Source organism: Culex pipiens, chromosome 2, assembly GCF_016801865.2.
Source record: "Culex pipiens pallens isolate TS chromosome 2, TS_CPP_V2, whole genome shotgun sequence".
Taxonomy (NCBI): domain Eukaryota; kingdom Metazoa; phylum Arthropoda; class Insecta; order Diptera; family Culicidae; genus Culex; species Culex pipiens.
The window spans coordinates 28,219,308-28,359,950 of NC_068938.1; the positions used below are offsets into that span (position 1 = coordinate 28,219,308).

Consider the following 140,643-nt stretch of genomic DNA (forward strand, 5'->3'; position numbering starts at 1 on the left):
AATATTGATTGGTGTTCTTTTATTTGTCTGATATATTTTCAGTTTTGCGAATCTCAAACCACTTCTCTATTGTATCAATATTCAGTTTTATATTTTTTATCTAAAAAAAATCTTTAACATAAATTACGTACTACTAACTTTTTACTTTGCCACTTTTTCAACCAACGGAGCTCAAATTTAGCAACGATTTGATGAATTGATTTGATTTTAATTTTAAAATTTTGCAGAAAGATCGGAGCTTATCCACAGAGCCCAATCTGATGCTTGAAAATGTAAGACTCTTTTAACGCTCACAAAATTTTTGAATCAGTGGTTTCTTAATAAATTAAACAAACTTGTTTGAAAACCAACCATATTCAGAATCTATTCATGAAAAATTAAAGTTTTCAATGGGTAATTCTCCGCCAACTCACTCAGCAGTTGCCCCGACCCCTCTTCGATTTGCGTGAAACTTTGTCCTAAGGGGTAACTTTTGTCCTTGATCACGAATCCGAGGTCCGTTTTTTGATATCTCGTGACGGAGGGGCGGTACGACCCCTTCCATTTTTGAACGTGCGAAAAAAGATGTTTTTTTTTTCAATAATTTGCAGCCTGAAACGGTGATAAGATAGAAAATTTGTGTCAAAGGGACTTTTATGTAAAATTAGACGCCCGATTTGATGGCGTACTCAGAATTCCGAAAAATCGTATTTTTCATCGAAAAAAAACACTAAAAACGTTTAAATAAATCTCCCATTTTCCGTTACTTGCCTGTAAAAAATTTTGGATCATGTCATTTTATGGGAAATTTAATGTACTTTTCGAATCTACATTGACCCAGAAGGGTCATTTTTTCATCTAGAACAAAATTTTACATTTAAAAAATCGTGTTTTTTCTAACTTTGCAGGATTATTTTTAGAGTGAAACAATGTTCAACAAAATTGTAGAGCAAACAATTACAAAAAATTTGATGTATAGACATAAGGGGTTTGCTTATAAACATCACGAGTTATCGCGACAGACACGGACGACGAAGCAAAGAGAAACGCAAAATGTTACTTTTTCAAAACTTTTTTTCGTAAAATCGCGATAACCCCTTATGTCTACATATCAATTTTTTTTTAATTGTCTGCTCTACAACTTTGTAGAACATTGTTACACTCTAAAAAATAACCCTGTAAAGTTAGAAAAAACACGAAATTTTCAAATGATAAATTTTGTTCCAAATGAAAAAATGACCCTTCTGAGTCAATGTAGATTCGAAAAGAACATTAAATTTCTCGTAAAATGACATGTTCCAACATTTTTTACAGTCGAGTAACGGAAAATGGGAGAATTTTTAAAACTTTTTGAGTGTTTTTTTCGATGAAAACTTCGTTTTTCGGAATTCTGAGTACGCCATCAAATTGGGCGTCTAATTTTACATAAAAGTCCCTTTGACACAAATTTTATATCTTATCACCGTTTCAGGACAAAGTTTCACGCAAATCGAAGAGGGGTCGGGGCAACTTTTCCCGATTTCGTGTGAGTTGGTAGAGAATTACCCCAACATTTTTCATTCCTTGAACTCCTAGAAATTTTAAATTTTTTAAGAGAACTTGACATGAAGATCACATCACGAATAGAAATCCTTTAAGCAACTCTGCTAACTATATATTGTCGAATTTTTAAACATTGAAATGATTCCAAAACCGTCAACATATTTTTGCAATTTTGTTGTTTATTTTTTTTTAATCAACAACACATTGTTCTTCAAAATAGGAAAAAATGGGTAAATGTTGACTGATTTTGCTCATATCTGGCCCAGAGAAAAAAATTCAGCTTGTACAACCAAGTTTTGAAAGAATCTGGGTATCCATCTCGAAACTAGTAGAACAGATTTGTTCCAATCGGTTCGGTTTGGGATCCTATCAAAAATTATTAAGTTTGATAGAGTGCGTAAAAAGTTATTCACAAAATCATTTTTTTTACAATAGAGAAGAGCGAAAATTTTGGTTTAGTTTATTGGTTAATTTAAGAGAACATTTAACTCAACGGAAGGCACTAAAACGTAGTTGCATCTGTTAAATTTCAGGTACTGAACAAACACACCGTTTAGTTTTATTTTTCCCCAGATTACACAATTTGCCAGTGTGATATAATCCCCTTCTCCAGTCTCAATGTTAGATTTTCCTGAACTGGACCCCACAGAAGCTAGTCCAGTCCAAGCCAAACTAATCCAATCCAGTTGCCAGCTTTTTGTATCGAAAAAGCAAACACAAAATGTTCACCGCACCACACAATGTTCCCACCATGCTACCGCCACCACCAACGTCCATGACCACACGATTTTCCCTCAAATCGCCAAACCATTCTCTTGAACTTTAGTGGTCTCATTTTGTGCCGGCTGCCGGTTGTAGATCTCCGTCGGAGTCTGAACGGAAATAACACCCTCGTGATTTGCACAAAAAAAAAAATCAACAAAAACCCTCCTCCACGAGCCTAACAACTTCATTGAATTTGTTCAACATGATCCGAGCATAGAACTGTCGCAAACGTTTCAATGTCTCGCAGCTCGAGCGTGATTTGTGCCTCGATGTGCTCGGTCTTGCTGAACTTCCAAATAATACAAGCGGATCAGCGCCAACAACGGATGCTGCTTGTTCGGTGAAGTTCAAGTGCTGAAGTGCTGCTGCCGATGATGCCTCATTGGGCAATTTGGAGCAAAACATGGTTCTCTGCTGTGCTTTTATAAGGCGACGTGATGCACATAAAACGCGCACCTGTTTGGCGTGCGCGAGGTGATGAGTATCTCCCCTCGTTTTTCGTTTGCGAAATGGTTAATTAAGGTGTTCGGCAAAAATGCTTTTAGTGTCCGGCCAACACAGTGGGGGGTTTTACTTTTGCCAAAATAAGTGTTGATTTATGCGTTCGTACACAGTACGAACTGCGCAGCCCTTGGACGCGAACGCGTTCGTTAATTATGTTCTGAGCAGAGTGCCGTGGCCAAGTCCCCAAAGGGGGACATTTCAACATTGAAACTGAAAGTAAACAGGCCGCGCGGCCATCAGCCTCAGGTTCCATTATGGTGTAGACGACAAAGTTCTACGCAGCAGCAGCAGCAGCAGCTGTTCGAGCAGTTATGCGGATGCACTTGCATTCCTTTATAAGGAACACACAAGAGACGAACGTGCGTCCGAGCAATGATCGGTGACAGCAACGGCCGGCAAGCGAGGTTCCATCATGCGGTACAAATTGTCGGCTCTCTGGGTTGAGCATCATTAAACGGACAGTAATTAGACGAGATTTTGTAAGCCCACTATGAAAAATGATATGATCAAAGGTTTTTTTTGCGTAAAGGTTCTAATGAGGCTTCTGCTGGAAAATTATGGACTTGACAGTTGAGATTGTGCCAAGAATTTTGCAAAATGAAATGGAGTGGCGACGCTTCTGCTTTGTAAGCTGTAGATCGGGGTTCAAACTCTGGCATGGACCAACATAACTGGTAATTATTTCCCTCATGGATTCAATTGCTAAGTAAGGGGAAGGTAGTGTATCAGCAAATTGAATCCGCTTTGTAAATGCGGTCTTCGAAAATCATCAAGAGTTGTTCCCTTAGGGGAACTGGGAAAGATTAACTTTTCTTTGAAAGAGCCTTTTCAGGCACACGGAAGCAAAGTAGGTTCATTCATCCTTGACATTGATACCAGTTGATCCGGATTTATTTCCTAGCCCTAATGATGCATATCTTTAAATCAGGTCCCTTAATGCGTCAAAGAAATTTAAATGCTACCTGTTTCCGAGATGTCTCCTAAAACCGGATCACATTTTGGTGTTATCAAATATCACTAACAAACACCAAACACGTGAGATTTGAACCTTGTAAGGTAGCATAAAAATAGCCTAGTTTCGATGTGATCTCGCTCTGAAAACCTGTTGCTTTTCAAGGGCTCGTCATAAAATTGTAATGTGTGTCATTTGAGCAATCCGCCTTAAATCAAGCGATGTAAATTTCGCCAGCCTACAGCAGGAAATATCGCCCCGTCACGGGCGGACAAATAATCCATAAATCAGCCAATCGCACAAACATGCCCCGGCAGATCACGAACCCTCAATTATGAACACCCAACATAGGTCGTAAATCTCTTCTCCCGATCGCGCTAGAACCCCAATCGAGTCGATGTATTCTAGATCTTCGCCGTGAAGCACGAATCAACACTTTCGACATCTTGCCGCCAAATCGGAATCCTTAAGCTTGTTGATCGATGGTGCTCGCGGAACGGATCCGTGTTGTCAATATTTTGCAAACTTAATCACAATACTTGTTTGTTTGCTTTGCTCTTCCAGTACGCTCGGTGAAGTTGACCCTCGTCGGCAGCGAGCGATCCATCACGATTGGCCAAGATCTTCAACGGCTTACACCTAAGATATTCTCTTGGAAACTGTATTTTGTGAACACTATGAAGTTAAAATTTTCGAGTCTTGTTTATTTTTGGAACAAAAGTATATCCTAAAGGTTCTGTGAGCAACTCTCTACGAAATCGGCCGATTTCGAAACACGAAAATTGAAAATTTCTTAATCTCACCAAAATATCCCACTATTTTCTAATGACCATATCTCAGCAAATAATGGTCCGATTATCAATGTTAAAGCATGAAACATTCGTGAAATTTTCAGATCTTTTGGAAAAAAATACTTTGAAAATTTTTAAATCAAGACTAGCATTCAAAATGGCCGTTATATTCAATGTTTGGCCCTTTTAAAATGTTAGTCTTGAAACTTCGATTTTTTCCAAAAATCACTATTTTTTAAAAATTCTTAACTCGGCGGCAGTTGCGGATTTTTGTCCCCTAAAACATATCAAAAAATCTCGAAAATCAAAAAATACGTATTTTGGGAAATTGAGTTTTAGTGAAAAAAAAGTTGATAAAAAAATTCTGCATTTTTTTCCGTGTACCTATTTTTTCTCAAAAGTCCTCAACAATACCTACAACTTTGCGGAAGACACCAAATTGATCAGAAAAATCACTCAAAAGTTACAGCTGTTTGAATATTTACATACCATTTTTGTATGGACAGCAGCAAAATTGTATGGAGACTTGTATGGGTGAACCAATGACACAAAAAAGCTTATTTGGTCATAGGGAAGGCCCCCACAAAGTTTAAGTCAAATCAAAAAATACAAATAAAATCCATTTCCGGTAGAGAATTGCTCCTGTAATAGTTCATGTTTTAAGTAAACATGAAAACGAAAAAAAGTTAAAAATTTCACAGAGACAAACTCACCTCAACTATGAGCAACATAACCACAATAGGTCAGACGGGAGCATAGCCGATCGATCGACATTCGCCTGAAAGTGAAAGAAAGGTAACCGACCTTGAAAATAATACCAACCGGTGGCCAACATAAAACCGGCCACCGTCCGACGAAAAGTGAACAAGTGACCGATAAAACCAACCGATGAAATGCAATCTCGCTTGGGATCGCTCGAGTCCATTGATCCATTTTTTTTTTACTTCATTCAATTCCCTGACATAATCGGTTGTAAGTCACAATCTTGCGGACCAGTTTGTTGGGTGTTATTTAACGTTTGCTCTCATAGCTGAAAGATGCAATAAAAATCTTGGGGTCTTGGAATCGATAAGACATCAACCTTCACTGAAATGTGCGAAAAGTCATCACATTGAACCTTAATGGGTTGGCCGATCAAGATTTGAAGAGGACAAATTTGGTTGTATTGAACAAAAAAACAGTTTGTGTGGCGGCGTTTCATTTTATGTTGATCGATGTGTAATTGACAAGAACGTCATTACACTGAAATAAAAAAAGTACCAAAGTCTTAAATTCTAGGAATTTTGCCTGCTTTCCTTATTGATTAATAAAAAACCCCGCTTACTTGGTTGTTGATCGATCTGTAATTGACAAGAACGTCATTACGCTGAAATAAAAAAAGTACCAAAGTCTTAAATTCTAGGAATTTTGCCTGCTTTCCTTATTGATTAATAAAAAAAACCCGAGTATGAAAAAGAGGCAAAATTCCTAGAATTTAGGAATTTGGTACTTGATTTTTATTTCAATGTAGAGAACAATTTAAGCTTTATTAACACCTAAACTCCCAAGCTCGAGAAAAAGGGGGCATTTACATACAAATTCCCCCTTTTTCTCGAGCTTGGGTGTTCTGGTGTTAAGGTTATCTAAGAGTCACACAGAAATCGCCAAAAACACCAAAAAACATATTTTTCAACATTTTTATTTTTAAAACATCTGTATCTTTACAAGGATTGGACATAGGACAATGGTCAATATGAAGACTTTCATGTTAAATTGTCTGGGGAATTGATTCTCACTATCGTTTTGCCTTCCTCACTGAGGTAAGGCTATAATCCTGCTCTAAAAATGAACTTTGTATAAAAACGTCGTAGACCCACCTTCATGTATACATATCGACTCAGAATCGAAAACTGAACAAATGTCTGTGTGTATGTGTGTGTGTGTGTGTGTGTGTATGTGTGTGTGTATGTGTGTCTTTTTTTTTTTTTTTTTTTTACAAGGTCGGAATCTGCTACCAGACACCTGAGAATTCATTCCTCAGGTAGTGTGGGGTTGGGAAAACAAAAAAAGAGTTTTCCCGACCCACTAAACCAGTCCTTGAACGCCGTGCCCTTGTCCCCCCGGGACCACCTTTCGGTATAACTTCGGGGGGAGGCGTTGCATTTTCTGCACTAGTCTACTTACAGGATCCATGCCGGGTGCTAGAACCATTTCCTGTCCTACATACATATGAGTCCATGCGAGGGTTTAACCGCGCCCAAGAATCGCGTTGCTTTTGATCGGCTAGTCATATGCAGCCCTCTCCTTGGACCATCGAGACGTGTACCGATTTGGTAGAGCCAACCGTCATAACGTGCTCTCCTTCACAGCCACACTCGTGGGTTCTCGACTCCTGTGACCATCGAGACGTGTACCGATTTGGTAGAGCCGACCATCATAACGTGCTCTCCTTCACAGCCACACTCGTGGGTTTTCGACTAGGCTCCTAGTCGTTCCTCCTCTGATCGTCTCTCCATTTCCGCTGGAGAGCCGAAGTGATCTGCGTCACCGCTCCGACGACCGCATTCCACTTGGCGATGTCGCTGCACATTCTTCGCACCACATTATCCGGGCTGGTGTCCGCTCCGATAATGGCCAGCATTTCGCTTCGCGCTGCCTCGAAGCGAGGGCAGGCGAACACCACGTGCTCCGGTGTTTCCTCGCAATCGACGCAGTCCGGACAGAGAGGAGACTCTGCATGTCCAAACCTGTACAGGTACTTCCTGAAGCAGCCATGGCCCGACAGGAACTGTGTGAGGTGGAAGGTGACCTCTCCATGCCTTCTGCTCACCCACGTGGATACGGACGGGATAAGCCGATGCGTCCATCTGCCTTTCTCCGTGGTGTCCCACTCACGTTGCCACCTTGCCAGCGATTCGGCTCTCGCAGCTTCCCGGATACCTCTCGTGCCTCTCCGGGTGTAGCGCACGGTGTCCTCCTCCAGTGTGATGCCGATGGGGATCATTCCGGCTATGACGCCAACTGCTTCCGACGAAATGATCCTGTACGCGCTTGCAACCCGCATGGCCATCAGTCTCTGCGTTCTGTCGAGCAGCGCTCGATTTCGCTTCGTCCCCAGCGCCGTCCACCATACCGGTCCGCCGTACCTAAGTATGGACGTCGCGACACTTGCCAAGAGGCGGCGCCTACTGCTCCTGGGTCCAGCGTTGTTCGGCATCATCCTCGACAGTGCCATGATCGCCTTAGCCGCCTTCTCGCAGGCGTAATCGACGTGGCTGTTGAAGTTCAGCCGGTCATCCACCATCACCCCGAGGTACTTGAGCGCTCTCTTCGAGTGCACGACGTGTTCTCCAACGTGAATTTGGGCCTGCTGCACCTTCTTGTGGTTACTAACCAGCACCATCTCCGTCTTGTGGTGAGCGATCCGCAGCTTCACCTCGAGCATCCAGTTCTCGATCATTGCGATTGCCTCCATAGCCAGCACTTCGACCTCCTCGACATTTTCGCCGGTTACCGTCAGCACTATGTCGTCTGCAAAGCCCACAATCTCTACGCCGTTGGGTAGTCCCAGTGTCAACACTCCGTCATACATTCCATTCCACAGTGCTGAACCCAGAATGGATCCCTGTGGAACTCCCGCGGTAACAACAACGGTTTTTTGTCCATCGGCAGTGTCGTAGACCAGCACGCGGTTCTCGAAGTAGCTCTTCAAGATCATGCACAAATAGTCAGGCACCTTCATTTTGTGCAGCGCTGCTGCTATGGCCGCCCAGCTCGCACTGTTGAACGCGTTCTTGACGTCAATCGTGACTATTGCGCAGCAACGGTTCCCCCTGCGTTTTTTCCTCCGCGCTTCGTCGGCTTTCTCGACCACTTTCCGGATGGCGTCCACCGTGGATCTCCCTTTACGGAAGCCGAACTGCCTCGCTGCTAAGCCATGCTCGCTCTCCGTGTACTTGGTCAGCCGGTTAAGGATGATCCGTTCCAGAAGCTTTCCGAGGGTGTCCAGCAAACATATAGGCCTATACGATGATGGGTCCCCCGGTGGTTTGCCTGGCTTCGGCAGCAACACGAGCTTTTGAATCTTCCACGGGTCGGGGAAGTGTCCTTCGTCCAGGCATTCCTGCAGGACTGTTCGAAACCTGTCCGGGAATGCTAGAACCGCCGATTTCAGGGCGAAATTCGGGATTCCATCCGGACCGGGAGCTTTCTTCACCTTCAATCTCTTCGCTACTGCCACAAGTTCCTCGTTGGTGATCAGATGACCTTCGGCGTTGCTACCCCCTTCGTCGTTGTACGGTGTAGGAGGCCATGTCGTTGGGTCATGTCTTGGGAAGAGCCCTTCCACAATGACCTTCAGCTTGTCGGGACACGTTTCAGCCACCATCGATGGGCCTCTGATCTTCGCCATCGCTACACGATATGCGCTCCCCCAAGGGTTTGCATCAGCGTCTTGGCATAACTCCTTGAAGCAGTTTGTCTTGCTGCATTTGATCGCTTTCTTGAGCGCGGCCTTTGCAGACCGGTACTCCTCTCTGCACTCCTCTCTAGTTGCTTCGGATCTTGCTCTCTGGACTCGTCTTCTGGCGCTGAGGCAACTTGCCCGAAGGGTACCGAGTTCTTCATTCCACCAGTAGGCTGGACGACGACAGTTCCTTGGCTCCAGTCTCCGCGGCATGGTTGTGTCGCATGCTGTCACCAGTTGTGCTGTTAGCACGTCGGCACTCAAGTCTTGGGGACCATCACACCAATGGAGCGCTTCCACGAAGAGACCCTCGTCGAAGTACTGCAGCTTCCATTTCCTTCCGTAGGACCGGCTGCTCCTATCTGGTACAGGGGCTCGTCTCCCGATGCTGTACCGGATCGCTTGGTGATCGCTATGGGTATAGTCCTCACTCACCCTCCAGTTCATGTCGGCCGCCAGTCGCGGGCTACAGAACGTAACGTCGATAATGGACTCACGACCGTCTTTGCGGAAGGTACTGCTGGTTCCGCGATTCGCCAGCCTAACGTCTAGCTTTGCCAGAGCTTCCATTAGGCTATGCCCCCTAGCATTGGTGCATCTGCTACCCCACTCGACCGCCCACGCGTTGAAGTCACCTCCGATAACGATCGGGCTTCGTCCGATCAGTTCATCGGTCAGACTATCCAGCATCTGCTGAAACTGCTCCAAGGTCCATCTTGGGGGAGCATAGCAGCTACAGAAGAAGGTTCCGTTTACTTTGGCGATCACGAATCCTTCAAACGCCCTCGAGACCACTTCCTGTATGGGGTACCGCCCCATCACGTGTATCGCCGCCATTCTTGCTGTATCCGCGGCCCAGTTTCCGTTGTCGTGTGGAACTCGGTACGGTTCTGCAATAATTGCCACGTCACACCCCGTCTCCGCGGTCGACTGCCACAGCAGTTGCTGTGCAGTGTCGCAGTGATTGAGGTTCACCTGGGACACCTCCATTACTTTTTGCCCGAGGCCAGCTTCTTGTACACCGGGCAATTAAAGCCACCCGTCGCATGGCTATTGCCGTCGCCTTCTTTACAGAGCACGCACTTCGGCTGATTTTTGCAGTCTCTTGCCATGTGGCCTTCTCTACCACACCTTCTGCAACTGTTGGTTCGATCGGGACCGTCGCAATTTCTCGCCTGGTGGCCGAAGCCCATACAGCGGAAACACCTCGTCATCTGCTGGGTCACTCGAGGAACAGGCCTCAGTGGGCACACCGACCACCCTACTTTGACCTTGCCGGTTTCCAGCAGCTTAGACGCCGAAGGCGTCGATAGTCGGATCGACGCAATTTGCGTGCCGCCGTAGGCTTTCCTCAACCGGATTGCCATCGGTGTCGTACGGTCATCCAGAAGAACGATCAGCGCATCTTCTAGCTCTTCCTCCGTCGTGATCTCGTCCAAGTTCCTGCACTCGATCGTTGTCTCCGGTGATAGCGCTCTTACCTTCGACTCGTAGCCTACGACTTTCTCGACGAGGGACTTAAAAGCTGAGCTCTTGACCGCGGGATCCTTCTTCAGCTCAAAAAGCATCGCTCCGGTTTGGGTGCGCCTGGTTTTAACCACGTTCTCGCCAAGCTCCTTGAGTTCCGGATCGGTTCGTACTTTCCGGAGGAGGTCTGCGTACGAAACACCTTCCTTCACCTCGACCACCAAAGCCTCGCCTTTGTTACGCTCCCTGCGAAACTTGGGTTTTTGGGTGTCCTCGTTCTGCTTCCCTTTTTTCTTCCGCTTCTTCTTCTTGACCTTCTCCCATTCCTTCTCCTTCCCTGGGGTTGGTTCTGGTTCCTTCGCCGGGTCCGGACTGTCTCCATTCCCCTGCTTCTGCTTCTTTGCGTCCTCCTCCTCTCCAGGCGTTTCCCTGTCCCTTTTAGAGCTTGGGCCGGGCGGCGTTTTCGGTTCTTTCTCCCGTAGCGCTTCCTCCTCCAGTTTTGCATTCAGCGTTTCTTCGGCTCTTTCAGCTCTGAGCTTCAGTGAATTCCGCGTCACCACCAGCGAGTTGTTTTCGCGCTCTGCGGCATTCATGGCTGCCTTGACTCCATTCACCATCTGCTTGATTCTGGGTGGACGTTGTTTTTGTCCTTGATGAAATCAAAGAGTTCGTTGACCCTCCTCCTGACCTCCTGTAACGCGGTCCTTCCAAGCAGGACTCCGTCCTGAGGGGTACTGCCGGCGAAGTTCAACAAGGATGACTTGGGAGTCTCCTCTCCAATTACTCCTATCTGCTGACTCGAAGCAGCCGCCTGGTTCAACACTGGGGATCTCAACACCTTCCCGCTTCCACGGAACGCGCTCGCCACTCCGCCTGCTGTGTCGCCGCCGTTTGACTCGCCTCCTGCCATTTCGACGTTTGCGTCCTCTTCTACCTCCGTGTTTTCCGATGCTTGGGGCGCATCGGGACCCTTTTGTTGGTTTGTTTCACTTGTCTTCATTTTGAATCCCACGAGTCGCTAGGGAAATACGGTCCGCTGCGCCAGTGCCCTGCCGTGACGCAGTAAGGGCAAATTACGTGTGGGGTTCGCCCCTGTGCCCCACAGGCTCCGTTATCGACTGGGAATTTGTTGAACCCCCCCAGCCATGCATCCCTCGACACGGGTCGCATCACATCTTGGATTCGGGGTTTGGTGAGGTTTTGGGCTAAAACCAAGCTTCCCTGCACCGTGCGGTACACGCGGTACACTTGCACCTCGGGTTTGCTTTGCGCCTGCTTTGTTCGGTTTACACCCGTACCCGACTCACACGAACCGAGGGTATTTTGGTTCATCGTACCAGTGCACCACGACACTCTCGGTTTGCCGCGTCGGTTTTGTGTCTGGCACTCACCCATGGCATGAACCCGGTGTATTAGCCAAGGTGCTTCACTCGTTACGAGCCGAGGTACGTGCCGTGGTATGCGCTGGCGGTACAAAACGGGTTCAATACCACGACACGTACCACGGCACGCTGGGTTCATGCCATGGGTGAGTGCCAGACACAAAACCGATGGGGCGAGCCGAGAGTGTCGTGGTGCGCTGGTACGATGTACCAAGATACCAATACAAAAATGGGTTCAGGCACGTACCGAAGCTAGAAAACCAAACCCGCGGTGTGCGTTGGCACTGGCGCATGGGAAGCTTGGCTAAAACACTTATAGCGGCGTTCGATCGCTTGACAGAGGTGTTTACGGACCCATGTGGTTTTTTCGAAGAAATTAAACAGTGCCCTTGTTCAATTCCGCCACGTCCTAGACATCCTCCCGCTGCTGGTCCGGGGGCGATGCAATGAATGTATGCAATCGCCGACAGCTATCCGCCTACTGCAACCCGCCCGGTAGCTGGCAGCTAAGCTCCGCAGGGACCCTCACCTGTCCCCACGGTTCACGGGTGTGTGTATGTGTGTGTGTATGTATGTATGTATGTGACCAACAAAATAGCTCATGTTTCTCGGCACTGGCTTAACCGATTTGACCCAAACCTGTTGCATTCGACTTGGTTTAGGGTCCCATAGATCGAGTTTTATACAGATTGAAGTTTCGATAAGTAGTTCAAAAGTTATGTATAAAAATGTGTTTTCACTTATTTCCGGAACTCACTTAAATGTATGTAAACTATGTCCGGATCCACCATCCGACCCATCGTTGGTTAGGTTATCAAAAGACCTTTCCAACGAGTCCAAAACATTGACGATCTGGCAACCCTGCCTCGAGATATGGTCATTTAAGGAATATTTATATACTTTTTTATTCTGGATCTAAAAAATAGATGAAATTTGTGTACAGCCATTGCTGCTAATGAGTGAGGAAGGCCCCAACCACATAGGTGGATTAAGTTAGTTTTTTTTTTAATTTTGACGTTTAGACCACTTTTCAAAAAAACAGTTTTAGTCAATGATTTTTGTATTTTTTAGGAGAGACATACCACCCTGCATTTTTCGTGAGTCTTTTTGTCACATTTTAGGCTATTTTCACAAAAAATTTGAACGATAAAAAATCGTGACATCACCTTAAAATTTAACTTTTAAACTTTAAAATTGAACATTCTCATAAAATTAGCTTGTATTTTTCTTTCAGTGTATTTTTCAGCACCATTTTTGATACGATGCAACGGCTTCGAGATACAGTAATTTTTAAATTACAAAATACAAAAATATTCAAATAACTTACGCCCTTCTCACATGTCATTTTTGAGTAAAATAGGCTCCATATAGACAAAAATGTCTTATATAAGTCTAGGATAACATGTCTAAAAAGTTTCATTGAAATCGGAGAGGGTCGGGTACAAAAGTCCCTGAAAAAAATCTCAATTTGAGCTGGAATTGCTCCTAAATAAAAATGTAAAGTTGGCGCAACGATCTTATGTATTGTGAAAACATTTCCTGGATTTTTTATTACGTCTAATAAGCTAATGATTGTGAGTGTGTCCCGTGAACACGTGGTTTATGGATGACCCCTACAAGATATTGAACCATCCTGATCTCTAGCACTTAGGGGAAATATACCCATTTTAATCACTCTAAGCTGTTCGACCAATTCTCATCACTTATGCCATTTTCCGCTATAAAATCAACATTTTCAAATGCAACAACAATGGAGAGCTGCTTGCTCACTTTTATTTGAGCTATTTATTACTTTGGAACAGTCAAAAACACTTTATGAAAGCTTCAATTCATGATCAAAGTGCTGATAGGCCGATAATAGAAATAGGCTGAGAAAGGGCATAGTTCCCCTATTTGTTTTTTTTAGTCTATTAAGACCGTTGCAAATCTTTTTTCATGTTTATGTACCTCGACTCTGACCAAAGTCGAGGGGGGGGATATAGAAGAGTTGGAAAATGGAAATTATGAGCCATGGTTTTAACATTTCACCGAACGAAATGTTTTGAAATGCATTATACACCTGTCCAGTTGTTTTGCAATCCAAATTTCCATAGTTTCTAAGTATTGACGATTTTTTTATTTCTTTGCAATAAAAAATGTTTTTGCTGTTTGTAGATTGCAATAAAAAAAAACTTTATAGTTTTAAATGAACACAAACATGCTAAAAATGATTAACATTGCTGAAAAATGCGTTTTACATTGTTTTCAATAGATATAAAAAAAGTTTAAAGCAAATTCACCTCCTGATTTTTCGGACCAGTTTTGCAAGGGGGCGACATAAACTTTGAAAAAAAATTGCAGCAGCCTTAACATATTGAAATTCACACATAAAAAATATATTGAGATTTTCGAAAAGTATTTTTTCCTGAAAATTCCTAATCACTTTGCCGAAGACCCTAAATCGATCAAAAAATAGGTCTTAAGTTTTTAATACACACATGCCCATTTTGTATGAATTTGATGAACAAACTAATGTTGCAAAATGGCTGATTTTACATGGGAGCAATTCTCTGAGATTTCGGTCATTCGATTTTTTTTGTATTTTTTAATCTGGCTGAAACTTTTTTGGTGCCTTCAGTATGCCCAAAGAAGCCATTTTGCATCATTAGTTTGTCCATATAATTTTCCATACAAATTTGGAAGCTGTCCATACAAAAATGATATGTGATAATTCAAAAATCTGTATCTTTTGAAGGAATTTTTTGATCGATTTGGTGTCTTCGGCAAAGTTGTAGGTATGAATATGGACTACACTGAAAAAAATGATACACGGTAAAAAAAATTTGGTGATTTTTAATTTAACTTTTTGTCACTAAAACTTGATTTGCCAAAAAACACTATTTTTATTTTTTTTTATTTTTTGATATGTTTTAGAAGACATAAAATGCCAATTTTTCAGAAATTTCCAGAATGGGCAAAAAATCTTTGAACGAGTTATGATTATTTGAATCAATACTGATTTTTTCAAAAAATCGAATATTGGTCGCAAAAATTTTTCAACTTCATTTTTCGATGCAAAATCAAATTTGCAATCAAAAAGTACTTTTGTGAATTTTTGATAAAGTGCACCGTTTTCAAGTTACAGTCGACTCTCTGGTTGTCAATATCCAAGGGACCGTCGAGGAAGAGAATCATCAGTTTACAGAACGATGCAAAATGAAGACTCGATTGAAAATATTTTTTTCTTGATAGCCAGCTATGGGAGAGAATCATGGCAACGTCCATCAAACAAAAACAAACTAATCTCAAACACCCTTCAAAGCTTCGTTTCGCCAAGAAAAATGTCTATGCAAGCCATGAGAAAGTGAAATCGTTGACAACCGGAAGAGATTTTCAAAGCAAACAAAATCCAAGGGACCGTCGTGGAAGAGATCCTTCAAGCAAGGGAAAATATCGAGGAATGAAGATAATTGATGTATGCAGATTGAAGGGACTGAAGAATTCATCGATAGATGGAGCATAATTGATATCGAGAAGATCGACAGGCAGAGAGTCGACTGTATAACCCTTTTTAGGTAACTTTTTTGAAAATAGTCGCAGTTTTTAATTTTTTTAAATTAGTGCACATGTTTGCCCACCTTAAAAAAAATATTTCTAAGTCTTACCCAAGCTACCCACCATATTCTAATGTCGATATCTCAGCAACTATAAATCCGATTTACAATGTTGAAATATGAAACATTCGTAAAATTTTCCGATCTTTTAGAATATAATATTTTCAAAAAATTTAAATCATGACTAACATTTAAAATGGGCGTAATATTGAATGTTTGGCCCGTTTGAAATGTTAGTCCTGAATTTAAATTTTTGAAAATATTTTTTTCGAAAATATCACAAAATTTCACGAATGTTTCATGGGTTGTTTGGGTGAGACTTGAAAAACATCAATTTTCCTGTTTTTTAACCTTTGCATGGCAATATCTCAGCAACTATGGGTCGTATCAACAAAATTTAACAAAGCAAAATATAGAGAATTTTCTCAGCTTTTCGAAATTATTTTTTTCAAAGGTGGACAAACATGGGCACTAGTTTAAAAAATGAAAAACTGCGACTATTTTCAAAAAAGTTACCTGAAAATGGTTATAACTTGAAAACGGTGCACTTTATCAAAAATTCACTAATGTACTTTTTGATTGCAAATTCAATTTTACATCGAAAAATGAAGTTGAAACATTTTTGCGACCAATATTCGATTTTTTGAAAAAATCTGTATTGATTCAAAAAATCATAACTCGTTCAAAGATGTTTTGCCCATTCTGGAAATTTCTGAAAAGTTTGCATTTTATGTCATCTAAAACATATCAAAAAATTAAAAAAAAATTAAAAATAGTATTTTTTTGCAAATCCAGTTTTAGTGACAAAAAGTCGCAATTCGCAATTCGCAATTTTCAGTGTAAGAACGGGCCTTGACCGATCTTATGCACTTGGTTCCCGACAGTGAAGGAAATATACTATGTAAAGAATCAATAGTAAAAGAAAGATAGTAATTTATGAAGTAGATAAAGAAATTAACAATAGTTAATAAATTGAGGTAACGAACAAGCTTAGATTGTATTGAGGGCAATTTACAGGGAAGATGAGAAGTTATTCAAATAGATAAATAAAGAAAAGGCACATGATAAACAAAATTGACATCGCTGCCAAATTAAGGGAAAGCAGACAGTTTGTTACAGCAGCATCAATTGGTAAAATAGAGTGGAAAAGCGTTGAGAAATAAGAGAATCAAATGAGTAAAATCGAAATCAAATGGAGGATAGTAAACAGAAGCCGCGTTAGAAAATCAGTGAAACAAAATAAACAAAAGATAGGTGGTAGCTGAGAATGAAGATAAGAGAAACCCCGTTGTGCGATGTTTCAGGTACATCCACAGCAGTTGACTCAACATACTGCGAATCAAAACAATACCGTCTACAATCACAAATTACTTCCCTTTCCCACATTGACGCGCCCCTTTCTTCTAGCCGTCTCTACTCTGACCCTCGCTGGTCAAAGGTTTACGAGTCGTTTCCACAGGCCACCAGCTAGGTTACACCTTGTCATCATGATGACTAAACCAAGCCAACGTGGAGGTAAGAAAATAGGACACTTGCAAGGAACCAGAGCCATGCTGTTTTGTCCAAACAGCACTACGGATGTAGTTGGGCTCCTTCCGGGATGTTCCTCGCCTGGGTGTTGTCAACCGACGAGTATCATCAGTATCATACACCCTTGGCCTGCAAGTTTTAGTGACAAAAAGTCAAATAAATAATCTCCAAATTTGTTTTACCGTGTATCATTTTTTTCAGTGTAGTCCATATCCATACCTACAACTTTGCCGAAGACTTGGTGTCGATCAAAAAATTCCTTCAAAAGATACAGATTTTTGAATTTTCACATATCATTTTTGATGGACAGCTGCCAAATTTGGATGGAAAATTACATGGACAAACTAATGATGCAAAATGGCTTCTTTGGGCATACCGAAGGCACCAAAAAAGTTTCAGTTGGATTAAAAAATACAAAAATTAAAATTAAAGAAAAAAGACCGATTCCGTAGAGAACTGCTCATGGACAAATACAAAATTATAAATTTCGAAAAAATTGCAAAATTGTTTTTTTTTGTGATTGAGCCCTGTGATTGAAAATGAAGTATAGACCTTATTATTTCATTTTCAACATTGCCGATTGGACCGATAATTACAGAAATGTGTAAAATGAAAATAAAAAAATAACAAAAAAAATAAATTTTGTAAGATGCACTCTTAAAATGTCAATCATAATTGACAAACAATTCCATTAAAAAAACATTTTATTAATCTTTAAACTTTCTAAAAGTTCTACAAATCTGGTATGTTATGGGAAACATCAGAACATGTAAATTTTTGAGCAATACTGATAGATGATTGAATTTGTTTATGTCAAGATTTTTTAAAATAACAGTTTTTTTAAATAACTTGATTTTGTTTATTCTGATAAACAAACAACACAAACATAATTATCAATACAAACCCAGACATGCTCTTTCCAAAATAGCAAACAAATTGTTTGCGTGCATAATACTAAAGTTGGTTCTTACCTTGTCCTGCATACATACTAAACATAACAGGGAAAACCAAACAATCGCAAGGTCAAAAAGAAATCATTGTTCTAGACCACTAGAACAAACCTTACTGCAAATCAAAACCACCAGACTACCAACAAGAAAAACCAACATCAACAGATGAAAAAACTAATTAGTCGCGCGGTTCTATGCTACAATTTTCACACAAATGTGTACCTTTGAAATCATAACAACGCGGCCAGCAAACGCTGAGGACCGTTTTGCGTGATCTGTGGCACGTAACATTAGTGCGCTTAAATGCCACCCCAGCGGCTTAACTCTAAACCCAACAATTTTCTGCAGCAGATCTGCAAAAGTCGCACAATTACCTGGGTGGTGAGGGTGGAGTTTTCACGCTGGGGCGGCATGATTAATGCATCTCACGCGCCCACCCACAACTTAGGCCGCACTGCCAATAATGCAAACATGCGTTATGTGTGGCGGTACGTTTTGCTGATTCCACCAGTGCAGCAGTCGTAGAAAGAAACATGCACATTTGGTTAAATTGAGAGTCAGTTTGAGAAAGATTGGCATAGGTGGAACGATTGCGTAAGAGTGGTTCGTTTAAGGGGTTGAAAGAAAGTTTAATTTCAATTCTAGCAGATTCTTGAAGATTTTAAGCCGTGTGAAATATCTGTTTCACCAAGATCGTTCAGATATTAGAACGTCCGACTCATAATTAAGCTGTGTTCTCATCCTTGGTCACTTGAGACCCCTTGACAAAATTATTAAAACAATAGACCAGAAGATTCAGCGCGACTTAAGGTCACTGAAGCTACCTTCCCCCCTAATTGAAGGTGGCACCAAACTGCGCCGTAACGCGTCTTAAATTAATCTTTAAAGCGCAACAAAAGCATCATCGTTACAGTAAACGAGCTCAGTTTCAATTAGCATAATTAGTGCGTAAATAAAAGCGTAAACAACAAATTGGATTGGCGCCATCTTGTGCCACCGAGAGACCCCCTGTTGGCTGAGAAGAACCACCAAGATTCGGTGGACGGAAATTGGATCGGAGGTCTCTCGGCTGCAGAACTGACCTTTAGCAGGTCGGGCCTTCTAAATTGTTGCTGAAAGCGATCAGAGGTTTGGGAAATTGTGATGATCGCGATGGATTTTGGATCGTTCGTTGATCTCGGGTGATCTTCTTCAAATGTTTAGCCTCTTGGACGCTTTTGAAGGTACAGCGATTTAAGAAGTATGAAAATGGCTTGGTGCACTCGGGCGTCCAGGGTCAGAAACGTGATCAATTTTTAAGGTGAGTGCCTTGAACCTGGTGAAGTAATTTTGATTGAATGATCTCTGATGGCTAGCATTAGCTGGGAGCACCAAGATTACGGAACCACAAACTTTTCTAGTTGCATGGATTGAAGTGTGTTCATCGGAATTTAGTTTAATTTACAATAATTTTTATTTCTCGAAATATTAAACCAATAATACTCAGAGTGGTTTCAATACAATCTTTAAAAAAATCACATGTTGTTAAAATACTACGACACATCTAATAGCAGACCTGCCAACGGTGCTTCTACATTGTAACAGCCCACTAACAAAATTGTTACTATCGCCAGCGGGAATTCGCTCGACCCGCATGTGTCGACTCGACCTGCACCCAAGTTGCACCCAGTTTCCAAAAAAGGAAAGGAGGAAAAATCACCCCTGAAAGCCATTATCGAGAGCATTATTGGCAGCCAACACGCTTCACGCCGGCAAACTACAGGTTGTTGATAGCATCAATCTACGGGCTGCCCCCATAAATCGTTACCTAATGAGCGGTCCCTGATTCTGGACTCGAAAACCTCGCGGAAAATTCAGGAAGCATTCCAAATCTGCTCCAAATCACTACTCTCGCTGGCTCAAATCAGGAAAGTTTTCGCCGATCAGCCATCAATCAGCCCCGAGAGTCAGGTTGCACATTAGCGTATGAACCGAGAGTGAGTGAACGAAAAAAGCCTATCATTAGCTGCCATTCATTGCAAAGTTTAGTTGTTTTAAGCAGCGAGCGAGCGATATACTTAACTTGGTGCTTAGTGCTTAGATTGTTGTTGGTTGCGGTGCGCCACGTGTGTGTGAACCGTGGTTCGCGGTTGCCAAAATGATTTACGCTTGCACTCGAGCAGCACCACTCGAAGATCACTTCATCTCGATCAACCTTGTTTGCAGTGTGGCAGGTGTGAGGCTTTGCCAATCACATTAATTTGCATGGGAGAGTAGATTTGGATTTAAATTTGATAAAAAGTCTCTTTGATTGAAAATATACAATCCATATTGGCAGTTAATATTTAATATTTAATTAAAAAGGATATTAAAAAAAATATTTCATTATTAATTTTATTGAATAAACTCCTAGTTTTACATACCGGATGCGGAAAATATTGTTAATGTTTTGAAGATGAATAAAATTTTACCATAATTCAGAGGTTCTATTAACAATAATGCATTTTATTACCGAATTCCTGAAAGTTTTAACTGAATTCTATGATTTGCAGTAAAATTTTACCAAATTCATTTAAACATCTAATCATTACAAATGTTGAATTTAATTTTATCCTTTTTATCAACAAGTCAATGAAAATACAAGTGATGTCAACTGATAACAAATGAGAACTTCCTTTTTCTGAGTTGTTTTTTTTACAGAGTGAAAGAAGGATATTGTTAATATTCTGAGTTTTCTGGTGTTATTTTCCAACAATTTAAAAAAACATGCTTTTTATGACATTATAAAGTGCCGAAAATCATCATCATCATTTCAGTGCAGGTAAAGTTCAACTTTTCAGCATTTTAATCGATTTATACGTTTTTTTGTCATCTGAGACTTTCGTTTCACTGAAAAATCTTAGTTTTTTTTAATTAAAAAAAAATGCGTGCTGCTAGCTGCAGAGCTCGTTTTTCCCAGCATCTCGTCTACGCAATCAATGATTTCAACATTTTAATTTAAGGAAAAGATTTGTTCAGCTGAATTATAATTTTCCATTTGATTTTTTTTATTTGTTACAAGAGCCTGTTACTTAAAAAAACTTAATTATTTTACAAAAAAAAATATTTTAAATACTTTATTAATAAATTTTATACAACTTTTGCACTGATAATTTCAAATTTACTTTGTAAAAAAATCTCCTCAAACTTCAGAAATCAATTTGATCATTTATCCCAAAATTCAATATTTTTGCGGTCGCTATTTTTGATACATTAAAAAAATATATAGTTATACATTAAAAAAATACACAGTAATCAAAATTTTCAATTGACCTCCAAAACTTGAAAAAAGCTAATAATAATAAATAGTAATTTCTGAAAAAAACAGGACAAATTTTCCTCCATTTTCTTAATAAATATTGGAAAGTAATTGGATACAGGCTTGCCCCATCAACATAAGGAAGGAAAAAGTAAGCAGACGTGCATCCGCTCTAACTCCTCTTTTAGAAGAACTTCTTTGGCATTTGGCGTAGATGATTCCTAGCATGTTGTGCCAGTGTTAAGAGTACACTCATTAGGCTAATCTTTAAGGCTCCCGAAGACCCTGAGAGGCTATATTATAAACCAAGTGAGATATATGGTAAGAACCGTAAAGTGCACTCAAAGAGCTTTTAAGACGTTCTTCTTGGGAGCTTATGAGAACAGTCACATGAGAATAAACCTGAAGTAGGGTTTTCCAATGAACCAATGTTTTCTACACATTCTTTTTCTTTTTTTTCAATTTGCAGTTTCTCAGCAAATATTCATCCAATTTTAACGTTGAAATAAATATAGCTACAGTGGTTTTTTCCGATCTCTTGAAAAATTCCATGATTTTTTATTTCACTTTCTATTATCAAAAGTTGAATACCTTAAAAACGTTTTAAATATATGGTATTTTTAAGAATACTTAAAAAGGCATCTTAAGCGCTAGAGTTTATGATGATGCAAAATCTGGTACCGAAGAAATGCTTTCAGGTAACATTTTCAAGTTATAGACATTTTTAGGAAAAGTTTTTCGAGAATTTTTTTTTTAAATTATTTTAATTGTTTGGATTTTTTTTTACAATTTCCGTTTTTTGATGAGATACCGATTATTTTAAATTTTGTGTTTAATGAGTTTTTCCCAGAGTCTACACAGTAATTGTTTGTATAAATTTGGGAGGTGCAAAATGATGATGTAATAAAAACTCAATTAAGACTAGCAAAAGGGGCAATACAAGGAAATATTGGTAAATTTCTTCAGACATTATAGATGTAATTTTACCATTATTTTTTTATTGCGTATTCATCTCACGATATCTTGGAAGCAAAGATTTTGAATGTTAAAAAAATAGATTTTTTATGCTTGTTCAATAAGGCAATTTCAAAATTTAAGAATCAAGAACAACCTTTGAATAGGCCAGAATAACTTATTTTGATCTACTGAAATGCTGGACTTAATTTTTGATATACAAGATTGCTTTATTGAAATAAGAAAAAATAATCAAAACAGTTTCATTTTTCCGAAATATTGTGAATGAGGACTTGGAAGACACTGGGAAAAATACATTTTTCACAAAAAAAAAATTTAATTGGCTGTTTCTCAGATAAAAAAAAACAGTGCTGAAGTAACAAAATCAAATATATAGAAAATTGGAAAATATTCCTTTATGAAGTATTTTTTAATTCCGAAATAATGTAACATTCAAAAATATATAAAATTAATGTAATTTAAAAACAATGCAATTTATAAAAAAAAACTTTTCGATAAAGTTGACAATTATTTTTTATATAAAAAAATACCATCCAAAACTCTAGCCCAAAGATGTTCTTTGGATAAATGTAAAAAAAAACATAATCATAATTTATTCAACATCACCAAAACTGTAGATGGCGAAAACACTATTTAATTAGTGTGGTATCGAAGTGAGACACCCGTCAGCACAAGCTATGCGAAACTCGCAGCAGCAGGTGTCTGATTTATTTGTTTTCAGGTTTTGTTCCCACTGGGCACTTTGGCACACGTCTCAGCCAAAAGATTCAAGCATAAGTAGCACTTCTGCGTACTTGTGGACGATTAAACCACCTTAAACAATTTGTTGAGTTCGAATTTGGCAATCAACTGACAAAGGGGCTTGAAATTTTAATTTCCAAGACCTCCCCATCAAGATCAAACATTTACATCTGAGACCATTTCCAAACTACCTACTAACCACTTGTATTGTATTGTTTTCATCTTTTCAGATACTTCTTCTCAAACGTCCTCCAGTTCCAGATCCACCGAGCCATGTGCACGGCCTCGCGCCAGTACGACCCTCAAGACCCCAGCAAACCGCTGCACAAGTGCGACATCTTTCGGCAACCGGCCGCCGGCAACATTCTCAAGTGAGTATGACGAACGATTCTCAATTGTCACAATGCTTAAAATAAGTTTTTGTTATATATTTTGTTTTTAAAAGACATAACGTCTTATGAATTTTCTAAAAATAAAAGATATGGTAGGAATTTGTTCATTTCAGATTTTATTTTTAAAATTAATAAAAACACAAAAAGTCAAAAGAATTAGTGAATAAACTTTAAGGAAGAAGTACAAAGTCTAAACAAAACATCTGAGAAAGAAGTGACATGAATGCATCATATTCAAATCAAACCAAACGAGAAAATTGCCAGTACCGATGTGGTGCAATTCACACTGCATACAAATCGTGTGACGACGTCGCCGAAATGCATCAGAGGGGAAAATATGACGCGTTGAGGGGATTGCAACAGAATATTTGCTGCAGCAATAGTAGCAGCGGGAACAAAATATGACTGACTGGCCGCTATTGATCGTGCAAAGTGGCTTGAACGCGAAAGATTGTACTTTAAAAATGTGCCCACCAAGTGGTTCTCACCGGGAATACACGTTTTGTATTGGCAATCGGTATGGTTGGGACACTTGAGATGATCAAAATCAACACAAATTTAAAGTTGGAGATTCAAAAATCGCTTTACTTATTGAATTAAAAACATGATGTGACAGATTTTGCCAAGTCTTGATCATCCCTAGCTCCCATGCACTAAGGTGCATTTCTTTGCCAGTTCATCGCGATGTGACATCGTCCCCGGTAACTTGACTTTAACGCGAGGGAACACTGCCCCAACTCCCCCCTGTGCGGTTCAGCTGAGTACTCGATGCAACTCATGTGGAGGAGCTGTTGCACCAAAATTACGCAACCTGAACTGCACTGGACTGTACCGAGCCAGTTGCCCCCACAAAAATGATGTCCACGCAAACTCTTCAATTGACTCTCCGGACTGGGACTGGTGATCGCTGGGATTGCACTTGCACGCTAATGTCCACTCTTGGCTTGACAAACGGTCATTTCATAATTTGACTGCTGCATTTCGCGTGGTTGACTGGCATGATTGATAGGCTGTGACTCAAGGGTGGAATTGAAAGAGAGTTTGGAAAAGTCTAGAAAAATCTGGAGCTGTCTGACTATATTTTCATTGAAGTTTTAATTAGATAAAGCAAGAGTTTAACAAACCTTTTATTTTTTTGAAAATAGAAAAAAAAACAGATATGAAGTCCAGCTAGCAAAATTCGCAGCTTGAAAAATGATATTTTTGCAAAGTTTGCACTGTTTGGTTCAAACCTTATCTCAAATATCTGACCCTGTTGATAACAATGCATTGTCTGATCACCAAATCGTTACCGTCATACTATCTTGACGCACGTCTGAACAAAATTTTATTTAATGATGAAGCAATGATTGTGTGAAATCCATTTAATTCAATATTTGATGTATTTAAACTTCAATTTAAATTTATTTAATATGTCCAAGTGAAGATTGCTGTGACTTAATCTTAAATACCATAAATACAATCTATTAAACAAATTGAAGTAAATGCTTTCAGAATATAATATAAACTTTGTGGTTTGGTTGAGCGTTTTAGCAGAATGCATTACTGTGAATACTCGTCTCTTTGTATTCACAATAATATAAACTGTTTCTAAAATGAACTAGAAGATATATATAGCAATTCTCAGAAATTTCGGCAATCCAATATATAAATACAATCCAATATATAAAGAATAACCAAGCCATGATTTTTTGAAGTATTGATATCATTCAAAAAAATCTGAAAAGGTCAACTTTTTTATTTCATTTCAATGCAATCAATAACATTCTAGTAAAATTTTGAAAGAGGAACATTTTTAAGAAATTGCCATATGCAAGCTTAAAAATATTCCTTACATTCTAATTCAGCATGGCCATAAAAATATAAACAAAATATAAACAAAAAACAGGAAAATTAACATTTTCTCAATATTGCCTACAGTCATGCCTCGGTTTAGCACCGCATATGGAGGATGCAAAACCGAGGCGTGCATAACTGAAGCACAGAGCTTATGGGTTTTGGCTATAGGGGAGTCATTGGCTATAATCGTATTAAAAATCATGCAAACATCAAAAAATTATAGTGTTTTGAAATGGGGATGTTTCATCACAGTAATGTTTCGAAACATTTACAAAGATTATATTAAGTGACACAGCATTGGAAATGCTAAGTTAGGGTGGATATAGAGTTTTGATTTAGTGTTTGTGGTTACTTGGGTATAACACAAAATTTTGAAATTACAAAAAAATCAAAATACTCAAAATTTCACTTTTTCACAATAAGGTTATCAAATGATCGGGATATTTCCATGCATTTCGAAATTTCAAACAACTTTTTTTGAAAATACTCAAAAATTACATAAAACTACGTATTTTCAAAAAAAATACTCAAAATTTCAGTTTTCCACAATATAGGCATCAAATGATCGGATTTTTTTCAAACATTTTCAGTGTAATAAATGTTGAGTATTTGTTTTAGAAAATACGTAGTTTTGTGCTTTTTTTAGTATATTCAAAACATTGCAAGGCTTCCGAAATGTAAATGATCGTTTCATAGCCATATTGTAAAAAACTGAAATTTTGGGTATTTCTTTTCAAAAATAAGTAGTTTTGTAAAAAAATTGAGAATTTGAATATAACGTTTAACATTCGAAATGTATAAAAAAAAATCCAGTCGATTGATACGAAAAAAATACGTTTGATACCCACATTTTAAAAACTGAAATTTTGAGTATTTTTTCCATAATACGTAGTTTTGTGAAAATTTGAAGTATTTCCAAAAAAATGTTACATTCGAATTGTATGAAAAAATCCCGATCATTTAAACCCATATTGCAATAACAATAATTTTAAATATTTTTCGAGAAACAGTGCATTTTCAAAATACAGGAAAAATGCGTATTTTTGTGAAACACTTTTATGTAATTAGCAGCTGACATAATCCCGATTCCAAAACACTATAATTGTTTGATGTTTGCATGATTTTTCATACGATTTCAGCCAATGTCTCCTATATAGCCAAAATCCCATAAGCTCTGTGCTTCAGTTAAGCACTGGGCCGTGCTTAACCGAGGCAACTGAACGAATCAAAACCGGGGCAGTGCAAAACCGAGGCATGACTGTAATTTGCTGTCGTTTTTGAAAACCAATATCCAGGGAAATAATGGTCCAATTTTGAATAATCTTTTCATTAAAAATTGATTCAATATTTTATAATCAAGAATACCCTTTTTAAATTGACTTAAAAGCTTATTTTGTTATTTTCAAATGTTACGCCAGATTTTTAAATTTCGAAAAAAAAGTTTATTGATTGTATAACACTGAGAAAATCTTTTCATCATTTTTTTATCTTTTCATGGTCATAAAATGCCACGTGGCAGTGCGTGGCCGAATGGTTACGCTGTCCGCTTTGTAAGCGGATGGTTCTGGGTTCGATTCCCATCTGCTGCAACCTTCCATCGGATGAGGAAGTAAAATGTCGGTCCCGGCCTTGATTGTTAGGCCGTTAAGTCATTCCAGGTGTAGGAGTTGTCTCCATGCCATAAGTACAAACAACACACCAAACCAAGCCTACTCCGGTGGAATCGCTGGCGGCGGTTGGACTCGCAATCCAAAGGTCGTCAGTTCAAACACTGGGGTGGAAGGTTCCTTGGAGTAAAAAGAGGTTTGGGTGCTCTCCCCATTCAAGCCTTCGGACTCCTAGGTTCGAGCAGAAACTTGCAATAGAGACCACAAAATACCCGGGGGTCGTTAATGTGGATGGTTTGATTTTTTTTTTTTTTGATTTTTGGTCATAAAATATCTGAGCAACCAAAAGCCGTATCAACAATGTTCAAAAAAGCAAAATGTAGGAAATTATCTCCGACTTTCTTGTAAAATGGGCAAACATTAGCAAATTAAAAATAAATACTGCAACTTCATCCGAAAAAGTTACCTTAAAATGGCTATAATTTGCATATTTTTTAATAAATCAATATTTCTCGAAAAAATCACAAGGCAGCTGCAAATACGTTTCAAACATTATGCTTAACTTTTATCAAAATTTTATAAAAACATTTATTGATAATTAGTTAAAGCAGGATTGCACTGCAACTTCTTCAAAAACATATTTGCAACTGCCTTGCCTGAATAATATGTTTAAAAAAAGTTTAAAATTTTTAATATGGTTGGCATTCCTTGATCTTCCTTGAAACTAACAGTTGAATTTATAAATATATGAAATATCAAAACATTTCAAAATTTAAGATTTTTGAAAGCATTAAGTCTTAATAACAAACTAAATAATGCACATAAAAGATACAGATCAGTCAGGAGAAGATCAACTGTATTGTAGAAGTTTATTTAATTTTTTTTAATCCAGTTACGACATGATCAAAAAAAGTTAAAATCCCTTCTGATGTTCAGGATTTTTTCAAACATATAACATAAGCCCAAAAAGCTTTTTTGTTATTATTATTTCTTTTCTTGTGTGGCTATAATTTATGTTAAAATATTAATAAATTCTATCAATAAAAATTATTTAACAGTTAATTTTCATAATAATTTTGTTTTCCCCAATCTCCTTGCAGACAACTGATGGAACGTGGAGCCTCCGAACCGTGGCAGCAGGTTCTTCAGGAGGTAATTGGCGAGGGTCGACTCGATGGCACCGCTCTTCGGGAGTACTTCAGACCCCTGGAGGAGTGGCTTCGTAACGAGAATCTGCGCACCAACGAGTACGTCGGTTGGATCTACGACGGGGATTACTGCAAGCACAGCATCGAAACCGCCAACCTGCAGGTCTTTGGAGGGTTCTACAATGGTGCCGTTCAGGTGCAACTCGCTGGTGGATTCGTGTTTGGGCTGTACTTGCTCGTCCAGGTTTATGTTAATCAGCTGCGGTTGATTTAGGGTTTTCTTTTTCATTTCATTTAAAAAAATTATAAGTAGAATTAGTCATTAGTTTTTAGCATTGGTCAGCTTAAGTAACAATTTCTCAATAAATTTAATCTAAAACAATATCATTATTGTCTCTTATGGATGACTTCCCCCAATTTGGAACTTCTTAAAACAACAAACGCTCCTCCTCCTCCTCCTCTCGAAAGTTCATTGTCGTTCGCCAGGAAGCAACTCTCGCACAGTCAATCACTCGTGAACTACCCTCGGAAAGTTAAATCTAATAAAATCCCATCACAAGCATCTGAGTCTCGCCGCGCCAATCTGGTTCAATTTATTATAAATCCCAACATCGCTACAAAAACGACGATCTCTGACTGATAGTGTGTAAGAACACCGAATACAGTCTCGCCGTGTCTCAAGCACCCGAGTTTCGTCAACTTCCTGATGTGCAGTTGTTGTTTTAAGTTTGAAGCTAACGAGCGAGTTCAAGCGTGAGCGTTATGTGTGATGCCCCTTTGCGTGTGACACTTCTCTCGTGCCCTCAGGGTATTGGAGTTAGAAGGAAGATTTTGCGTTGTGCGTAATGTTGAGAAGTCGAAAGTAAGTCACAGCTAAGATGACCGAAGGATTTGAAAATAGGGTGAATTTCAGGTTAACGAACCAAAAAATAAATTTATGCAACGAGTTGCGAAATTAATTATTTTGTACCTTCAAAACTATGAGAACTATCGGTAAACCCTGAAAAAATTACAACATTATTTTACAATTTTTAAAATCAACCACTTTGGAGGCAGAAAACAACAACCATTTACATGTAAAATTTTTGTTTGAACGTGTACTGCTTGTTTGAAACACCAAATTCAATATAATAAATAAATCGTCGCTTTTGTGCTATCTTGTGGCAAGTCCTTTCTTTTTGACAGCAGACATGTCACAAGATAGCAAACAAGCGACGAAATATAATTTTAACTGTTTTGATTTGAGATGATTTTTTCAAAACGAGTCGGACATTTATTATACGAAATTTACCAGAACAATCTTTCAAATCATTTTTTCCCTGTTTGAATGCATTCAAGGCAAAATAAGTTTCTAACAACTTAAAAAGCATTATTTTTTTTCGAAACAAGTACTGTAAAGTTTAACAATCAAGCAATAAAGAAGGATGCTGAAAAGTATTTTTCAGTACTGTTATTTTTGGCGATGGAAAACAGGTCCTTTCATGGTTTGATGATCATAATGACAGGAAAGATATGTAGTCTACAACAGGATTGCAAAAAATATCACATTGATTGACATTTTTAAGCACAGTAAAAAATTGTGTAAATTTATAACCGGCTCTGTGGCTTAATGGTTACGGCTTCTGCCTCACAAGCAGAAGGTTCAGGGATCAAATCCCGGCCGGTACCTTTGAAATTTGGAATCAGGAATTTGAACTTTGAATATGAACAAAAAACGAAAATGAATCAGGTGGGATTCGAACTCACACCTCTGGATTGGTGGTCTGGGACGCTAAGCAGTCGGCCATCAGAAGGTTTACACTCTAGCAGTGAAATTATCCGTAGTGTTGAAACATGTTATCTTCTCATATTATATACGCGCTGATCCCTGATTTGCCTGACGGGATTGGAAGTCTAAATATAGATCGAGTTTCCTTCAGATGCTTGCTTCTATGTTTAGGCGGGGCCGAACAATGCCCAGCGACCTCGGAATAGGGGGATGGCGTCGCTATTTTTAGACCACGTTTTCCACTTTTTCTCATCGAAACCGACTACTTTATCGACTTCATTTTGCTGGGCGAGATAGGAAGCCGTCTATTTTTAGACGATGACTCAGCACTTTTCCACTCTTGCACTTAAAAAAACCAGGTGGCAGCACGATGTAACGCCACGTCGCCACCGCAAGGAGCTCTGTCATTCTGAAACAGGTCGTTGGAAGCAGCGCGAGGGCTATCACCACCTAATACCCGGGACTGAGATAAGTTGTACCAGCATTCGGCATATACAAAGTCTGATACAAACTATGCTTTCCCATAATATTGCTACCGGTTAGCGGGTATTGGATTGGACCACACACACACACACACAGTAAAAAATTGTGTAAATTTGGAAGGTGTAATTTTGGAAGGTTGAATATTACCTCTTTTATGATGTAATTTTACCTCAATTTAGACTGAAAAAGCGACATTACAACAGAAAAGTGGTAAATTTACACATTTTCAGAGGTAAAATTACACATTTTTTCTGACATAAAAGATGTACCCCTTCCCAGATGTAATATTACCATGATTTTTTTCTGTGAGTGTTTAAAACATATATTATTTTTAAGTTTACAAAAAAAAATGTCATAACTCTACAACGAACCTCTTCATCAAATTTAATAAAAAAACGTGATTTTTTGATTTTTTCTAGTGTTTTTTTCCAACTTAAAAAAATCCCTATTTTAAATAAGTTGGTCAAGCACTTAAAACTAATTCAAGATTGTTAAACGATAAAAATTTTGTCGATTATATAAGCGAAGAGGACGGACGATAAATTCAAATTTTTCTCAAACCATATCATGTTAAATTTCCAGTAAGAAAATCTTTTTGGATAATATAGTAAGGATCAAATTATAAATACTCCAATTTTTTTTCAAAAATACTAAAAAATAAATAAAATAATATATTTCACTTTATTAACTGTTTTCCTTTGTAAAAATTCTCAAATTTGCCTTTTTTGAGTTTTACCTTTCTTACTAAAGAAAGGTATACGTTATACTTTTGTTTACATATTTTTTAAATAACTTGCAATAAAGGTATGAAACGAATCAAATTTTGCACGCATTTTCACTTTCTTTTCCTTCCTTTGAAGAATTCAAAAAAAAACAAAATACCTTGTTTTTTGAAAATACTGATCTTTTTTTCAATACTATTTTTTACAATTTTTAATAAAGGTATCAAACAATTAAAAATGTTGTATGCTATTTCACTTGATCGATTCTTTACGAAATCGGTCGGTTTTTATTTTATTTTTGTATTTTTTAAATCCGGCTGAAACTTTTTTAGTGCCTTCGGTATGCCCAAAAAAGCCATTTTGCATCATTAGTTTGTCCATATAATTTTCCATACAAATTTTGCAGCTGTCCATACAAAAATGATAAATGAAAATTCAAAAATCTGTATCTTTTACAGGACTTTTTAAATCGATTTGATGTCTTCGGTGTGGCTAAGGACTCCACTGAAAAAAAATGATACACGGTAAAACAAAGTTTGGTTAAATTTTTAGTTTTACTTTTTGTCACTTAAACTTGATTTGCAAAAAAACACAATTTTAATTTTTTTTGTGTTCTGATATGTTTTAGGGGACATTAAATGCCAACTTAACAGAAATTTCCAGAATAGGCAAAAAATCTTTGACCAAGTTATGAATTATTGAATCAATACTTATTTTAAAAAAATGAAAAATTGGTCACACATTTTTTTCAAATTTATTTTTTGATGTAAAATCGAATTTGCAAAAATGCACCGTTTATATGTTATAGCACCTTTTATAAGTTATAGTCATTTTTAAATAACTTTTTTTTAATATAGTAGCAGTTATTAATTTTTTTTAAATAAGTGCCCATGTATGCCGACCTTTGAAAAAAAAAATGTTTCTGAAAAGCTGAGAAAGTTCTATTTGTTATGGTTTTTTGAACTTTGTTGACCTATAATTGCTGAGACATTGTCATGCATAGATTTAAAAACAGGAAAATTTATGTTTTCTAAGTCTCACTCAAAACTTTTTCTTAATTGTCTGTACCATGGCTAACAACTTGTATGGAGAAACTTATGATGCATAATGAGTTATTTGGACATAAGAAATTAATGGACAAAATTATGATCAAATCAGATAGAAAAAAATCGAAAAAGTTGCAAAAAGTAATAAAGTTGCTCAAATTAAAATATCATCGATTTTGAAATATTTTAAATATCAAAAAAACATACGAGATATCCAACTTTAATCGTAGGCAACAACCTGAACCAACATAAACCAAACAAAATAAACTCCCCATTTACCCCACTGATTTTATCGAGGCGACAATTGCTCGATGCTCGACCCGGCACATGACTGATATGGCGATGATCTCCCCGAGATGCAATTCCCAGCGTCCCAGACACGTACGTATGATGTACGACACTTTGTGCAGCATCTCAACAGTGTGACACATAGTGACCTCCAACAACAACAGCAACATCGCACAGCTAAAACGAAGAATGCACAGCACACACAAGATCAAGTGTAGCAACTAATGTAATTGAAGATCAGCTCGTCACGACAAATCCGACCGACCAAGCTGATCAGGGAGCGAGCTTCAGTTTAGTTCAAAAGTTCGCGTTACTTTGCGCGCAACGACGCAAATCGGATGAAAGTGAAATTTGGAAAGATAAGACGGTAGTTTCGACTAAGTAAAGAGTTCAGTGAGTTGAGGTTTCTCGAGGTCCAATTAAAAATTGTGCAACTCGGTCGTGAAATTCAACGGTGATTTTGAATTAATTTTAATCTGTGTATTACGTTGGCTGACAAGATAATAGCTCTATTAAGATAGCTGGTGGGGAGAGGAAAAAAACGACGAATTAATCGTGATCGAAGTGAGTTGCAACACCGCGGATAGTTTCGCGTATTAAACATAACCTCAAAAGAATCCCACCGGCGAGAACATGTCGATAGTGGATCAATAAAGACGTAAGCCATGCGACAACTATCCTCATCATCGAGTTTCGAGGCGATAATCGTTTAGCAGCAGAAACGGCATCGTTATGATTCGAGCGATCCGTGGGACCAGTTTTTCCGTGGTCCACCAGCGGCGACGGCGGCAAAAGTTGGCAATCTCCGTCGTGGGCCTCATAATTGTTGTTGTTCTGCTGGACCGATCTTATGCAAGCCAGGGCTTCAGTGCCAGCTCGGGTGATGATCACTCGGTTTGCATTCGATACGAGAGGTGAGTTTGATTATTTTTGCGAACGGAAATTTGCACAACGTGATGGAAGATTCGTTGCGGATATGGAACGGATCTATCATGAATGGCAAAATTGCAACGAATTGAGTTAACCTTCAAAAAACAAACCTCGTGTGGCTTGGAAACTTTCCAAAAATCCTTTAAAAACACAATTTATAATCTTTAAAAAGCATTAAAATTCTACTACCTTCAAAAAGGGCGAATCAGGACTAAGCTCTGAATAGGGACAGCAGTAAAATGCTATTGTTGTTGTTTTGTGTATGTTCTATTCGAAACCAAATAAAAAATACTGTGCAGTCAAGGCTAAACAGCTGTCACAATTCACTCCCTGTGTTCCGATTCAACCCATATGACGGTAGAAAACTTCTTGGACAAAAGTTGTAATAACTTTTATGTAAACTATTATCAGTCAGACAGTCAAATGAAAGAACTGGTTTAATTTTATAACCAAATAATAAGCAGATGCCAAATAATATAAAGAAAAACACAAAATAGCATCAGAAACAACTAGATATAAAATTATGTTGAAAGTGAAATTGTAAAATTCACTAAAAGCAAATCTAAATTGTAATAAAATAATAGTTAGATTTATAAAATGAATTAACTATAAACATTAAAATGCCATTTCGACCGTTTTGACGGCTTTAAAAAAATGTTTGTTAATAGAAAAAATAAACTTAAATTTTACCCAACATTCTAAAAATGGGAGAAAAAACGCCCAAGCAAACGAAACATCTAAATGATTTGTTTTAACAGAGGCAGTAAATTAAAAATTCAAGTACATATACATTTCAAGATGTCAAGAATTTGGTCTTTATTCGACATAACCATTTTGGTAATGTTTGGCTTCCTAACCAATTTTAGATCATTTTAATGTTGTGTTTTAACTTTCATATAGAATTGCAGTAAAAAAAATGATCTCAAAGTACAAATCTTTGAAAAAATTCCGTCAATACCTCGATATTTTCAAAACTAATGATTGGAAAGCAACTGTACGCCTGTAAAAAGCATTTTAAAACACTTTTTCCATCCAAATGCTTGTAATTTCAATTATTATTTTTTTTGAACCTCGGATTTGTGATCAAGGACCAAAATTACTGATAAGGACAAAGTTTCACGCAAACCAAGAGAGGTCTTGGCAATTGCTGTGTAAATTGGCGGAGAATGACCCCAACACTAAAATTTTTATTAGATTTTATCAGAAAGATGAGAATAATTCTGATAAATGATAAAACCAAAAAAAATCAAATGATAAAATCGGGAATTTTTTTAAAGGTTCAATAAACCAAGTTTTCAGTTTTTGCTTTTTGGGTGTTTTTTAATACCCCTGACTCAAGGCGGACCTTTTCAAAAAAAAAACACTCCTGAAATGAACAACCTAATACTTTATGTTATTTTTTGTTATTTTTTTAAATTTACTGATAAAGATTTTTTCTAACATTAATTTGATATTGGGCCATTCTCCGCCAACTCACACAGCATTTGCCCCGACCCCTCTTCGATTTGCGTGAAACTTTGTCCCTGATCACGAATCCGAGCTTCGTATCTCGTATCTCGTATCATATCTCGTGACGGAAGGGCGGTACGACCCCTTCTATTTTTGAACATGCGAAAAAGACGTGTTTTCCAATCATTTGCAGCCTGATAAGGTGAGTTTGCTCACCCCGCGCCATGTCCCCCTCGTTAACGGTCACAGTCGATGGTTTTGAGTGATTTTTTTTTTGTATTCACCTACTAAAAGTGGAGCGGGGAGGGGCTGCAAGTGAGGGGGTCAAATTGTTCACATAGCCATTATGTGTGATTACTCTAATGTCGTATTAATAAACTTGAAATTTGGTGTCAAACAGACTTCGGAATTGAAAAAAAAAAAATTTTTTTTACTGTATAAAAATTGGGGCATGGAAATTTAATGTACTTTCAAATCTGCAATAACCCGAAGGTTCATTTTTTTCATTTAGAAAAAAAACCATCTTAAAATTTCTTTTTATTTTTAACATTGCAGGGGTATTTTGAGCAGACAAAAACATTTTTTTTGGCATTTATAAACATAAGGAGTTTGCCTGTAACTATCAGGAGTTAACACGATTTTACGAAAAAAAAGTTTTGATAAAGTTACTTTATTATTTTCAGCTTTTGTCTTCTCAAAAGAACTCCAGTAATATCAGTCAATGATGGTTTGTTGAAACTCAGAGAAGACATATGTTTTACTCATGAGTGTTAAAAAAATATGAATATAAAAAAAACAAATTAGGTACATAAACAATTACATCCCTTAATAATTGAGCGAGCATGATAGACAAGCCGTAAATTGCGCGGAAAAACGGTCCCGGGTAATTCGTTCGCGATACTCAAGCTCAACAAATCAACGAATCGGAACAGAAGTAGCGAAAATCAAGGTGCAAATAAACACCGTGCAAAACAAATGCGACTGCTCGAGTTTGCTCACCCCGCGCCATGTCCCCCTCGTTAACGGTCACAGTCGATGGTTTTGAGTGATTTTTTTTTTGTATTCACCTACTAAAAGTGGAGCGGGGAGGGGCTGCAAGTGAGGGGGTCAAATTGTTCACATAGCCATTATGTGTGATTACTCTAATATCGTATTAATAAACTTGATATTGACACTTGAGCGATTGCTCACACTTGACAGTGAAACTGAAATTGATTCGCTTTTTTTGCTGACGATTTTTTTCACCATCTTTGGTTTGACTGATTGGGGTTGAATGCATATTTGGGGGGTGCAACACCACCTCCTCTATCTTGCCTCCCCCTGAGGACAATGTGGTTAATGTCGCCCCAGGGACTGGAGCATTGAAATTTTGGTTGAGCCGAGTGATGGTGAGACCGTGCTGCAATCGCCACCCCAAAGGGGAGCTGCTGTGACAGGTTCGTCACTGTGACTTGGTTTATTTTATTTTTTCTTTCTTCGCAGTCGCTTTTCATTTTTTTTTGCTTGTCCAAGTGATTGTGATTATGTATGATATAACATATGTTGGGTGGAATAATTAAACTGTTATGGTAACCAATCTGCGCTTTTGTTCACTTTTTTTGTTGTTGATTTGGTTTGGTTGGCCGACTGGCTGGCAGGTTGTTGCCTCCTGGTTTTGGTTGGTCGTTCCAGTGACATCGAAACCTTGGCCTTATTTTGGACGGCTTTTGTTTTTGTGTTGTTTGCAGTGACCAACTTTTGACTGGTATAGGCGAGTGGTTTTCAATCATAATAATTAGTGTTAGCTTTTTTATATTGAACATGCCTTACAAGACTGAATGATTTGTCAAGGGTAGGATTTGCTATGAAAACTTTATTTTTAAAATACCGTAAACCGGGGTGACTTTGATAGGATTTCAATTTGTTTTTTGAATATTTTCCAACAGGAAAGATTTTTCTCAAGATTATTATTTCTAAAACATGTACTGGGGTACGCCACACCAAGTTCATGCTCTATTTTACTTTATAAGTACGTTCAATGTACCATAACTAAAGTAGCTGATAAAGTTTTAAGAAAAAAAAACCATGTTTATATTTAGTTAACTAAGTTTTAAGCTATTTAACAAAATACATATTAATTTTAGGTAAAATTGCTAAACCCGAGCAGACGGAAATAACTTGGGAATAACATTTTTTGATATTTGAAAATACTAGGCCAATAACATTTTATGTTATTTATAACAAGATTTGTTATTCGTCGTTATGATTTTTTTGTTATTGGATTGTTATTGTAATAACGGACTTATAACATTTTTAGTTATTCTTCGAACAAATCTTTGTTATTATTTTTTGTTATTTTAACAACTAATCCGATCATCCCAATAACTGTTGGAGTTATTCTTCCATAACAAAAAATGTTATTCCAAAGTTGTTTTGGCTTTCAACCAATATCAGACCAATAACAAATTTTGTTATGATAACATAAACTGTTATGAAACCCTTATGCAAAAATGGATTTTTCAAGAAGATTCCATAACATTTTCTGTTATTTTAACAGAATTTGTTATTGAAATGCCATGAATTTTGTTATTACCGTCTGCCCGGGAATGTCGGAATTTGGCCAGAAATTTGATAGAACTGGTTTTTTTTATAAAACTATTGATTTAAATTGAATTTCATACTGAATTCGAAGCACGAATCACAAGTTTTCACATTTTACATGAAATTTGTTCAACTGAAATTGCCTATAAATTTGGAGATTTTTTTTAATTGTGTTTCAAAACCACATATTATTTATTATTTACAAATTTATTTAACCTTCTCCTAGTGGAAAATTGTCCAAAGAATCCGAAAATGCATTCCGTTTTCCGATTCAAAATCATGTTCATTGAGAAAATCATGACACTTTGAGAAGTTTAAATTCATGACTTTCATCAACATTTTCTTAACTATAGTTAACTAATTTTTTATTTTTTTCAAAATTTTATGAAAAAATCTTTTGAGGTACTTCGAACACTTCTCTATCACGGTCAAAATGGTTCTAAACCATTCCGTACGTATTTTAATTGTACTCTTCATTTTGCGGAAAAATCGCAAATCTATCACAGTCACCCCGGGTTTTACGGTACATTCTTTTGTTGCACTTGATTTATATTGCATAAGACTTTTATATTTTTTATATTCAAAACTTTTTTTTCGTAAAAATCACGATAACTCATGATGGTTACACACAAACCCCTTATGTTTGAATGATAAAAAATTTGTAATTGTTTGCTCTACAATTTTGTAGAACATTGATACATTCTTAAAATTACCCTGGCAAGTTATAAAAAAAACACGTTTTTTTAAATGAAGAATTTTTTTTCTAAATTGAAAATCATGTATGAAATTGAAACGCCTGACAAATAAAAATGTAATGATTTTGTCATCGCAAACTGTCATTGAAAACATCCAACTGCACCTTGCACCATCTTGATTTATAAAGTGCCAAATTTATGATTCATTTATTCGGCGTTGTCAATCCAACAAACATTCCACAACTCAACAGTGTTGGAACCATTGCACTGCAATCGTTTATTATTAATGACCGTCATTAAAAACGCTGCCACCGAGCAGACCCTTTTGACTTACTACCGCGATGCCATCTTCACAGAGCTGTTGACACACCCATCTGTGCCCCCCACAATCTGGCCTCCGTCATCTCTCAATTTTGGCGGGGATACCGTACAATTAAATGCATTTCGTGCCTGGGAAATTTGATGAACCTACCCCTCATCCAACCCCCGACACCTACTAACCGACATATCCATTACGGCATCGACCGTTTTGTACCGGGTACTTGTACTAACTTGATCTTATTATTACTGTTATTATTGCCTGATTTAACGGCGTCGCACTACGTTACCCAACAGCTACACCACGCTCGAAACGGTCCCGCGCAACCAGACCGTCCAAGTGCTGACCAGGGAGTGGTGCCTGGAGATCCCGCCTCGCTGCACGTCCTACCGACCCGAGATCAAGGAAGTCTACGTGAAACAGGTTTGTTGGTTTTTTTTTTGTATGTTTTACAGCGCAGAGATCAGCTGTGCCACCATGTGATTAAAACTGGGCCTTTCTGCAACTAAGTTCTCTGGGTTGATCCCGTTTAACCCTCTGCTGACCAATGGGAAATATTGAACTTTTCTGGGCGGAACAGATTTGTCAAAAAATAAAATTCTAAAATTGAAGCTTCTTTGACCCTTGACTTTGACTTTGATCGAAGAATCATTCAATAAATGTATTGTTTTACTCAAAATATTTACTGTAAATTAACTCGCCTCGATTGTTCAATAAATGAAATTGATTTCAAGGGAAAAAACTCGTATTTTTGCATTTTTCAAATTTTGTTACTCCCTAGCTCTGCAGACTCCTTCAGAAAGTTGGTAAACGAAATACTGAAAACCCGGTGATCCTATCGGGTTGCAAGTTGTTAAGTTGGTCACACATCAAATCCAGGAAAAGCATTTCAAAATGACTTAACTAGCTTTCGAGTGATTTATTGATGTTTTGAAAAAAAAAATGAAACTATAAAATTTCTTTTTTTAAATGTGTATTTTTGTAAGTCTTTTTTTGACTACTCAAAAAAATAAATCTTGGTCATTCACTGATCACGTAATCATGCCACGCCACCTCTCAACAGTCTTGCTTGAAGAACGTTCGGGTGGACCTCAGTAATTAAAGGATTAGCGCTGCTGGCATCTATCACGAGACAACTGTGGCGCTGCAGGCAATAATTCCAGTAGCGAAATATATTTTCGCGCTTGGACCGCCTCCCCTTGACTGACATTTTGAGCGAACCGGGCGTTGCGTAGCCTGTCACTCTGTGGCTACGGATTTTTGACAAATTAATTGAAATTGATTGAAACCGATGTTGGACATGATGTTTTCAGCGGAGGGAGATTAAGGTGGCGAAATGAGACCAGTTGTCTTATTTCATTCATAACCCAATTGATTATGCTAATTGAGTGGATTCGCTGTTTTTTTCAATTTCAATTTAAACTAGGAAAAAATGCGCTTACCAATTTTTAAACAAATCACTTAAGTTACTAATGCAGACCATTGACAAAAAAAAACGAAGATTTCTCAAAATCCAATTGATTATTTCCTGAGATCACTGACCCTTTTTCAAATTCTCAACATATCTTCAGCCATAATCACCGAATTAGGGAACAATTATATCTATTTTATTCAAATAACCCCAGTTCAACTCGGCGCTCAGCGCCCTCTGGTAAAACACATCCCAACCTCAAATTACTTCCCAAAGGATTATCTAGTTCCAAACACACCTCACGTTCCACCAACCCAGTGATCATTAAAACACCTAACGAAAAAGGCAACCAAATAAAACGAATAGTTCAATAACGATTATCGAATCGCATGTTTAACGAGTGTCTTTCACTCGTGCTACTCCTAAACAAAACAAAACAATGTTCTAACCAATTAGAATGCTTTTGCCTTCGAGTCAGCGAGCTCTCTTCATTTAAATTCGATTTTACGACTCGCAGCTCGTTTGGCCACTTGGAATTCAACTCCCAGCAGGATAAAGATCCATGTCCGTCCTTTGTTCTGGACTCGCGCAATCCGGTCGTTAAGTTATTCATAACTGAGAGTTTCTCATGATCTTCTTAGCCAGTCTCTTCAACTCTTCAACCCTCTTTATGGTTTGACTTGATTGAAATCATCCGTTCCTAACTGCTGCGTCAATTCATATTCTGCGAGGGAGTCCCCGAATGTCATATTTGAGATGTTATGTGAAATCAAAACGAGCTCATTTGGCGAGAAAACGAAAATGATGATAATGGACAGTTGTTTTGCTGGTTCTGGCCGGAAGTTGTCCGCCTTCGACTTGTTGCGTCTCAGTTATCAATGGTTGCATTTTTCTGGGTAGAACAATTTTGGTGACTTTTTATCAGATTGAGTGGTGACAAATGTGCATGTAGCTGTCGCTTGCTTCCACGAATTTGACTTGCGAAAGAAATGGCAAACCATTCACAATCGCAAGAAAGGAAGGACCTAAATGGCCGCGGTCAACAACTGTGATTTATTGTGTGCGCGATAAAGCAGCCGTAAAAACTGTTAATGTAGCGATTTACGATTATGTGCACATTACTTGAATTGAAAATTGCATGTTGCTTGGTGATCGGCTATTGGACAAGTTTTCATCGGGTGTTGATTTAAGCAAAGTTTTATAAAACTGTAAAAAAACAAACTTTCGCAGATTTTCCCTTCTATTAGATCTATTAGATTTAGTGAAAAAGTTAAGTTTCTAAAGTTTCCTAAAACAAAGTGCTATTTTTTATGTAATTTTTCTGATGTTTGTATACTTTAGAACCGGACTACAGTACTGTTTGTTCCATTAGACGATTTCTTCCACCTCACTCAAAATTTTATTTTTTAATGTCTCAAAAACTACCGAATTTTTTTTGGACCACTTAACAAAATCACACCCCATATCTCATCAAAATTCGTCCAGTACAGAAAAATGCCAGCACTTTCATTTTTTAGAGAGCGATTTTATTTATTTTTGTCCTAGTACAAATGTAAATAAACGTAATTTTCGGTGTCAAAATCTGGCCAAATGTCAATGAATTTATGAATATATTTTCATTCTTAAAATTTACGTCTTTTTGCAATCTTAAAAGCTCTAAAATTTAAAAATTGGAAAAAAAGTTTAAGTCTCTTTAATTAAAAAGGTCCATAGGTTGAATTACTTATGTTTTAAAGACATTTTTAAATAAAATTCTAGAAAGGAATGCCTTTGAATGAAAAACGTTGCACAATATATTTTTACAATCAATGTTGTATGATTTTTAATGAAAATTATACCCAAAAATTCCCCCTGATTTTTTGGAAAGAGTTTGGAGGGAAAATTTGCATTGGCCTTAGGCTCAAACAAATTTTAATTAAAGATTCATCCCTCGGCTCTGGTTCTTTTAAAAATATATGAACAAAATTCAAATTTCAAGCCCAACAATTAAAATTTAGAAGTAAAATGAATCAAAAATTAAAATTATAACAATTTGTGAAAAATCAATGAATTTAAGCTAGAAATTGTTTTTAGTTTTGTGTATTTTTACGATTTCCGGTCCAAAAATTTTAAATTTAGAAAAAGAGTGAAGGGCCCAATTTGTTGAGAAATACAATAATAATCGTTTTTCAATTACAATTACAATTACAAATTACAATCAATTGTATAAGCTTTTAAAATAAAGTAATAACAACATTTTACCCACTGCCCAGAATAAAACATAGTTTAAAATTTTCACCGGCTTTATTTATTTTTCCAATTCAAGGATGAAGTCTCAAATTATTTTCTGAAATATTTTTCATAATTTTCTATTTATTCTGATGTGAGTGTGGCTATCAATCATTTAAGAGAAAAATTTAAAATTCAAACATATGGATTATTTCTATCAATTATATTCTTCCTACAGTTACTTCCTTGACCTGATAAAAAGTTGTAAACTAACAGGTTATCGTTATAAATAAATGCACAAATTACAAACATATTTTAAAATTTTTTTTTCAAATAAATTTTTTTAGATGTTTTTTTGAGGTATTCCATTATTTCAAACAAGAGCAGATCCTTAAATGGGAACAAAAGTATTGATTTTTTAAAGAATATTTGGCATCTAAATAATGTAATTGAAAAGTTTTCTTTTCTTTTTAGTAACACTTTTGAGAGATTTTCCATTTTTTGAAATGTGAGCGGTTTTTTCCAATAAGTAGTTTTATGAGATAAATCTTGAATTTAAATTTATTTTAATGAATAATATTTTCTATGGAAAAAAATATTACTTCGGTATTTATTTTGATAAAATTGTTCATTCTACTTAAAAAGAGCTGTTATAGCAGTGTTATATGTTTATGAGAATAAATAATAATTAACAATTAGAATATTGATTTGTTCTCGAATATTTTTTTTTTCATTCTTTCAAAACAGATTTTTCGATAATTATAAGAGAAAAAAATCTTAACTCATTTTAAAATCAATTTTTTTAATGATTTTTTTGTGAATTTATCCATTCTTTCAAACATGAGCAGTTATTTGAATAGTTTCAGGAGTAATTTCAGAATTCTTAGCATCTTGTCTCTTTCATATTTTTGTAAAAATAAATGCTACATACATAATTTTTTTTTCTTAAATCTTTACGTCAATTTCTTCAATATTATTATTTTCAAAACTAGTATTTTTTGTTTGACTTAAAAAATAATTTTATGAACTTTCATTTATTTCAAACAAATATATTAACAAAGTGTTTGCCATCGAACAATAAAAAAAATTATCCATATAAACCATCTATATATTAATTAACATAACATTGTTCATTGATTGTAAAAAAATGTTACTTTATTTATTTTTACTAAAACCCTTGTAGAACTAATAAATAATGCTCAATCAAAAAAAAAAACAATTTCGACCTAATGGTTTTCGGCCTATTGTTTATTTTTTAACCGTTCATTTGACCTATTTTTCATTTGATCATTTCGACTTTTTGACACATATTTTTTTATTTGTTTGTAATTCCAAGTCAAATGTTAATAAATATTTAAAAACATTTCGTCCTATCCACTTATATCTGATAATTGCTAAGAATATTTTATTTTTAAATCAAGTATTAAATTAATGAAAAGATACAAATTTGCAATTCGATGCCCTCTTGTGCTCTTTTTTTCTATCTCGATAAGAATTCTAGCAAGCAAAAGACCACACCGGTATCGAACTGTAATATAAACAATTCTCTAACGTCTTCTTCCTGATTAACTGATAAAGAACAGAAATATTTACTAAATAATTTATCATTATAAAATAATATCAAATATAAAAAATTCTATTTCACTTCCCAGAACGTCACAAAAACCCGTAAAATCGAGTACTGCTGTGAGGGCTACGAGGAACAGCCCCGAAATTCGTCATCCGAGGAAGCAAGCCCCAACGGCCTCGCCTGTCGCCCAATCTGCCGGGGTGGCTGCGGCCGCGGCCAGTGCACCGCTCCCAACGTGTGCAGCTGCGAGGCCGGCATCACGGGCAAACACTGCAACCAACGTGAGTACCATAACTGTGTGTGTAGATTTTTAAGGCCATTAGATGTTTCCGCTTTTCTAACCCGTTTTATTGAAAGATCGTAAAATTTTAATCTTTGCTTGAGGTAATAAACTGGAGTTTTGTTCTTTGTTACAACAGGATGTCGGAACGGAACCTGGGGTGAGAACTGCAAACAGCGCTGCCACTGCCAGAACTACTCGCTGTGTGAGGGCAAAACTGGCCATTGTCGATGCTCCGATGGGTGGATTGGGACGCAGTGAGTTTTTGGAGGTGATCGTAACTTCGAGAACATTATGATTTAAAAAAATATGTCTTTTCAGCTGTGAATCACCCTGTCCAGCGGGCTACTACGGAACTATGTGCAAGTCCAGCTGTAACTGTAACACTACCCGGTGTCACCACGTTACTGGGAAGTGTCTGGCCGACGAAGGGTTGGTCATGTTTGACAACATTACTCGGATATTGGAGAACAATTACTCCGGAGAGAGTACAGAGCGGATATCTGCGGAGCAGTGGATTAAGGTTGAATCTAGTTCAACCACCACAACAACTTCAACCGCATCAACAACCACCCTGGAGACTAGTTCAACACCGATCAACTCCACGTACGCCGAATCCTACCAGGAATATCTCCCCTCAAACGCTACCGTCAGTATGGTCCCACTGGAGAACCTCACCTCGACCACGGAAGAACCCAGCAATGAAACGGTGTACGAAATCATTGCGTCCACAACCAAGCTCGAAATCACCTTCATCGATACTTCCGTTGGCAAGGTTGAGTCTCAAAACCCAGAATCAACCACCGCCAAACGACCGAAGGTGATCTACCTGGCAACGCAGGGTCAATCGGACCTGGTAGAACTAATCGACGCCAAGGAATCTCCCGCGGAAGAATCACAAGTGGACAACCGACAAGCTGTGGCGACCATCTCCTGTCTCATCCTAACATTGGCCCTGCTTCTGTCGGTGGTGGCCTACATGAAGAATCTCAACCGGAAGCAGAAGCAGCCGCAGCATCAGGAACAAAGTGTAGACAGTGGCCGCGGTAGCATCAGTAGAGGTCCGGACAGTCCGAGGATTCTGGAACCGCTGCCGGATTTGCCCAAGGTGACCTACACGAAGGTGAAGGCGAAGAATCAACGCAGTGGCAGTACTCAGCTGGGTAAGGGTTCAGAATGATGCTTAGAAAATAGAATAAATTAATTCCTACTCGTTCCCAGAACACTACGACGTCCCGGTAAACAACTCCTCGGTGCACAAGAGCTCGCCGTACAACTACAACTTCACGCTCAGCAAACCCCCCGCGCAGGCTCGAAAGTACAGTCTGGAGCACATCTACGACGAGATCCAATACCCGCCGTACTCCGATCTGGACGGAATCGGTGGAGGTCCCAACGCGTCGTCGGATCACTTCTCGCGGTCCATTCTGGCGGCGGACGACAAAATGACACCGGTCAAGGTGATCGACGAGATTAAGGGGAAGTGAAAGTTGAAGGTTATTTATACGTAAATGTAATAAATGAATGTAATTTGTAGAAAATTGTATTACTCATGTAATGATCACCTCTCCTGAGTTCAATCGTTTAGGTATGACTGATGAATTGATTTAAATTCAATAGAACGTCAACTGTCAGTCTATTAACATGAGAGATTAATGCTCCAACTAGAATTCCAAGAATAAACGCCTCTTAGCTCTCTCGACGGGAGCACTTGCATCCGTCTTCATGTACACCCAAACGAGAAAAGTCAGATTTTTTCTTCAAGCATGTATACTCAACAAGCGATGATCGCATCACTTGTCAGAACACTTCCATTTGGGTGTAATGATTAGATGAATATATCAACGTCTGAATAGCTAAAAAAAAGAGCGTTTGAACCGCCTCCAGCGGCCCAGAACACTTCTGTAAAGTGCGATAATAGTATAATTGTGCCCCGAGGGAAGAATACTTCTTCAACTCGTCGTCAGTTTCAAGTTTACTCTCGCGATAAACGTTCCACTTAATCCGTACTGTGCAGTCGACCGGAGAGGATCGTTCAAAATGTCCGGAAAGTACTCGGCGTTGATTCTTGCAATCTGTGGAGCAGCTGTTTTAGCACAGGATGGAGGCGTCAAATCTTGGCGCAAGGGCGGTTCCGCGTCCCACGGCCACATGGTCATGAACCAGACCGTGGTCGAGGATCAACCGGGTTCCACCATGGTAAACCTTCACCGCGGCAACGATTCCCAAAGTGCGCTGGACCAGTTCATGAACAAAACCAAAACCGCCATCCCAACCGGGGTCTGCTTCGAGGAGATCCCCACGATCAGCCTGGTCAAGCCGAACAACGGACTCATCCCGGCCGGCAACGGATCCGATCCGTCGCTGAGTCGCGTCCAGGTTTGCTGCAAGGGCTTCGAACGGAACGTGCACAACTTCCGCAAGTGTGATCCGATCTGCGAGCAGCCCTGCTTCAACGGGCTGTGCGTTGGTCCGAACACCTGCAGCTGCTATCCGGACTTTGTGCAGAACCGCGAGGGCAAGTGCGTGCCAACCTGCCCGATCGGATGTGACAACGGCGTGTGTGATCTGGACCTGAGGCGGTGCATCTGCAAGGAGGGATTCGAGCTGGATAAGAGTGGTCAGTTTTGCGTGCCCGGATGTAAGGGAGGTTGCGGAGTGGGGCGATGTGTGGCGGTGAACACTTGCGTTTGTGACGACGGTTACACGCCGGACGAGGATGGACTGTGTGTGCCCAAGTGCGAAGGAGGTTGCGGAGCTGGAGATTGCATTGCACCAGGGGTTTGTCAGTGCCGGCCGGGTTACGAGAAGGGTGACGAGGGATGCGAGCCGATATGTTCTAAGTGAGTTGGTTTTTGAATTTTATAAGTTTGAAAGACAACGATGCGACAAACTTGACATAAATCATTGATTACCATCAAATTTGGCGAATCAAGACTACAGTCAAGAATTAGGAATACAGTCTATACTCGATTAATCGAAGTTCGATTATCCGAAGGTATGTTAGGAGTTTCGAATCAAGTACAAAAAGTTGTTTTTTTTTTTCATTTTTTTCTTTTTGCGATTTTTACGATGAATTCTAGGTCTGCGACCCCATTTTAGACACATTTAAGAAGTTGATTTCCAAATTATTTTTCTCATCATTTTTTTCATCACTATTATTTTCAATTCCATCTTGAATATAATATATATAAATTTATTTAAACATTTGGGGTAATGTCTAAGCTCAACAATTTAAATACAAGACAACGAAAAACAAAATATCTTGTAAAAAAATTGCAACAACAAAAAATAAAACAGAGGATTAAATTTTTATTATTTTTTTTTATTTTCCGCAATTTTTGCACTATTTAACACTGGAACGCCCAACGCATGTCCAACTTACACGGACGCCCAAGCCTCCAAAAAAAGGTGGAACGGTAACTTCAACTCGCTGGTTCTCGGGCATTACTCAACCAATCGGGACGATTCTTGTTTCCAGTGATTTGTAAGAATGTCTAGATGATTCTAAAATTTTGCAGAACTTGATTTGAACAAATCTGTAATTTCTGCGACCGAAAACATCGTTCCACCTTTTTTAAAAGACTGCCTCCGTGGAATTTTCGGCGTTTTTTTTTACACACCAAAAAATAAGTTGGAACGATGTTTTTGATCGCAAAAATTAGAGATTTCATCAAATTAAGTTCTGCAAAGTTCTAGAATCATCTAGACATCCTAACAAATCACTGGAAAGAAGAATCATCTTGATTGGTTGAGTTATGTCCGAGAACCAGCGAGTTGAAGTTACCGTTCCAACTTTTTTGAAGCCTTGGGCGTTGGAATGTTAAATATATTATTTTTGAAATATATTGCACTGAATAAATACTTTCATGTCATATTTTTTTCAAATACCTACTTGAACTAACATTATCATTTAGTAAAAATTTGAATATTGAGATATTGAAGACATGCTTTTAAATTAATTGAACTCATTTAATTGGGTTATCGCTTTGAATTTTGAGATATTGAAGGAATACTGATGTGATGTTTTTCGACTAATGTGATTTTGCTAAAAATATTGCACTAAATAAATATTTTCATTTAGGGGAAATATACCCATTTTAATCATCCTAAGCCGTTCCAGCAATTCTCATCACTTTTGTTGTTTTCCGCTATTAAATCAACATTTCCAGATGTATCAACAATGGAGAGTTGCTTGCTCACTTTTATTTGAGCTATTTATTACTTTGGAGCAGTCAAAAACACTTAATGAAAGCTGTAATTCACGATCAAAGTGCTGATAGGCCGATAGTAGAAATAGGCTGAGAAAGGGTATAGCAGGGTGGCCATCTCGGGAAAAAACCGGGAAAACCTGGAAAAACTCGGGATTTTTATCCACCGAGAGAAAACCGGGAAAAACTCGGGAATTCGACTGAAAAACCGGGAAAATATTTTAAGTTTATTTAAATTTTGACAAAAGCCCCTCTTTAATGTATTCAATATGTTCTTTTCTCAAATAGAATATTATTCCTGTTATTCAAAATGAAGAATTCGAAAACAAGCATTTTTTTCCTCTACAGCAGCGGACCTGGGGTACATTTACCCCTGTGGGTACCATGAGCGGTCTCAGGGAGTCCAGAAAAAACCCCTCAAACGAAATATTTAAGAGAAAAAAAAAATAAATTGATTTGATGCCAAAGCTAACAACCATATTTAAGGTGCAGTGACCAATCAGAAAATGTTTATAAAATATTTGAATGATAAACCTATAATTTGCATTCGTTAAGAAATTTTAAGAATTTAAAATAAAGTGCACCGTTTTAGAGTTTTTTCTTTTTGTTTTTTTCTACGAATATTTGTTTCAAATTTGTAAATTGTGCCAACTACCATTTAATTTAAAGCATTCGAAATATTTGTAAAAATAATCATATGTTTCATAATTTGGATATTGTTAATTCGACCTTTCTTTGCTAAAATATTAGTTTTGCATAAAATTTAAAGCAGGATTTTTTTTAATTTAAAGATTAAGATTTGTCTTTCAAAGAAAGCAGAGCAGTTCTCTAGGATTTCGGTCATTCGATTTTTTTTGTATTTTTTAATCCGACTGAAACTTTTTTGGTGCCTTCGGTATGCCCAAAGAAGCCATTTTGCATCATTAGTTTGTCCATATAATTTTCCATACAAATTCGGCAGCTGTCCATACAAAAATGATGTATGAAAATTCAAAAATCTGTATCTTTTGAAGGAATTTTTTGATCGATTTGGTGTCTTCGGCAAAGTTGTAGGTATGGATACGGACTACACTGGAAAAAAATAATACACGGTAAAAAAAATTTGGTGATTTTTTTATTTAACTTTTTATCACTAAAACTTGATTTACAAAAAAACACTATTTTTAATTTTTTTTATTTTTTGATATGTTTTAGAAGGCATAAAATGCCAACTTTTCAGAAATTTCCAGGTTGTGCAAAAAATCACTGACCGAGTTATGAATTTTTTAATCAATACTGATTTTTTCAAAAAATCGAAATTTTGGTCGTAAAAATTTTTCAACTTCATTTTTCGATGTAAAATCAAATTTGCAATCAAAAAGTACTTTACTGAAATTTTGATAAAGTGCACCGTTTTCAAGTTATAGCCATATTTAAGTGACTTTTTTGAAAATAGTCGCAGTTTTTCATTTTTTTTACATTAGTGCACATGTTTGCCCAGTTTTGAAAAAAATATTTTTGAAAAGCTGAGAAAATTCTCTATATTTTGCTTATTTGGACTTTGTTGATACGACCTTTAGTTGCTGAGATATTGCAATGCAAAGGTTTAAAAACAGGAAAATTGATGTTTTCTAAGTTTCACCCAAACAACCCACCATTTTCTATCGTCAATATCTCAGCAACTAATGGTCCGATTTTCAATGTTAATATATGAAACATTTGTGAAATTTTCCGATCTCTTCGAAAAAAATATTTTTGGAATTTTCAAATCAAGACTAACATTTCACATAGGCCAAACATTCAATATTACGCCCTTTTAAAATGTTTGTCTTGATTTGAAAATTCCAAAAATATTTTTTTCGAAAAGATCGGAAAATTTCACAATTGTTTCATATATTAACATTGAAAATCGGACCATTAGTTGCTGAGATATTGACGATAGAAAATGGTGGGTTGTTTGGGTGAAACTTAGAAAACATCAATTTTCCTGTTTTTAAACCTTTGCATTGCAATATCTCAGCAACTAAAGGTCGTATCAACATAGTCCGAATAAGCAAAATATAGAGAATTTTCTCAGCTTTTCAAAAATATTTTTTTCAAAACTGGGCAAACATGTGCACTAATTTAAAAAAATGAAAAACTGCGACTATTTTCAAAAAAGTCACTTAAATATGGCTATAACTTGAAAACGGTGCACTTTATCAAAATTTTAGTAAAGTACTTTTTGATTGCAAATTTGATTTTACATCGAAAAATGAAGTTGAAAAATTTTTACGACCAAAATTTCGATTTTTTGAAAAAATCAGTATTGATTAAAAAATTCATAACTCGGTCAGTGATTTTTTGCACAACCTGGAAATTTCTGAAAAGTTGGCATTTTATGTCTTCTAAAACATATCAAAAAATAAAAAAAATTAAAAATAGTGTTTTTTTGTAAATCAAGTTTTAGTGATAAAAAGTTAAATAAAAAAATCACCAAATTTTTTTTTACCGTGTATTATTTTTTCCAGTGTAGTCCGTATCCATACCTACAACTTTGCCGAAGACACCAAATCGATCAAAAAATTCCTTCAAAAGATACAGATTTTTGAATTTTCATACATCATTTTTGTATGGACAGCTGCCGAATTTGTATGGAAAATTATATGGACAAACTAATGATGCAAAATGGCTTCTTTGGGCATACCGAAGGCACCAAAAAAGTTTCAGCCGGATTAAAAAATACAAAAATTAAAATTGAAGAAAAAAGACCGATTTCGTAGAGAATTGCTCAGCAGTGAAGAATTTTTTCAACCATTCGATTTTTTTAAGATAAAATAGAATGATTTTTTATTGAAAATAGCTACAACTTCTAAAAAATACTATTAAATAGCATGTTTAAATCTGAAATCAAAACAATTTTTGAAAATCTTTCAAATGTATATTTTGGTAAGTTTAAAAAATCTCTGTTCCAAAAACAATTCGTCGGTCATCATAAATTTATACAATTTTTTTTAATATGGAAGAAAAAATAATAGAAAAAATAAAAAAGTCAATGAAAATGTAATTTACAGAAAGAATATCTCCACATTGATTGGCATTTTCAGAAGATAGTTTAAAAAACACAGAAAAACATTTTATTTTGAAGCTTTACAAAGAAAACTGATTTAAAGAAATGTACGTGGACGTTGTGTAAAAAAATAAAAAATAAAGTATAAAAAAAATTAAAGAAAATTTATTTTACACTAGTTCAGTTGTTTTGCAATATTAATATTAGTCTTCAAAAAATGTACGGAAAAAAACTTTTTGCGATATTAAAGACCGAAAATTTAAAAAAAAATCAAAACATTATTAAATCAACCCAAATATGCTTAAAAATGATTCCAAACGCAGGGGAATGTATTTTAAATAGATTTCTGCTGATTGCACTCAATTTTCGATTGAAATTTAGATGTTCTATGAAAAAAAAAATTGTTTGCCCCCTGATTTTTCGGGGCAACTTTGAAGGGAGGGACAACAACTTTAAATAAAATTTGTACCAGCCTTATGTGTTGTTGAAAAAATCGCTGCTCGATCATTTTTTTATGATTTTTTACCATTTTATGTTTTCGGTTTTTCAGACAGTTTTTCTAAATTAAAATTATTTTCGAAAATTTATCCCATCAATCAACTTACCGAAGGTACGATAAAAAAAATTGTCAAGATACCGATTTTTTTTTACATTTGTATGGAACTTTCCTGCACTGCTGCCAAAGTGTATACATTTTTGTTTGGACTAATGATTCAAAAATACTTTTTTGATTAAAAAGAAAGTACTCACCAAAAAATAATAATTATTTCACAGAAATTTATAATTCTTGGAAGAATCGTTCTTCTTGAATACACCTTTTTTCAAAGAAACTTTACGAGCATTTATATAAATGTTGATAACAATGTATTTTTGCAAATCTTTTCTACAAAATTAATAAATTGTAAATGCCATTTCCTGCTTTCTAATAATAATTTATGTTATTCTAAAAAATAAAAAAAGATTTTTTTATTTTTAGTTTGTAAAACCTATAGAGCATGATGATGAAAAATCCCAATCATTAGAAAAATCAGAGGTTTGGATTGGAAACAGATAAAAATGGCTTCGTTTTCAACTTACTTACTTTGTACTCAAGATATTTGAAAGCTTTCTTGAGGAACTCAAACTTTGAACCAAATGTATGCGTTCCAAAAGTATGTTTATACCAACGTTAGCCTAAAAAAACATTGTAATTTGGTTTAAAAACATTCCGGAAAATTCCTTCTGGTCTCGGGAGAAACCCGGGAAAAAACCGGGAAATTGAAAATCGAAATCTGATGGCCACCCTGGGGTATAGTTGCCCTACTAACTTTTTAACTTTTTCTGAACATTTCCAATCAATAAAAAATAGGTCAACGCTTTAAATTATAACATGTTTATTTTCCAAAGTCAAATCCAGTTTTTTTTTTTAATATTTTCAAAACATTGTGATGAAACGATTTCGCATTTACCTACAAAACAATGAACAATTTGGTGTGTAAAAAAGTAAAAGTCAAAGCTATAAATTTTTAAATTGCCATTTTTTTGGAAAACTATTTTACTATTTTATCGTTTTGAACAAATTCTTCCCGTTGTCGTTCCAAAAAGTCTTTCAAACCTTATTTTGAATTTTCAAGCATAAAATATCTTATTAAAAATCAAGCTGTAAAATCACTGAACACAAAGGTTGTTAACGATAAAATTATCGAGGCTCGATAACAATAACAACAGTTCGAAAACCATATCATGTTAAATTTTCAATGCTTTCACTAATAATATTTTTTTTAAATGTATAAGTATGTACTCAAAATTGCACGATCAATGCGAAATTTTGTGTGTTTTTCACTTTATTAGAGTTTTTTTTTTGCTGAAAACAAACAATCGAAAATACCCGAATTTTTATAATTTGCAATATGAGTTTCAATTTCAAACGACGTCATTTTTTATGTTTTTCCCTTTATTAGAGTTTTTTGTGAAAAACTAAAATTTTCACAAAATACTGTATTTTTCGAAAATACTCAAATTTTCAGAGCATTTTTTTTGTATATTTTCCGAACAAGACATAACTTTCTATTATCTTGTAATGCGTATTTTTCGGATACATTTTCCATCCAAGTTTTGAAAATAAAACCAAACATTTGGAATTCAGATTTTTTTTATTGACTTCTAACACTTTCCCGTCCTCTTCCAGTGGCTGCTTCAACGGGCTCTGCACCGCTCCGGAAGTGTGTTCCTGCAAGCCGGGCTACGCGATGGGACCCTCGGGCAACAACAAGTGCGAGGCCACGTGCGAGCGACCCTGCCTGAACGGGGACTGCACCGGGCCCAACACGTGCACTTGCCACCGCGGATACGTTCTGGACGAGACCAACCAGTTCAAGTGAGTTGTTGTTTTGCTAAAGTTGAAATTGCTGATAACACGATAAAACTTCTCCGTTTGTATGTATTTGTGTGTGTTTTCTTCTTTTAGGTGCCTCGCTCACTGTCCCAACGGTTGTCCCAACGGAGTCTGCTCGGGGCCAAACATGTGCCTGTGCAATGCTGGATTCATCAAGGACCGCAGCTTGAAGGGAAGTCAAGCGTGTGTGAAGCGCGTGTAGACCAACGTGGTTTTAGAATTCTGCATGATCAAATAATATCGCAAATAAAGTGGCATTTTTATTTAAAAAAATAAACAAACTGTAGGTATACGTTCTTTGCATTTTCAATCAAATGAAGGTACTTTGGATACAGTTAAACCTCACATACGTTTGTATTTCTTCGATTACCCTAAAACGACATTACCTATTTGCCATCTTTTTGATGAAAATTGTAGGTTGGAAGAAAACCAACAAAATGCTTAAAAAAGATTGCAAAAATATTACGCCGTGTTTGAGAAATCGACGAAATACAAAGCGTACCGCCTGCGCACTATGCGAGGTTTAACTGTATTATTCATATATTAAGCAGTTGCACTGACCCTCTACGATTTCCGTGAAACTTTGTCCAAAGACCATTTTAATTTTTAACATTCGAAAAAGACGATTTTTTCAACAAATTGCAATTCATCATGGTTATGATTAGGAAGCTTGTTGTCAAAGGGACTTTTATGTTACATTGGACACATGATTTGAACTCTTCTCTGCTTTCAATAAATTTAGTTTGACATCAAAAAAATTTAATAAAAAGGGACTGTTAAAGTATAACTTAAACCAAATGTTTATATTATAACTTTTTGAAACAACAAATACTACAATTGTTTTTTTTTTATTTTTGCTCTAAGCTACAAACAACCAGATTTTACAAATATTGAAACAAGAATATTGTATAACGCATTCACATGATTACAGTTATTCTGTAATTAACATTCATCAAAAGTTGTAGGCATGTTTCGTATTGGTGGTCAGGATTTCTAGAAAATTCGGAAGTTGTATGAAAAATCGTTGAAAATAAGAAGTATGTTGAAGCCAGAATTGAAGTTTTTTTTTACTGTTTCATGTTCTTTGCTACCATTATTGTTATACGTAACGTTATTTTTTAACATCATTTCACCAGAACATTTTTTTAGTTTTTGTGGGACAAGTACAAGTAGAAAAAAAAAATAAGTTCAAGACTGATTTTCAAAATTTTCAGGTGGAAGCTACAGCTAGTGATTTTTCACGAAAAAAATATTTAAATTTGTTATTGATCATTCCAAAAGATGTATTAAAAACATTACAAAATGCTTAACCAATTTTTTTTCAGTATGTTTTGTACTTAAAACCAAAATATTGAATTTGTTTTATTTTTCCTCACGTTACGTTCAATTTGCTAATTTTTATTTTGATAAATTTTACAGAAATTTTAAAATAAAATAGACAAAACTACTAGGTGCTTCCTTTAATTGAAGAGATTTTTATTTTATTTATACAGTCCCTTAAGAATTTTGTTTATTGAAAAAAGGTTCATTAAATGCTTTAAGCTTCACATTGTATTATACATGGCAATTTCCAGGCTCTTTCATTGGAAATTTAAAATCAGCTATCTACATTTCGTAAAATATCACAATAAACAAATTCTTCAAAGTGGTTTCTAAATTTGTCATGCATTTTCAATACAAGTGCTTCCAAAATGCTGGTAAAAACCCCTGAAAAAAGAAACAAAATTGAAATACAGAAAGGGGCAATTTGACAAAAGAATATTTCAAATTTCACTACATTTCGAGGTATCTTCGCAAATTACGCGGCTTCCGCGAAAACGTAAAAACATGACGTTAAAAAAATAAAAAAATATAAATATTCAAATAACAAGCCATAGTTTCAACATTTGCATGAAAACAGTGTTTTAAAATGGGTAATTCTCCGCCAACTCACACAGCAGTTGCCCCGACCCCTCTTCGATTTTCGTGAAACTTTGCTCTAAAGGGTAATTTTGGTCTCTGATCACGAATCCGAGGTTCATTTTTCGATATCTCGTGACGGTGGGTCGGTACGACCCCTTTCATTTTTCTGGTTTTTTACTTAGACACTTTTTTCAGTGATTTGTAGCTCGCAACCGTGAAGAGATAGAAATTTGGTGTCAAAGGGACTTTTGTGTAAAATAAGACGCCCGATTTGATGGCGTACTCAAAATTCCGAAAAATACGTATTTCTCATCAAAAAAAGTTTTAAAAAATAGTTTTAAAATCGCTGCCATTTCCCGCTACTCAACTGTCAAAAATCGTGAGACATGTCATTTTATGGCAAATTTAATGTTCTTTTCGAACCTGAAATAATCCAGAAGGGTCATTTTTTCATTTAGAACAAAACTTTTCATTTTAAAATTGCGTGTTTTTTCTAACTTTGCAGGGTTAAATTTTAGAGTGTAACAATGTTCTACAAAGTTGTAGACAAGGGTCCTGATTGATCAAAATCAACCACTCCATTCGCGAGCACAAATAGCAGACGACGCGATACTGCCCTGATGAAATCCTACCGTTTGTCACTTTCACATCATTCGCTCCCGAACACTCTCTCTTAAACTCTCCTTCTCTCTCTGATCGGCTCAGTCTCCGAACGGCTCGTGCAGGCCGATCGTCTCCGATCACTCTGAACTGAAAACAATTTTTCTCTGATGCGCTGCGTTATACTCATTGATTTGGGTTGCCTAAAATCAATGTTATCAATTAAATTTTGCATTTATTTTGATTTCATAACATTATAGACACCATTCAAAGAAACTTCCACCAAGAAAAAATCAAATTGATGGCAAACTGAGGGCGTGAAGACAAAGAGCCTGCCGCGCTGGCAGTAGGCAAATATTTTCACGATGTATTTGTTCGCTGAGTGAACAGTTCGGGCCACTCGCTGACTGCTTGCGAGTATCATTCGCTCATGAATGCTAGCGGGTTAGAATAGGCGAATGGATAGGCGATGAGTGAGTGGTTTCTGTTCATTGAACCGAAAATCAGGACCCTTGGTTGTAGAGCAGACAATAACAAAAATTTTGATTTATAAACATAAGGGGTTTGCATGAATTCTTTACGAGTTATCAGAATTTTATAAAAAAGTTTTTTGAAAAAGTTATGATTTCGACCATTTTTGGCCAGTGTTTCGAATATTTAACCCCTAAAACTCAATTGTGTGCTTTTGAAAGTATTTTTTTTCGGAAAGTTCAGCTAATTTTGCAAAAGAATGACTCCTTGGACGATTGTTGTGACTCGTGCATTGTGAGAACCAGATTTTGTTTTTCAATTTTTTTTTGTGATGATTTTTCGATTTTTTTTAATTTAATGGGAAGGTTTAGAAAATTCCAAGGAAGCCTCATTTATGGAAATTAAAAAAACACTTGTTGATAAAAGAGATAAAAAAAATTATTTTACATCTCATAAAAATTAATAAAAAAAAAATTTTTAATGTTTTCGAAATTATAAGTTTTATTTTTCAAAACTTCGCTGCCTAATGAGCTTGACATTATTCTTTGGTTATTTTGTGCAATTAATTTGTTAGTATTGAAAGGTGAAATTAAAAAAAACTATTCATTAGGATTGTGATTCAATTTTTTTAAGAAGTTCAAAACCGTACCTGCATGACCTGCACTGCACATGTTCGCATAAATGTCCCATATGCAAAAACAGCAAGCTGAGAAAAACGCTAAACAAGTTTGTCCCACACATAAGATTACGTGTTAAGTTTTCACGAAAAAAATGGATTTCCTCCTGATTTCTAGAACAAAGTACTGGATATTATAGGCTCTTTTGAAAGAGCACACGATTTTGAATCAAACTGCATCAAAAACTCGAAATCGATGAAAATGCATATGGGACATTTATGCGATCATGGGCAGTGCAACTTTGTTGAAGAAACCACATCGATCAGAATCAGAAAAAATGGATTTGTTCAAAAGCGTAATTGCAAAACAGCTATAACATAACATTTCTTATTGCCTTTATTCAAATCATTGTACTCTCTAACACTTATCTCCTCCACCATAAAAAAAACTCAATCGTTAAATTCCAGAACTTGCTGCTCTCAACTCATTGACGATACCAAACAAAAATGTGATAATTCATTATCAAAGTCTTCCCCGCTCGACACTTCAATGGTAGTAATGTGCGAGTATCTGGACGAGCACATTCAAATTCACATCAACACATTAGTAGCAGCATCGAGTCTGGATGAGAAGCAAGAACAAAAAACAAAACCATCAATCCCCAGACAGAGCAGTCACTCTTTCAGCACATAATTAGTTAGTACGAACGAGGGGCTGCCATAGATTACACCACACAAGTACTCTTTCGCTCTACATTTCTGGAGTGCATCTCTCTGTGGTGTGTTGCACTTTCCAAACGGAAAGAAAACCCGGGGAAAAGTGTTCTTTTATTTCTCTTGTTTCACAGCATGTGCGTCTGGATTGCGTTTTTTCTTTATTACTTTTTGGAGAAGTTTGTGTAAATTGTTTATTTTTGGCCCTTAGTACAAGTGCGGCTTGCGGTTTCGAAATAAGGTTAATTCGGTTGTTTTTTTCAAGTGTGTGAAAATTTTGTGTGGTTATGCGGTTCTGGGGTGTACTGTGTGAGCTCAGTACCGTTCTAGTGCTGGAAGTAGTTGCGGCGGATTTGATGTGATTATAGTGCGCTCGAGTTTAATCTGGTGAAAATAGTGTACCGGGCTTGAAACGGTAAGTTCAGTGCGGTCGACATGGGTGAACAAATTTAGGACGTTTTTGTTCTAAAGTGTTGAACGGCAAAACGAATCGTGCTGTGAAGATTTATGTATTTGTTTGGTGATAAGGATGCCAGTTGTCGACGGTTCTTAGTTTGAACTCAGCTAGTTTGGTACATCTAGAAATTAAGATTGAAGAAAATCAAAAACAATTTTTCAATATGATTATGTTAGAAATGATAATTTCAAAAATAATAACAATCTTTTGTTTGCATATATTTAATGGAATGTAACAGAAAAAATCAGTGATTTTTAATAACAAAATAATGGCTTCATCAACCCGGAATCAGAAGTACAGCATGTTGTTGTTTTTAAATAAATTGTAGTGAGCAATTCTCTACAAAATCGATCTTTTTTCTTAAATTTTAAGTGCCGATCTTTTCGAAAAAAATAACTTCAAGATTTTTAACCCAAGACTAACATTTCAAAAGGGTCAAACATTCAATATTACGCCCTTTTAAAATGTTTGTCTTGGTTTAAAAATTTTGAAAATATTTTTTTCGAAAAGATCGGAAAATTTCACGAATGTTTCAAATTTTATCATTGAAAACCGGACCATTAGTTTCTGAGATATCGACATTAGAAAATGGTGTGTTGTTTGGGTGAGACTTAGAAAACAACAATTTTCCTGTTTTTAAAACCTTTGCATGGCAATATCTCAGCAACTAAGGGTCGTATCAACAAAATTCAAAAAAGCAAAATATGGAGAATTTTCTCAGCTACTCTAAAATATTTTTCTTCAAAAGTGGGCAAACATGTGCACTAATTAAAAAAAATGAAAAACTGCGAAAGATTTCAAAAAAGTCACCTAAAAATGGATTTAACTTAAAAACGGTGCAGTTTATCAAAATTTTACTAGAGTACTTTTTGGTTGCAAATTTGATTTTACATCAAAAAATGAAGTTAAAATTTTTTTGCGACCAATTTCCGATTTTTTGAAAAAATCAGTGTTGATTCTAAAATTCATAACTCGGTCAAAGATTTTTTGCACAACCTGGAAATTTCTGAAATGTTGGCATTTGAAGTCCTCTAAAACATATCAAAAAATAAAAAAAAATAAAAAAAAGCGTTTTTTTTTTTGCAAATCAAGTTTTAGTGACAAAAAGTTAAATAAAAAATCACCAATTTTTTCCGTGTATCATTTTTCCAGTGTAGTCTGAATCCGTACCTACAACTTTCCCGAAGACACCAAATCGATCAAAACATTCCTTCAAAAGATACAGATTTTTGATTTTTTATACATTATTTTGCTGCCAAATTTGTATGGAAAATTATATGGACAAACTAATGATGCAAAATGGCTTCTTTGGGCATACCGAAGGCACCAAAAAAGTTTCAGCCGGATTAAAAAATACAAAAAAAAATCGAATGACCGAAATCTGAGAGAACTGCTCAGTGATAACAGTTCCAACAGGAAATGCTCCAAATATTTTAAACTTTTGGTATCAGAAACTTTTGCATATATGTATTTCTTAATCTATACAAACAGACATATTTTCAATAATTTGCAGTTAGAATATCAAGTAGTAAATACGAGTATTCTTCCTTATTTGCTCAATTAAATGCAATCTTCAACATTCAACAGTACTGTAATTCTGAGCATGAGCATGAGCATGAGAGACCACCCATGGTTGTCCTTCTCCGTTGCTGAACAGGACCATAATATCCCATCAGCACAACCGGTCACACGCTTCAACGATCAAATGATGTTTCCCTTATCAACAGCATGCATAAATGCGCTGAAAAGATAAAACATCACGATCATCAAAACTAGAGCCGGTGCGAATAGGAAACAGTCGTTGGCCACCAACGGCGCCCGCCATGTCAGTTTGTAGATCTCGAGGGAATGGGACGGGAATGTTAGTTAGCACAGGCTGCTACCAAGGGTGGGTTCTATACGATATCCACACCCCCGCGTGTGCCGGAAAACTACTTCTACTTGGGATTTTGTTAGTGGGTAAGGTAATGGCCAGGATTCAACATAGAGGATGATGATGCGACCCAATAATCAATAAATGTTGTTTAATGGTGTGATGTATTATGCATTCTCAAGGCAAACAGTCGGAGTATGCGGATGAGACTATTCCCGGTTATTTGGTGTTGAGTTTAGCATAAATGATTTAATCTTAGACAGTCGGCTGTGGAAAGATAAAACCAACTAAAATGCGAAAACGCGAAACCGCCCGGATTGAAATACACGCACAATCGGGGGGACAACAAAGACGGAAACGGCAACGAAAATCCTGCGCGAGGACCGCGACGCACACCGTTCAAATTCTCCAACGCAACTGTCAAACATCCCGAAACCGCCCGGATCGAAATACACACACAATCGGGGGGACAACAAAGACGGAAACGGCAACGAAAATCCTGCGCGAGGACCGCGACGCGCACCGTTCAAATTCTCCAACGCAACTGTCAAACATCCCGAAACCGCCCGGATCGAAATACACACACAATCGGGGGGACAACAAAGACGGAAACGGCAACAAAAATCCTGCGCGAGGACCGCGACGCACACCGTTCAAATTCTCCAACGCAACTGTCAAACATCCCGAAACCGCCCGGATCGAAATACACACACAATCGGGGGGACAACAAAGACGAAAACGGCAACGAAAATCCTGCGCGAGGACCGCGACGCGCACCGTTCAAATTCTCCAACGCAACTGTCAAACATCCCGAAACCGCCCGGATCGAAATACACACACAATCGGGGGGACAACAAAGACGGAAACGGCAACGAAAATCCTGCGCGAGGACCGCGACGCTCACCGTTCAAATTCCCATTCAACAGTACTGTAATTCTGTACGTTTTCACAAATCTTTTTTTTATTTTTGTTTATTTGAATGAAACTTTGTTCCCAACTTTTTTATATACCAAACCGTAATTGGATTTTATTAGTATTTTTTTATTTGGCTCAAACTTTGTGAGGGCCTTCCCTATCACCAAAAAAGCCATTTTGTGTCATTAGTTCACCCATACAAGTCTCCATACAATTTTGGCAGCTGTTCTTACGAAAACAGCACATGAATATTCGAAAATCTGTAACTTTTCAATGAATTTTGTGATCAACATGGTGTCTTCGGCAAGGTTGGAATTGATAAGGACTATTAAAAAAATAGGGACATGGAAAAAAAATTGTGATTCACTTTCTCATAAAAAATGAGGTCAAAAAAATATGGATTTCGCTAGGTTTTTTGCCACCCTTCTCCTAGATTTGAAGCAAACAATTTCTATGCTACCAAATCAGTATCCGAAACGTTCATAGTTGTAAGGAAAATCCAAATCTCAAAGCACAAGCACAAAAGAAACAAAATTGTTACATGCTAGTTCCAAAAATAAAAATTGAATTGAATAAAAAATGAAACATGAGTTAATATTTTTTTTTTGGAAACTGTGACAATTACAAAGATTCCATTTTACACATTGAAAATCGAACGAATTGTTTCTGAGATATAGCGAGTTGTTAAATAAGAACTTATTAGGTGGCTCGATCAACAATAGCCAAGTTTGATATTTGCAGAAACTTGCTCGGGTCTTCAAAAATATTTTTTGCAAAGGTTTTTTTCTTCTAGAAAGTATTTTAAAATTGCGAATTACTGAACTTTATGATTTCTTAACATAATTATAACTTTAAACCGCACCGGCTTTATCAAAAAAACGCGTTGAGATTATGCATCTAATTATGATTTTGGGTATTTCTCCGCCAACTCACACAGCAGTTGCCCAGACCCCTCTTTGATTTGCGTGAAAGTTTGTCCTAAGGGGTAACTTTTGTCCCTGATCACGAATCCGAGGTCCGTTTTTTGATATCTCGTGACGGAGGAGCGGTACGACCCCTTCCATTTTTGAACATGCGAAAAAAGAGATGTTTTTCAATAATTCGCAGCCTGAAACGGTGATGAGATAGAAATTTGGTGTCAAAGGGACTTTTATGTAAAATAAAACGCCCGATTTAATGGCGTACTCAGAATTCCGAAAAAAAAACGTATTTTTCATCGAAAAAACCACTAAAAAAGTTTTAAAAATTCTCCCATTTTCCGTAACTTGACTGTAAAAATTTTTGGAACATGTCATTTTATGGGAAATTTAATGTACTTTTCAATTCTACATTGATCCAGAAGGGTCATTTTTTCATTTAGAACAAAATTTTTGATTTTAAAATTTCAAGTCTTTTCTAACTTTGCAGGGTTGTTTTTTAGAGTGTAACAATGTTGTACAAAGTTGTAGAGCAGACAATTACATAAATTTTAATATATAGACATAAGGAGTTTAATAATAAACATCACGATTTATTGCGATTTTACGAAAAAAAAAGTTTTAAATAAGTTGGTCATCGTTGATCATGGCCGTTCATGGTCACCCGCGACAGACGCGGACGACGAAACAAGGAGAATCACAAAAAGTTACTTTTTCAAAACTTTTTTTCGTAAAATCACGATAACTCGTGATGTTTATAAGCAAACCCCTTATGTCTATATATTAAAATTTTTGTCATTGTCTGCTCTATAACTTTGAAGAACATTGTTACACTCTAAAAAATAACCCTGCAAAGTTAGAAAAAACACGAAATTTGAAAATCAAAAATTTTGTTCTAAATGAAAAAATGACCCTTCTAGATCTAGATTCGAAAAGTACATTAAATTTCCCATAAAATCACATGTTCCAAAAATTTTAACAGTGAAGTAACGGAAAATGTGACAATTTTTAAAACTTTTTTAGTGATTTTTTCGATGAAAAATACGTTTTTTTCGGAATTCTGAGTACGCCATTAAATCGGGCGTCTAATTTTACATAAAAGTCCCTTTGACACCAAATTTCTATCTCATCACCGTTTCAGGCTGCAAATTATTGAAAACACCTCTTTTTTTGCATGTTCATAAATGGAAGGGGTCGTACCGTTCCTCCGTCACGAGATATCAGGGACAAAAGTTACCCCATAGGACAAAGTTTCACGCAAATTGAAGAGGGGTCCGGGCAACTTTTCCCGATTTCGTGTGAGTTGGTAGAGAATTACCCTTTTAGAAAATCTGTTTGACAATATATTCGGCTTTACCAATAATCACATTTTTTCAAAAAAAAAACATAACTTCGGTACCAGATTTTTCACCGTCCTAAACTTTGCCTTTTTTAGTTTTTTTTTAAATATGTCAAAAGATTTGAAAAATTAATAAATACATATTTTGGGAATTTAACGGTTTGTGATAAAAAGTCAAATTACAAAAATCAGGAATATTTCTTCTGAAAATTCGAATAACGAAAAAAAATGTATTTCACTGTCCTGTTTTTGATGTCGTGCTTAGATATGATTTCCTAAACTATTCTTAAGTGATTTAGAATTTTTAAATGCAAGATGGTGGCCAAAATGGCGGGAATGAAGTATTGAAAAAAAATCATTGTTTTAATTCAATAGAATAGTTATCTATTCAAATTTGACTAAATTTGGGTCGCAGAACTCGGTTTTGATGTTAAAAATAAGAAAATGAAAAAAAGCTGAAATTTTTTTTTTGTTCGTGATTCGATTATTCGAAGTCTCTTACAAACCTTTGAATAATCAAGGCTTCGGATAATCGAGTCTGGACTGTTGATAATCGAGTCACTGTTGAAAATGGACGGGTAATTAATCAATTTGGTATTTTTTACTGACTTATAAAAAATTAATTCAAACATTTCATATATATTCAAATCATATTTATTTTTAACTTCCGTGACCAAGGACTCGTGACTCAACTGCCCCTGCAGAAGCACGGTAGCACGGCTTGCAAAAAGGCCCTTTGATAAAAAAAAATATTTCTGCCTATTTGTAATCAACTTGCACTCACAGTCTGGTTAACGCGCAAACCACAACTCAATATCACACAGCTGATGTGAAACGTAATTAAACACTGCAACAAACACGAGGATGACGGTGACGTTTACCGAACGGAATCGACCCACGATCACAAAATTCCAACTGACTGACTTTTTTCCCGCCGTCGGAAACGCGCATGAGGTTCTCTGCGCAGATCTTCACCCCTTATCACACATCCTGTCGGTTGAAGCAACTCCATCACGGTGATTTCTTCTGCCGCACTTTTCAGACAAATAAACAGTCGTGCTATGCGTTACCCTAGAATCGACTGTAGTCAAACCACGGCCACGTGACTGGAATGAGTTAAGGTGAAGCGCAGCGAGCGAAGAAGACTCGCCGCCTCGCCGTCTTTCGCGCCTTTTTCGGGCTGGCGTCATCTACTTCACCAGCCGAAAACGAATTATTGTATGAAGAAATTAGAATGCGATTTCCTTCCGAGGATGCATAGCATTAATTGGTAGGGGTGGTCAGTTTAAGAATTACAACAGGATGGCGATAATGACACAATTTAACAGTGTTCCCACTAGCCTAAGCCATCGGCTAGGCTAGGTTCATTTTTCTGGTTCAGGTTCACTCCACACGTCGGCAAGCATCGTCGGCTCAGGCTCAACGAGCGCCGTGAGCCATGGTTCATTTGGTTCAAACCAGGCGAGGCTAGCCAAAATGAACCATTGGCTTGAACCAGGCTTGAACCTGACCAAAGGATGTTAGGCTAAACGGCGAGCTCTGTTACACCATGATACTGTTCAACCCTAAATCTACTACTGCGTAACACTGTTACATCGTAACAGTGTTACACCGTAACAGTAATACACCATAACAGTGTTACACTGTAACAGTGTTACACCGTAACAGTGTTACACCGTAACAGTGTTACACCGTAACAGTGTTACACCGTAACATTGATACACCGGTTGTGTAGTGTTGCAACGAATGTTGTGGTGTAACAATATTACGGTGTAACGAATGTTACGGTTTAATAAATGTTCCGGTGTAACAAATATGTCGTTGTAACAATGTTACGGTGTAACAATGTTACGGTGTAATAATGTTACATCATTAACATTGTTACATCATTATATTTGTTACACGGTAGCATTGTTGCACCGTAACACTTATGCATAGTCATTGTTTTCATTAGCCGGGTTAGCCTGGCTTAAGCCATGGTTCATGGTTCACTGAACCAGGATTGAACCACAAAAGGCGGCTTAAGCCGAACCAATTTAATTGGTGAACCTAGCCTAACCGGTTCATTTGGGAACTCTGCAATTTAAACATAAAAATTTAAGTTTCTTTCACAAAAAATGTGCAGCGTATTATGTTGAACATGACCAACATGACAAAGAACTTTGAATTAAGCCGAACAAAGCATAAGCATCCCTAACCTAAAACCCATTGTTTCAACACCGATTAAATATACGCCGGTTCCGTTCCGTTCGATTCCGACGGGTTAACACGCACACGGTCAACCCGTTTCCCATATATACTCCGTACACTATTTTTAATAATGGTTATGACTTCAATTTTTTGTATTGTTATTTTCAGATTACGGCGACCCCACACCAGAGTCCAGAGAGAGAGTGACGTGTAACGCATGAGTTGTGCATATTGATAACTCGGCCTCTGAAAGTCGAGGGAAAAAGTTCTGTACATACAACATAATCAACACACCCGCGGTGAAGGAGTCACACTTCGTATGGGTGGCCGCTAACGGACGGACGAAGCTCCTCAGCAGAGTGCTTGATCGCATCCAGAATATCAATCAACCACCACCGCCAGGAACGGAAGAGGCTTGGTAACGCTTGATTGCCGGATCCAAGACCGGGCGCGCGTAACCTGACGCGGGAATCGAAGTCTTCGATCAGTAAGAACTCAAGTGACGACCGTGGCGGACGCGTATAACTAAGTGTTCTTGAAGAGTTAGTTTTACTGCAAAGAAAGTGTGAAGTGAGCAAAAGTGTTGTCCTGTGAAAGATCGAAGCAACTATGCTCTACTTGAAGATCATCGCCGTGGGACTGTGCTCCGTGCTCGTCTGGGATGCGGTGGAAGCAGCGGAAACAGTGTGCTCCACGACGACTATGTAAATATTTTGGTTCTAGATTTTCATAAATAGCTTTTTTTTTATGTATAATTGATTTCATGAAACATTATGCAATTATTAATTATGTCTAAATAAGTAACTGTAAAACATTGGGTTCTCTGTACAAACTGTACAAAGTCTATTCATAAAAAAGTACTAAAAAATCTGTATCTTTAAAAGTGATACCCCGATCAATTTGGTTAAGGCGATTGTCCACACCCAAAATTCAGAGTCGAGATAATCGTTCTCTCAAAATTTATTGAGGGCTCAGTGCCAAAATCGATAGAATAATGGTACCAACTCACACCATCATAACAAATGAGTTCATTCGTTAGTTGAATCAATAAATCTCCAACAAGTGTCATACATCGACTTCTGACTTCTCCTTGGTCACCAAGCTGTGGTGGTCGAGGCAGCTAAGTCATTGGATTGGTTTGTCAAAGGTCTCTGGTTTGATTCCCGTTGTCGACACTTTTGGTTTTTTGTTTGATGGATGAACTTTTTTTGCAAATGAACCTCGAGAGAATAGTTCTATCGCCCATCTCGAGCTGTGTTCTCTGCGTCCGTGAATGGTACCACTATTCTCTCGACTCGAGACCATCATTCTCTCGGACTAGCGCTGCCAGTTTTAAGCACGATCCATACAAAAAAGTTTTTTTTTGTATGGACAATTGTCCCCGAGGGGGGGGGGTTTCAGATTCCCAAAAAAGTGTCCACGTGGTTTATGGATGGTCCCTATCTTTAAAACTATTCAACAGAATTCCAATGCTTAACAACTTAAGAGAAATTTTGTGATATATCATCGATAAAAAAATTAGCGCCACGAATTTAAAATTTTTGACATTTGGGGAGCAGTTTGTATTTATTATTAGACTTTCCAGGAGGCTTCTCAATGACCAAAAAGGGGGGAACCAGCCCCTGAATGCCCGCCAAAAAGTCATTTTTATTACATCCTTTTACATACATTTAAGTGAGATCCGGATATATGTAAAAACACATTTTTATACATAACATTTGAACTACTTATCGAGACTTCAAACACTTCAATAGCGACGCATTTGACCCTAAACCGAGTCTGATGCGACCGGTTTGACCTGAATCGGTTCAGCCAGTGCTGAGAAAACTGAGTAGGAATTTTGGTCACACACATACACACAGACATTTGTTCATTTTTCGATTCTTAGTCGATAGGTATACATGAAGTAGGGTCTATGACATTTCTGAAAGATGTTCATTTTCCGAACAGAATTATAGCCTTACCTCAGGTGAGGAAGGCAAAATGGTTGCATTGTTGAAAAATATTTTTTTTTTTTAATCGCTAAGAGTAGAAGTTCCTAAATCCGTAAATTTAAGATTTTCGAAATTTTTTGGGTACCAAAAAAGGCATCTATTAAGCGAATGAAAAGTATGGACAACAATTATTCCGCCGAATTATGATTATTTTAAGAAATATTGATTTTGCAATTGAAAAGTTTTTTGTAGAAATTTTAATAAAGTGGTTCGTTTTTGAAATACCGCCACATAATGTTTTATTTTAAAAAAAAAAACAGATTTTTAAATGTTGTGTGCTAAGTGTCCATTTCCTATAAAATCGTCTAAGAAATATAAAAAATTTCAACTTTTTGTTTCTGAGATACAGCCACTTAAAAAAATATAAGTTTTCTAAGTGCAACCCAAATAGCACTCAATTTTCAATTGCCGACATCTCAGAAATTAATGGTTAGATTTTAAATGTTAAAAAATGAATCATTCGTGAAATTTTATGATCTTTTCGACTTTTTTTAGTTTCAAAATCAAGACTGACATTTAAAAAGAGAGTAATATTGAATGTTCAAATAAAAAATATAAAAATTAAAATGACTTAAAATCCGCCGAGTTCATGGAAATTGCGCAGGAGTCTTATTCTCAGCATTTTGTCTTTTGAAAATTAGTTACAACAATTTATCAGCAACTACAAACCCTCTACTGCCCAATTTTTTTCGAAAATTTTTATTTTTCCCGTATTCAGGAGGTCATTTTGAGCAACTTTTGTTCTACGAAAAACTTTACTTCTCTTGTTTTAGGTTCTTCTTGTTTCATTTTTAGTATTTTAATTTGCAATTATCTTGTTTAATTAATGTTTGTTTTTAGTAGTATTTGGCCTATTCTACCGCTTCATATAATTACATTTTACTTATCTATTTTTTCATGTTGTTACAGTTACTTTTTTAATTTTTGGCTAGTTTTTCACATTTTTTGCTATAAAATGGCACCATTATCATTTAAATTGTTTAAAAATTCGTAGAGGCATAGACTGGGACACTACAAAAAATACTGCATACTTCTTTTTACTTAAAATATAGGAAATGTTTATGAAAAACACAGCCAAAGTTGACCTATAAAAATTGCATGACATTTTTAAAACATTGGCAAAGTCACATAAAACAAGTTAAACTTTCAACCCTAATATTTTCTAAAATTGCAAAAGTTCTTCATCCCAATGCTTTTTTAAAGATCAAAAATTGATTGAAAAGGTGGTGGCAATTTTTTCAAAATAAAAGCATAAAACGCCGTAAAAAAATTTCAGTTTTTTAAGAAAGAAAATTATTTTTAGAAAAAAAACGTTACTTAATCCACCTTTAGGTGGTTGGTGCCTTCCCCACATTTAAAGGGTAATGCTATCCAACATAGATACAAAAGGGCGGACCTTTCAGTGTTCTATCAACTTGATTTATTATTCATACCATCAGATTGGGTAGTCAGATCTTTATCATTCAGGGCACTAATGTGCTTATAACTTTTGATAGGGTTGTCAGATCTTCAGTCTTTTGACCTCGTTGCAAAGGTCTTTTGATCACCTATCCAACGACAGGTCGCATGATAGATCCGGATAACGTTTTCATCAAAATAACTGAGATCCGGCTTTTAAAAAGAGCATAAATATCGCTTAAGTGCGATCTGCAATCTATTGAACTCATTGGAAAGGTCTTTCGATAACCTATCCAACGACAAGTCGCATGATAGATCCGGACAACGTTTTGACCGAAATATATGAGATCCGGCTTCTAAAAAGTTCATAAATAACACTTAAGTGCTTATAACTTTTGATAGGGTCGACAGATCTTCAATCTTTTGAACTTGTTGGAAAGGTCTTTTCAATACCTTTCTAAAAATGTATAATATGACAGGGTTTCTTACAAAAACCACCCTTTTTACAATCTTCCGGACTTTTGATAAAATTGTTTTTTTAGCATAACTTTTGAAGTAATTAACTAAATTTTATAATTTTCAATAGCGACTTATGGGACCCCAAGACGGATTGAATGAGACCAAAACGGTCCAAATCGGTTCAGCCAGTGGCGAGATAATCCAGTGCAAATTTTTTTGAGCAACATCCCACCACACACACAGACATTTGCTCAGAATTTGATTCTGAGTCGATATGTATACATGAAGATGGGTCTAGGAGGTCAAGAACCGGCTCCGTGGCTTAACGGTTGCGGCTTCTGCCTCGAAAGCAGAAGGTTCAGGGATCAAATCCCGGTCGGTTCCCTTGAAATTTGGAATCAGGAATTGAACATTGAATATGAACAAAAAACCTTTAAGAATCAGGTGGGATTCGAACTCACACTTTTGGATTGATGCACCCAAAACTGGCAGCGCTAGTCCGATAGAATGATGGTCTCGAGTCGAGAGAATAGTGGTACCATTCACGGACGCAGAGAACACAGCTCGAGATGGGCGATAGAACTATTCTCTCGAGGTTCATTTGCAAAAAAAGTTCATCCGTCAAACAAAAAACCAAAAGTGTCGACAACGGGAATCGAACCAGAGACCTTTGATAAACCAATCCAATGACTTAGCTGCCTCGGCCACCACAGCTTGGTGACCAAGGATAAGTCAGAAGTCGATGTATGACACTTGTTGGAGATTTATTGATTCAACTAACGAATGAACTCATTTGTTATGATGGTGTGAGTTGGTACCATTATTCTATCGATTTTGGCACTGAGCCCTCAATAAATTTTGAGAGAACGATTATCTCGACTCTGAATTTTGGGTGTGGTCTGGGACGCTAACCAGTCAGCCACCATGGAGTTAATGCTTTAGAACTGAATTGATCCGTAGTGGCGAAATAATGTCATAAGGTTTAATATAAATATATCAAACCATTATATAACTACTAACAACGTCTCAAAACAGCCCAGGGCGATCTCATATACTCGTGGAGTCGTGGATTGCCTGGCCCGAGTCATCTGCATTACCGATCTATGTGTGTACAATTTCAGCAGAAATCGTTAGCCATTGAAAGGTATTTCGCTTCAAAGGTTCTTGAGATATATGGTGGTTACTAACCGAACCGTCTCAGTTGAAATATACTATGGTCATGGCCTAGTCCTGCCAAGAGGGGGTTTAAATACATGCATACATACATACATACATGAAGGTGGGTCTAGAAGGTCAAATTAAGAATTTCTTTTTTCGAGTGATTTTATAGCCTTTCCTCAATAAGGTGAGGAAGGCAAAAAATGAAGATGTAAAAATTTAATCCTTACGTCAGCAGTTTTTTTGTACCTCGACTCAGCTAATTTTTTGTTGCAATAAGGCTTGAACATTTTTTTATATTTTTGCCCCTCGGCTCAAGTTTGAGCGGGCTCATGCATTATTCACAATTACAGTTATGAATATCAATGAATTTATGAAAAAGTTTTCTTAAGTTTTCTGTCTTTTCCAATCTGTAGAAATTTTGCAATCGTTTAAAAGTCCCCTGTTTGATTTGAATACTAAAATAAACGTTGTACAATGTATTTAAAATTGGTACTAATCAAGTGTGCATGTTTTTTTATAAAAATTTCAACAATAATTATTTTTAAAAAAATGTGTTGCCTAGAACTGGTTTTTAAAAATCAAAAATAAAACATTAATTTTCCTTTTATGATTTTTTATGTTTTTTCTTGAATTTATCACTGACTTAAATAAATTGGATCGAAATTTTGATTCGTTTCGGAGAACATTTTTTGAGAATTAGTTCAATTTATATAATAGTTTTCGAGAAATTACAATCTGAAATACTTTCAAAAGAGTCGTGTCCTAACCGAAAAAAAAAGTTCACTCAAAACGAACCATAAAAAATATAATGTTTTAAAGTGACAAATTGAATAACTTTTTTTAAATTTCTGGAAACTTTTTATTTTTTTGGAATTAAAATTCAAAATTGTAAAATAAAATTAAATAGGTATTGAATTCTACAGAAATATTTCAAAACGAAAATGCGTCCTCTCTCTTCCAGCAAACTCGTCTACGTGAAGAAGAACGGCAAAAACATCGCGGTGGCCAAGGGCAAATGCTGCCAGGGCTACGTCCGCCACAAGAACCGCTGCGTCCCGGTGTGCACCACCCCGTGCGAAAACTCCAAATGCACCGGTCCCAACTTTTGCACCTGTAACGAGGGCTACGAGCGGCTGTCCGACTTTCGGTAAGTTTTCAAATCTTTTTTAAAGAGTTTGTTTTTCTGGTATTAATCAAGGTCTACGTCTAAAAAACAGGTGCATTCCCCACTGCGAAGGCTGCGACAACGGGTTCTGCATTCGGCCGGGGTACTGCCAGTGTTCGACCGGTTACTACCACGCCGACAACGGAAGCTGTCTGGCGGAGTGTGGCAACTGCCGGGAGGGGTACTGCGTCGAGCCGAACGTCTGCCAGTGCCGGGAGGGGTACCGGCTGGGAGGGACGGAGGAGGAGAGGGTTTGCGAGCCGATCTGTGAGCAGACTTGCGGCAATGGGCGGTGCACGGCGCCGAACGTCTGTACTTGTGACGAGGGCTTTGTGGTGAACGATGTTGGGGGTTGTGAGCCGGAAGCTCCACCGACGACGACTCCGGAGCCATGTGCGGAGGGTTACGAGAGGGGTGACGGGGGTTGTGTACCGGTTTGTGGGGAGGTTTGTGAGAACGGGGAGTGTTCGGGACCGGATCAGTGCGAGTGCTACGCAGGGTTCTCGAACGAGAACTCGACCTCGTACCATCTGTGCAAGCCGGTATGCGCGAACGGATGTGGAAATGGGGACTGTATTGCACCGGGGAACTGCGTCTGCCACAAGGGTTACGGGAAGATCGCCGACGAGTGTATTCCGCTGTGCGAGAAGTGTTCGCTGGGGCATTGCGTCAAGCCGGAAGTGTGCCAGTGCGATCGTGGTTACGAGCTGATCGACGGGGATTGTGTGCCGATTTGTGAGGAGGAGTGCAAGAACGCCAAGTGTACGGGACCGAACTCGTGCACGTGCCTGCCCGGGTACAACTACACCGATATCAACTCGTTGTTTGAGTGCTTGCCGGTTTGCGAAGATGACTGCGACAATGGAGAGTGTGTGGCGCCGAATACCTGCGAGTGCAATCCGGGATTCGTCAAAGACGAGGACGTCTGCGTGGATCCGATTGATCTGTGCCGGGCCAAGTGTCTGAACGGGTTCTGCGACGGGAGTGCCAAGTGCAACTGCAACCACGGCTACATCATGAACATGATCGGGCTCTGCGAGAAGACCTGTCCGGACGGGTGCGTCAACGGAGAGTGCATAGGGGGGAGCTGCCTGTGCAACGAGAATTACCGGCTGTCGCTGGCGAACAGCTCGGTGTGCGAGCCGATCTGCGGCGGCGGCGATGACTACGACTACGACGGTGGATGCCAAAATGGACGGTGTATCGAGCCGAACGTGTGCCAGTGCGATGAAGGGTTCGACTTTGCTGACGGAAGCCGAACGCGATGTCAAAGCCTGGAAGAGATTCGACAGGAACGAGAACTCCAGCAAAAAGTAAAGCAATGCGCGAAGGAGTGCAACGGAGAGTGTCAGCAGGGTTACTGTCAGTGTCCGGTAGGGTACGTCAATCCGAAGGACCAAGATCATCGATGTGAACCGCTGTGCGAACCTCAATGTATCCATGGAACCTGTATCCTACCGAATCGATGCGAGTGCGACCAAGGCTACGAGTTCTACAACGGAAGTACATACGAATGCTTCCATCGAAAGGAAATCAAGCGATTCAACACACAGCTAAAGCAAGATCTCTGCGAAGAAAAGTGCAACAACGGATACTGTGAAGAAGGAGACTGCCTGTGCAACGTCGGCTTCCGTCCGCGAGCGGATGACGAGTACAACTGCGATCCGTTCTGCGAAAAGCCCTGCCTGAACGGAATCTGCGCTGGCAACAACCAGTGCAGATGCTTCGAAGGGTATGAGAACTACGACGACGGCAGTGCTTGCAGGCCAAGCTGTGAACACGAGTGCGTCAACGGACGGTGCGTCGAGCCGAACAAGTGCAAGTGCAACGCCGGGTTTGTGTTCGTGGAAGGAAGCGCCAGCGCTTGTGAGTCCGTCGAGAAGAGCGTTGCGGACCAGAAGCAGAAGCTGTGCAAAGCCAAGTGCTCGAACGGGCTCTGCGTGGATGGTGTCTGCAAGTGTTCCGAAGGATTCCAGATCGATCCAACGAAGCTCGCCTGTGAACCGATTTGTGAGCATGTTTGCAAGAACGGGTTCTGTTCAGCGCCAGGCGAGTGTCGGTGCAACGCCGGTTACGAGCACTTTGAGGGTTACGGCTGCAAGCCGATCTGCGAGCAAGACTGTGAAAACGGGTTCTGCGGAGCACCGGGAAAGTGCGAATGCTCACACGGTTACAAACGTGAAGACAGCCGATGCGTCCCCAACTGTGGAGAAGACGGCTGCGCCAACGGAATCTGCGTCGCACCGGACACCTGCGAATGCTTCACCGGATACAAACAATCCGAGGACGCTTCCAGCTGTCAGCTGATCCCGGAGATCATCTACAAGGTCGACAGGTATGACGATTCTACAAAATCCCAAAACACTTTAACCTAATCTTTCCCACTTCCAGAAACCCCCTCGCCTACAACCGCGCCTACATCACCTACCTGGTGCCGCTGGTCGTGATAGCGGTCCTCATCACCTCCGCCATCGTCGTCATGATCGTCCTCCGGAACAAGCGCAAGGACTACCACGTGGGCAAGCTGGGTAAAGTGCGCCGCTCGGCGGCGGACATCGCCGATCGGCGGTCGACCCGCACCACCGATTACAATGATTATAACCTGGTCGTTCTTTTCCCCACAGAGAGCAAAGATAACTGTGTCTACTTTATGCCGCAACCACCGGCGGCAGCCGCGGGGGTGACTAGTTTGGCCAAAGAGGAAGAGGAAAAGTTTCAGGTGTGACCTTTCTATTTTTTTTGGTTTGGAGGATGAGAGAAAGAGAGAGGAAGAAGGGAAGTCATCTATCAAGTGTAAATAGTAGGCTAAGGATCGAAACGTAAACACAAGCGCGCACATCAAATTTGTAACGAAGACGTACTGTTTTATTTTTTTATTTATTTTTTATAAGCTTCGACGAAACCATCAAATAAATACTAAGAAGATTTTAACGAATTATGGCGTGGATGAATACTGAAAGAAAGCATACCAATATTTCATTAGAAGTTGTACAAAATATTACATAATAGGTAATAACAATGAGTTAAGATTGCATATTTTACTGAATATTTTATATTTTTAACTTAAAATTCAAGAAATGAAACATTAAAAAACTGAGAATAAACATTCCAATGATCATTTGTATCATTTTTAAATTTTGTTTTTATTTTTTTCATATTGTTTTAAAATACTTTTTAAAATATATGTATATTTTTTTTGTTTCTTTTTTTTTTAAGATTGAATTATGAAGATAAAGAAATACGTCTATTCGATTTTTTTTGGTTTTTGTTATAATTGTTGTATTTTTGTATTTTTGTAATTTTTGTAATTTTTGTAATTTTTGTAATTTTTGTAATTTTTGTAATTTTTGTAATTTTTGTAATTTTTGTAATTTTTGTAATTTTTGTAATTTTTGTAATTTTTGTAATTTTTGTAATTTTTGTAATTTTTGTAATTTTTGTAATTTTTGTAATTTTTGTAATTTTTGTAATTTTTGTAATTTTTGTAATTTTTGTAATTTTTGTAATTTTTGTAATTTTTGTAATTTTTGTAATTTTTATAATTTTTATAATTTTTGTAATTTTTGTAATTTTTGTAATTTTTGTAATTTTTGTAATTTTTGTAATTTTTGTAATTTTTGTAATTTTTGTAATTTTTGTAATTTTTGTAATTTTTATAATTTTTGTAATTTTTGTAATTTTTGTAATTTTTGTAATTTTTGTAATTTTTGTAATTTTTGTAATTTTTGTAATTTTTGTAATTTTTGTAATTTTTGTAATTGTTGTAATTTTTTTAATTTTTTAAATTTTTGCAATTTTTGTAATTTTTGTAATTTTTGTAATTTTTGTAATTTTTGTAATTTTTGTAATTTTTGTAATTTTTGTAATTTTTGTAATTTTTGTAATTTTTGTAATTTTTGTAATTTTTGTAATTTTTGTAATTTTTGTAATTTTTGTAATTTTTGTAATTTTTGTAATTTTTGTAATTTTTGTAATTTTTGTAATTTTTGTAATTTTTGTAATTTTTGTAATTTTTGTAATTTTTGTAATTTTTGTAATTTTTGTAATTTTTGTAATTTTTGTAATTTTTGTAATTTTTGTAATTTTATAATTTTTGTAATTTTTGTAATTTTTGTAATTTTTGTAATTTTTGTAATTTTTGTAATTTTTGTAATTTTTGTAATTTTTGTAATTTTTGTAATTTTTGTAATTTTTGTAATTTTTGTAATTTTTGTAATTTTTGTAATTTTTGTAATTTTTGTAATTGTTGTAATTTTTGTAATTGTTGTAATTGTTGTAATTTTTGTAATTTTTGTAATTTTTGTAATTTTTGTAATTTTTGTAATTTTTGTAATTTTTGTAATTTTTGTAATTTTTGTAATTTTTGTAATTTTTGTAATTTTTGTAATTTTTGTAATTTTTGTAATTTTTGTAATTTTTGTAATTTTTGTAATTTTTGTAATTTTTGTAATTTTTGTAATTTTTGTAATTTTTGTAATTTTTGTAATTTTTGTAATTTTTGTAATTTTTGTAATTTTTGTAATTTTTGTAATTTTTGTAATTTTTGTAATTTTTGTAATTTTTGTAATTTTTGTAATTTTTGTAATTTTTGTAATTTTTGTAATTTTTGTAATTTTTGTAATTTTTGTAATTTTTGTAATTTTTGTAATTTTTGTAATTTTTGTAATTTTTGTAATTTTTGTAATTTTTGTAATTTTTGTAATTTTTGTAATTTTTGTAATTTTTGTAATTTTTGTAATTTTTGTAATTTTTGTAATTTTTGTAATTTTTGTAATTTTTGTAATTTTTGTAATTTTTGTAATTTTTGTAATTTTTGTAATTTTTGTAATTTTTGTAATTTTTGTAATTTTTGTAATTTTTGTAATTTTTGTAATTTTTGTAATTTTTGTAATTTTTGTAATTTTTGTAATTGTTGTAATTTTTGTAATTGTTGTAATTGTTGTAATTTTTGTAATTTTTGTAATTTTTGTAATTTTTGTAATTTTTGTAATTTTTGTAATTTTTGTAATTTTTGTAATTTTTGTAATTTTTGTAATTTTTGTAATTTTTGTAATTTTTGTAATTTTTGTAATTTTTGTAATTTTTGTAATTTTTGTAATTTTTGTAATTTTTGTAATTTTTGTAATTTTTGTAATTTTTGTAATTTTTGTAATTTTTGTAATTTTTGTAATTTTTGTAATTTTTGTAATTTTTGTAATTTTTGTAATTTTTGTAATTTTTGTAATTTTTGTAATTTTTGTAATTTTTGTAATTTTTGTAATTTTTGTAATTTTTGTAATTTTTGTATTTTTTTGTAATTTTTGTAATTTTTGTAATTTTTGTAATTTTTGTAATTTTTGTAATTTTTGTAATTTTTGTAATTTTTGTAATTTTTGTAATTTTTGTAATTTTTGTAATTTTTGTAATTTTTGTAATTTTTGTAATTTTTGTAATTTTTGTAATTTTTTGTAATTTAAGACAAAATGATGAGGTTTATTTTTGCTTCATTGCCATGTTGGTAAAAAATTCTGACAGAATTATCAAAACGGCGTAAGCGTTAGTGTTACATTGAAGCGTTAGTACCCAATAAATCTTAACTCACCTTCGGTGGAATGACTCGGGTGAACAAAACTCCTTCCTCCTAATCGATGACCGTTTCGGTGGGAACCGGACTCTCCCTTTTCAGGTACGTACACACCCAGTAGGATGCAAACATGATGACTAACGCTGTCGAAGCCGCCACGATCGCTATCAACAGGTGCGTACCGTTGAACATCGACCAAAAGCCGGACTGTCGAGATTCATCTCGCTCCACCAGCACCGCTTGCGGTGCTTGCAGCTCGGCTAGCGTCGACTCTTCCGTCGTTGGTTCAGTTGCGGTGCAGGAACCTGCTCCGTCGATGTACGTCCGGACGAATCCTTCGTGACAAACGCAATGACCGGGACCGGCACACGTTCCATTCTCACAGTTTTCGCAGATGGGGATGCAGTCACCGTCTTCTTCGGAGAACTCATACCCGTCCTCACACTCGAAGGAGAATCGGCTTTGGATCTTCTCCAGCGGCTTGCTTTCCACGACCGTCTGGATCTCCTCCACTTCGACCGGATCTTCGCAAGCGTTATCCACCGTTAGCACTTGACCCTCCTCGCAAACGCACTCCCCGTCCTGACAAACGCCGTTCTTACAGTCCGGCACGCACATCTTCCTGCACATTCCATCCCACTCTTCTTCATAACCCTCCAGGCAGCGACAAACGTGCGGGGCGACACAAACCGCGTTCACGCAGGGCTCGTCACAAACGGGCTCACAACGCCCGTACCCATCGTCGGCGTACCCGTCGAAGCACTCGCAAATGTTTGGGGCTACGCAGGTTCCGTCGGTGCACGGGACATCGCAGACGGGTTCGCACACGATCACGCCCCGATCTCCGATCGCCCTTTGGTAGCCGTCGTCACACTCGCAGACGTTGTTGCCGAGGCAGGTTCCGTGGGCGCAGTTGACGTAGTCGCGGTCGCATTCGATTTGGAGTGGAAGCTCCTCTGATGACGCTGGGTTGCACTCGGGAACGATTGGTGGAGGGCAGGTTTGTTGTGGACAGGGTGGTTGGGTGGGGCATTCGCAGGGAGGGGTTTTCGTGGTCGTTGGAGGGGTTGGAGTTGTTGGGCAGGTTAGGGTTGGACATGGTGGTGGTGTTGGACAGGTAAAGTTACAGGTTGGAGGTTCGAACGTTGGACATTCTACTTCCGGACAGGAGGTATCACACTCGCAAGAGGGGGCTAGTTCTACGTAAGGGGTTGTGCACTCCACTGTTACTGGTTCTGGAACTGGCAGACAGGTCATGATGCCCTCGCTGGAATAGCTTGTGTAGAAGCCTACGTGACAGCGGCAGAAGTTGTTACCAGCACAGACTCCGTTGCTACAGTTTACAACCAGTGGATCACAGAGAGGAATGCAAACGGGATTCTGCTCGAAGAAGTCCTCGTTCTCCGGAACGAATCCCTCGTTACACACGCAGTAATCGGGTTCAACGCAAGTACCAAACTCACAAGGAGGATCACAGATAGCTTCGCAGATGTCCAGATCGTTGAAACGGTAGCCGTCGTTGCACTCGCAAACACCTGGAGCGACACAGTGCCCGTTGGAGCAACTACTCGTACACAATGGGACACATTCCGTAACTCCTTCGACTCCGATCTGAGGGTAATATCCGCTATTGCACTGACACTGATCGCTACCCACACAAACCCCGTTCGTACAGTTCACCACCGCCGGATTGCACACAGCTTCGCAGGATCCATCCTCCTTCGCTACGAATCCCTCCTTACAGACGCACATGTTCGGTGCAATGCACACTCCGTTGTTACATCCCGGCTCGCAAACCGGCTCGCAGATGTAGTCATACTTCGCCGAAGATCGATACCCTTCCAAACACTCACAAACTCCCTCCCCAACGCAGAGTCCGTTCACGCAAAGCCTATCGCAAGGCTTCGGATCACACACCATCTTCCCTTCGCGAATCGCCAGCACGAATCCCTCGTCACACTCGCAAACGTTCGGCTGGGTACACCGTCCGTTAGTACAGTCCACCAAACTGTCATCGCAGATCGGCTCGCAAACGCTTGTGCTATTCTCCGCAAATCGGTATCCCGTAATGCACTGACAGACGTTCGGCTTGATGCAGTACGCGTTGACGCACTTGCTCTTGCAGTACGGCGTACAGATCGACTTCTTTGAGTTGATCGCTGGAAGGAATCTCTGTGTTACTAAAAACTTCAAGTTGAGCTTATCAAATTTACCACTAGATGTCGCGAAATACCCTGGCAAGCACTCGCAGCGTTCCGGACCAACGCAAACTCCGTTCGAGCAGCCGTTGGTACACTTTGCCTCGCAGATGTTGCGACTGTTGTCCATCTTTACATATCCTGCAACAAAGTCCAACAAGTTATCCCTCATTCACCAAAACAACCACCCAAAGTGATACCTTTATTACACTCGCAAACATCGGGCGCAACACACTTCGCATGGATGCACGGCTTCCCGCACTTGGGAACACACTTGAACCCATCCTTTCCGTCCAGCTGGTACCCCTCGTTACAGCGGCACCGATCCGCCCCACTGCAAACCCCATTCTCGCAGGGTTTCCTACAAAAAACCTCGCAAACCCCACTAACCTCATCCCTTCTATACCCCTCGTTACACCGACAAATCCCCGGACCCTCACAAACCCCATTCACGCAACCCTCGGGACAGTACGGTTCGCAGCGCCCCTCAACCAAGCGGTACAACTCGTCGCAGATGCAAACCCCCGGTGCAACGCACTCCCCGTTGACGCAATCGTCACAAACCGGAACGCACTCATCATCGACCCAGGTGAACCCGGCGTTGCACTCGCACACCTCCGGAGCGATGCAGCGGCCGTTGGTGCAGTTGGCGCTGCAGACGGGGAGGCACTCGTTTTGGGTGGTCAGCCGGAAGCCGTCGTCGCAGGTGCACGTGTTTGGGGCGATGCAGCTGTGGCAGGATCCGGCGCAGACGGGTTCGCAGACGAAGGGGGATGATGGGGAGAGGGTGTAGCCTAGGGGGAAGCAGATTATAAAAAGTTGGTGAGAATCTCATTTAAAAAAAATTAAATTAACATGATTGATTCAACCCTTGCTGGTTAAAGTTCTTTACATTATTATGATATTTATTCTAAAATAATTCGTATCAGGGTTGCCAGATCTATGAATTTTACCAATCATCAAAAAGGTATGTGATATACTTTTCCATTGATCGGAATCCGAAAGTCATTTGCAAACTTACAACATCCAGCTTTCAAAAGATTCATAAAGTCTCAACATGTCCAGACAGTGTTGCCAGATAAGATAAGATAGCTAACAATTTCAGGAAAAAAAAACATATTTCTCGTTTCTTGTGAAATTTGTAAATTTTCAGAGAATTCCCAAAATTCATGCGAAACGTACATTTTCTTATTTTTTTGAAACCAATGTTTTGAAAATTTTGTAGAAAATTATAATCTGAAAAAACTAATTTCTGAAGAATTCAAAACATGTTTTATCTCTAGCTTATTTTTTGGGCAACATAAATCAATTAAAATAAACCTTTATCTTTGGTGAGATTTTCCAGATTTTCCAATAATTAGATTTAAAGGAATGCTTTGAATTTTTCAAAACTCTGTTTTTGCCTTCACCATACTGAGGAATGGCTTCAAAATCACTCGAAAAATGAACTTCTTAGACTTAGACCTCGTAGACCCACCTTCACCTATACCTAACGACTCAGAATCAAATTCTGAACAAATGTCTGTGCATGTGTATGTCTGTAAGTCTGTGCACCGAAAAGTACCTACTTCAAAAGTTGTGTTAAACAATCAATTTTGGCCTAAGAGAGTAGTTTTTGTAGATTTTTTGAAAGGTATTTGAGCACAAATGATTGAAAATCTGACAACTATTTCAAAAGTTATGAGTACTTAAGTGTTGATTTAGTTCTTTTTGGAGGCTGGACATCAGATATTTCGAAAAGCATGGATCATGCAACCCGTCATTAGTTGGATAGTTGAAAGACCTTTAAAATGAGCCAAAAACATCGAAGATCTGATAACTCTATCAAAAGTTATGAGCACTTAAGTGCCTTTTGTACACTTTTTGGACGCCGGATCTCAGATAGTTCGATTAAAATGATGGCCAGGTCTATTATGTGACCCTTCGTTAGTTAGATAGTTGAAAGATCATTAAAATGACCCTGAAACATTGAAGATCTGATAACCCTATCAGAAATTATGAGCACCTAAGTAAAGAAATTAAAAATTGCTGTTCTGGCAAAAATAATTTTGTAAATACAACCTTAAATATGTACTATATGAATGTGCGAAAGGCATCAACCACCTTATTGTGGATTAAGAAAGGTTTTTTTTATAAATATCACAAAATTAGAAGTGTCCTTGAAAAGTAATTAACTGCTCAAAGAACACAAGCACAAGCGTTCCAAATATTGTAAAATTTTGAGTGATTACTGAGGCAAGTTTATGATTGTGGAGCATAAATTCATTTAACTTTACCCATTGATACAATTTTTTTTTCAACAGAAAATGCAAAACATATAAAAAAATCAAGCTGTTTGATTTTTTTAACAGGCAGTGAATTTTATTACAAATAATATTTAGAAACAGTATCTGAAAATAAAACAAATTTTAAAGGGATTTCCTGAGAAGTTTATTGAAAAAATCCTATTTCCCAGTTTACCAGGTCACAATTGTAAAAATCTGGTCAAGTTCTTATAAAAAGTATCAAAATTCATGTGCTTGACAATAATGTTGTAAAACCAAACGTGCAATAAATCTTGTATTGGGTGTTAAGCTCCATCATTTTAAACAAAAAAATATCAAAGTTATCAAAATAGTAAGTGAAGATTCTGTCAAAATCTGAAACAGGTTTAATCCTTGTTCTGGCCACCACTTAGGCCGATGCAAATATTTAAAAAAGTTTTGTCCCTCGGCCCTGGCCGAGGTTAAGGGGGGGGGCAAAAAAATAAAAAAAAAAATATAAAAATATAAATAACAAGCCATAGTCTTCACATTTGAGCATGAGCATGAGCATGGTTGACTGCCAATGAGCTGCTACTCCGTTATTGACAGATCAGCTGAAGTTAAACAATGAATAAAAAATGATCAGTGGGAGCCAACCATCCGTTCACTGTTTAACCCCTGAAGACCCCGACTTTATTAGTCAATACCGGCGCCCTCCCAAGAAGCCTGCAGTTCATCGAAAGGGAGGAATGTTAGTCCGATAGTTGAAGTTGCAGACTCATCAAGCACATAGTTTTTCGCTATATACTTGTTGATACCGCTTGAGACCGTTGAATCCACAGCATCTCCTTCAAGCATCACGTGATTATTTTTTTTTTGGGTTAGTAGGATAAGGTATTGGCTTTTCGATGCCTCCCGAGCTACGATGCTATGGGGAGGACTTTCATAACAAACCCGTCGGCGAGCCTTCCGAGCAACGATGCTATGGGAAGGTCTTTCTAATTAGCACACCAAAACACTCGCGCACAGGTATTTAAATACTGAATAAATGTAATTTTTCATCACGATTACCCAGACGACATTGATGATATAGGAAGGACTTTTTTACAGTCATTTACAGTAATACTTAAACTTATTTTAATGCAACAATTCACACGACGTCGTGCCTCCCGATCAACGATGATGTAGGAAGGAGCCAATCAGGATGAAACACGAAATAAAATTCTTTTCTTTTCACACACAATGCCACATAATTGACCGCGCGTCACCACCCAACAAATTGAACTCAAGCCATAGTCTTCACATTTAAATGAAAAAAGTGTTTTAAAATGAATTTTACACTAGTTCAGTTGTTTTGCAATCATTAGTTTTCAAAAAATCTAAGATGTGACAAAAACAAAAATTGTATCGAAAAAAAAAGACTTTGCATCGAAAATTTTCAAAAAATCTTAGGATTTTTTAATAAACCCAAATATGCTAAAAATGATTTTTTGCAATTCCGTCGTGAAACTACTTACTTTTCCTGTCATTCTTGAACGACGAAATAGCCTACTTTTCTGTACCAAAAATAACAGAATCGAATAGCAACACTTTTCAAAATAAATGCTGAAAAGTTCTACATTTCAGCACTCACATGGGTGCTGAAAAGTTGAACTTTTCAGCACTTGTTTCGAAAAGTAACACTTTTCAACATTTTTTTTGATTTAAACGATTTATTGACAAAATACATGAAAATTTGACATGAAATTTCACTCAGTGTGTGTTTTTTGGAATTGCAAAAAAATTGTATGGAACTCGTTGCAAAACTTGATTTTTTCAGCACTCTTCGTATTTATCCAACTCGGTGAACCTCGTTGGATAAATGTACGACTCGTGCTAAAAAAATCTTGTTGCATAAACTACTATTAAACGTAGGAGAATGTATTTTAATTTGATTTCAGCTGGTTGCACTTGAATTTTCATTGAAATTGTGAAGTTTATTGTAAAAATATTTTTTTTTGCCCCCTGCTTAAACTTAAACAAGCTGCTGATATTTTTTTTTTAATGGAAAACGAAGATCCTAAAATCCTTAAATTTTTTAGACAACAACAAAATTTCCAGTAAAAAATAAACCTAAATAAAAATACACCCTAAAATGGAGCTAAATTTTTCGAAATCAGTGACAAAAAGAGTTATGAAAAATTCAAATACCAAATAATTAAACACTTTAAATAACTTGAGTAAAAAATATTTAAAGAGTAATTTTGTACGCAAACCATAATTAAAGCTGGGGATGATTACATAGAATTTTCTAGGAGTAGATAAAAATACAGTCGATCTTCTCGATATCAATATTGCTCTAGCTGTCAATAATTTTTTCAGTCCCTTCAAATACATTACTTTGATTTTTCGTTCTAAAATTTGCTACCTCCCGCTCTCGACGGTGCCAAATAGAAGGAGATGGTCCGATTTGTATGAAAACCGGGATTCTTGCTTGTATCAACAGCCTCACAGAATATTAGCATGCTCAAAAAATGCCATTTGATACTTAGTTTTTAACTAAAAAGCTCATATTCGGGTATTCGTATTGTTCCAATTCAACTTATTAAATTTGGCAAACATTAAAAAAATTAAGTTTGATCAAAAACATTCTTCATGATCTATACCATATATTGTGTCAAAAAGGAAAAAAATTTGGTTTTGAAACCTTTTCTCCTCAATATTTTAAACATGGTTGAAGACCTCAAACCTATCATAAAAGCCTTTCTAGAAATACCGATTTTTTTTATTTTCGCTGTTTCTACATATTATTAAACCTTGATGAAAATTCTAAGTTTAAATAGGACAACCCTATAAATTACATTTTGCATATTAACCATCCCACTGAACTCACCTGCCTCACACCGGCACACATTCGGCTGCACACACTGCCCATTCTGGCACGGCTCATCACACTGCGCCACACATCTCATATCACCACCTCCCGCGACCTCTTCCGGCGCATAACCCTCGTGACAGCGGCACTCGTTCTCCTCGCACCACCCCAGCTGACACTCCCGATCGCACACCTCGGCACACTTCCCGTTCGCGTTGCGCTCAAATCCCTCCTCGCAGACGCACGTGTTCGGTGCCACACAGCGGCCATTTTCACACCCGGACTCACAAACCGGCTCACAACTGGAAGAGGGTTACGGGTTAGTATCATACTTCGATTTTTGAGGTTAGCATTTTGATATTCACAGATATTCGTTCACTTTGCTGTATCCCTCGTAGCAGGTGCAAACTTCCGGCGCTGTGCACTCTCCAAAAACGCACTTCCGGGTGCAGGTTGGCAAGCAGTCACTTCCGGACCGGTGATAACCCTCGCAGCAGACCTGCTTCTGACGGGTTTCGTACTCCAACTGCAAGGAGATTCTCGAAATTACTCTATCACGATTTCACGAAATTTTCACATGATTTTGAACTCACAGCACATGTTAGCTTATCAACGGTCACCGCCAAGGGGATACTGTGCTCTCCGAACATACAGTAGTAACTACACGTGGTGTATTCCACTCCTTTGGTTTTATTCTGAACTAACTTTGGCACTCTAGAATAGTAAAGGGATAAATCAGCAAATCTTCAAGCATCTTCCAGAACTTCACCAACTTTTCACTGTCGTAGCAGAACTTTCCCAGAACCACCGAACTCAACCCGCTTAAGGTCAGCACCAAAGCCACCGCAAACCGTTGAACATTCTTCATCACTAGAATCTTACATAACTCCAAGCTCAATCAAAAATCCACTTGAAACCACCTCCTAAGAATCGCGTTAATCCAGCTCGAGCGCCGCTCGGGAACTGACTGACGATCCCCGGATTTCGGATCCGGAGGCCACCGCGTCTGGACAAACAGAACACAGCACGCTTATCACCAAACACCATTGAGAGTTATGAAATAATGCTCCCAAAAAAAAATGAACCGAACTCTTCTTTGGACGAGCGCGCGCGCAAATCAACCCGCGAGAACCACATTTTAGTTAATCACTTTTATTGCTTTTTCCGATTGAGACTTTAGACTTGGCCGGGGTTCTGAGGCAGCGATAAGTCCGGCGTGGGCAAAAAACTCATTTAGTTAAGCACTAAGCGCGTAACGCGGTTTTGGTGTTCCCGAAAAAAATAATACGGCTCTGACAAATTGTAAACAGGCGATTGCCAGGGGTCACGTGAAATGAAGGAAAAAATCGACAAATGCGGTGATCCTTGGTGATTAGCTGCGGGACGAAAGAGTGCCGTGGTCAACGGAGTTTGAAGGTTTGAGTGATCGTTCAGCTCACTTCTTTCACAATTCGACGAAATTAAACAAAACATAATTTCTAAAAATTATCGGGAAATTTTTAATTTTTGCTTTGCCATAATAAATTGAAAATTCAATTCAAAGAAATAAACAACTTATCCACGAAAATATTATTGTCTCAAGATAACGATAACGATAGTGCTGCTATTGGCGATATTCTTATCGCCGATAATGGAAAATTAATATTTTTAATTCAATTTTCATAATTCAACCTAAATGCAATGCTTACACTAAGAATATATTTTTTGAAAATGCAGTACACAGAAAAAAAAAATCAATTCCCGTAATCGTGAATTAATTTCACGAATTTGAGATCCACGAAGGAATTTATTCATGAGTATGGTGCATTTGCACTATAAACGTGAATATATTCCTTCGTGGTTCTCATAATCGTGAACTGACTTCACGGTTTCGAGAATTGATTTTTTTCTGTGTAGGTTTCACAGCATTTTTTTATGGGCCATACTCATAAAAAAATGCGACATGTGCATTTTTTCACCGAAAAATTGTTCCATTCTAAAATGTATTTAACAAACTGATTTTGTTATGTATCGTGGTGTTTGTTTGGTATGTTTTGAAGATATTTTCATGACAGTTTTTTTTTGCAGTTCACCAAAATTGGGTATTGGTGGGCTACAATAATGGATGTATTTTTGGTACAAAATTTACCTAAATTCCATACCTTATATCTTCAAAACGAAACATGTTAAAATATCCAACCCTGTGTCCAAAGCATCGTTAGAAGTCCCTCTTAAATACGCCCAATCGAAAAAGTTCATAAATTTTGATAGAATCAGTCATTTTAGAGGAAAATGCCATTTGGGTTATCATCTTGAGTGATTCGGTCTAAATAAATTAATAACTTAAAACCTATGACGAATGGCTTTAAAGAGTGCCCAACGGCTCTATACTGTTAAAAGTCATATTAGGGCATCTGTTAGAGTCAATTACCATCATTTGTTGAATTATTTTTTCCCCTTGAATCATTGCAGGCTCCAAAAACTCCTAAAAATTGAAGCATTTTCAGAATCGGGATATTTTTGAAAAGATCACTGTTTTAGTATAACTGGTAAATAGAATGTGTAAAATTCGATGAAACTAATTGTGACACGTCTCAAAAACAGTAACCTTGGAGGCTGTTTACTTTTTAATCCATACAAAAATTCAGAGGTGGCTCTTCAGAACGACCAACATAGAAAAGTCATTTTTCCTTTATATGGCCTGGGCTGGGAGCAAATTGGAGAATTTTAAGTTTAAATGTGTTGTGACATTTTTTAAAGCTAAACAAAAGGGTTTCAATGCATTATTCGTTTGTTTGGATCCCATTTAACATGTAGGGTAGGGTAGTCATCAATGAGATTTTCAACTTTCAAAGATTTTTCTCATTTTTTCATCAGCATTTTTTAATGAGCTTTTTGTTGCATTTTCTTTCTTTTAATGTGTTCTAACATTGACCAAAATATGAGATCGATCCGACATCTACAGCCAGAGTTATTCAACTGTCTCATTGTAGACGCACTTGGTAGGAACAATGAGACAGCTGGGGAACAATGAGACACACTACGAAAATCAAGATTTTTCTAGTAAAAAATCATGTTTTTGTATTGTTCCACTGCAGGTAACTTGCCTTGAACATTTTAGAGCAATTTTGCCAACATGAAACTTTAATTAACAAAAGTTATACTAAAAAGTATTTAAATTTTGTAAAGTTCGTTTATTTATACCAAATAACTTTGTATTTTTGGTTAAATGAAGTTAAAACTCTATAAATATGCCAAAAATCACTTTTAATTTATGTTTTGAAAGATTTCCATAGATTTTGAAAAGTTTAATGAAGAAAAATCAAAGTGTCTCATTGTTACCCATGAGCTGAAATGAGTGGGGAACAATGAGACAGTCCTGGATACTGGGTATATTCTAAATTTTGGCCAAACCTAATGAAAGGACATTGTAGCCCAACTCAATCCCTATGGAACGTCGAAAGAAATTTGAAGAAATATTAGTTTTGGTGTTAATGGCAGCCTACGAGCGAAAAAGTAATTTTTGTCCATAATTTACTTTTACACCCCAGAATCAAACATTTATGAATAACTTTTCAAGGGAGCTTCCATAACCAAAGCCACTATAATGGCAGACGGTGTATCCAGTAGACACACCTTTCCCCCAAATATGAGCCTGATTGGTTGAAACTACGACTTGTGAGAGCCATTTTATCATTGTTCCCCGTGTCTCATTGATGACTACTCTACCCTACACATGTTACATACATCGTAAATAGTCAAAACAGGGCCGATTTTCATCAAATAACAATGTCGCATTTTTTTATGGGCCATACTGTAAATTAAACTAGAGTCAGTCTTTCTATTTTACGAATGTTCTCAAATTTTTATAATTCGCAATACAGTAATCAAACGAAGCGATTTTGAGTAGAGTTTGATACCCTTGAAAATTTTTCGAAAAAATACGGTGTTTTATGAAAATATTAGTAAGTAAAAGTAAATCTTTCCCTGTTCCTGAGGGGAACACCCGTGAAGAGTATCGGGGCCGGCATTTACAAAGCGGATTCAGTGACAGTTTATGAATCAACTTAATGTTAACATGTTAGGGTTAATGTTAACTTTTCATAGGTCGTCTTCCTAAGGTGTCGTGATAAGGTCCAGTTTGTGACGATACACTACCTTCCCTTTACTAAGCAATCGAATCCAGAAGGGAAAAGATCGCCAGTTGTGTTGGTCCGAGCCGGGATTTGAACCACGATCTACCGCTTACGAGGCGGAAGCGTTACCACTGGGCTACGTGGATCGGTGTTTTGAAAATATTAGTGCTCTTCAGAAAAAAAATAAAAAAGTGAAAAAGCATACAAAATTTCGCTTCGTTTCATACCTAAATAGCATTTTTTTGGAAATGTGAGTACTTTCGAAAAAACACTGTATTTTTTAACAATTTTGATTATTCATACTTTAAAAATCATTATATATTAGTGAAAGCACTGAAAATTGTTAGATGTTAGAAAGATTTTATATATGAGCTATCGTCCTTTATCGGCGATAAGATTATCACTGATAAAATTATCGAAAAAGAGAAATAACACAGATCCTACAAACAACTCATAGAAAAAGACTTTTTTATGTTTTATGTTTTATGTTTTATGTTTTATGTTTTATGTTTTATGTTTTATGTTTTATGTTTTATGTTTTATGTTTTATGTTTTATGTTTTATGTTTTATGTTTTATGTTTTATGTTTTATGTTTTATGTTTTATGTTTTATGTTTTATGTTTTATGTTTTATGTTTTATGTTTTATGTTTTATGTTTTATGTTTTATGTTTTATGTTTTATGTTTTATGTTTTATGTTTTATGTTTTATGTTTTATGTTTTATGTTTTATGTTTATGTTTTATGTTTTATGTTTTATGTTTTATGTTTTATGTTTTATGTTTTATGTTTTATGTTTTATGTTTTATGTTTTATGTTTTATGTTTTATGTTTTATGTTTTATGTTTTATGTTTTATGTTTTATGTTTTATGTTTTATGTTTTATTTTTTATGTTTTATGTTTTATGTTTTATGTTTTATGTTTTATGTTTTATGTTTTATGTTTTATGTTTTATGTTTTATGTTTTATGTTTTATGTTTTATGTTTTATGTTTTATGTTTTATGTTTTATGTTTTATGTTTTATGTTTTATGTTTTATGTTTTATGTTTTATGTTTTATGTTTTATGTTTTATGTTTTATGTTTTATGTTTTATGTTTTATGTTTTATGTTTTATGTTTAATGTTTTATGTTTTATGTTTTATGTTTTATGTTTTATGTTTTATGTTTTATGTTTTATGTTTTATGTTTTATGTTTTATGTTTTATGTTTTATGTTTTATGTTTTATGTTTTATGTTTTATGTTTTATGTTTTATGTTTTATGTTTTATGTTTTATGTTTTATGTTTTATGTTTTATGTTTTATGTTTTATGTTTTATGTTTTATGTTTTATGTTTTATGTTTTATGTTTTATGTTTTATGTTTTATGTTTTATGTTTTATGTTTTATGTTTTATGTTTTATGTTTTATGTTTTATGTTTTATGTTTTATGTTTTATGTTTTATGTTTTATGTTTTATGTTTTATGTTTTATGTTTTATGTTTTATGTTTTATGTTTTATGTTTTATGTTTTATGTTTTATGTTTTATGTTTTATGTTTTATGTTTTATGTTTTATGTTTTATGTTTTATGTTTTATGTTTTATGTTTTATGTTTTATTTTTTATGTTTTATGTTTTATGTTTTATGTTTTATGTTTTATGTTTTATTTTTTATGTTTTATGTTTTATGTTTTATGTTTTATGTTTTATGTTTTATGTTTTATGTTTTATGTTTTATGTTTTATGTTTTATGTTTTATGTTTTATGTTTTATGTTTTATGTTTTATGTTTTATGTTTTATGTTTTATGTTTTATGTTTTATGTTTTATGTTTTATGTTTTATGGTTTATGTTTTATGTTTTATGTTTTATGTTTTATGTTTTATGTTTTATGTTTTATGTTTTATGTTTTATGTTTTATGTTTTATGTTTTATGTTTTATGTTTTATGTTTTATGTTTTATGTTTTATGTTTTATGTTTTATGTTTTATGTTTTATGTTTTATGTTTTATGTTTTTAGTTTTTTGGCTTTAGTTTTTAATTTTTAATTTTTAGTTTTTAGTTTTTAGTTTTTTAGTTTTTAGTTTTTAGTTTTTAGTTTTTAGTTTTTATCGGCGATAAGATTATCACTGATAAAATTATCGAAAAAGAGAAATAACACAGATCCTACAAACAACTCATAGAAAAAGACTTTTTTATGTTTTATGTTTTATGTTTTATGTTTTTTTAGTTTTTAGTTTTTAGTTTTTAGTTTTTAGTTTTTAGTTTTTAGTTTTTAGTTTTTAGTTTTTAGTTTTTAGTTTTTAGTTTTTAGTTTTTAGTTTTTAGTTTTTAGTTTTTAGTTTTTAGTTTTTAGTTTTTAGTTTTTAGTTTTTAGTTTTTAGTTTTTAGTTTTTAGTTTTTAGTTTTTAGTTTTTAGTTTTTAGTTTTTAGTTTTTAGTTTTTAGTTTTTAGTTTTTAGTTTTTAGTTTTTAGTTTTTAGTTTTTAGTTTTTAGTTTTTAGTTTTTAGTTTTTAGTTTTTAGTTTTTAGTTTTTAGTTTTTAGTTTTTAGTTTTTAGTTTTTAGTTTTTAGTTTTTAGTTTTTAGTTTTTAGTTTTTAGTTTTTAGTTTTTAGTTTTTAGTTTTTAGTTTTTAGTTTTTAGTTTTTAGTTTTTAGTTTTTAGTTTTTAGTTTTTAGTTTTTAGTTTTTAGTTTTTAGTTTTTAGTTTTTAGTTTTTAGTTTTTAGTTTTTCAGTTTTAATTTAAAATCTTCAAAAATTTATCAAATATGTTAAGTTATACAACTATTCTTAAGTAAAAAAGTTTAATAAATCAACGAAACTAAAACATCAAACAGAAGCATAGAATTGCTCAAGAAGACCTTCAAAACCACAATCAAATCCCTTTGTTTTCGTTCGTTTCATTTTACTCACTGTAACGAGACTAATAAGTTGAACGGAATGTGGGCCATCATGTTCGGTTATCAGCCAAAAGTGCTAGAACAAAAAAGCCCTGGCAAAAAGAAGAAGAACCGTGAGTTTGTTGTTTTTTACATGCAAAATTATCATTTTTCTGATGTGTCATATATTTACGCTACACACCGGAAATAACTACGGCCATTAAAAAGTTTGCATTTTGTTGCTCGTTGAGGCAATGTATCTACGTCATTTTAAGGAAGATTTTTGATAATTTATAATTTATGTATTCAGGAATCAAGTATAGCAAAATAAATAACCAGGGACTGATGTAAGCTGTATCAGTATAGTCTGTTACAAAATATACTTTTCCATAATTTTGCTGCCGGCCAGCGGATATTGGACTGGACCACAGACATGCGTCGTGACGATGGTGTCTACGCTGGTTTGCCTGTGGAGACCGTCTTGAGTTGATAAACTTGACCGCCAGCGACTTGTTCTTGATGTTTAGCTTCGAATGCCGTTTTAGCCGAAAGATCAGTATTTTTGGAGAGACTCGACTTTCGCATTCTCGATTCCAATTGGAACGACAGAATCGCTCATTTTTGAAACCCGTCGAGTCGAGCAGTCCTGCAGCAAGCTCGATTCCTATTGGATTTAACCCTGACTATCTCTGTCAGCGTCTCGTTGTAAACAATAATAAAATCCAGAGCAACATTTGAAAGGGGCGGTACGACATTGCTCTTACGGCCTTTCATTACACGCGTTTAAATGGGACGAAAGGCCGTAAGAGCAATGTCGTACCGCCCCTTTCAAATGTTGCTCCAGAAATTTGCTTCATACGTATGTATACTCTTGATACCGACTGAAGGGTTTACGCTTCAGACCGGGCTTAACGCGTAAACCTTTCCGGATATCCGAGAACAACTCCAAAATCTCATTGAACAAGCTGGAATCTAGTGGAACCATGGAAGCAATCGAGGTGAGTCTCAATCACAAACTGTAGCTGGCCATTTTCTTTTCTTCAAACGTAATTGGCTAAATTGGTTCAAATTGGTTGAACTCACTGGCGGAGACACGCCTGCAAAATGTCTTCCGATAACTCAAAGCCCGTTTCCTTCGATCAGTACCACTTTTGGCTGCAAATCGAGAAGCTGGTCGGTCCCGTCCCGGAGAACATCAAGCTGCTGCTGCAGTTCTCGTGCTTCTGCAACTCTTCGATCGCCGACTTGGACGACGAGCTGATTGACCAGATCGAACAGGAAGCGCGCACCATTCCGACCGTGCTGCGAATCACGGCCAACGAGCGGCTCATGAAGCGGTTCTTCGGGGTGTACTTTCTGATGCCGAACGAGTTCCGGTTCCGTTCGGGCGAGCGTCGCATGATGAAGAACATTGCGCTGGCGGTGCGGCGGAAGGGCCTGGACAGCTTCATCCAATCGCTGCGAACCATCCAGCATCACACGGAGCCGCGGCCGGCGGTCAGCGTGCAGCTGCAGAACTGTGACCCGCAGAGCTTGCGGCAGATCCTGCGCGATAAGCTGCTGAACGCGATTGGGTGAGGGTTCGAGAAAGTTCAGGCTTGATTCTACTCACAAAATTCTCACTCTTTCAGCAACAACCAGGCGGAAATCTCCCAGGACGTGCTGAAAATCATCCAGGACAACATGGAGATCCAGATCGTGACCGAGCAGGGCATCCCGGACGCGTACGTGTTCTGCCCTCTGTGCGGGGCAAAATCAAAGCTTTCGAAAGACCGAACGGGGAACATCATCGTGTCGAACTACACGCTGCACGTGCGCAAATATCACGGCATTGGACCGCTGAGTCACGGGGTGAAACGCAAGTCGGAAGAGTACGGAGCTGGGCCGGCGGAGTACCTTTCCGATGGACACCTAATGGAGCAGATTATCAAGGAGGAACCGGACACGAGTGGGTGCGAGCAGGGTGCGTCGAGTCATTACTATCCGATTTAGAGGGAAGGGAGATTCGATTAACACATTGTGAGACTGTCGAAAGTATTGTTTTTTGTGTAAAGGGTATTTTTGTGTACCTTAGTCTTAGTTTTTTTGTTTAACTCACTATAATCGCAATAAATGTAAGGCTTTTTAATTTTAAGTAAAAAATTGCAATAAAAAATAATCGGAAATAATTATTTGGTTTTTATACTCCTCGTACGGGCTACACCCATAATTCAGAGTCGAGAGAATAGTTCCCTCCAAATTTATCGAGAGCTCAGAGCCAAAATCGAAAGCGAGCAATTTTTTAAATATTTAAGTCATTCGTTTTTTTTGTATTTTTTAATCCATCTGAAACTTTTGTGATGCCATCGGTACGCCCACAGAAGCCTTTTTTCATCATTAGTTAGTCCATATAATTTTCCATACAAAAATGATTTATGAAAATTCGAAAATCTGTATCTTTTGAAGGAATTTTTTGATCGATTTGGTGTCTTCGGCAAAGTTGTAGGTATGGATAAGGACTACACTGTAAAAATATGATACACGGTAAATTTTTTTTGATGATTTTTAATTTCACTTTTTGACACTAAAACTTGATTTACAAAAAACTCTATTTTATTATTTTTTCATTTTCTGATATGTTTTAGGGGAATTCAAATGCCAACTTTTCAGAAATTTCCAGAATGGGCAAAAAACCTTTGAACGAGTTATGAATTTTTGAATCAATACTTTATACAATACTCAATACTAATTTTTAAAAAAATCGAAATATCGGTCGCAAAAAATTTTCAACTTCATATTTTGATGTAAAATCATATTTGCAGTCAAAAAATACTTTAGAGAAATTTTGATAAAGTGCACGCTTTTCATGTTATAGCCAATTTTTTTAAATCAAGACTAACATTTTAAAAGGGCATAATATTGAAATGTTGACCCTTTTGAAATGATAGTCTTTATTTAAAAAAAGGATTTTTTTTCGAAAAGATCTGAAAATTTCACGAATGTTTTATATTTTAACATTTAAAAGGGTCTATCAACAAAGTTTAAAAAGCAAAATATAGAGAATTTTCTCAGCTTTTCAAACATTATTTTTTTTAAGAGTGGGCAAACATGGGCACTAATTTTAAAAGTGAATAAGTGCAACTATTTTCAAAAAAGTTACTTAAAATGGCTTTAACTTGAAAACGGTGCACTTTATCAAAATTTCACTGAAGTACTTTTTGATTGCAAATTTGATTTTATATCGAAAATGAAGGTTGAAAAAATGTTGCGAACAGTATTTAGATTTTTTGAAAAAATTGTCTTGATTCAAAAATTCAAGACTTGGTTAAAGAATTTTTGTCCATTCTGGAAATTTCTGAAAAGTTGGCATTTGATGTCCCCTAAAACATATCAGAAAAAAAAATAAAAATTGTGTTTTTTGCAAATCAAGTTTTAGTGACAAAAAGTGATATAAAAAATCACAATTTTTTACCGTGTATCATATTTTTAAGTGTAGTCCTTATCCATACCTACAACTTTGCCGAAGACACCAAATCGATCAAAAAATTCCTTCCAAAGATACAGATTTTCAAATTTTCATAAATCATTTTTGTATGGACAGCTGCCAAATTTGTATGGAAAATTATATGGACAAACTAATGATGCAAAAAAGCTTCTTTGAGCATACCGAAGGCAACAAAAAAGTTTCAGCCGGATTAAAAAACACAAAAATTTAAATTAAAGAAAAAAGACCGATTTCGTAGAGAATTGCTCAAGAATAATGCTAAAAACGCACACCATCAAAACAAATATGTTCATTCTTAAATTGATACAATAAATCTCAAGCAAATGTCATGGTAGCCGAGGCAGTTAAGTCGTTGAGTTAGTTGGTCACAGGTCACAGATTCGATTCCCGTAGTCGAAACTTTTTGTTTTTGTATTTTTTTTTTTTTGACAAATCAACTTTTTTTCAAATAAACCTCGAGAGAATAGTTCTCTCGCCCATCTCGAGCTGTTTTCTCTGTTATTATCTCGGCTCGAGGACATTATTCTCTCGGACGAGCGCAGCCCTCCAGCCCATCCTCGAACCTAGGAGTCCGAAGGCTTGAATGGGGAGGGCACTCAAACCTCTTTCCTCTTCTCTACTTTCACGGGCTACTTATAGCCGGTTTTAAAATTTAAAAATAAGCTTTTAACTCATACAACTTTGACAGTTAAGGTTTTTTCTGTTTGAACAGTGTTTCAAAAAAAGCAATATTATTTATTTAAAAAAAAATCATAAATCGAAAAAAAATTGTATATACAGATGAAAACCTCAAAGGCCACAAATTTTTCATTTCAGCAAAAAAACACATTTTTTACTGATCGATAACAATACTTTCTACTTTTGGCGAACAGTAAATTGGTTCCACTTTGACAGTTCAAAATTGAGGCCGTTTTGCGAACCACTATTCAGCACCCAGATCAAAATTATTTGATCAGCATTTTTTTTTCATCCGTGCACCACTTTTTCTGAATCCCTACAACTAAGTCGAAGACACCAAACCGATCAGAATATTCTTTCAAAAGATACAGAGTTCCGAGTTTATACGTACCATTTTTGTATGGACATCTTCCAAAATTGAATGAAGCCTTGTATGGGTGCCACAAAATGGCTTCTTTGGTCATTAAAAAGGCCCCCAAAAAGTTTGAGCCAAATAAAAAAGTACAAAAAATAATTGTTTTTAATAAAAATACAATACATGATTGTGTTAAACTAAATTTTCAAATGATCTCTACCGAAGATGCGAACTAAGCTGAATTGTATTACATTCAATGGTTCCAACAATTTCTAAAATGAAGTGCACCGTCCTCTTCCTCTTGCGCTCGTATCGTCTCACTATTGGGACCAATGATTGGAAATTCTGTGCAACTTTCATCACTCAACTGTACGTTGACAATATGTAACCGCTTAAGATTTGCCAGTGTAACCGTGTTGTGCACACCTCCAGTCCCAATACAACAGTTGATTATTGAAAGCTCCTGTGGATAAATTAAATTTGATTGTTATTTCACCCAATTTCATTAAATATCAATTTTACCTTGAGGTTGCTCCACCCGGCAAGTTGCTCAAGACAATCCAAACTGCACCCGATGCTGTGAAAGCACAACGTCTCAATGTGAAGCGACTTGCACGATGTAAAGCAGTCATAAGGGTCCGTCTCAAAGTAGGTCAGCTTGGCCAGCACCAGTTTCTTGACATTATGACCGGAACGATCCAGAAAGGGAACCAGGTGCGTTTCGAATGCTTCGCGCAAGCTGAGCGTATCCTGATCTACGTTTAATTCGCGTAGATGGCTCTCGTTGGAGGTGAATAGCTGGCTCAAGTTTGCTGCAGATATTGAGAGGGAGTCCAGCATTGGGGCTTCTAATTGGATTTTTGCTGTGTTGTCTATAAAGGCGAAATTTTCCAATGTCATGGATTTCAGCACAGGACATACCCACGTGGTATTTTCATCTGCGACAGTGACTTTCTCGAGGTTCAAATGTTGCAGGTTGACGAGTGGTTTGATCAGATTGGTCAAATTTATCTTACAAGGCATGGATGTTGTGGAAGTCAGCTGTAGATGCTCTAGCATTCGACAATCAGCTATGACGGAGCACAGTTCTGACGATAAACGATCGGCCGAGTCTTCTGGAAAATTGATGTGTAAAACGAGTTTCGCGAGTTGGGGCATTCGTTGGAGCAGCTCTACATCTTCTGCGATCAGTGACGAGTCCAGATAAAGCGTTTTCAACTCAGGAAAGGCACCGTCAAATACATCCGATAGCTGTCTGGTATAAAATGTGCATTTCAACTCTTGCAAGCTCGAGCAGTCTAGGAATACCAGACCGGTGGTTGAGTCCAAACTATTTTTCAATGTGAGCTTCCTCAAGTTTGGTGCATCGATAATCACTGTCTTTTCACCAGTTTGGTACAAATATTCAGACCATCGCAATCGCTTCAAATTGGGCAATTGGAAGGTGAATCTCTCAGGTCCGCTGTCCAAGTTCTGACAGATGCGATCGTCCATAAAAATTACCATTTCCTCAACAGTCTCCAACCACTCACGGTAAGCTACGTAAAGCCGGTTCAAGTGATCTGCCAGAATTCCGTAGATCACAACCGCACGAGGATGAAACTTTTCCCGGCAGACATCCAACAGCGAACACAACTCGTCCCACCGATCATCTCTGTAGTAAATCCGTACGGCGCGGTAATTCCGAGTGACGTCAGCTAGCGCACACGGGCTTTGCCCTGCGAAGATCGGAACTTGCGATCGCTGCAAGATCAGCCGCTCCGCAGCGAGATTCCAGCGGCGGCACACGAGTGCGGCGTTGAGCAGGTCGTCCAACTTGAACAAGTTGTTGAAAATTTGCTCTAAAATTTCCACCGGGCACGTTTGCAAATCCATTTGTTGCACTGAGTGTCGCGAAATAGTCGACTGACTCGTTGTTGACTCGCAAGAGGTTGAGTAGTTTGAGAATGCAGAATAATGAATGGTTGTGGTTTAAATACTTAAAAATACAAATATATAAAATGAAAATAGTGTCCTGCACCAGTTCACGCAGTTAAGGGCGCTTCAATATAGAGAAAATTTTTAAATATTATTTAAACCATAATCCAATACCAAATGTTATTCAACTGTCAAGTGGACACTTCAAAAAATCGACACTTTGGACGTAAGTACAGTAGGGTAGGGTAGTCATCAATGAGACACTTTTGGTTTTCAACTTTCAACGATTTTTCTAATTTTTTCATCAGCATTTTTAATGAGCTTTTAGTTGCATTATCTTTCTTTTAGTGTGTTCTAACATTGACCAAAATATGAGATCGATCTGACGTCTACAGCCAGAGTTCTTCAACTGTCTCATTGTAGACGCACTTGGCAGGAACAATGAGACAGCTGGGGAACAATGAGACACTCTACGAAAATCAACATTTTTCTAGCAAAACATCATGTTTTTGTATTGTTCTTTTGCAGGTGACTTGCCTTGAACATTTTAGAGCAATTTTGCCAACATGAAACTTTTATTAACAAAAGTTACACTAACAAGTATTTAAATTTTGTAAAATTCGTATATTTATACCAAATAACTTTTTATTTTTGGTTTAATGAAGTTTAAACTCTATAAATATGCCAAAAATCACTTTTAATTCATGTTTTCAAGGATTTCCATCGATTTTGAAAAGTTTATTGAAGAAAAATCAAAGTGTCTCATTGTTACCCATGGGCTGAAATGAGTGGGGAACAATGCATTGTTGAGACAGCCCTGGATTCTGGGTATATTCTAAATTTTGGCCAAGTCTAATGAAAGGACATTGTAGCCCAACTTAATCCCTACGGAACGTCGAAAGAAATTTGAAGAAATATTAGTTTTGATGTAAATGGCAGCCTACGAGCGAAAAAATATTTTTTGTCCATAATTTACTTTTACACCCCAGAATCAAACATTTATGAATAACTTGTCAAGGGAGCGTCCATAACCAAAGCCACTATTATGGCAGACGTGTATCCAGTAGACACACCTTTCCCCCAAATATGAGCCTGATTGGTTGATACTACGACTTGTGAGAGCCATTTTATCATTGTTCCCAGTGTCTCATTGATGACTACTCTACTCTACTTGTTTGATAACTGCCCAACCTTTTTGGCGCAATTTTCACATTTTTGGACGTCAAAATAACATTTGCTCATTTGTTTTTTATTTATTTGATGTAATCGGTTCTCAGATGACCAGTGAACATAACTTTGACAAAAGCTTGGAAAACTATTTTTGCCTGTCGTTTTTATGTAAGATTTTAGCGAAAAACTGCTCGATTTTTGCCATAAAATTTAGATAAAAACGACAGGCAAAAATAGTTTTCCAAGCTTTTGTCAAAGTTATGTTCACTGGTCATCTGAGAATGTTCGTTTTTCATTTTCGAAACAACTGTAAAAATATGTTTTTTTTACAAAAACTCCCCAGGATAACTGGGCTGTAGCCCAATTGAAAAGCAGACAAACGTAAAAAAAAAAACAAAAACAAACCAATATAACCGAGGGGTCAGTGGATGCAACAATCAAGTGTAATAAATAAAACTGTTGTTTTTTGTTAATTTTCAAGTCATAATTTAAGGAAACTTGAAAAATTGTCTCTGCACACAAATTCAGGTAATTTTTATTTTTATATTTTACGAAAAACATATAATGCATTGATGGTCCCCTCGGCATTTTCCGTTCAGCCCAGTTAACGAGCAGCATTCGGTAACTGGGCTACGTTATCCCAGTTATCGAACAAGTACTGTCTAAAACTCAAAATAATCCAATTGTACGATGTTGTCCCGTCACGTCAAACTTTGTGTTTTTAAATATTTGCTGGAGTGAATCTTATTGGAAATTTAATGTACTTTCCGAATTTGTATAAATATTGGTACCTTTTTCCACAGATTTTAAAGTTATCAGCAAAAAAAATCTAAAAACATATGCGTACAAACGTTGTCCCGTTACGATTTAAATTTTGAAGGATTTCTTTTCAGCTCTGCAAAATTTTATCAGCAATTTAGGTACAAATGAGTATTTATTATTTAATATTTTATCTTGTAGATTAGATTCTTGCGTTGCAAATTAATACTTTTTTCTTTCTATACGTTAGGTATCGCAGCGATATGTTTCGTTTAACAAAATTAATAGAGGAATGATATTTGCGTTTTCGTTGCAATAAGGCAGCATTGGTAAACTTTCATTACTACATGTATAGGAATCACTATCTGGTTTCGTTTCACTTTAAGCAAAATAAACATTAAGTACAAACTTACCCTCCCAACCTCACAGCTCCTCCTTCACCTCCTTCTGCTGCTGCTGCTTTTCCTTCTTCCGGCGTGACCGTTCCACAAACTGCTCATAATCGGCATGGTTCCACACGTGTTCCGCCGCCACGGCCACCAACCGCGCAAACTCCTTCTTATCAAAGGCATAATTGGTAAACTTGGCATGTCTTCCCCCACCGTCTGGATGATGCCCCTCGTCCTCCGGATACAGCAGCGTGTCATTCTCCCATGTCAGATACCGGACGCCCTTCAACCGGGCCAGATCCTTGTAGCAGTTGGTGTCCTCACAGTGGTACAGCTCAAACAGGGCCGCCCACTTGGGCAGGAAGAGCAGATGGGTGAGGCCGGCACCGTGCATCCCGATGAAAATGTCCGTGTTCCGGGTGATGCGGAGTTGCTCCCGGAAGTCCATCTTGTAGCTGTAGCTAACGCGATTCACCAGGTACCGTTCGTCTTCGGAGATTTCCTCGAGCAAGTCGTGCTCGTTGAGCACGCGCCGGAACTTGGTGTCCCGCGAGAGGAACGTGATGCGCAACTTGCGGTCGGTGTGGCTTTTCAGCGGGATTCGGAGGCGGTGCAGGACGTGCTCGGAGAAGGCCTGGAAGAGTCCGCTGTTTTCGCAGCCGGAGATCTTGTGGGGGAAGGTGGGATGAATCACTTGCATTGACGATTTACCGATTTTCAGACAATATTCGAGGCTTTCCAGCAATACTTACGATCGGTGTGTTGTAGTACAGCCCGAAGATCATCCGCGGCAACAGCGGCAGCACCAGATTCTTGAAGCAAACCACCTGGCCCGCGTAGGTCTTCAAGTCCGCAATCGGATGCCGGGTGAAGACCTTGAACGCCTCGGCAAACGGCGAACTGTACGTGTACGATTCCCACACCAGCATCTCCACGTCCGTCGAGAACCCGTCCGGATCGGACAGGTTCGCGTGCTGCGACATGTACAGGTTGATGAAGTCACAGAAGTGGTGGTACATGTTGATGGTGGCGTCGATCTTCATGATGAAGGCGGGACGCTCGATCGTCACGTCGCAATGGCCACCCTCGGTTAAAGGTTGCGGGAGGGTTTCGAAGAAGCGCAGTTCCGGACCCCACGACTGGAGGGGGCTGATGTGATCGAGTTCGTTTTCGAGGCGTTCGCGGTGCAGCTTGCAGTGGCCGCCGATTTGGCCCTGGGACAGGACGTCCATTTTGTAGCGGAGAGGTTCACTGGAAAGATTTTAAAGGTAATTTATGATTTTATAATTCTGAAATTCATCTCACTTCCTCGTGGCCAAATCCGTAAAGTTCATCATAATGTTCCGTCCCCGGCAGAACCGCAAATACTTGGAACATTCCAGCGCCGAATCGTGCGGAAAGGTCGGCTCGCACATGATGCGCATCTCGCGGACCTGGTCCCGGACGAACCCGAAATCACCCTGCGCGTAGAACGTCTCCAGCTGGGTCTCCTTGCTCTTCACGTAGCCCTTGTGACTTCCGGGACATCGTGGCCGCGAGAACCGACTAGATTCCACGCAGTTATCCTCATAACCCCAGCAGAGCTCCTTCCGCGACTGAAAAGTATCTGTCGAGATGGCATCCCGGTACTCGCAGCCTGGGTCTGCCTGGCATTTGGCCTCCAGCTTCGGGAACCGCCGGAAGTACAGCGGAAGATGTGATTTGGGCAGATCGATAAAGTGGTAGTCGCTTTCGAAGGCACGCGGATTATCACAGAGAGTGGTGCCGAATGTGGCCAGGGCAATTAGAAACACCCTTGAAACAACCATTTTAGAACTCTAAAGCTTGAGGGCACCTACGCCATCCAAATTTGAAGTCAGAACTTGGTTCGATTGCACAACGTAATCCCACGCGAAACCGTTTGACGAGATTCTTCAACCGAGTTACTGCCACGACCGCAACTGCACTGCAACCCCAAACGACCGAATAGTTATGAGCTCATCCTACTAGAGAGGGGTCGGCAAACGATGAATAATTAAATTTTAATTTGCAATTATCGCTGATTAACTTGGCACTTTTACTCCTTCTTTCACAAGGGGGAAGCTGCTGGCGGTTTATTTACCTTTGGATCGGCGCGTGTCGTCGGTGGGTTTGTTTATTTACAACCGGCGAAACGTCAAACAGGTTGCCTGCCCCTGTGACTGAGGATGCCAAACGCGGAAAGGGAGTTTTCGAGCAGCTGTCCAGCTTTTCTTACACGGAGAATCGGCATTACACTTTTTGCAGTTCGATTTTACACCACCGACTAGTTTCAACCCTCGAACTGAAAAAAGTGTAAAGTGCGAACTGCAAAAAGTGTAAAAGTTACATCTTTTCCAGTTCAGGGGTCCGAACTGAAAAAAGGTGTAACTTTTGAACTTAGAAAATTTTTGAAGAATCTGCGGAAACGTTTCACTCGCTGTCAAATCGGGACTTAGTGCAATTTGGATTTCGGTGGTCAGAGGAGTTGAAATGGTGAGTTTTGCCGTTTTGCCTCAGTTTGGGAACAGTGGCCGGAAAAGGCACCATTCCGGTTCCCCCAGACCGGATAACCAAGAATTACGTAACAGTGAATGTTTTTGTGGCCGGATTCGGTTGAATTCTTGGTTCTTCGGTCTGGAGGAAGTGAAATTCTACCTTCCGGCAGGAGTTGACACAAAGCTGTCGGATGCGGTCAGAAAAAGTAAGATTCCGGTTCCCCCAGACCGGATAACTAAGAATTTCGGACCAATGAATATTTTTGTGGCCGGGTTCGCGTGAATTCATGGTTTTTAGGTCGGAGGGAAGTGGAATTTCTTGTTTTTTTTTGACTGGAGGATTTTCAGACTCAAAACTAACCCAACTTTTTTTTACTTGTTTCCAGGTGTGGTGCTACCCGGTCAACTAGAAAACTTTTTTGGATCTGTTTTCGAAGATAAACCGACACGTAAAGCGCGCTACGGAACACGGTCCGGCTCGAAAAGATGTCCTCGGCCTGTAAGTGTTGCGGGAGTTTTGTTGTGATGCCACTCAAAAAGTGGAGCTAAATTTTTGATTGCCCTTTTTCGGGGGAACCGTTTTTTTATCTCTTCCTGCGTCAGGGATGAAGTTATTCACCAATGCCAGCATTCCGTCGCAGGCGGCCGCCGGGTACGCCAGTGTTTGTTGAGAACCGGATCCAGAAGGACATGCTGATGAATTTAAATAAGCAGTACCTGCCGGATATGGGCATCACGACGATGGGAGACATTATTGCCATCCAGCGCCACTCGAAGACGGTGTGCAACCAGAGCGCCCGCGACCGGGTGCTGTCCTCGCAGTCGGCAGTCGTCGAGAAGCTAGAACTGCCGGAACACTTAGCCAATCTGGTTCCGGTGGCGGCGGTTTCCGCCACGCTGAGCAACCCACCCAAATCGTCGGTGTCCCGTAAGATCCTTTCTCCTCAGGAGCACTTAAGAATTCGCTTTTAACCCTTGTTGACCTTTTCAGGCCCCAGCTCGGCGAAATCTCTGCCGAGCAAATCGCGGAAGGGCTCTTCAGAGAACAAAATCACACTTCCGGCTGGCGGCGGATCTTCCACGAACATTGTGCCCACCATCAACGAGGGTTCGGACAAGAAGGCATCGCTGGTCGGTAGCTTAGGCAAGTGGAGGGCCGTCTTCAAACGGCTCGAGTGCAACTCCAATGAAGACGAAGAGGAGGATGGAGAATTGGATGTCGACATTGACGGCGCCGGAAACGGACGGAAATTGTCGAAGAAGATGGCCTCGAAGGTCATGTCAAGGGTATCGAGGCGCTTGGGAAAAGAAGTTCCAGTTCCGGCGGCGGCGGAGGTTCAATCTTTTCGCGGCTGGGCGAGAAGAGCAACCAGAGAGAGCAGAGTGACGGAGCGCCTGCCGGGATACTGAAGAATTCGCAGGTAAGTGTTGAGGATTTGGTCAAAGTTAGCCTCACTAACGTTTAAACTCTTTCAGCAACAACCCACCCGCAAACTCCCTCCCAAAACCTAGAACGTTACTCTGTTGAAGAAGATCCCTGCCAAGACGGTCACGGCAGGTGACGACCAGTCGCTCTCCTTGCGACGGCGCAGTTTTGACCGCATGAACTCGGACGGCGAGCCGGCCAAATCCGTATCCTTCTCGAAGAGGGACGAAGTGCGAATCCCATCCCAAGGGACTCTGAGCCTGAGCCCTTATAGTTCGTTGACAAGACCCTCGGCCGATGTTCCTGAAGACTTCCGGTCACCGATCTACTTTGGGAGGTCAATCAAAAGGTACAAATTACAAACATCGCTTTTCCCCCATTTCATCGCTTTCTTTTTATGCTTACTTTATTTTAATTTAATATTTTACTCGTCCTCAAACCCGCAGTTTTGTTTCTTTCTTTGCAGGGCGACGGTGAAAGGTGACAGGAACTCCTCTGGCTGTCCGTGACCGGAAGTACGAAAATATTCAAACCGAAAAGTACATCGAGAAGGTAAAAAACAAAGTTGAGTTGCTGAGATTTGTGTTTACTGAAAACTTTCGATTAATTTCCAGCTCTTTGTCCAGCTCCAGGAGATTTAACCAGGCAGACTTATACAGCTTTAACCTTCATAGCCCCAATCCGTGACTCAGATGCAGTCCGTAAGTAGGATACTGTAGGACAAGATTACCCAAGATTTGGTGGGGAAATGCTGGATCTCATCACGGCGTCCAAACTGCTGCAGGGCAGAACACCAAGGATGAAAAGGATCATCGAGGACAAAAGGAATTTTAGCGCCAAATTGCACCTTGGTTGACCGAGTTGCTGGACCAAGACATTGGCTAGATGATTGGCAACCTCTGAGCCGGTGATTACAGTTTCCCAGTAGGTAAACCATTCACAAACTAATTAGATTATTAAAAATGTAAACCTTTTTACAATTCTTTGCAGGGTCAGGCTCCAAGTGAGGACAAGACAGAGCTCGGTGACGATGGTATAGCGCCGAATTACCGTGACATCCGCCAAGACCGGTAGAGCCGGATAGCTATTGCGACGAGCTGAGGAAAGATAATTCGGTCAACTGGACTAGGAGCAGGCCTAGGTGTTGCCGGCCGAATCCATAATGAGACACGCCAGATCGGGAGGAGTCGGTCCAGCTACATAACTGGGTCATTGGTTTTCACCAACGTCGATAGCGAGGCCATAAAGCATAACAGCAGGTTGGTGGCTGAAGGTATCAAGGCGGTGCTGTGTGTCTGCTGCCGACGAGCGTTTGCAAGGACCAGCAGGTTGATCGGCCTTCCGGTGAGCGATATAAGCTTGAATTATTTTGAAGTTAATGGTACTAATTAGTTTTTATTTTTTCTAGTTACGTGGCAGCCGAAAACACATCGTAACGTAACAGGTGTCGTCGTGATTGTCGTTTCAACCAGTTTGGAACCTGGTTCCGGCTATTCGTGCAAAAGTTGAAGAGGTTGGAAGCTAGCCAAACCGTGGAACTAACAAGATTGTGCTGACAACGGGATACCGAGGTCTACGTTACGCCGCTGGACGTGCCGTGAAGTCATGGTTATAATCGATCGAACGATGTGGCAACGTTGACCGGAGCGAAGAAGTTGCCATAGGAGGCCAACAAGCCGGAACCAGTTTGAGAACTTGGCACTGCCTTGAAGTGTTCTGACTGTGGCTTTCCGGTATTGATCGGACACAGGCATTGTTTGTAATTTATATTGTGTAAAATTGTCGAATATGTTTTTATCATTAAGTCATTGTAAACATTTTGTTAATAAACTTAAAGAAACATTGTTCAACTCATAGTTTCATTGAAATGTATTGTTCAATCTAATTTCTCTTAATAAGAATCACAAAGAAAATGCAAAAACGCCCAAATATAGGCAATAGGCAATTTTTACCCGGTGAAACGTTTCAATTTCAATTTTACACGAAATCCAGTTCGACCCCTCTTACACGAAAGTATGTAATCGTACCTGAACTGAATTTCGTGTAATCGAACTCGATTTCGTGTAATGCCTATCCTCCGTGTATAATTCGAGCAGTTGAAAAATTATTTTATTTTCGAAGCGTTTCAAGCTAGGGGAACAGCATCTAACTCCATCATGCCTCCAATGTTGGCATATCAGCACTATGACGTTTAATCACAGATCATAAAAAGCGTTTTCAACTGAAATCAAGTGATAAATAGCTACTAGGAAGAGAGCAAGCATGTGTCAATCACCAGTTTTACAAAAAAGTTGTTAAAATAGTGAAAATCAGCTTATTAGAAGAAATTAGTGGTTAACCCTTGGCTTAACTTGACGAACATATTAGAATTTCCCCCTAGTACAATTATCTGGAGCGATTTTGGACACTGGATTTGCAATGTTCTTGCACACTTCTTGCACCATATTTTGAAATATTTGTATTTTTCTGTTGGAAACGTGGTTAGAATACACTCGAAACAACCAAATTAGTTGCATTGCTTTCCTTATTTGAAATCTTTAAAGGGGTTACAAACATGAACATGAAAATCTCAAAAAATTAACATTACGGAAATTTCAATAAATCCACGAAAAAGATGCTTTCCAAAAATATCTGAAAATTGGGTCCTTAAATGAAGCTCAGATTGCTTATTATTATTGTTTATAGCGATAAAGCTTATTTTTCTGAGTACAATGACCCTTTATACGACCACAAAGAGTTTAAAACCGATTTTTAAATCAATGGAGCATTTCCATTCGAGCAGTTTTTGCTTTTTTCTACAATGTGTTTCTTATGGAGCGAACTGTCAAAAACTGCTCGACTGCGGGTGCTTCATTTTGAAAAATTAACCTCGCGGTCCTTCTTGACAGAAAAGCTCCTACTTGACAGCTCGTTCCAAGGGGACCATAGTTGATCCATCGAAAAAATGTTGACTTGTCAAAAAAAAATGCATTAAAATAAAAAAAAGTGATCAGAAATGGTTTTTAATCGTGTTTTTTATCGTAGTACATAAAAATTTACATAGGGCTTTAGTACCCAATTTCATGAAACTGGCGATTTAAGCTTAAGTTTATTTACGGGTGCACGATATCTCGCGATGGGAAAGACCAAATCGGCTGAAATTTAGTGTGAAGACCTAGGTGAAGACTCTCTAGACATATCGTTTGTGCACAACAATACCCGATTTAGAAGTTATGTTTATAACAATACAAAAATCAAAAACTGACGATTCGTTTAACATGTAAAACATATAAAATATTTTGATCCATTTTAAAAACATTTTATTTGAAAACCGGCCTTCGTCATGCACACAAAACCGGTTTCGCGAGTCTTACCTAAAATTTTGAGTCGTTTTGGTCAAAGCAGTGTTGAGTGGCATCCGAAACGGCTAACTTAAGATAGCTATATCTCGACAATGATAGTGCCACAAAAGTTGGTTTGTATGCATCAGGTTTTTGAAAGCTCTTTCCCAGTCAGTTCAAAGGAGCACTTCCAATCAAGCAGTTTTTGATTTTTCTACGATGAATTTCTTATGGAACCGAGGGGAGTACTTTCATTTCTATCCCGACACGGGTGATCCATTCTGAAACTCAAAGTGCCAACGGGACTTCTATGTAAAATTCAACATTCAATTTGATGGTTCACTCAAAATAAAAAAAAAGTTTTTCGAAAAAAAATACAAAAATAATTTTAAAAACTATCTTTTTCATTACTCAACTGTTTAAAAAAAGAAACATGGCATTTTATCTAGCATTTTATAGGAAATTTACTTTTCTTTTCAAATCTGCAATAACTCAGAAAGGTGATTTTTTTTCATCTGGATTTTTTTTGATTTTAGAATTGTGTTTTTTGTAACTTTGCAAGTTTTTTTTTGTGTTTAAGCGGTGTATGCACATCGGAAGGAACCGGTCAAGAAAAATTTCAAATGGGCAGCAGCGGCAGCGAAAGCAAGCCAGAGAGGGTGAAGAAAAGCCCCAAGAAAACGCTCCCTCTCCTTTGTTCTGCTGTTCGTAAAGCTGTTTCTTGACCCCTTTCCTTCCGATCTCCATACTAGCCTTTAACAATGTTCTACAAAATTGTAGAGCAGATAATTCGAAAATTGCATTTTATTTCCCTTAAAATTACAGTTTAGTAATGAAAAGTAGCAGAGGTTTTTAAGCTATTTTTGTATTTTTTTTTCGTTGCAAATACGTTTTTTAAATCTAGATATCAATACGTCTGGTTACAATAAGTATTGAAGTGCCGATTTACATCTTGACAGGGAATTGTGAATAAAAAGTAATAAATGCAATAATTCAATAAATAATATATTTTATTATGTTAAACAAATTTTTGGTAACTTCAATAATTCTTATTAATGGAACATTATTCGACAGATACAATAAACCGAAAGATTGGTCAGCCAATCAGCACCATGGGATATTTACTAACTTGCTTCCTCACGGGTTCACAGTGCTTTTGATCGGTCTTCTGGAGTAGCGAACGATTCAGTTGGGCGAGTTCCATAATTTCGTACGCCTTGTGCAAAATAGACTTTATCGGAAAGCGTTCTCTCGTTAGGATCCATATGTTTTCTAAAATTTTGATAATTGTAAGAAGATTAACAAACAAATGATTTGCATTACTTACTCATGTTTAACAGACCCAACTCAGAGCACGTGTAGATTACAGCATATGTGCGGTAATCGGTCCCAAGGATCCAATAAGGTTTTTCATGATTAACTGCATTATAGTTCTAAATTAAAATCAATGTTTAAATGATTAATTTAAATTTACTCACATGCAAATGGAAATTTGACCTGATACTTTGAAATCTTTGTCCGTCTTGCTGAACCGAAGTACTTGCTCTCGTTGCCAGTCCTAAAAAAGATAAAATTGTGGACAACTTTTTCAAACAAAGCAAAACTCACAACTTACAGTGAATTAATTTGCTTGTTTGTGATCGTAAACGTGGTATCCGCGTTCATTGAGTACTCCGAGGTGACACATTTGGCCGCCAGCTCGAACACATTAGGATATCGCTCCTGTTCGTACCACAGACCGACAAATCGTTCGGGATGAAAATCGTGCTGCTTGGGCACATCCGGACATATTCCCAGCGAGGCGATTTGTGCCTCAATAGATAGCAAACTGCTTGCCAGCAGTATGATGGGAACGGCGAGTTGACTGAAAGAAAGCAGTTGAGAAATTGATCATTTTCAAATTTTAATTTTTGTCTGGCCAAATGAAACATCGATGTTGTATTGTTATCACACGTCAAATATATTAATCTTTTCCTATCTTATAACAAAAATCTAATGTCGCATAACTTTAACTGGCACTGAAACGTGAATGACTTTGCCATCGTCACAGTTGCTCTGATCGGTCCGCGTCAAAAGGGCGCGATTAAGCTTAGCTCGGTCCATTGCGTAATACCCCTTCAGCATGATGTCCAGACTGGGGAATCGATCCCTCGTTAAGATCCATACTACCTCTGTAAAATATAGTTTATTTGAAATATTTTTCATTCAGCAATTAAATTTACTCTTACTTGTGTGAACCAATCCTAAATTATTGCAAGAATAAACGACAGCATAATTGCTGTAATCAGTGTCCAATACTTCATAAGGTGCTTCGATATTAACTAAAAAAAATGTTTGTAAAAATGCGAAATTATAAATTATCATCAGTTTTACTCACATGTCATTGGAAACTTCACAAGCAGTTTTGACGGACCGACCCTTCGTGCTGAACCAAAGATCTTTTGTTCATTGCCAGTGCTGCAAATTCAACCAAAGTTAAAATTAAATCATGATTACCAATTTCCTCGTCAACAACTCACATCGTGCTTATCTGGCGATTCACAACCGTTATGGTACTGTCCGCACTTAGGGAATATTCGGCCGTTACGCATTTTCCGCCCAGCTCAAAGATGAACGGATACTTTTCCTGCTCGTACCAGAGGCCCCCGTACCGCTGGGGATTAAAGTCGGCGACTTGTGGAACTTTCGGGCATGCTCCCAGCGCTACGATTTGGGCATTAGCTATTTGGGTGATGGCCGCCAGCAACAGTGGCACGAGGGTGAGGTGTCTGCAAAAATTCAAAAAGATAGATTAGATTGTAGACAAACAACAAACGTCAAAGTTGGATGCAGGAAAGTTACGCTGCGGATAAAAGCCGTTTAAGGAAAGTCTGACGTAATTTCAAAGCTTGAAAAGGTGTTTTCCTGTTGCACCTAACCGAGTTTTCGTTGTGAAAAGTGTTTGTCAGCTCGTGCCCCACGGAAAAACCGTTTTTCCGCGAAGTTTCTTTGCTTCTCGCGGGTGCTGAAACGGACCTATGTGTTAGTGTTTGTGTGCGCTTGAAACGTCAGCGATTTCGTCAGTGTCGTGGTGTGTGTATCACAGTTCGAAGAATGAGTGAAGAAAAATGCCCTGTTTGCAACCGCTGCACCCCACCAATCCGTGGGAGGCCGAAGAAGAAGAAGAATGTTAACTGGATCTTCTGTGATTCGTGCTCTTCCTGTTTTCATGCCAGCTGCGTCCGAATTAGCGATGAGCTAATGGAAAAGGCTGCTGAGTTCCAATTCCTGTGCGAGAAGTGCTGCGTACGTGGTACCCTCGTTCCAAAAGTATCCGACCCTCCTGCAGCCTGCGTTGACGTCGACGTGCTGATGAAAACGATCCAGGAACTGGGAGCACAGGTGACCAAGTTGAAGGAGGAGCTGGACGCGGTCAAGGCCACAAGTAAGAAGCAATTCGATCGTCTCAAAAACAAGCTCCACAACGCGGACCACTCTAGTGGTCACGGCGCCGCTAAGGACAGTCTCGCCAACAACATTGAGTGCAAGTTGGAGATCATCGAAAAAGGCGCGAAATTGGCCAGCACCTGCCTCCAGTCAGTTAACTCAACCCGGTTAGCGATCAACAAGGTCCCACTGCAGGAGGGCGAGAATGTCCGGTCCGTGGTCGAGAGTGTGTTTCATTTGCTTGGCTGCCAGGAGGCAGTACCGCACGTCGCAAGTTGCTTCCGGTTACCGGTGAAACCCTCAAAATGGACCGATCGCACCATTTCTCCGACGATTTTGGTCGTCTTTGATAACATCGAAACGAGACAAGCTGTTCTGCGGCGGTATTATGGTCAACACAGTGAAGCGAAGCTCTGCAACCTGAGGAATGGACCAGACATCGACTACCGCTTCACCATAAACGAAGTGCTCTCAGCAAACAGTTTCAGGTTACGCAACTATGCTCTTCGACTCAAACAAAACAAGCAGGTCAGGTCGGTCTTCATCCGGAATGACAAAGTTTCCGTGTTGCTTCCTGGACAGCAGCGGTATGTTCCTGTCACCACTATCGACCAACTCCAACAGCTAGCAACAAATGTGTCGGATGTCCCGGATTCCTCGTCCGTCTTCTTCGATTGCACGGCGAACGTCTCAACTTCCTCACACTGCTAACTGTACTTTTTCGCTGACGTTTCCATAAATTATGCATGCCTAACAACTTCCAAAATCTTCGAGTCGGACACCTGAACGTCCGTGGTCTTGAGCACCACATCGACGGTGTTAAAATCGAACTCGACAAGTGTCAGTACCACATCTTTGCGGTGACTGAAACAAAAATGACGTCCTCTTCGCCGGTTGGACCGGTCAAAATTCCAAACTACAACTTTCTGCGACACTCACTGCCTGCTTCCCGGGGTCGAGGATCGAGAGCATGCGGCGGAGTTGGTCTCTACGTGAGGAAAGGCATCAAAGCAACTCCGATTAGCAGATCAAGCTATGACCAGGGTGTTCCGATCGCTTCAAGAGTCGAGTACCTTGCAGTCAAAGTTCAACTCAACCAGCTGAACATCGGCGTGGTTGTTCTGTACAATCCATCCTGTTCTAACCAGCTCTTCGCCCAGAACTACGAGAAGCTACTCATCGAGCTGCTCGATTTCAAGCTCGATCGAGTCTTTATTGTTGGAGATTTCAACATAAATGTTGCTGCCAGTGTACCGTCGGGAAATCTGTTCGCTCTACGACAAATTAACGCAGCATTCCATCTCACGGTGCTTCCAACTGGCCCAACCCGGATTACCGAAACTTCCTCATCCACGATTGATCTGCTTATCACCGACTGTCCTCTGTCCATTACGAAATCCAAAACAGCCACGGCGAACAGCATCTCGGACCATGAAGTAGTCTATCTTCTAGCGGACATCAGGGTGCAGAAGCCAGCGCAGCAGTCTATCACGGTGAGGAATCTTCGGAATATCGACGTGTTGCGCTTACAAGCCGATCTCCAAGGCAGTGACTTCCAACAGTTCTATCGATCGAACGATGTCGATACGAAAACCGCTCTACTTGAATTTGAACTAAAGCGCCTGTTGGATGTCCATGCTCCCGAGAGAACCGTCCCTGTGCGTGACGAGAGAACGCCGTGGATGACGAGAGAAATTCGACGAGCTGTGGAGGTGAGAGATTTAGCGTTTAAGCTTTACCAGCGGAATCCGAACAGGACGAGAGGTGATCATCAGTGGCTTGAGTTCGAACGCAAACGTGATCAAGCCAGCACGCTAATCTCCAACGCCAAAAAGCGATTCGCTGACCGCAACCTTGATCCCAGTCTGCCAGCAAAGAAATTGTGGTGCAATCTCAGGCGTGAGGGCATTCACAACTCCTCCAAGAAGAACACATCGACGAACGAGATCAACCCTGACGACCTGAATACCTTCTTCGCGGAGGGACACCGTCAGCTGCACACAGAACAAGCAGACAGTGCGACATCGGAGCCCAGACACAGAACAGAAGCCGATCCAGATGCAGCTCGTTTCAACTTCCGCAACACTAGTGTCAACGAAGTCGCTCTGCAGATACAGGAGATACAAACTAATGCGACCGGATCGGACGGCATCCCGATTTCCTTTGTCAAGATGATGTGTCCTTTCATACTCCCGCTACTTACGAACCTGTTCAACGCGATCATTGAAGCTAAGACTTTCCCTTCGACCTGGAAGAAAGGAATTGTAACGCCGATCCCGAAAACGTCGAGCCCGATGCAGCCGAAGGACTACCGGCCGATTAGCGTCCTTCCGGCGATTTCGAAGATCCTCGAAAAGATCCTTCTTGCGCAGATAACTGAACACCTCAACGAAGCGAATCCACCACTACTAGCGAGCAACCAGTCCGGGTACCGAAGAGGGTACAGCACCACCACCGCCTTAGCGAAGGTGGTCCACGACATCTACAACAACTTCGACGGCAACCAGTGCACGGTCATGGTGCTGGTGGATTTCTCCCTGGCCTTCAATTGTGTGGACCACCGGATTCTGAGAAGAAAGCTGTTCGACGAATTTCTGTTTGCCAACGAAGCCTGCGAACTCATCTCGTCGTTCCTGAGTGATCGATCGCAAGTCGTACGCATAGGAAGCACCATATCTGCCGTGAAAGGAGTACAAGACGGCACGCCCCAAGGGTCGTGTCTAAGTGCACTACTCTTTTCTCTCTACATCAATAGTCTGCCCAGTACCCTAAAGTGCGAATGGCAACTATACGCAGACGACCTTCAAATTTATCTCTCTGGATCGGTTGCGGAAGTGGACCAACTCGTGCGGCGTATCAATGAAGATCTGGAATCAATCGTTGGCTGGGCCAAGCAGAACCGCCTTTTTCCCAACCCCAAAAAAACACAAGCGATAGTATTCTGCAAGGCAGGTACAGTCGCACCGCAGCAGGAGATCATCTTCAGTGGGACGGCGATCCCGCTGAGCAAAAGTGTCACGAATCTCGGACTGATCATGGACTGCAACCTGGACTGGAACCTTCAAGTGAACGACGTGGTAAGGAAGGTCTACGGAACACTCAAGACCTTCAGACGCTTCGCACCGATTCTTCCTGAGCCAACACGTCGAAAGCTTGTGCAGGCAGTAGTGATGCCGTACTTTACCTACTGCGACATCGTGTACTACCCCGGGCTGAGCGCTGCGCAACGAGAACAACTCCACCGCTGTTTCAAGTCAGCGGTACGGTTTGTACACAAGCTAAGACGTCGCGACACCACCGTTCCCTTCAGAAACTCCATACTTGGACATGATCTGATGGTCAATTACAAACTCCGAATTTGCTGTTTCATGAAACGAGCATTTGAGGAGGCCACGCCCGGATACATCCTACAGCACCTACAACGCGCCAGACAGGAGCGAACGGCCGGCTTCATCGTCCCGAGGCACACAACCTCCAGTGGGAAAAGTGTGCTAATCTACGGAGTTTCCCGCTGGAACGAACTACCAGTAGCAATCAAGCAGGAGAGACGATTCAACGCTTTCAAGAAAGCGATAGTTAGGGAAAACTAGTGTTAGCGATTACTCTGATTGCTAATTTTATTCGCTCCTAAAGTTTAATTCAGATCCACATTACCTCCTTGCCCTGATATACAGTGTAAACTAACAGGATATCGTTTCAATAAAATTACAATTACAATTAATTAAATTGTTTTTTGTAATTTCATCTTGGGGCAGAAATTACAGTTCTTCCAAAAGGCTAGTATGGAGATCGGAAGGAAAGGGGTCAAGAAACAGCTTTACGAACAGCAGAACAACCCCTTCTTCACCCTATCTGGCTTGCTTTCGCTTCCGCTGCTGCCCATTTGAATTTTTTCTTGACCGATTCCTTCCGAAGTGCATACACCGCTAAAAGTAATATAATTTCGATAAAAGCTAAAACTGCTCGACTAGAAGTAATACACAAGTTGTGTAGAAAACGCAAAAAAATGTTCGAATGCATGTGTTCCATTCAAAAGAGTATGCAAAATCCTTAGAAAATCGGCAATATCTTTTTTTCGCAAAATTCTCGAATTCACACTGCTGTCCATTTATTTTGCGCCGCACTGTAAATTTATCAAGCCGCTCCAAATGAGCTCAGTCGCAGGGCTTTCAGTTTTGTTTTTATTTGTGTTTTTGACAGTTGATTGCATTTTGTAAATAAACATTGCGTAGATAAGCTGCTGATAAGTTTTGCCACTATTTTCCCAAAAGAATTTCCATGGAAAATGCCCAGAAAAAAGGATTTTCACGATAAAATAGTTTCGAGTAAGTATTTTTGATTTCTTTCCGATTTTTGTGTTGTTAAAAATGTCCTTCCATCAGAACCTCCCGAGAAACGCCCCTTCAACGTGATCCCTTTCGAGTGCGCCGAGGTAAAATCCGAACCGGAAGACCACTCCGGCGATGCTCGACCGGAAATCTTCGTCGCTTGGTCCTCGCAGAGGACCAGCAGTGTGGCCACTCAGACCTCGAAGCGCCACACCGCAAACCGTGCCGTTCAGGCCGATTTGCTACCGGTGCTGAAGGAATCCATTGTTCCGGGCACGACGGTAGACGAACCGCTCGGGCCGGATTTAACGAAAGGAGCAATCGAGAAGCAGTGCCGTATCTGCTTGCGACGACTTCCGGAGGCCAGTCTGGCGTACATTTTATTCCCGCAGAAGACGCGCATTTTGACCACGCTGGGCGTGAAGGTTTACCTTGGGGACGCCTATCCGTTCATCTGCCGGAACTGTGCCGCGCTGGTGGACCTGATGTACGACTTTCGGAGCGCTTGCGTGAAGGCCCGCAACATGCTGGTTCACGAGCGGAAGTCGCTCGCGGGTGACGGATGGGATTGTGACGAGAACTTGGGGGCGATTCTGCGGGTGAAATCGCTGGTCGAATCGCACCGGAGGGAGGTGGACGCCGCCTATGAGCTGTCCTCGCTTAGCAAGGGCACTTCTTGTGGGCAGGAGGAAGAGGAGGACGTTAAAATAAAACCGGAAGCGATCGAACTGGTGATGGTGGAACCAACGCCTATCGAATCGTCCTCCTCCGATGAAGACGACGATTCCAGCAATCATTCCTTAAAAATTGATCACGGTGGAGGTCACTCCGATTCCGGCTCCGAAAGTGACTCTCCGGTGGAAGGGGACAATCCAAGTCCACCTCCGAGCTCACCGCCGCCGAAAAAGAAGCGGATACGAATCGTGACGAAACCGTACAAAAAGAGGCAGAAGAAAAAGCTGAAGGAGGAATCGGAGGATGAGGATCAGTCGAGGGATGAAGGTGGGAAGGAGAGGAAGCGACGGAAAAATGCGGCCGACCCGAACAGGAAGCGAGGCGCGTTGTGTGATTTTTGTGGCGATTGGGTCGAGTATCACACGGTGGAGAGTCACAAGAATCAGCATTTAGGTGAGTAGTTGTAATTTGTTATGTGACTAAATGGGATATTTTGGGGTTTCAGACTAGGCCTAATAACTGATGGTTCCAGTTGAATCTATTGCCGTTGAAGTGTAAGCAGTGTATTGAAGAAAGAAGAATCGTGCTCTCAGTCTTCGTGGATCTGAAGCGGGCCTCCGAAAAAAAATGACCAGACGAAACTAATAGTCGTTTTCAAGAAAAACTTCACGGTACTAAAATGATTCAACAGTTAGGGGTCATCAGAGACAACAGTGAAGCTCGGTGTACCGCAAGGAAGCGTGTTAGGCACACTATTGTTCATACTGTACTTATAAGACATATAACAGGACCTGAGAAGAGTACAGGTAAACCTGTTCGCCGATGATACAGTTTTGTTTGTGATTACTGACAACTTCGATGAGTGCTTTGACTCCATGAACGAAGAGCTAGTCGGGAGCACGGACTGGTTGAAATGTAAGAAGCTGCAGTTGAACACTGTGACACAAGGTGGTGTCGACAAAGTAGGACCAACGACTGCAGACGACGTGTACAGATGGATAGAGGAGTTAAGGAGCGGGTAGCGACGATACAATACCTCGGAATCATGCTGGATGAAAAATTGAACTTCAACGTACACATTGATAACAACATTCGGAAGGCAGCAAGAATGTTTGGAGTTTGGCAGAAACGAAAGTTTAACTGTAAAATTCGGTCATCGCTCCTCACTTGGACGATTGTTCATCTAAATTGTTTTTGGGAACACAACGACAACTAAAAAGGATGCAGGTGCTAAAAAGTAAAATAATACGACTTATAAGTGTGATCGACTGACGCCACGGCAGAGCATGCTCAAATGTTTGCAGTGTATGTCGGTGAAGCAACGAATCGAGTACAACACCCTCGTGTTCGTTTTTCGTATGAAAGAATGGATGGCGCCATAATACGTGACGGGAGCCATAGTATGCGTAAGGGATATTCATGAGTATGATACTAAATGAGCTGACGATCTCAGAAGGCAAAACTGAAAGCATGCAAGCCAAACTCGCTGTTTTACAAAGGATTTAAACTTTACAACCAGCTTCCAGAGGAAGCAAAAGAAGTCAAGCAACATCAACGATTTTATGCGTAGCTGCAAGGAGTTCGTACGACACTCTTAAAACACGAACGAAGAATTATCGAAAAATATCTGCTCGTAAATCTTCTTCCATACTACAAAAACTATGTACACTGAAGCCCCCCCAGAATGGTTTGTTATATCCCGAAAATCAAAAAGAAAGTTAATTATTTCTGAACATGCTATGACAAACAAGGAACTAAGCTTTGTTTGCAAAACAATTTTCTTTAATGGAAAGTCTTCAATAATCTTGACACTCTCAACTTCCAGGCATAAAACCGTACATCTGCCAAACCGAGGGCTGCAACTTGGCCTTCTCGTGCCGTAACCTGCTAGTGAAGCACATCAAGCGCCAGCATGGTGCCGCCGGACCCGAGTACCACGACTGTGACGTGTGCGGCCACCGGATAAAGGGCCCCAAGGCGGCCCTTAAAAAGCACCAGAAAACCCACACCGAGGAGAAGAACTTTATCTGCGCTGTATGTGGTTAGTTTCAGGTGTTTAGGGTTGAGTTTTTGAAAAGTTAATTTACTTTTTATCAAATCAGGAAAAGGCTTCACCACCCAGGGCTACCTCCGGCAGCACTCCATCATTCACACCGACCTGATGCCGTTCGAGTGCGGCGTGTGCCATCGAAAGTTCAACAACAAGTACAACATGCTGACCCACGAGAAGAAACACTTCCAGCGGGGCGAAATGGTGCCATCGGAAAGCTTCAACCCTGCGGAATCGAGCGCAAACGGTGAAAGCAGAGAAGATGACCGTGAAGGGGCAGGTCAACGACCGGAAGTGACGACGACGACGCTTACGGTGGAACCGGCCGCACCCACTCCGTTGCCACCGTTTGCCGACTATCATCACCAAATGCAGCAGCAGCAGCAACTTCATCACACCAGTCATCTTCACCAACAGCCGCACCACCACCATCCTCATATTCAGTTGCTGCAGCTTCATCCGCCCCATCCGCAGCAGCACCAGCAGTCCCATCATCAACCGTTACTGCACCAGCCGCAGTGAGAGAAGAGTGCAATTTTTATTTTTTATTATTTTTTTCGTACCTCAATTCCAATGAAGGAACTGAATTGAACTGAGCGAGATTCACAATCCAATTGTGTTAATAAAATTGTTATAGATTTGCCAAAACGACAAAATCTGCGTGTGTGTGTTTTACTTTTCCTTGTTTATGTACCCGAAAAAAAGTGTGTCTTCGGCACACGAGAGTGCATTGAGCATATGTTATTTGTTGCGCAATAACATACATTTGATGGACCGAATGGCCGGCCCGGTTATCAACAACACATGAGCGATCTCGCGGTGGATTGACTTATTATTGTGCAATCGGTGTGATCGAGAGATGAAAAGAAATCGCGATATCGCGGAGTTCGCATGAAGTGAAAATCGAATCAGGTGGTAAAATCACTTGTTTTGCTTGATGTCTAATTTGTTTCAGTTCTTTGTAATAAGCTAATTTTTGACTAGTATTCTGCCTTAATTTAACTTTTTGCATGATTGTGGCTACCTTTTTTTTCTCCCCGAAAAACTGGAAATGGATTTTATTTCTATTTTTTACATTACTTTTAAAACTTTGTTGGGGTCTTCCCTACTGCTAGGGCAAGTAATTTTTCACGGCAAAAAAATCGCTGCATGCTTCAAAATTCATATTGTTCAATCGATAAAACATAAACAATGGCGAAAATCTAAAAATACGAATTTGGAATTTCAACTTTTAGTGATAAAAGCGTGATTGAATTTCTACTGCCCAAATTGTTTTTTCGAATATTTTTATTTTTCCCGTTTCTCGAAAAACTGTACTTCTCTTGTTGTATATTTTTCTAATTTCATTTTAAGTATTTTAATTTGCATTTATCTTATTAAGTTTAAGTTTGTTTCAGATATTATTTGTCTTACCCTTTCACCATCTATCATTACCTATTGACAATCAAGTTTGTTCATGTTTTCACAGCTTTTTTGTTCAATTTTTTGCTTATTTTTCACACTTTCTATTATAGAACGAGACCATTATCATTTAAATTGTGAAAAAACGCCTAGAGGCATAGTCTGGTGCTCCACAAAAAATACTGCATATTTAATTTCACATAATATAGGGGAAATGAAAGAAAAAAATTACATTTTTAAAAACATTAGCAAAGTCACATAAAACAAGTCAAACTTCCTCACGTTAAATTTCCTTAAATGTTAAGAGTTATTCTTTTCAATGCTTCTTAAAGATCAAAAAAAGGTCGAAAAATAATTTTTGGCGAATTTTTAGTTCGAAGCCCGCCTAGAGGACGGGATGGGTTGTAGAGGGTTAAAAACTATCATTAACAGCCATTATTCCAAAAGTGAATAATACCATATAAAGGAAAGTGGGGCAAGACGACCATATGGGGCAAAAGGAACAATTGCTCGTGTAACCATGCACACATACACGAGCAGTTGTTCTTCTTGCCCCATATGGTCGTTTACCCCACTTTCCTCTGCGTTCTTAAGGCTTAAAAATTTGTTATTCAGATAATATCTCGATTTGGGTAAAAAATACGGAATTTAGTATTGGGCCCTTGTGGATCTTTCAAAACAAATTGAAATTAAAATCAAATACATCAAATCATGGCCAAGTTTTAGCTCCATAGATCAAGGGGCAAAGTGGCAAAACGATGCTTTAGATGGATTATTTTTAAAACCCCTATTTTTCTCATTTAAAAAATAATAATTTCATTAAAACAAAAATAAGCAACCAGTAAGCGGTTCGAGCTACATAAAACTAAAATAAACAGACGTATGAAAGATTTTATAATATTTTTCTTTTTTTATCGGGCAGGAGATGAAAATTATATTCATGTTTATTATAATCTTAGCACCATAATCAATTTATCTCAAAAACAAATGCAAGCAATATTTACCGAACTATGGAGAAATACTGGTTGGGAGCGGACATACTCAGTGCTAAAGTGAAAGTGTTCACGTCAAACGATCCTGAGAAGAACCTGGAATCTGACGATCGGGATACCACCTCGCGGCGTCTTTTGAAGATTTGAGCTTTATGTTAAAGATTTGCTGTTTCTTGGTGAGAGCTGTCCATCATAAGTTGTTAAATTATTATATTCCCCTATATTATGATATTATAAATTAAATAACCCTTCTATCCCTTCCCCATTATCCCTTTCCCAATTCCCATTTTTCCCAATTCCCATTTTCCCCAACTTCAATTGCCCAATTCCACTTCCCTCCTAAAAATATAATTATTTGCCAATTTACACTTACACACCACACCTAACTGATTCGGAGCGTTTGGTACGGTATGTCCACGCATCCTTCCTCCCCTGTTGATTCTGTGAAATGTGATCCGTTCACCGAATCTGTCTCTGCGGTTAATGCAACGCAGTAGGCCTGGCCGCTTTAATTTTTGCTGTACATTTTTGGGGTTACTCGGATGTACTGCAATTATTAATATAGACAAGAAAGGACTTGAGGCGTAATCTAACCGCAAGTTCTTCCAGGATGCTTTCTTCGGACTGGCTGCGCTTGTGTTCGATTAGATTAGATTAGATTAGAAAACAAACGCAAGCAATATTTTTTTTTTTTTGCCGAATTTTCATTTGAAAAATATAATTGCCACTCAGAGATGCAACTGTGTTATTTTCAGTTTTTTGTTTTAAATAATTATGCTAAAAAAGCTGAAAATAATTTAAATGAATTTCATATTCATAATCCGTTTATTTCCCAACTTAAAATAAGGTGTATTATTTCAATAAAATTCAACCAAAAGCAACTAAAAATTTTCTAACTAATAGTAAACATAAATTAAGACGTGGATGATTTGAACATTTTCGTCTAGAATGGTCCTTAAAATTAGATGGAGGACATTTATAATATTATTTCTTTTAATTATCTCCGCATACGAAATGTTTTTGATTTGTGACATGACGTTTGACATAAAAGTTCTAATTAATATCGATTCTAATCTAATCTAATCTAATCAGACCCTAGCGCAGCCAATCTTTCGAAGGGATCCTGGAGAGTGCCTTAGGTTAGATGACGCCTAGCACTCTTCTTGTCATTTATTAACATTTGTAGTGCGCCATTGCATTGAAATGCATTGAGACATCACAAGCGTTAAAGCGGCCAGGCCTACTGCGTAAAGCCGCATCGCAGAGATGACTCGTAATTGGGTTGAGTTTGAGCACTGGGTGTTCGAACAACAACACAATTCTGAATCGACAGGGGAGGAAGAAGCGTGGGGACACACCACCATACGCTCCGATATTTGGTTGTATTCGTTGGGAGCACCATGCTAAGAAGGTTTGGTACTCCGGGACCCTCTGGGGATGGGACATTGTATTTCCACGAATGCCCTGGACACTATTTGCCGTGGTTATAGCGCCATAACTCGCTCTCTGTAACAGTATTCCTAATTCCAGTTCTAGCTTACCAAGTCGTCATGGCCTAGTAGTTAGCATTTTTGCTTACCAACCCAAAGGACGGGGAATCGAACCCCGCCTCGAGTGACTTTGATTTTTCGTTCATATTCACCATTTCAAATTTATGGGTTCTTAACTTTCTCGTCGGGAGCAGATGGGAATCGAACCCAGAACCATTCGCTTACAAAGCGAACACCGTAACCAGTCAGCCACGGCCGCTCTTATAAAAGTTCTGATTAATATCGATTCAACAAAAACTTTATTAAATGAAAATTTCATTTTTCAAAATGTAATTTTTTTTAATAAAATATTATTTTATTTAAATTTCATGATTATTCTTATAATATTTTATCCTTAACTAAAAATTATAAAAAGAAGAACTGTTCACAAAACGTAGAACTTATTAATCCAAAATTCGTTTAGTTATCCAATTTCTCTTGTTGTTCAAAAATTGAACGCACAAGAATATTTACAAAAAAATTTCAGAAGCGTGCTTGGTAAAATATAACTGGAATATTCATATACTGCAAAAGTACTTAAGTAAAATGTAAAACACAAAACTAATGAAATTTGATAAGTTTACATAAAAAAAGAATATGATTTTTTGTACTGTATATTTTTTATTATGTGATTTATTTTTCAATTAGATAATAATTTATTGCATTTATAAATCAAATTAAAATACAAATTTGAACTTTCAAACTGCTCTAATTTTTCAACTTAAAGGAATTTTGAATTTGATTTTCACATGCGGCCCGCGAATTTGTCCAAATTGCTGTGATGGTCTGCGGGGTTGAGCTTGCTGGAGACCATTGCAAAAAAACATTGAAAATGCATACCGAAATTTCGCTTCGTTTGATATCCATGTTACAAATTTTTTTTATATTTTCGAAAAAATACGGTATTTGGTGAAAATTTTAGTATTTACCACCAATAAATGAATAAAAGTGAAAAAGGATCCAAATTTTCCTTCGTTCGATACCCATGTTGCAAATTATACAAATTTGAGCCTTTCAGAAAATGTACAGTATTTTTTGGAAATTTTAATATATTTAAAAAAAAAACTCTGAAACGTTGAAAATTCATGCAAAATTTAAAATCGATTGTATTTTAATTTAGTATTTTCGAAAAATACGATATTTTGTGATAATTGGAGCATTGTAAATTGTAATAAAAGTGAAAAAGGTTTCAAATTATTAAAAATTTTAGTGTTTTTAAAATACGGTATTTTGAAAAAAAGGTATTTTATTAAAAATCTCAAAAATGTTGAAAATTTCAAATCGTTTGATACCCATATAGCGAAACATGAAAATTTGAGTATTTGAAAAATACGATATTTTCTGATTTCTTAAAAGTATTTGTGCTTTGAAACCTACTACCTTATCTAAAAAAAATTAAGGTTAGGCCGTTGCAAATATTTTTCAAAGTTTATGTCGCCCCCCCCCCCCCCCCTTCAAAATTGGTCCGAAAAACCAGGGGCCAAAAAAATATTTTTTCTAAAAACTTCAAAATTTTAATGAAAAAAGTTCAAGATGGTATGTCAGAGACATAACCGAAAGACATAGGACCAAACAATTTGAATGTGTTTTTGGATTGCTAGTGAAATCTGAAATAAGATTATTTTATTTTGTTTCATAGATTTGTCGGCAAAATTGTCATAAATGTTCTCCCAAGGTGAACCTTCTATGAGGGCACCGGCAACTCCAGGTTATGGCCACTACGGTCGAAATGTCAATTTTCATGTTCAGTATCAAAAACCATGAATTTTGATATCCATATTGCCACAACTCGTATGGTTGTGTTAAAGACCCTCCGGGCCCCGGGGAAACCTGCTTTGAGATCACCGGTCACTCAAGGTTGTGGCCACTACTGTCGGAATGTCAATTTTCATGTACAGTATCAAAAACCATGAATTTTGATACCAATATTGCCACAACTCGTATGTTTCTGTAAATGTCCCCCCAGGCCCGGAGGAACCTTCTTTGAGGGCACCGGCCACTCCAGGTTGTGGCCACTACTGTCGAAATGGCCATTATTATGTTCAGTATCAAAAACCATGAATTTTGATACTCATATTGCCACAACTCGTATGTTTCTGTAAATGTCCCCCCAGGCCCGGAGGAACCTTCTTTGAGGGCACTGGCCACTCCAGGTTGTGGCCACTACTGTCGAAATGGCCATTATTATGTTCAGTATCAAAAACCATTAATTTTGATACCCATATTGCCACAACTCGTATGTTTCTGTAAATGTCCCCCCACGCCCCGAGGGAACCTTCTTTGAGGGCACCGGCCACTCCAGGTTGTGGCCACTACTGTCGAAATGGCCATTATTATGTTCAGTATCAAAAACCATGAATTTTGATACCCATATTGCCACAACTCGTATGTTTCTGTAAATGTCCCCCCACGCCCCGAGGGAACCTTCTTTGAGGGCACCGGCCACTCCAGGTTGTGGCCACTACTGTCAAAATGGCCATTATTATGTTCAGTATCAAAAATTTTGATACCCATATTGCCACAACTCGTATGTTTCTGTAAATGTCCCCCCAGGCCCCGGGGGAACCTTCTTTGAGGGCACCGGCCACTCCAGGTTGTGGCCACTACTGTCGAAATGGCCATTATTATGTTCAGTATCAAAAATTTTGATACCCATATTGCCACAACTCGTATGTTTCTGTAAATGTCCCCCCAGGCCCCGAGGGAACCTTCTTTGAGGGCACCGGCCACTCCAGGTTGTGGCCACTACTGTCGAAATGGCCATTATTATGTTCAGTATCAAAAACCATGAATTTTGATACCCATATTGCCACAACTCGTATGTTTCTGTAAATGTCCCCCCACGCCCCGAGGGAACCTTCTTTGAGGGCACCGGCCACTCCAGGTTGTGGCCACTACTGTCGAAATGGCCATTATTATGTTCAGTATCAAAAATTTTGATACCCATATTGCCACAACTCGTATGTTTCTGTAAATGTCCCCCCAGGCCCCGGGGGAACCTTCTTTGAGGGCACCGGCCACTCCAGGTTGTGGCCACTACTGTCAAAATGGCCATTATTATGTTCAGTATCAAAAACCATGAATTTTGATACCCATATTGCCACAACTCGTATGTTTCTGTAAATGTCCCCCCACGCCCCGAGGGAACCTTCTTTGAGGGCACCGGCCACTCCAGGTTGTGGCCACTACTGTCGAAATGGCCATTATTATGTTCAGTATCAAAAACCATGAATTTTGATACCCATATTGCCACAACTCGTATGTTTCTGTAAATGTCCCCCCAGGCCCGGAGGAACCTTCTTTGAGGGCACTGGCCACTCCAGGTTGTGGCCACTACTGTCGAAATGGCCATTATTATGTTCAGTATCAAAAACCATGAATTTTGATACCCATATTGCCACAACTCGTATGTTTCTGTAAATGTCCCCCCACGCCCCGAGGGAACCTTCTTTGAGGGCACCGGCCACTCCAGGTTGTGGCCACTACTGTCGAAATGGCCATTATTATGTTCAGTATCAAAAACCATGAATTTTGATACCCATATTGCCACAACTCGTATGTTTCTGTAAATGTCCCCCCACGCCCCGAGGGAACCTTCTTTGAGGGCACCGGCCACTCCAGGTTGTGGCCACTACTGTCGAAATGGCCATTATTATGTTCAGTATCAAAAATTTTGATACCCATATTGCCACAACTCGTATGTTTCTGTAAATGTCCCCCCAGGCCCCGGGGGAACCTTCTTTGAGGGCACCGGCCACTCCAGGTTGTGGCCACTACTGTCAAAATGGCCATTATTATGTTCAGTATCAAAAACCATTAATTTTGATACCCATATTGCCACAACTCGTATGTTTCTGTAAATGTCCCCCCACGCCCCGAGGGAACCTTCTTTGAGGGCACCGGCCACTCCAGGTTGTGGCCACTACTGTCGAAATGGCCATTATTATGTTCAGTATCAAAAATTTTGATACCCATATTGCCACAACTCGTATGTTTCTGTAAATGTCCCCCCAGGCCCGGAGGAACCTTCTTTGAGGGCACTGGCCACTCCAGGTTGTGGCCACTACTGTCGAAATGGCCATTATTATGTTCAGTATCAAAAACCATGAATTTTGATACCCATATTGCCACAACTCGTATGTTTCTGTAAATGTCCCCCCACGCCCCGAGGGAACCTTCTTTGAGGGCACCGGCCACTCCAGGTTGTGGCCACTACTGTCGAAATGGCCATTATTATGTTCAGTATCAAAAACCATGAATTTTGATACCCATATTGCCACAACTCGTATGTTTCTGTAAATGTCCCCCCAGGCCCCGGGGGAACCTTCTTTGAGGGCACCGGCCACTCCAGGTTGTGGCCACTACTGTCAAAATGGCCATTATTATGTTCAGTATCAAAAACCATGAATTTTGATACCCATATTGCCACAACTCGTATGTTTCTGTAAATGTCCCCCCACGCCCCGAGGGAACCTTCTTTGAGGGCACCGGCCACTCCAGGTTGTGGCCACTACTGTCGAAATGGCCATTATTATGTTCAGTATCAAAAACCATGAATTTTGATACCCATATTGCCACAACTCGTATGTTTCTGTAAATGTCCCCCCAGGCCCCGGGGGAACCTTCTTTGAGGGCACCGGCCACTCCAGGTTGTGGCCACTACTGTCAAAATGGCCATTATTATGTTCAGTATCAAAAACCATGAATTTTGATACCCATATTGCCACAACTCGTATGTTTCTGTAAATGTCCCCCCACGCCCCGAGGGAACCTTCTTTGAGGGCACCGGCCACTCCAGGTTGTGGCCACTACTGTCGAAATGGCCATTATTATGTTCAGTATCAAAAATTTTGATACCCATATTGCCACAACTCGTATGTTTCTGTAAATGTCCCCCCAGGCCCGGAGGAACCTTCTTTGAGGGCACTGGCCACTCCAGGTTGTGGCCACTACTGTCGAAATGGCCATTATTATGTTCAGTATCAAAAACCATTAATTTTGATACCCATATTGCCACAACTCGTATGTTTCTGTAAATGTCCCCCCACGCCCCGAGGGAACCTTCTTTGAGGGCACCGGCCACTCCAGGTTGTGGCCACTACTGTCGAAATGGCCATTATTATGTTCAGTATCAAAAATTTTGATACCCATATTGCCACAACTCGTATGTTTCTGTAAATGTCCCCCCAGGCCCCGGGGGAACCTTCTTTGAGGGCACCGGCCACTCCAGGTTGTGGCCACTACTGTCAAAATGGCCATTATTATGTTCAGTATCAAAAACCATGAATTTTGATACCCATATTGCCACAACTCGTATGTTTCTGTAAATGTCCCCCCACGCCCCGAGGGAACCTTCTTTGAGGGCACCGGCCACTCCAGGTTGTGGCCACTACTGTCGAAATGGCCATTACTATGTTCAGTATCAAAAATTTTGATACCCATATTGCCACAACTCGTATGTTTCTGTAAATGTCCCCCCAGGCCCCGAGGGAACCTTCTTTGAGGGCACCGGCCACTCCAGGTTGTGGCCACTACTGTCGAAATGGCCATTATTATGTTCAGTATAAAAAACCATGAATTTTGATACCCATATTGCCACAACTCGTATGTTTCTGTAAATGTCCCCCCACGCCCCGAGGGAACCTTCTTTGAGGGCACCGGCCACTCCAGGTTGTGGCCTCTACTGTCAAAATGGCCATTATTATGTTCAGTATCAAAAACCATGAATTTTGATACCCATATTGCCACAACTTGTATGTTTCTGTAAATGTCCCCCCAGGCCCCGGGGGAACCTTCTTTGAGGCCACCGGCCACTCCTGTTTTTGGCCACCACTGTCGAATTGGCCATTTTTCATGAGAACCGCCGCATCATAGCGACTTCCACGCCGTCCGCTTCGCTCGAATTTCCTCCTTCTGCTGCCGGTGGTTCTTCCTTCTGGTTGCTGGTCCTCTTCTTCTATTGGCCGCTGCTGCTGCTGCTCCGCGCCGGCCCGACGTGCACAGTTCGAGTGCTCGTTCCAAAGTGACTTGCTTTTGCGAAATTTTCTGGTTAAATAGCGGCACAGCCGGAGAACGGTACAAAAGGGGCGCGGCCTCGAATGCATACGCTCGCTCTGATTGGTCATCTGTCCGATTTGTACTGAAAAATTACTCATTTTGATTGCATGTTTTAAGTGCTTTAACTATGTTTAGTCAGACTATCTATGTAGTTAAACAATAGCTGAAGTCTTCCTCTTTCGATTGGTGGTCCAACCATCTGTATTGATTCACAGGGAAAAAAGATATAAGCGTTCAAAATGTCCCCTTTTTTAACGCTTAAAAGTGACGCTTTGGATCGAATTTCTGAACTGGCCCCCCAATATAGTAAGTAAAGACATAGTCCTATGTCAATAGAAGTTAAATCAACTGAAAACAATATAAAATGCATTTTTCTGCATTGATAATCATATTTAGCATGTTTGGGCTGGATTTAAAATATTTTGAATTTTTATGAAAAAGATTTGCAACGGCCTGAATGCATTAAAAACTTGATATTGATGGATTAAATCAATCTAAGGATGATTTTAAAAAATATAGAATTATCGGAATAACGATAATCATTATCGATATCGTTAGAAGATAATATTATCTTTCTATCGATTAACATCCGTGCAATTTACTATTTTTGGGCTCTATTTTTAGAACTATTATTGAAAGTCGTTGTTCCACGATTGAATGAAACATTCTAGTTCCATAAGGTAAAAAAGGGCGCCAGTTCTTAAATTTTTAATCAATTTTAAAACTCTATAGATTGTTTACTATCAACCAATTTATCATCTATAACACACAGATTTTTTTAAAATGTCAGTATTAGAAGTATTTCGAGTCGGGGTCTAACTATTTTGGAGTTGAATAAATATTTTATCTTGTTATCTGTTTAATTTTCAAACTGTCAAAACATGTATACTCCTTGTTAATGTATTCAAATTAATTAACTTCAAAGCATAATTTTTTTCAACAATTTATACAGCTAATTCGAATGATAGTCGTTAATTTAAATTCTTCATAAAGATTTTTGTAGTAAAATCAGAAAATCATCTTTTATTTTATCTATTTACATATTTACTATTATGGAGAACAATGAACAACATTTTTCTGTTTCTTATACTTAAAATGCCTTTTAGCTCAGGGTCAAGACGGCAAAATTTTGAAATATCTTGAACGCGTTTATCTGTTTGGTGAATGATTAAAGGAATGATCAACCATGGGCACTGTTTTAAGAAGCTCAGGCTTTATGAAAGACATGAAGATTTCTAGGCTCTATTTCAAATAAATCCATTAAAGAAGAATTATGTCAATGCATTTAATTTGCTCGAGAGAAATTAAGAGAGAACTGATGTACTTAAGCGTTAGAATGTTATTTTATTGCCAATTTTGAACACTTTTATTATTACCATGATTTTTTGGCCAATCAAAGAGTCCTATTTTTGCCTGTTTTTCACTTTAATACCTTCACTGGATTTAAATAAAATTTACTAGATGGGTAATTCTCTACCAACTCACACGAAATCGGGAAAAGTTGCCCCGACCCCTCTTCGATTTGCGTGAAACTTTGTCCTAAGGGGTAACTTTTGTCCCTGATCACGAATCCGAGGTCCATTTTTTGATATCTCGTGACGGAGGGGCGGTACGACCCCTTCCATTTTTGCACATGCGAAAAAAGAGGTGTTTTTCAATAATTTGCAGCCTGAAACGGTGATGAGATAGAAATTTGGTGTCAAAGGGACTTTTATGTAAAATTAGACGCCCGATTTGATGGCGTACTCAGAATTCCGAAAAAACGTATTTTTCATCGAAAAAAACACTAAAAAAGTTTTAAAAATTCTCCCATTTTCCGTTACTCGACTGTAAAAAATTTTGGAACATGTCATTTTATGGGAAATTTAATGTACTTTTCGAATCTACATTGTCCCAGAAGGGTCATTTTTTCATTTAGAACAAAATTTTTCATTTTAAAATTTTCTTGTTTTTTCTAACTTTGCAGGGTTATTTTTTAGAGTGTAACAATGTTCTACAAAGTTGTAGAACAGACAATTACAAAAATTTTGATATATAGACATAAGGGGTTTGCTTATAAACATCACAAGTTATCGCGATTTTACGAAAAAAAGTTTTGAAAAAGTTACTTTTTGCGTTTCTCTTTGTTTCGTCGTCCGTGTCTGTCGCGGGTGACCATGAACGGCCATGATCGATGACGACCAACTTTTTTGAAACTTTTTTTCGTAAAATCGTGATAACTTGTGATGTTTATAAGCAAACCCCTTATGTATATATATCAAAATTTTTGTAATTGTCTGCTCTACAACTTTGTAGAACACTGTTACACTCTAAAAAATAACCCTGCAAAGTTAGAAAAAACACGAAATTTTAAAATGAAAAATTTTGTTCTAAATGAAAAAATGACCCTTCTGGGACAATGTAGATTCGAAAAGTACATTAAATTTCCCATAAAATGACATGTTCCAAAATTTTTTACAGTCGAGTAACGGAAAATGGGAGAATTTTTAACACTTTTTTAGTGTTTTTTTCGATGAAAAGTACGTTTTTTCGGAATTCTGAGTACGCCATCAAATCGGGCGTCTAATTTTACATAAAAGTCCCTTTGACACCAAATTTCTATCTCATCACCGTTTCAGGCTGCAAATTATTGAAAAACACCTCTTTTTTCGCATGTGCAAAAATGGAAGGGGTCGTACCGCCCCTCCGTCACGAGATATCAAAAAATGGACCTCGGATTCGTGATCAGGGACAAAAGTTACCCCTTAGGACAAAGTTTCACGCAAATCGAAGAGGGGTCGGGGCAACTGCTGTGTGAGTTGGCGGAGAATTACCCAGATAGTTTGGAGGTTTTTCACAGTTTTCGAGGTAAAGGTGAAAAAAGAGTAACTATATTTGCAAACATCTTGAGTCAAATTATTCAAGTATAGAATCTGCAAGCAACTAGACATATTTTGCCAAAATAAATCTACGAATAGCATTGAACGCCGTTTAGCACCTTTACTAAGGTCACCAATGTATCACATTTTAGCTCTGATTCAACCAGACTGAAACTAAGAATGAAATGTTGAGTGTTGAACTTACCTAGCAATTGCCATCCTCAACAACTTTGTACTTTATCTGATTTTCCAGCAACTCACTCGCAGCAATATCTTCAAAGTCTTCAATTATTAAATTATTTTTTCCTCAGCGATCAGAATCTGCAATTCAGAGGTGATTTTTCATTAGTATCGTCCAACACCATTAACAAAATATCACAAAAACACAAACACAAAAAAACACCTAAGCTCAATACTGACTTTTCGCGTGCAGAAGAAGCCGATCTTGCCTGTCGAAGCACTCGCCAAAGAATGAAGTCCAGTGCGTCGTCTCTGGAGATGAAAAAGCTGCCACCACCGTGATATGCAAACGAATTATAACGAATAACAGAAGGAAAAAAAAGCAGCTCCTCTCCACTTGTCTCTTGTTAGGCGAAGCCGGCCGCGGGTTAATTCACTCACATCACCTTAACGGTCGCCGCACGTGGCGTTGAGCGTAATACGCGGTAGCAATTATGGGTAACCACACCTCACCTGCTTTTGCAGTGTTTTTGAACAGTGAAAAATTTGCGGTTAAAATTTCAACTGAAAAAATTGGCACACATTTTGGTGAAAAAGTTTGTTGAAACATTTATAATTATAACTAACAAAAAGTCCGATTTATTTTTCACTGTGCATTGAGCTAAGTACAAGAAATGAAGACCTTGACTGTTTCATGTCTTTATTTTTGGGGGAGGGCGGGCAATGTTAATGCTGTCGAGTCACTTCAATTCATTAGATTGGTTAGCACTAGCCGTCAAGCTTTTTTTTGTTCTTAATTTTAAATTTGGCCGTTTAGCGCTTGCGTAATGACGAATGAAGCTTTTTTTTGTTGTTGATTGCTGGCCGTTGTGCATGATCCGGAATTGGATCCTTCGAGAGAGTATGACCGAGCGTTGTGTGATCGGCAAGATTTGCTTAGCAAACAGTTTATGGGTTCCGGAATATTTTTTTTTAGCGTACAAATGGTGAAACTGACGGCATGATAGAAGTTCTTCTGGAACGGTGTCGAATTGTTAACACGGAGAGAAAAAGGTCAATGTAATGGTTGTTTTACTTTCAAACGACTAAAAAAGTATGTTTTATTCTACACCATATTAATTATAAAAGAAAGAAATCATGGATGGCCCATAACATTTCTCCATTTTTGAACTTGAATTTGAAATATTTAAAAATATTGTGAACAGTGAAGTTTGGACTAATACCAACAAAAATATCGTTTTTCTGAAACAAAAAAATATCCAGGCAACTGGTCTGGTCCCACCGTTATCATATCGTGAAGTAACAATTATTAAAACAATGAAACTTTAGTTTTTCTACTTAACTAATTTAATTGTAATCGATGAATCTAATTATTTTGTAAATAAATGTGATTTGTTAGGGGCCATAAACTTTGAAAAATATATGCAACGGCCTTATCCACATTAAAAAAAAAATTCGGGTTCTCAGCCAGGTGACGGAGAGAAAAAATCCGGCGACCAATAGATCGTAAGCTCGTTTTGCGATCAGATTAATCAAACACATTTTTATAATGTAAAATTTGTCATCGTTCCCAGATGAAATATCATTTTATACTGTGTAGAGTTTTAGGAGAGCTAAGCAAAAATAAATTCACTTTTCAAGAAATGTTTTTATTTTTTAAACATTTATTCAAAAAATTTAAATTCTTATAAAAAATATTTTTAATTTTTAAGTATTTGCCCCCCTTCGAACTTTCAATTTCCGTCCAAAAAACAAGGGATGAAAAACATATTTTTATAAAAAAAAATACTTAAAACGTAATTTTTTAGTGCAATCACCTGAAAATAATTGTAATTGCATTCCTCTGAAATTTTAATTATTTTTAACATGTCGACTTTGTCGAGCTATCTTGTCGAACCCACCATTTCGACGTTCTGAGAAAAACGCTTTTTAATGTTTGGGAGCGTTCTTTTATTACGTAGCGCAGTAGGGGGGAGGGGGGTCGGAGGCCGTGTTACGCTCCATACAAAATTTTTAAAATTTGTATGGAAATTTTGTTACGAGGGGGGGGGGGGAGGGGGTCTAAAAGTCCGATTTTTCGCGTTACGTAATAAAAGAACGCTCCCTTTGACCTTGTTAAAACAAAAACTACAGCATGCAATGTAAACAATAACAAACACGTTTTGTTTGGCTATCCGTTCTGAGCATTGTCCCAAAGTGTAGTTGAAGTTGGTTGCCGGAGTTCCGAGTTATGGCCTATCTACAATCACTTAGCTTAGAAAATTTCAATTAGCTTAGGAATTTGAATCAATGGAAATGAAGCCGAGCTTCTACAATGGAAAAGTAATCAAATTAGAAACTGACGTATGGTTTGAAAAATTTCAAAATCTACGGTAAGTTGACGTTTCAATATCAAAGGTAAACAAGCAACTGCATAGCAACGTATATCAGCCCAGCAAAATTTCTAAGTTGATTGTGGATGACGGCCGTAAGTTGCGTACTTTCCTAAGTAACTACTTTACTTAGATGTTTTAAGCTAAGTGATAGTAGATAGCTCATTATAATTTAAAATGTTTACAGTACACAGAAAAAAAAAATGAATTTTGGAATGTTGAAAATTAGGTAAGTTGAATATTACCTCTTTTTTGAGTAATATTACATAAAAAATGTGTAAAAATGTAAATCTGATGAATATTCATCAAAAACTGATGAAAATTCATTATTTTCTGGGGTAAATTAATCTTTTTTTTACACTAAATCTGTCACCATTTCCTGATAAGGGACCATCCATAAACCACGTGGACACTTTTTTGGGATTTTCACCCCCCCCCCTTTCGTGGACAATTGTCCATACAAAAAAAATCTTTTTTGTTTGGAGCGTGGAAAATCGCCTAACCCCCCCGCCCCCCCCCTTAAGTAACCATGTGGTTTATGGATGGTCCCTAAATATTACCATCATTTTTTTCTGTGTGGTCGGGCATGTACGTGTGTCAAACGCGTTCAAGCTAAAATACCCTGGGCCATTCATGATAGCACGACAAGATGAAACTTACTAAACTATTTGCATCGACCTAATTTCAAAAGCGAAATTTAATTTGGAAGAGAAATAAACTATTTGGACAAAATGCACTGATTTCAAGTTTAGGATACTTGAGCGTTAATCTCAAGTAAAATGAATATTGTTGATTTGTTATACGCCCATCTATGATTTTTTTCCATTTTTTTTTTAATTTATAGAATTTGATATTGTACAAAAAGTTTACATAAAAGTTAAATTTTTGAAGGTTGAAAATTTGGTTGTTTGAATATTACCTTCTTTTTGGGTAACATTACATAAAAAAATGTGTAAAAAAGTGAACCTGATAAACCTGATATTCATCAGAAACTGATGAATATTCATCAAGTTCTGTAAAATTATTCTTTTTTTTTTGACACAAAATCTGTCACCATTTCCTGATGAATATTACCATCATTTTTTTCTGAATACACAGAAAAAAAGTTTTATTTTGAAATGTTGAAAATTTGGTTATTATATTGGTGAATATTACCTCTTTTTTGAGTAATATTACAAAAAAATGAATAAAAATGTAAACCTAATGAATATTCATCAAAAATGATGAAAATTCATAATTTTCTGAGGTAAAATTAATCTTTTTTTTTTACACAAAATCGGCGATCATTTCCTGATGAATATTACCATCATTTTTTTCTGTATAGGCATAACTTTTCAACTGAAAATAGCTATCGGTCTAATGTTGAATTATTTTTTTTACAAAACAGACATTTTGACAATTTTCTTTAACAAATGGTGTAATATAGTTTTAGAAGAAACATTTCTTCAGATGCTCGAGAAGGCTACAACCGGCACATGCTGATTAACTTTGGTGCAAATATTGGATGTACAAATAATTCTTAAGCAATGATTAATTACACGTGGGAGCTCAAGTTAAATATCAAAAATTGAGCACATAAAACTTATAAGTCTATTAGCAATTTCGAAGGTTATTTGTAACAGTTTTCCTTCCCCAGCTCTATTTGTTCTCCCGTGTACCAGTTAACTCGGATACCGTTTGAATTAGTCAGCTGTTAAAAGGTACTCCATATAAATTACTGCACTTATGTTGTTGCCAAAACAATTCAATAAATGAAATGATATGAAAAATGAAAACTTACATACAATTCAACTTTGAATCATGAAATAAAATGAGGAAACACTTCACCCATTTTCAAAGAGTCTATATTCATTTCACGCAAAATATTTTAAATTATCATAAAAATTATGTTAGTGTTCATCATGTGAAAAATAATTAAATCAAGAAATTTTGGATAAAATCACTATTTATTTTAGGAAATTGGGCAAATCTTTGCTTATATTGAACAAAAACCTATATTTTGTTTATGGAACTTGTTCAGAAAACTGTTCTCTACAGTGCAATTGATTCTAAAATGTTTTAAAATGTAATGGTGCAATATGACAGAGGATTTAAAAATATAATTTTGGGAGCCTGTTGGGTAATAAAAAAGCTTTTTAATGGAATACTCTATGTTAAGCACTTTTAATGCTCAAATTTGTTTTTTATAACAAATTGTACAAAAAAAATATTTATTTTTTTATTTTCTACCATGGATTTCGGGGTAATTTGGCTAGTAAACTTTTTAGTGGATGTCAAATATTGGTCAAATTGGAGTCGCCCAAAGCCTATTCTTAAGAAATTTTATGAATGCCCCGATTTTCAGCGACTTTTCTGAAGAAATGTCCCATAAAATCGAAAAAAGGTTGCTCTAAATTCCCCTCGATGAATTATTTCGGGATACCTCGCAAAATGTCGAGAAAGAGCCCTTCTTTCATGGTGCCAAATATCAGACATACTAATTTTTTATCATTTTTATTCTACAAAACACACCGGGCCTAATGTACACACCCGCTGACGTGAGCAGAGTACACATTTTGTTAAAAACTCACATAGTACCTTTTACATTGTTTTGTTTTTGAATTTAGTCTAATTAATAAAAGCTATGTTTTTTATTGTCAAGTTGTAGCTATTAATAAATCATTGTTTTTTTATTTGCGCCAAATTTCTTTTCTTGGACAAACATAACAAAAATTGAACTATACAGATTGAAACTTTTTGCCGAAAATTCTAGAGTGTTGCATCATTGCATTCAATAACAACAAAAATTACTCCAGTTGGACACATATTTTGTTTGGTGCCATGATTTTCATTAGAACAGGTGTTTATTAGTTAGTCAAACAATATTCTTTAAAAATATTTGGTTTACTCAATGTGTTTTGCTTGAAATTTCTAGAAAAACATCGTAATCCGTTTACGCTTATGATTGAATTTGTGTTTGTTTATATGTTAGAATAATATTTCAATTTATTGTCTATGTTGAATATTCTACCAAAACAAAACAAATATTTAATGATTATGTCCTAAAAGATTTCATTCATTCAAACACCACTTGTTTTTCAATTATTATTCTAAATGAATCATTTAAATAAAACGTTTCTTATTAAAAAGACTCAGTTTTTTTCCATAAGAAGACATAGTAAAAAAATACATTCGAAGTTATTGTGAATAGCAGACTTTAGTTGAGTATTTAAAAATAACACTACTGTCAACTGGGGCAAATTGCGACTACAGTCTGAATCCAATGCAGTAATTTCGCTGATCTACATCTCTTCTTGCTGAAACTACTCAAAAATTTCATAACAGTGTGCAAAAATATGGTTAAAACGGCTGTCCGTTCGTCGTCTCAGATGACGGTAGAACTTTCAATGTTAGCTTATAATTGTAAATAGCAATCATGCATGAAATTCAAGGACGATTCAAGGACGACTAGGACAGCGATTCTAAACGGGGGTACCGGGCCTACTTGATTTACATGGCAGGGGGTACCGGCTTAGAAGAAGGTTGAGAATCGCTGGACTAGGATATGTAGAACATTAAAAAGCATGAAATTTATTATTCTGTGATTAATGCAGCTATTTGATTTATTTAATTATAGAATGCAGTTTTAGTAAAATGTAGAATGGAACACTTTTAGCAACCAACAATTGTTAGTGCGTTCTCAATTTATGGGGAAGCCAATCTAAAAGATCCTGAAAATCACGAGTAAAAACGTTCGAATTGCCCGTGATCCCGGAGACACTTTAGTTTGTGCAACCCCATATATGAATAGAGATGGTGCATTAAAGTGGTTCAAATTTGACTATTCGCCGCCAATTACAGGGCTTAATTGTAATTGTTCTGAGGCTAGATTCAGAATATGAGCTCAATTGGACGACAACGCCAGCATTACAAGCCAATTATATGTGTTGGAAAAGTCATTTAAAGATCAGTACACCCAAATGAATTCAAATTTGAACCACTCTATTAAGCATACACATAAATATAAAACCCAAAATAAAATATACCTGATAATCTTCAACATTTGTTCAAAAGTGTCCGACGAGCCGATCTGCACAAACTTCCGGAAACTTCCACTTTCCCCACCAACTTATTATTTTCGTAGATTTTTCCAGGTCACAGTTGGTTATTTCACTTTATTATTTTTCGCTAATAGCTCGAATAAATCAATCACAGCCCAGGTGTTCAAATCGATCTGCACGCTTGCACTGTATGTTAGTCGCTCGGTTCGCGTCCTAAATTGGAACAAAAAAGCTTCCAAATTATGTTCGTAACACCACCACAAAAGACGCTCGGAGCACGAGTTTCGCGAACGTTACACGTAACACCAACTGATGAATGAATGACTGACCGGTGTGATGGTTGATGTTCGACCTGTTCGTTTGACTGCTCGGTGGCAAATGATGATCTGCATCGGCAGATTGGATTTTCGGCTTCGGTGCCGATGGTGATTGCTTACCGTCTGGTAAGATGATCTTCACCTCTTCTTCAACCGGGGGGGAAACCCAAATGAGAGTGGGCCTCAGCATTAATTTCCTATCGCACAAAAGGAAAGACCGTGGCGGAAAGAAAGCATCAAAGTGGGGTTATGTTACACTCTTGGGGTGGGCAACTGTTGGGGTAGGTTAATGTTGAAAGCATTTAAAAATAACTTATACATACAGAGTAAGCTTTAAACAAAATTTAAAATAAATAAATTCAAACTTGGTTTGATGTACCACGAAGAGTAGACGTGTTAATTGAAAGGAATAAAGAGTCAGATTTCTTACAGATAACATTACATCTCTACTTCCTTCCCGTATCAATATCATGTTAAATACATGTTTCCTTAGCATAAGATGATGTAATTGATGGAAGACATCACCAACTTTCAAGCATTTTTTCAGTACCTTTTCATACAGCTGTTCATAGCTGTTGACTCAACAGTGTTGATAAATATTTTTTATTTCATGAAAATTCACATTATTTCAACCACCTTGATTCAAAAAAAATCTTCAATCACTCTCTTCCACCACCGGATCAACCTCGACGTCTATCTCGGGCATCACGACGAACTCATTCCTCAGCTGCACCAGCTCATCTTCCGTCTTCAGCACCGAGTCCTCGTCTTCGTCCTCCCCCTTCAAACCGGGCACACTGTGACGCCGCGAGCCCGTGGACGATTCCGTTGGATCGTACGCCGGCTCTGGCGGCGCCCGGATGACGCAATCCTCCTGGATGGTCTTCACGAAGAAGCTGCGGTTGATGCGGAACTTGTCCAGCACTCCGTACGCCCGCTGCATCACCGGTCCGGGCGGCAGTCGCTCTCGGGCCAGAACCCAGGTGGAGGCTGTTGAGATGATAAGGGTATCGTTAAGAGTTGGCAGGTGGTTTACTTTGAAGGTCTTACCCGTGTGACCGACTGGTCCGATCGAGCTACAAGAGTAGATTACCGCGAAGGAGTCGTAGTCCGTGTCCAGAACCATGAATGTCGCGTTGTAGTTATACGGGAAGGACTGGTACTGGATCGTGTACCTGCCATCCTTGGTTCTGCCTTGGGCTTCCATCACTCCAGAGATGACGCGCTGCACGTTGTTGCTGAAGGTAGAAGAACAATGATCAACGATCTTCACAAGCTTCACACGCGATCACTCACAATCGATTGGTCAAAGCATTACGCACGTAGATCTTCCCGTCGGGTTGCAGTTCGTAGGTCGCCGAAACGCACTTGGTAGCGACCTCGCTAACAGTGAAATAACGCTCAACTTCGTACCAAGTTCCTAGGAATCGCGTTCGATTAAACCTCAGAATTGGAGTGTAATCTGGACATCCACCGAAGCCCGGTATTTGGCAGTTCACTACACCCAGCACCGTCAGCCCCACCAAATAGATCAAGATTCGACACTTGAGATCCATCGTCACTGAACTTAACCTCAACAAACAGCACTCCAACTGTCCCGCTGATCCTATCCGTTCCAAGAACTGTCGTCAAATAGCTAGATCTGCGTCATAAACGGGCACTTTTATAGGCCAACTCCCTGTGGTTAAGGCTGGGAAGAAAGGTGAAATTCCGTGTCGCGCCGTGTGACCAAGCCACGGGAAGTTTATTATACATATAGCGGTAATTTCACCTCGAAGAACGATCACCCGATGCCTTTGAAGAGTTTCCTGCTTAGTAAACCGATGAGCTGAATATGGGTGAGACCTTTTAAGGTTTGATCTTTGTTTAAGCATGTCAAATCCGAGCTTGGTTTGTGTCCCTGCAATGTAAAGTAAACCTGTTGGTGGGTGTCCTCACTAAATTATTTCTAAAAAATAGGTTCTTTGTCTGGACACTTACGAACAGCTTTATTTAACATTTCAGAGACTCACAACATGTTAACTTTAAACACGTTTAAACATTATTTAAAAAAAAATCTGAAAGCCTCGTCTGTACTCAGAGTGCGGGAGTGGCCCCTTTTGCCGGGTTGCAAAAGATCGTCTTCACTCTTATCGCGGAAAGAGGTCCCGACGACGTGTTCTGGATGTAAACGAAGTTGCGGTGCGAGCCCTGCAAACATAAGTGGCTCCGCTCAGCTGTTCGTCGTGATCGTGCTATCTTGTCACTCGTGGATTTAGGGCTGAATTGAGTTAAGAACGCTATTTTGTGCTGCTCTCATACCTCCACCTTTTGAACTTCACAGATCCAAAAAAGAAATTCAATCCTAAGATATTCAATAAAAATCGAAAAAAAACTCCGTGCATTGTTGTCACTCTTCATATAAAACAAGTTTCAATCTTGTTGTGCTATCTTGACACACCCTGAAAATTACTGTAAGTGCGACAACTGGCCAAAAGGATTTCAGGTCAGATCGTGTTTGACACACTTACATGCCCGACTACCGTACACATTTAAATTATAACTCGGGGCTCCTGCAACCAAATTCAACCAATATTCGGGACAATGCACAGATTGATTAACCAAACAAAACGTGTTTGTTATTGTTAACATTGCGTGTTCTATTTTGTGTTTATTCAAGGGCAAACATTAGAACGCGTTTTAACGTCAAAAAGCAACGTGCGACAAGATAGCACGATCACGTCGTGTTGATCTTTTGTCGCACCCACCACGCCACGCTTATGATCGATTATGCTCATCAACCGGTTGTGGAAGGCGCCGCCGCGAGGTGGTTTGTGGAAAAGGTGCGTTGCCCTCGTTTGGAGTGCGCCGGCAGGTTTCGCGCCCGACGCCCAGGTTGAGTTGTGACGCAAAGCGAGAAAGAGAAATTGGGAGTGGTTTGTTTGTAAACATGTTCTTTGAGTGTTACCGGCTTTTGAAGGGAGAGCTGGTTTGTTTGTTTCTCATTCTGAAGTTGGGTTTGTCAGAGTTGAATGGATTTACAAACATTTTATTTATAAATGGGCTTGATTGTTGCTTCACAAGTTCTAAAAATATTTTTAATTATTTTAAAGGATCTTTTATTATTGTTTTATTAGTTTGTTTTAACATGAACTAGGTTATTTTCTTTTATCATACGAGCAATTTTCCTGCCGGAGGAAAGGC

At 38.1% G+C, this 140,643-nt stretch overlaps 11 protein-coding genes and 1 pseudogene across 12 annotated transcripts in view; 7 read left to right on the forward strand and 5 right to left on the reverse strand.

Moving 5' to 3' along the window:
- Positions 1–28,252, forward strand: part of LOC120426646 (angiotensin-converting enzyme) — a 244,131-nt gene extending 215,879 nt beyond the window's left edge. The window contains exons 8-9 of the mRNA XM_052708788.1: positions 23,123–23,263; positions 27,831–28,252. Of these exons, the coding sequence (XP_052564748.1) occupies positions 23,123–23,263; positions 27,831–28,152 (463 nt within the window). The 3' untranslated portion in view covers positions 28,153–28,252. The remainder of the gene's footprint in view (positions 1–23,122; positions 23,264–27,830) is intronic.
- A 4,212-nt stretch (positions 28,253–32,464) lies between these two features.
- LOC120415512 (uncharacterized) lies at positions 32,465–45,168 on the forward strand. Its single transcript, XM_039577068.2, has 6 exons — positions 32,465–33,099; positions 38,455–38,581; positions 43,430–43,628; positions 43,767–43,884; positions 43,949–44,790; positions 44,849–45,168. Exons 1-6 carry the CDS (start codon positions 32,918–32,920, stop codon positions 45,112–45,114), a joined length of 1,734 nt encoding a protein of 577 aa, XP_039433002.1. The 5' UTR covers positions 32,465–32,917; the 3' UTR covers positions 45,115–45,168.
- A 393-nt stretch (positions 45,169–45,561) lies between these two features.
- LOC120415515 (epidermal growth factor-like protein) lies at positions 45,562–53,443 on the forward strand. Its single transcript, XM_039577072.2, has 3 exons — positions 45,562–46,470; positions 53,034–53,222; positions 53,313–53,443. The coding sequence occupies exons 1-3, from the start codon at positions 45,668–45,670 to the stop codon at positions 53,440–53,442; spliced, it is 1,122 nt and encodes a 373-aa protein (XP_039433006.1). The 5' UTR covers positions 45,562–45,667; the 3' UTR covers position 53,443.
- Positions 53,444–57,465: 4,022 nt separating this feature from the next.
- LOC120415511 (fibrillin-1-like) lies at positions 57,466–74,346 on the forward strand. Of its 2 annotated transcripts, XM_039577067.2 has the most exons (6): positions 57,472–57,958; positions 65,403–65,938; positions 71,208–71,393; positions 71,464–73,746; positions 73,803–73,939; positions 74,036–74,346. In XM_039577067.2, exons 2-6 carry the CDS (start codon positions 65,844–65,846, stop codon positions 74,134–74,136), a joined length of 2,802 nt encoding a protein of 933 aa, XP_039433001.1. In that variant the 5' UTR covers positions 57,472–57,958; positions 65,403–65,843; the 3' UTR covers positions 74,137–74,346. The 2 variants fall into 2 exon arrangements, with proteins under 2 accessions (XP_039433000.1, XP_039433001.1); XM_039577066.2 differs by having other exon boundaries at positions 57,466–57,958; positions 73,803–74,346.
- LOC120415518 (fibrillin-1-like) lies at positions 74,250–85,662 on the reverse strand. Its single transcript, XM_039577075.2, has 8 exons — positions 85,043–85,662; positions 84,863–84,983; positions 84,635–84,795; positions 84,288–84,571; positions 79,373–79,966; positions 79,188–79,313; positions 76,993–79,133; positions 74,250–74,364 (listed from the first exon to the last, which is right to left on the reverse strand). The coding sequence occupies exons 1-7, from the start codon at positions 85,135–85,137 to the stop codon at positions 77,032–77,034; spliced, it is 3,483 nt and encodes a 1,160-aa protein (XP_039433009.1). The 5' UTR covers positions 85,138–85,662; the 3' UTR covers positions 74,250–74,364; positions 76,993–77,031.
- A 6,379-nt stretch (positions 85,663–92,041) lies between these two features.
- Positions 92,042–93,246, forward strand: LOC120415560 (uncharacterized). Its single transcript, XM_039577133.2, has 3 exons — positions 92,042–92,240; positions 92,386–92,816; positions 92,874–93,246. Exons 1-3 carry the CDS (start codon positions 92,226–92,228, stop codon positions 93,232–93,234), a joined length of 807 nt encoding a protein of 268 aa, XP_039433067.1. The 5' UTR covers positions 92,042–92,225; the 3' UTR covers positions 93,235–93,246.
- Positions 93,247–95,868: 2,622 nt separating this feature from the next.
- Positions 95,869–97,716, reverse strand: LOC120415558 (uncharacterized). The gene is made up of 2 exons (XM_039577131.2): positions 96,282–97,716; positions 95,869–96,222 (listed from the first exon to the last, which is right to left on the reverse strand). Exons 1-2 carry the CDS (start codon positions 97,632–97,634, stop codon positions 96,013–96,015), a joined length of 1,563 nt encoding a protein of 520 aa, XP_039433065.1. The 5' UTR covers positions 97,635–97,716; the 3' UTR covers positions 95,869–96,012.
- Positions 97,717–99,761: 2,045 nt separating this feature from the next.
- On the reverse strand, positions 99,762–102,099 carry LOC120415573 (EGF domain-specific O-linked N-acetylglucosamine transferase). The gene is made up of 3 exons (XM_039577152.2): positions 101,300–102,099; positions 100,747–101,245; positions 99,762–100,661 (listed from the first exon to the last, which is right to left on the reverse strand). The coding sequence occupies exons 1-3, from the start codon at positions 101,800–101,802 to the stop codon at positions 100,029–100,031; spliced, it is 1,635 nt and encodes a 544-aa protein (XP_039433086.1). The 5' UTR covers positions 101,803–102,099; the 3' UTR covers positions 99,762–100,028.
- A 296-nt stretch (positions 102,100–102,395) lies between these two features.
- LOC120415598 (uncharacterized protein C19orf47-like) lies at positions 102,396–104,989 on the forward strand (annotated as a pseudogene).
- A 3,857-nt stretch (positions 104,990–108,846) lies between these two features.
- On the reverse strand, positions 108,847–110,445 carry LOC120415597 (uncharacterized). The gene is made up of 4 exons (XM_052706883.1): positions 110,372–110,445; positions 110,051–110,077; positions 109,755–110,003; positions 108,847–109,099 (listed from the first exon to the last, which is right to left on the reverse strand). The coding sequence occupies exons 1-4, from the start codon at positions 110,443–110,445 to the stop codon at positions 108,847–108,849; spliced, it is 603 nt and encodes a 200-aa protein (XP_052562843.1).
- Positions 110,446–114,838: 4,393 nt separating this feature from the next.
- Positions 114,839–118,370, forward strand: LOC120415572 (zinc finger protein 652-B-like). Its single transcript, XM_039577150.2, has 4 exons — positions 114,839–114,986; positions 115,044–116,117; positions 117,490–117,705; positions 117,767–118,370. The coding sequence occupies exons 1-4, from the start codon at positions 114,947–114,949 to the stop codon at positions 118,234–118,236; spliced, it is 1,800 nt and encodes a 599-aa protein (XP_039433084.1). The 5' UTR covers positions 114,839–114,946; the 3' UTR covers positions 118,237–118,370.
- Positions 118,371–137,891: 19,521 nt separating this feature from the next.
- LOC120415571 (apolipoprotein D-like) lies at positions 137,892–139,383 on the reverse strand. Its single transcript, XM_039577149.2, has 3 exons — positions 138,757–139,383; positions 138,511–138,698; positions 137,892–138,450 (listed from the first exon to the last, which is right to left on the reverse strand). Exons 1-3 carry the CDS (start codon positions 139,014–139,016, stop codon positions 138,116–138,118), a joined length of 783 nt encoding a protein of 260 aa, XP_039433083.1. The 5' UTR covers positions 139,017–139,383; the 3' UTR covers positions 137,892–138,115.
- Positions 139,384–140,643: the final 1,260 nt, after the last annotated feature.

Excerpts from the sequence above, each read along its gene's own strand:
- LOC120415597 (XM_052706883.1), bottom strand. The coding sequence starts at position 110,445 with ATGAAAACAGGAAGAGCACGAATCACAGAAGATCCAGTTAACATTCTT. Across the intron at positions 110,004-110,050 it reads TTCCTGCATCCAACTTTGAC|ACACCTCACCCTCGTGCCAC; the intron begins GTTTGTTGTTTG and ends GAATTTTTGCAG. Across the intron at positions 109,100-109,754 it reads AATCGCCAGATAAGCACGAT|TCAACTCGCCGTTCCCATCA; the intron begins GTGAGTTGTTGA and ends GCTTTCTTTCAG.
- LOC120415511 (XM_039577066.2), top strand. The coding sequence starts at position 65,844 with ATGCTCTACTTGAAGATCATCGCCGTGGGACTGTGCTCCGTGCTCGTC. Across the intron at positions 65,939-71,207 it reads GTGTGCTCCACGACGACTAT|CAAACTCGTCTACGTGAAGA; the intron begins GTAAATATTTTG and ends TCTCTCTTCCAG. Across the intron at positions 71,394-71,463 it reads GAGCGGCTGTCCGACTTTCG|GTGCATTCCCCACTGCGAAG; the intron begins GTAAGTTTTCAA and ends TCTAAAAAACAG.
- LOC120415560 (XM_039577133.2), top strand. Across the intron at positions 92,817-92,873 it reads AAGCTGCTGAACGCGATTGG|CAACAACCAGGCGGAAATCT; the intron begins GTGAGGGTTCGA and ends TCACTCTTTCAG.
- LOC120415518 (XM_039577075.2), bottom strand. The coding sequence starts at position 85,137 with ATGAAGAATGTTCAACGGTTTGCGGTGGCTTTGGTGCTGACCTTAAGC. Across the intron at positions 84,796-84,862 it reads TTGATAAGCTAACATGTGCT|TTGGAGTACGAAACCCGTCA; the intron begins GTGAGTTCAAAA and ends ATCTCCTTGCAG. Across the intron at positions 79,134-79,187 it reads GTATTTCGCGACATCTAGTG|CGATCAACTCAAAGAAGTCG; the intron begins GTAAATTTGATA and ends GATTCCTTCCAG.
- LOC120415515 (XM_039577072.2), top strand. The coding sequence starts at position 45,668 with ATGTCCGGAAAGTACTCGGCGTTGATTCTTGCAATCTGTGGAGCAGCT. Across the intron at positions 46,471-53,033 it reads TGCGAGCCGATATGTTCTAA|TGGCTGCTTCAACGGGCTCT; the intron begins GTGAGTTGGTTT and ends GTCCTCTTCCAG. Across the intron at positions 53,223-53,312 it reads GACGAGACCAACCAGTTCAA|GTGCCTCGCTCACTGTCCCA; the intron begins GTGAGTTGTTGT and ends TTCTTCTTTTAG.
- LOC120415558 (XM_039577131.2), bottom strand. The coding sequence starts at position 97,634 with ATGGATTTGCAAACGTGCCCGGTGGAAATTTTAGAGCAAATTTTCAAC. Across the intron at positions 96,223-96,281 it reads CCGGGTGGAGCAACCTCAAG|GAGCTTTCAATAATCAACTG; the intron begins GTAAAATTGATA and ends ATTTATCCACAG.
- LOC120415573 (XM_039577152.2), bottom strand. The coding sequence starts at position 101,802 with ATGGTTGTTTCAAGGGTGTTTCTAATTGCCCTGGCCACATTCGGCACC. Across the intron at positions 101,246-101,299 it reads ACGGATTTGGCCACGAGGAA|TGAACCTCTCCGCTACAAAA; the intron begins GTGAGATGAATT and ends AAATCTTTCCAG. Across the intron at positions 100,662-100,746 it reads TGTACTACAACACACCGATC|ATCTCCGGCTGCGAAAACAG; the intron begins GTAAGTATTGCT and ends TTCCCCCACAAG.
- LOC120415572 (XM_039577150.2), top strand. The coding sequence starts at position 114,947 with ATGCCCAGAAAAAAGGATTTTCACGATAAAATAGTTTCGA. Across the intron at positions 114,987-115,043 it reads TCACGATAAAATAGTTTCGA|AACCTCCCGAGAAACGCCCC; the intron begins GTAAGTATTTTT and ends TCCTTCCATCAG. Across the intron at positions 117,706-117,766 it reads CTTTATCTGCGCTGTATGTG|GAAAAGGCTTCACCACCCAG; the intron begins GTTAGTTTCAGG and ends TTATCAAATCAG.
- LOC120415512 (XM_039577068.2), top strand. The coding sequence starts at position 32,918 with ATGATTCGAGCGATCCGTGGGACCAGTTTTTCCGTGGTCCACCAGCGG. Across the intron at positions 43,885-43,948 it reads GATGGGTGGATTGGGACGCA|CTGTGAATCACCCTGTCCAG; the intron begins GTGAGTTTTTGG and ends ATGTCTTTTCAG. Across the intron at positions 44,791-44,848 it reads CAGTGGCAGTACTCAGCTGG|AACACTACGACGTCCCGGTA; the intron begins GTAAGGGTTCAG and ends ACTCGTTCCCAG.
- LOC120415571 (XM_039577149.2), bottom strand. The coding sequence starts at position 139,016 with ATGGATCTCAAGTGTCGAATCTTGATCTATTTGGTGGGGCTGACGGTG. Across the intron at positions 138,699-138,756 it reads AATGCTTTGACCAATCGATT|CAACAACGTGCAGCGCGTCA; the intron begins GTGAGTGATCGC and ends TTCTACCTTCAG. Across the intron at positions 138,451-138,510 it reads CGGACCAGTCGGTCACACGG|CCTCCACCTGGGTTCTGGCC; the intron begins GTAAGACCTTCA and ends TCATCTCAACAG.